Source organism: Cucumis melo, chromosome 7, assembly GCF_025177605.1.
Source record: "Cucumis melo cultivar AY chromosome 7, USDA_Cmelo_AY_1.0, whole genome shotgun sequence".
NCBI lineage: Eukaryota > Viridiplantae > Streptophyta > Magnoliopsida > Cucurbitales > Cucurbitaceae > Cucumis > Cucumis melo.
The window spans coordinates 23885649-24008833 of NC_066863.1; the positions used below are offsets into that span (position 1 = coordinate 23885649).

The window sequence follows — 123185 nt, forward strand, 5'->3', positions numbered from 1 at the left end:
CTCCCTTTTGCCTTGCACCATTTGTACTCTTTATCGGAACCACTGAAACTCTCGATTGCTCAACTGTCTAAGACCCAACTCCCTGATCTCTCTGAACTATCATGTTCAACTGCGGGCAATCTTTCTTGAAATGTCCTGGCTGTCCACACTGGTAACACACACCGATACCCACTAAACATTGACCCCGATGATTCCTGCCACAACTCGTGCATGGGGTTCGTTTGACTGTACTAGCAACGGGCTCTTGACATGGCTGCGGTCTTACTATTGATTTAGTGGATTGACTACGTATTCTCTGGCTCTGTCTCTGGAAAACACTACCATAACTCATTTTCCTGGGCTTGGCCTCCAGACCGACTCTTAAAGTCTTGACGACCTAAAATATTTACCCCAGGTGTGAACCTCCGTTGCTTACGACCTCTAAACCTGCTAGCTGTTGAAGCCGTACGATCCCCACTGCTGATTTCTCTTTTGTTATACTCTGCTCCACACGAAAGGCAGTCTCCACTAATTGAGAAAAATCCATCCACTTAGCAATGGCTATAAATGGGGTACGTATTTCAAAATGCAACCCTCTTTCAAACCTTCGGCACCTGTCACTCTCAAATGTCACAATAGCATTGGCATATCGTGAAAGCTCGGTATACTTTCTCTTGTACTCGGCCACTAAAAGTGATCCTTGTTTCAACCATAGAAACTCATCCCTCTTGGCCTCATAGTATGTGCTGGGATAATACTTATCTTCGAATATGCCTTTAAAAGTCTGCCAGTCTAAAGTACGTGCATCACTTAGCCTAGCTAATATGGATTTCCACCATCCTTCAGCCTCCTTCTGCAACAAAAATGTGGCCAATCTAACTTTTCGTTCCTTAGGACAATTCATCACGTCAAAACATTTTTCAAGCATATTCAACCAATCTTCTGCATCAGCTGGATCTGTGGAACCCTCAAACATTGTAGCCCCTAACATCTTCAGTCGTTCAATTCCGTATGCCTTTTCTAGATTACTAGGCTCTGCTCTCTCTGGTCTTCCTATCTCCTATGTAGCTCTCGCAAATCGTTCGTTTCCTGTCCCAACCTGAACTCTTGGGGTACTAGATTCCTCTACAGACTGACCCTGGGTAGGACCTTGCACCCGTCCTAATTTTTCCTGTGTCGTCTGCTAGTATGTGGTGGCATGACTCCTATAATATGTCAACACATTAGACATACTATTGATACTTAACTCAAATACATGATATTAAATGTCTACTCACATGTTAATCATAACTAGACTTACTTCTACCATTACTTAGACCATACTCCATTAGTTCCCTCTAAGCTAACTTGACTTCCAACTATTTACTTTCCAGTTTCTTCTTCGAGCTAACTACTTTATCTTAATTCCCATGGAGCAAACTGCTTTGATACCAAGTTGTCACACCCCCTTCTGGACTACCTACTAGCTTAGACCGAAAGACGACGTGAAGTCGACTGACAACGCTTTTCTCTACTGATATATGTCGACTGCTGAATTCTTTAACGTGAAAAACTTGCTAATCTAGTATATAAACTATTATACATGTAACACAACATCGCGGAACCTAGACTAATCATATACATACATGAATTAAGTGTAATCCGGAAATAACTGATTTCCAAGTAAACTTGAAGACACCTTAACCAAAACATAACCAACAAAGGTTTACACAAGTGCAGGTCCTAAAGCTTAAACCTAACAATTTGCCTACACCTAACAAATTTAAAGTCACCGTAAAAAACAATTGGCCTAAACCTAAAAAAATTAACGCCACTGTAAAATCAATTCAACGAATTAAGAAGAAAAAAAATTTTGAATAAAAAATCCACAGTCTCAAAAGGGAAAGGAAAAAAATAACTTACCTTTGAAGACCAATTCGGCAAAATAGTTTCTTCATTTTTTTTTTAATCCTTTTAATTGATCTTCCTTTCTACCTTCGAAAAGAAATCCTCCTTTGTTTTTATAGACAGTGAGATGGTAGTTTTTTTTAGCGTGCTAAAAATAAGTTAGAGTCGTATTTTTTAGAGTGGAGAAGGTGGGAAGATTTGTGAAAAGGAAGAGAAAAAAAATCATGGGAGAGAAAATTGGGTGAGTTAGAGAGAAAATTGGGAGAAGACGTGAGATTCATTTTTTGTTATCTCCCTTTTTTGTTTTTGTAATTTTAAAAAACAACTAAATTTAAATTCAAATCAACTTCATTTAATAAAAATAAAGTAATAGAAAAGTAAATAATCGAATAAAAATATAAAAAAATAAAAAAAGACAAAATATGGTATTTAGAGCTTTCTCCCCTTTGTCCATCCTGAAAATATTTAAAGGTGGACAAAGGAAATAGATAAAATATTTTGACAAAATTTTTGTTTTTTAGGGAGAACTGAAAAAAAAAACTATCAACCTTAACTCTAAGGCTAGGTTTGATAAATAAAGTACCTGATAGACAGGCTTCGACCTCAACTTCAAATTTGGGCTCGATTTAACCAAATTTTAAAAGACATCAACCTTAGCTCTAGGATTAGGTTTGATAAATAAATGACCTGATAGACAAGCTTCGGCTTCAACTACAGATTTGGGCTTGATTTAACCAAATTTGAAAAGACATCAACCTTAGCTCCAGGGCTAGGTTTGATAAACAGAGGACCTAATAGATAGGCTCCGACCTCAACTTCAAATCTGGGCTCGATTTAACCAAATTTAAAAAGACATCAACCTTAGCTCCAGGGCTAGATTTGATAAACAAAGGACCTCATAGACAGGCTTTGGCCTCAGCTTTAGATCTGGGTTCAATTTAACCAAATTTAAAAAGACACGAACCTTAGCTCTAAGGTTAGGTTTGATAACAAAGGATCTTATAGACAAGCTTTGGCTTTAGCTTCAAATCTGGACTCGATTTAACGAAAATCGAAAAGACATCAACCTTAGCTCTAGGGCTAGTAGGGGTGTACATAAGTCGGGTTGGGCCGGGTTGGAGAAAAAATGTGGACCAACTCAAAGTGACCGGGTTGACAAAATTTGAACTCTATCGATTTAATATTCAAGGATCAACCCAACCCAACCCAACCCTAAAAATTCGGGTCGGGGAGGGTTGGGTTGGCGGGTTGGACTTTTTTTTTATTATATTGTATTTTAAAATTTTATATTGGTAACAATTCACTTTTTAATTCCATTAAGAAACTAATATCTTGCATACTTAGAAATAATCTTAAATTGAACTCAATTTTATTAGTCATGGCCACATAGAAATGAAGAATTGAATTCAATTTGATTTGCTTGGAAAACAAAGAGACTCTGGCAAATTCAAAACAAGTTAAATTAACATGCCTCAATTAAATTCATGAGAAATCAAAAACTCAAGAACTCAACTTTAATTTTCAAACAAAAACTCAATGTCTTGCACATCGGAAAACCTTGCATGCTCATATATTCAAGAAACAAGGATTAGATTTGCAAACTAAAATTTACAGAATCAAAATCATGCTTTCTTGAAGAAAATTAAAGAACCAAGGTGTCGCCACGTACCCGAGACGACGCGGAGCGGCCGACATCCTTTAAAAGGTTTACTTTTTAAAAAAAAAAAAAAAAAAGAGGAGTCGCCACCAATCTTTTTTACGGTGTGATTGGACACCGAAATAAAGTAAATCATTTTAAATAAAATAAAAACTGATCTACGAAAAAATAGAGTTGAGTTCGGGAGTCATTTGTGTACGGGAAAGGTATTAGCACCCCATAACACCCGTTTTAGAAAACGGTGGCCAAATTTAATGTCTTGAATAAAATTTATTTTTTTAGAAAAAGAACTATGTCTTATTTCATTGCTCACCACTCTAATATTTGGAGCAATTATCCCATAAAATAAGTGGGATACACCCATTAATTAGACTATATTGGGGAAAATCCTCACCTTAAGAGAATGAGAAATTGTTACAATTTCTCAAATTCTATCATAGGCTAGTCTTCGAATAAAGTTTTTTTTTTAAAACATCGATTAAATATATTTTCTCTTGGGATCAAATCTCGGACTCCCTAAGATATTGATCCCTCACCTCAAGAATCTAGAAATAACGGACTCCCAGAAATTTCTAGATTCCATCGTAGGTTTTTTTTATCGAAATCGGCGTGGTTATTATAAAAAAAAATGTAGATTAGGAAACCTTATGAAATATCTATTTAATTTTGAGTTTTAAAATAAATAATTTTAAAACAAAAAAAAATTCTAAATGGTTTAAAGAGAAAAAATTAAAAAAAAAAAGATTTCAAAATTAAATACAATTATGATTAAAAGTATCTTAAAAATTTTCAAGAAATTTTTAATGAAAGTCAAATAGAAATAAAAAATATACCACACAATAAATTAGACAAATAATTTAGGATATCAATGTATGCATATACTAAATATTACAATAATAATAAAAAATAAATTAAAAGAAAAAGAAAAGAAAAGATACATAATAACGATAAAGAAAATAAGAAAAAAAAGAAAAAAAAAAGAACTAAATGAAATAATAAACAAATGAATATGTAAAAAAGAAATTAAATAAATAAGTGAAAAAAAGAGGACATATGGATGATAGTAAGTTAAAAGAGATAAAAAAATTATGAAAGGAAATAATGATAATGGTATAAGAATAAAAATAGCAAAAAGTTTTTAAAAAATCATAAATATAAAAAACAACTAAATAAATAAATAAATAAAGTTATATATAAAAAATAAAAAAACAAACAGAAGGTTAAATATATATATAATAATAATAATAATAAAATAATATTAATAAAATTACAAATAAAATTAAATTTAAATAAGTAAATAAATAAATTAAAAAAAGAAACAGAGGGGTGACGGCAAGGTTTGCCGCCACCCTAAAAGAAAAAAATTAATAATAATAATAATAATAATAATAATAATAAAAATAAAAATAATAATAATAGAAATTTTTTTGTTTATAACTTTTTCTTTTTCTCTATTGTTTAGAGAGAAGAAAAATTTTAAAAGACCTTTTCTTTTAGCATGATGGTAAAAAGGTAGTACAAATGAAAAAAAAAGAAAATTTTCTTATACATTTTTTTTTCTTTCTCTCTACATTTGAAAAGAGAAGAACAAAAATAAGGATTCAATCCCGAAGAAAATTACTTGTTGTATGAGGTGCGGATCATTGGGAGTAAACCCTACCTAATGCAACCTCCAACTAAATTTTTTCTTCCCTGTGGGATTAGAATTAGGGTAAAAGAAAAAAAAGACGATATGAAAATAAAAACAATAAAGCGAAAAAGCTAATGACCCACCTTTTTTAGAAAGGAATACGTTTTTTCAAATTCTCTCTGAACACTTTTTTTCCGTAGAGATTCTCTCTAAAACAATTTTTTTCCTCAAGAATTTCTCTAAAACAATTTCTTCTCCCCCCTTTTCCAAATGACAAAGGACCCTATTTATAGACCCGGGGTGTGCCACAAATTAGGAAAATTTAATAAGTATAAAATCAAATTAGATATCATGTAATTTTATTAATTTTCTTTTTTCTAAATTAGTAAAAATATGATATTGAAAGATTTTGTCCAAAATAAATTTTTTGCTTTTTTCCTAAAGTGATAAAGATAAATCAAATATGGTATTAAAATTTTTTGTATAAAATAAATTATCTTGCTTTTCCTAATATGATAAATCAAAAGAGATTTTGTATAAATAAATTAATTTTTTTTCCTAAAGTGATAAGTAAAAAAAAAATGATTTGAATTTTTTTTAAATAATAGATATTCTCATTAATGACTTTATTTTCCATTTTAATAAAAAGATAAAAAAAAAAAAAACATAAGATTTCATATTATTACAAAAAGATTTTACCTTTTTCTTTTTTTAACAAAATAAATTAATGAAATATCTTAACCGTTGCTACAATTAATAATTTAAAGAATAATAAAAAAATGTAGGATAAAATTAGGTGGCTACACAAGGCATACTAGACTTGATAATAATTGGAAATTTCTCAAAAAGAAGCAAACCCATAAGCCCTTTACTTCAAAGAAGTTTACCTCTCCATGGATCACGAGCAGAATTCGCAGATATTTGGATAGAAATTGAGAGATAAAAAAAATAGAGAGGGTTTTATTGAGAGAAAATTCTACGATGATTTCCTTTTTTACAAGTGATTAAAGCAAATAAAAACTGAATTAATAAAATTACAAAGCAAATAAAGACTAAATTAATAAAATTACAAGGGAAAGCACTTATTTATAGGCTTCTAATGGCAGTGCAAATGCAACTTCTAAGATTATGGTTAAAGGTGGTATACTGAAGGTTACTTGACAGATTGGTTTTACTGATTTTACAAACCCCAAAATGCAACAAGCCAAGGTTTTTCCACAGTAATTTTCAAAGCAAAAAGAAAAAAAAAACAAAACAAACTTTGGGCAAAATGAAGAACCATTGGAGAGACACCGACCGGAATGCAGGAGATGAAAAGAAATTGAAGAACCGCCAGAAGTTGAAGCTGTGAAGGCCGCTGGAATCAGAACGCCGAAGGGATTGAACATCGAAGGGATTGCTGGATTGAATGCCAAAGGGATCGTGCAAAGTTGGGAACTTGGGGTGCGCGGCCGCGAAGGGAGATGGGCGAAGGGGTTGTCGCTTGTCGAAAAATTGAAACAAAAGATTCAATTTAGGTTTTATATATATATATATATATATATATATATATATATATATATATATACCTATAAACCGGGTTGGGTTGGGTCAACCCAGCCCTTAATTCCCAACCCGGCAACCCGGCCTATCTTTTTTTTTTTTTCAATTATCTAATCCAACCCAACCCAAAACATAATTTAACCCAACTCAACCCTTACGGTTTAGGTTGGGTAGTCCGGGTTGGTCGGGTTACGAAGGTTTTTGAACACCCCTAAGGGCTAGGTTTGATAGCTCCAGGGCTAGGTTTGATAAAAAGTGGACTTGCTCTACTTTTAGACTAGGTAAAAATTTAATTTAAAAATAAAATATTGTGATTTTCTAAGAAATAAATAGCGCATTGCTCAATTTTACCAATCCTATTAACAACTTATTGTCATGGTCATCGAATAGAATAAGACACATATATTATGAAAGCTTTTTAAGTTGCCAATTCGCCTTTCTTCGTATCAAACAAAACGAATCAAAACTACAAAAGACTACACTATGTTGTAAAGACCCAATGTTGTTTTAGTCTTGGACATCACAAAACGTGAATCCTTTAAGATGTAGACTTCCAATTATGATAACTCACAATCATAGCAAAATTTGTCTGGACATGTAGACACCTATATTTTCTTAAGTCTTATCAAGAGACAATCATAGCTTTTACTTGGTTTACACATATAATAAGTTGTATTGGATCCTTGCTAATTAACAAAATGTAGAATAATAGACTGATGGATCATGGATTGTTTACTATAATTTGATCATCTTTAAAAAGGATAAAGAAAGGATTGACAAATAAAAATATGTTCGATAAATATAATAAGAAATGACAAAAAAAGAAAAGAAAAGATGACAATGATGTTTGGAATAGAAGTACAAAGAGAGAGGGTGAGAGAAAGTTTACACATCTGATAATAACACTCTAAGAACTAAATGTAAGTTTCCTAGAAATACCCTTGACTTCTTTCAACACTACGAAACCTTCTAAGAAAAGGTCTCATGCATAATATCTTCGAACATAATCTGAATTTACAAGATTTTTTAACTCAACGCCATCCATATTTGTTAAAAGCAAAGTTCCTCCTAAAAAAGCTTTTTCACTACGAACGGACCTTCATGATTAGAAGTCCATTTCCTCTATGATCCTTTTGAAATGGAAGTATTCTTTTTAACACCAAATCTCCCTTTTGAAAGCTTTGAGGGTGCACTTTCTTATTGTGTGCTCGCATTAGTGTTCTTTGGTAAAGTTGCCCATGAGTTAATGCTGCCAAACGTTTTTCTTCAACGAAATTCAATTGCTCATAACGACCTCGTACCCATTCAGCTTCATCTAACTTAGCTTCCGTGAGAACTCTCAATGAAGGTATCTCAACTTCTAAAGGTAGGACAACTTCCATACCATAAACCAAAGAAAATTGTGTTGCCCCTGTTGAAGTACGAACTGGCATGTGATATCCATGCAGCGCAAACGGTAGAATTTCATGCCAATCTTTGTATGTTGTTGTCATTTTCTCAATAATTCTTTTAATATTTTTGTTTACTGCCTCAACTGCCCCATTCATCTTTGGGCGATATGGAATGGAATTTCAGTGGTTAATCTTGAACTGTTCACAAAGTTCGACCATCATTTTGTTATTAAGGTTCTTGGCATTATCCATAATAATACCCTCTAGGAGACCATAACGACAGATCGACTCTTTCTTGATAAACTTGAACATTACTCATCTTATAACATTGCAATAAAATGTCGCCTCTATCCATTTAGTGAAGTAATCAATGGCTACAAGAATAAAACTCTTTTTGAATGTCGCACGAAGTGAGAATTGAAAATTTTTAAATTTTTGGTTTTTTTATTTCAAAATTTATTTAATGACACAAAGAATTTGTTGTTAATTAGTGATACTTTAAATGTGTCAAGAAAAATTAAATTATGACAATAGAATTGTGTTAAGAAATAATGTGTCACTTCTATTTTCAACGACACAGTTTACTCCCACCCTACCCTCCTTTTTATTTTTAATGACACAATGTTTTGATTTGTAGTGTTGTTAAAACCCAAATTTGTACTAGTATGTGAAGATTGATTTGTAATTGCAAAGTCAAGGAACTGTCCAAAAGGTGTAGTTCGGCCATTCATAACACAAATATATGCACTTCGAATAATTAATCTATAATTATACAGTCAGTCACAACACAAACATTTGTAGTTCTTCTATTTATGCAGCTATTCACAACAAAAATCTATGCATTTCAAGAACAAATAATCTATAATTATGCGGCCAATCACAACATAAACAACATAATCAGTTCTTATTCAGTCGTTCACAACACAAATATATGCAGTTCAAGAATAATTAACCTATAACTATTCAGTCAATCACAACGCAAACAACATATTCAATAATACGTAATCTATAATTATGAAGTCAGTCACAACATAAACAATATAATCAGTTCTCATACATCCAGTCATTTCAAACACAAATATATGCAATTCAATAATAAGTAATCTATAATTAAATTTATCCGAACGTAACATTAGATATTCAGCCAACCACCCTCAATATAATTCACAAAAAAATATTTCTAAAAAAATATTACTTATAATAGAGGGCTATTACAAACCTCAGTTCTTTCTCTACTAACAACTTTTTCTGAACCTTGTTTAGTCTTCCTTGATCTTTCAAGATCTTTTTTAACTCTTGCCTTCAAGGTTGGTTTTGAAATGATTTCTCCATTGCTTTCTGATTGTTCCGCAATCTCTTTCTTGCTTTCTTCTTGCTCTTTTTCTTCTATATTATCTTTCGTATCTTCCATCTCGTTACTATGATCCTACAATTTAAATATTCCCACATTCACATCAAATAAAATTCTAGAGGGATCAAGCAAGAGGAATTATAATTTTGAATTTAACTCTCCACAGACCAATGATGTGAACAATTATAGGTATGTATGCTCTAATTTGTTGTTTCTAGACCCTGAATTAATAGAATCTTTGTAGCTACTTGGAATTTTACTGGAAAATCTCCTCCAAATCATTTAAGTTTTGATGATTGGCTTATGAGCTCAAGGTATAATTAAAACATAATAAAAAAAACTAGTACTTTGTTTTCTTCGTCCATAACTTCTTTTCCCTTTCTTTTAACTTCTTCTGGTTGTTTTATACTCTGTAAAATAGTGTATGTATATTAAACTATATAGTATTTTCTGTCGGATAAATGTGAATTAGATTTAAAATCATAATTTGTTTACCTTCGTCTTCAATTTTTTTGGTTTCAGTCACACCACGTATTACTTCATATCTTTCTCTCTTCTTCATTCCTTTTAATTTTATTCTTTCAACTGACCCCACTTCCATTTGGGAGTTTGTTCCCTTTGTTTCCTATATGAACAAACATAAACAACATAAGAGGATGAAATTTAGAACTACTTTTTTCTACATTGTTTGTTTCGTGTATAAACAAACATTTTCAATTAAAAACATAATACCTCTTCAGAACCTCATCAGTCTATCTAGTTCCTCTTCCAGTTATCCCTGAAGCTTTCAATCCATTACTTCGTCTCATCATTATATTCTTCTATTTCGTACCTTTTAATTATAGGAAAAATAATCATTTTAAAAGGATATATAATATCTTTGATTCGGTTTTTTTCCAACAAAATAGGCTAGATTATTGTGTTTATTTTTAATATAAAACATACCATAAATCTCGTGCAACTTAATTATTAAATAATACAAATTATTAAAAAAATGAAACCAAAATCTCTTCTAAAATGCATAAATAATGGGAACAAAAATAGATAAATACCTTTGACGCTTCTCTATTATTCTAAAGCTTCTTTCAACTGCTTCTTCTTTCAACAGAAACACAGAAAAAGAATGAAGAACCAAAAACGGAAAAAGAATGAAGAATAATGAACTAAAAAAGGAAGAAGAAGAACGAAGGAAAAAGGTTTGAAGGAAAAAGCGAAAGAAGAAGGAAAAGACAGAAAGACGGAAGAAGAAGGAAAAATAATGAAGAAGTCAGAAAAATGAAAAATGGAAGGGAGAAGAAAAAGAGGGTTTGATGAGGAAGAAGACAGAAAAAGGTTTTGAAGAAAAAGCGTCAGAAGAAGTAAAAGAGGAAGAAGAAGGAAAAGAGGAAGATAGAAAGACAGAAAAACGAAAGAGAAAAGACAGAAAGGCAGAAGAAGAAGAAGAAGGAAAAATAATGAAGAAGTCAGAAAAATGAAAAATGGAATGGAGAAGAAAAATAAGGTTTGATGAGGGAGAAGACAAAAAACGAGTTTGAAGGAAGAGCGTCGGAAGAAGGAAAAGAGGAAGATAGAAAGACAGAAAAAATAGAAGAGAAAAGACAGAAAGACAGAAGAAGAAAGAAAAATAATGAAGAAGTCAGAAAAAGGAAAAATGTTGAGAAGAAAAAGAGAGTTTGATGAGAGTATAATTTTTTTTTTCTTTTTACTTCTAAACATAGGGTGTATTGCTAATGTACGGGTACTATTGGTGTTTTATAATTCTTATAGTTTTTATTATTTTTTTATTTGTCATTAAAAAAAACAATGATTTTGCTATGTTTCAAAATCACAATTTCAAGTTTGCTATATATCTAGTTGTCCTTTTTTTTTTCAAAATCCAAAAGATCCCTCCCCATGTAAAAACAAGTTGTTTATAAAGGTAAAGACTTTACCCCTTGAAGGTATGCTTTTTTTTTTTTTTAACCTAAATTTGAAAAGTCTTCCCCAATAGTAAAAAAGCCAAAAGATGGAGGGAAATGAAAATTAAAGTTTTTTTTTTTTGCCAAAATCCAAATTATATAAATATTTACTTTTTACTTTCCAACTTTCCATCATTTATCAATTTAAAATAATAATAATAATGCTAAAATTAAGTGAAAATAAATAGATAAGTGAAAAATTAGCATCATAATTAAACCGAACAAAATAGGTAGCTACAGAAGACATTCAGTACTTTGAGACCACAAATGAGTGGCCTCAATGGCACGACGAATTAACTGAAGCGATGTTCACAGAATGACAGTTGTGTAACGCTTAGCTAAAACGATTTTAAATTAGAACAAATCGGTTGTATGTCAATTTAAATGACCTATACTATGTATTTATTCATATATAATATATGTGTGCATGTTGTACATAAATTAAATATGAAATTGTAAAATTACTAACACATTCCATGTATTTTTTGTCATTTGTCATTCTCAGTATGGCAACCTTGTCCCGTGCTCTGAACCATGTATGGACTAAGGAGGAGGAGGACACTCTTATAGAGTGTTTAGTGGAGTTGGTGTCCATTGGGGATGGAAATTTGATAATGGTACATTCCGGCCAGGTTACCTGGCTCAACTGATAGCATGATGGCCGAAAAAAATGTCTGGATGTCGTGTTCGCACAACCACTGTAATCGACTGCAAAATAAAGACACTTAAGTGGACATTCCAGGCCATCGTAGAAATGCGGGGGCCAGCATGCAGTGGGTTCAGTTGGAACGATGAAGAAAATGCATAATTGCGGAGAAGGAAGTATTCGATAACTGGGTTAGAGTAAGGAAAATAATATAAACGTCACACTACTTGCGCAGTGTACATTTACTTCACAATTTTCCTATTAATACTTTCAAGTGGTTCTGTTTTTATGCAGTCGCATCCTGCAGCGAATGGGCTCCTTAACAAGCCATTTTTCTATTACGATAAACTTGTATATATGTTTGGACGCGATAGGGCGACGGATCGCTTTACTAAGACATTCATCGACGTTGGTTCTAACGAACTTACCGAGCATGAGGGGTTTGACATGTCGGACGGGAACGAGTTTCCATCCGTATACAGCTAGGGGATTGACATGTCCCAGGAGGATGTACGCGCATCACGACCTTCTCGCGCGTCAAAGGATAGGACCGGATCGAGCAGATCAAAAAGGAAGAGGGGAAGCCAACGAGAGGGCGAGCTTGAGGTCATACATATGGCCCTCGAGTGTATGAACGACCAACTCAGGACGATTACGGAGTGGCCTGCACGCGTCCTTGCCAAGACAACCATGTGCATCAGGAATTATTACGCCTATTGCGTGAGATGTAGGAACTAACCAGTCTGGATAGGGCATTGTTGCAAAGGCACATGTTGTCTCGTATGGACGACATGCGGGTTTTGTACAGATGCCTAATGATGAGAGGGAGACCTTTTGTAGAGTCTTCCTAGAGACATCTCCAGATAGTTTATGTCCTTACTTCGCTAGCTTGCTTGTTATTTTCTTACTTCACTTGGACTATGTTGTTGACTGTTATTTGTTTTCCTATTTTAGAAAAAAAATTTATGCATATGTTTTCTTTTTCTCCCTTTTACATCCCTTCAATTCGATTGACAATGTTTCTTTCAAATTAAGGAAAATAGTAACAATTTGAGCAATATGGCGTTCAAGTGCTATGTAATAAGTAATTTAATTAATGAATATAAATATGGACGCATGTGTTAGAATACGTAATTAAATATGTTAAAAACGAAGTACGACGCTATCGCTAATTACAAATACGCAATAATTAGTTTGTGTTTGTAAAAAATGACTTATAATAAAATTAGTACAATTTGTTAACAAATTATTTCGAAATTGGACAACTTTGTTTACTAATTTAATAACATTAGACATAGAAAACAAAATTTGTAATAAGAGGGGTTCGACACTTTCATAAAAAAAAATATGCAATAATAATTTCTTTTGTATATCTACAATGTGAATTAAAAAGAAAACTAAATAAAATAATTCATAACCCAACCCACATAACTCTTCCCTCAAACACATCTTATCATAAAATCCCCATAAACCTACCCCACATAACCCTTCCCTCAAACACTATTATAAAACTATACCTTATTCATAACACTATCATAACCTTTACCACAAAACCCTTCCCCCAAACACCTCTTATCATAAAACTATATTTCTAAACTCTTCCCCCAAACAAGGGTTATCATAAAACTAGGTTTATCATAACACTAACCCTTCCATAATGTTAAGATTTAGTGTGTTTGGGGAAGGGAAAAGATTATCTATTGAGGAAATAGTTATACAACCCTTTTCTTGTTTGAGGAAGGGTTATCATAACCCTTCTTCAAATCCCTCAATTCTTTCTCAATCTTTTCTCAATCTTTTCCAAATACTTCCACAATCCTTCCTCAATTGTTCTTTAATCCTTACTTATTTAAAATTAATCCATTTAAGTTTAAATATTATTTAATCAATTTTCTTTCTCCTTTATAATTTCTATACTTATAAGTTTTGTTAATTTTAATCATTTTATTTAAAAAATGTAGCTCGTTTTTAAGTTATGAATTTAGTACAATTACATGAATTTTCGACTTCTTCTTTTACTCTTAAATTAGGTAATTTATTGTGATTATACTGCTTGACCCATTTTTTTTTCTTTTTTGCTCTTGTATTATGAAAACTAGGATAATTTGGTAAATTAAATATACGAAATTCGAGTATTGGATTTAGAATATAAATTAAATAATTAATAATTTAATCGCACGTAACATTCAAGGGATGGTACATGATATTTTGATTTAAAGTCGGTTCATCTTCTTCGTACATGGATGTCGGTTCATCGATTTCATACATTAATGGACACGGACGGGGCCACGGAGAACATAACAAATATATGTGTTATGGAGCACATGTAGAGGTATCAAATCCACAAGAGTACTAATAAAAACCTGAGAATCAAGAGAATTCAAAGCAACATAGAGTTCAAAGTTGACGACGATAACCAGCTCAAAATCAACGACATTCTGATTATGGAACACATTGATTTTATTTTTAATTTTCAAATGGGTGTAAACAGTGATACATACATTTTAATTTAGATTTAATTTTTTCATTTATGAATCATTAAAAAACAGTTAAACAGTCGTGTTCTTTTTTTTCCGAAGAGAATTGAAAATTTGTTAGAGATTTATTAATTATAAGTTAAAAATAAAAGAAATTTGAAAGTTTGGGTCAAGGTAAAAGATATCATGTGTAAGTTAGGTTTTCAACTCATCACTACTGTTGAAATTAAAAAAAAAATGGTGGATAGGTCTGGTTAAACCCCTAACAGAAAAAAAAAAAAAAAAAAAAAGTGTGGGTCGTGGGTTGGGTTAAACCTATAATATAAAGAAGTGTATAGATCAAACTCATGACGTTTGTAGAAGAGAGAGTACATAAGTCTTGGGTTCAATCCATGAGACGGAAACCACACATTTCTAAATATTGTGTAAACTACCCTATTTCTCTAATTTTTTTCAAAACAACAATATTCATCCAAATTTTACCACTTGGTCTTTGGTAAGTTGAATACAAACCCTAGTCTAACATATGGACTAAAGCCCAAAACTACGATAACATTGACATCGTCCAACCAAAATAAAGACACTTTATGGCACTCGAAAACTTAAACCACCAAAACCAGCCGCTCAATTTGTTCTCTCGTGGCCCAACTCCTGGGCTCCACGTTCTTCTCCTCCCGCCCTCTACTCCCTCTCCGCCTCCGGCCTCACAGCGTTTCTCCTTTCACCCTAGCTCAGCCTCCATCCTTTACAATCCATCTCAACGTTCTTCTTCCTCCTCCTCCTCCTCTATTGAAGCTCATCAATTCGATCTTCGTTAAACCTCTAATCTCCAATTTTAGTTCTTCAATGCATTTGACAAGATTTAAAATCAATAAGACAATTCCTGTATTGTTTCCCTTCTCTCGTCGGCTGGCCTGTGTGTCTTCCACCCAACCGCATAAAGAACACCATCAGGATCCGCCATGGCAGTCCCAGGATCAGTTGCATCTTTGGGTATCTTCTGTTCTTTCTAATTCATCTCTCGACTCTTCTAAATGTAGTGCTCTCTTGCCCCATTTGTCTCCTTTTCAATTTGATCAGCTCTTCTTCTCCATTGGATTGAAAGCCAACCCCATGACATGTCTTAATTTCTTTTACTTTGCGTCTGATTCTTTCAAGTTTCGATTTACCATTCATTCTTATTGTATATTGATTCTTTTGCTTGTTCATTCTAAGTTTTTACCCCCCGCAAGACTGCTTCTGATTCGTTTGATAGACGGGAATCTCCCGGTGTTGAATTCGGATTTCAAAAAGTTTCACATTGAGATAGCTAATGCATTGTTTGGTTTAACTTCAGTTGTTGGGCGGTTTGAATGGACACAGGCATTTGATTTATTGATACATGTATACAGCACACAATTCAGAAATCTTGGCTTTGGTTGTGCTATTGATGTGTTTTATTTGCTTGCTCGTAAGGGAACCTTTCCATCTTTGAAGACTTGTAATTTTTTATTGAGCTCGTTGGTAAAGGCTAATGAATTTGAGAAATGTTGTGAAGTATTTCAAGTGATGTCCGAAGGTGTTTGTCCAGATGTTTTCTCATTTACAAATGTGATAAATGCTTTGTGCAAGGGAGGGAAGATGGAAAAAGCCACTGAGTTATTCATGAAAATGGAGAAGTTGGGTATTTCTCCCAATGTTGTTACTTATAATTGTATTATCAATGGTTTATGCCAGAATGGGAGATTAGACCATGCCTTTGAGCTCAAAGAGAAGATGACAATTGAAGGGGTTCAGCCAAATCTTAAAACTTATGGTGCGCTTGTTAATGGTTTGATAAAACTAAAATGTTTTGACAAAGTGAATCATATTTTAGATGAGATGATTGGTGCGGGTTTTTATCCAAATGTAGTTGTCTTCAATAACTTAATTGATGGATACTGCAAAATGGGAAATATCAAAGAAGCACTTAGGATTAAAGATGTTATGATATCCAAAAATATAACTCCTACTTCAGTTACTTTATATACTCTCTTGCAAGGATTTTGCAAGAGTGATCAAATCGAGCAAGCAGAGAATGCTCTTGAGGAGATATTATCAAATGGGCTATCTATACACCCTGATAAATGTTATTCGGTTGTCCACTGGCTATGTAAGAAGTTTAGGTACCATTCTGCATTCCGATTTACTAAGATGATGTTATCTAGGAATTTCAGGCCTAGTGATCCACTCTTAACCATATTGGTATGTGGGTTATGCAAGGATGGTAAACATTTAGAAGCAACTGAACTTTGGTTTAGGTTATTGGAGAAAGGGTCTCCAGCAAGTAAGGTGACCTCCAACGCTCTAATACATGGACTTTGTGAGGCTGGTAATTTGCCAGAGGCTTCTAGAATAGTCAAAGAGATGTTAGAGAGGGGTCTTCCATTGGATCGGATCACATACAATGCACTCATCTTAGGTTTTTGCAAAGAGGGAAAAGTTGAAGGATGCTTTAGACTTAAAGAAGAGATGACTAAACGAGGAATTCAGCCAGATATCTATACTTATAATTTTCTATTGCGTGGACTATGCAATGCAGGAAAATTGGACGATGCTATTAAGCTTTGGGATGAATTCAAAGCTAGTGGGCCGATTTCTAATGTTCACACTTATGGGGTAATGATGGACGGTTATTGTAAAGCTAACAGAATCGAAGATGTTGAAAATCTATTTAATGAGTTGCTCTCTAAGAAAATGGAGCTGAATTCCATTGTCTACAATATAATTATCAGAGCTCATTGCCAGAATGGAAATGTAGCTGCTGCTTTGCAACTTCGTGAAAATATGAAAAGCAAGGGAATTTTACCAAATTGTGCCACATATTCTTCTCTAATACATGGCATGTGCGACATTGGTCTTGTTGAAGATGCAAAGCATCTTATTGATGAAATGAGAAAGGAAGGATTTGTGCCGAATGTTGTTTGCTATACTGCATTAATTGGCGGTTATTGTAAGCTGGGGCAAATGGATACTGCTGAATCTACTTGGCTTGAGATGATCTCTTTTAACATACATCCTAACAAATTTACCTACACTGTCATGATCGATGGCTACGGTAAATTAGGGAATATGGAAAAAGCATATAACCTTCTGACAAAAATGAAAGAAAGTGGAATCGTCCCAGATGTTGTTACTTACAATGTCTTGACTAATGGATTTTGTAAGGCAAATGACATGGACAATGCTTTTAAAGTATGTGATCAAATGGCCACTGAGGGATTATCTGTAGATGAAATTACTTACACTACTCTCGTACACGGTTGGAATCGACCTACTATCACTGGCCAAGACTGATCTAATTTTTACAGAGGTTCTTCGTTACCTCAGTATCTGTTGATATTGTCATTATCGTTTCATGTTCAATTGATCTGAAAATTATTTTTGTTTTATCTTTGACCTTTTCATCAGCGATCAGATCCGTTAATACTGTTTCTTTATGCATTGAGGCAATTCTCCTTCTCTTGTTCAAGACTTCAAATGAAAGAGCCAAAAAGGAAGGCCGTCCTTAGTCTCTGGAGGTTGGTAGGCTTTTTCTTTATAGCATATTCCATTTCCACTTTGTGTATAGTATCGTTAGTTTGCATGTGGTTTTATATATTTTGAAAACTTGTTATTATTCTTTAACAGATCAGGGAAGCAGAAGTACTTAGCTCCTAGGGATATAACATGATGAGAATTTGAACGTAGGATGTTCTATCAAAGATCCTCAGAGAAAAAAGATGGCAATTGATTTGATAATTATAGAATGACATTGGTTCTCGGACTCAAAGTCAAGGATGAAAGCTGACAAACATATTAGGTTGGGTTGTCATTTTTAGTGTAATATATTTGGGATGGAAAGCTGGGATAGTTAAGGTTTTTTCTTTACTTACAATGAGAATGTACAGTGTTGATGCAGATTTTGCGGGCTTGGATCTCCATGTAGCCGTTCGCAGGGTGCAATGTCGTATTTGAGAGTTGTTCACTGGCATATTGGAATTGGAGCACAGAAAGCACTTTCACTTTCATGGATGTGTAAGTCCATCTACTCCATCTTATCATCAATCTTGTACTCAGAAATGACAAAAATATGCTCTGCTGTTATTGTGTTTCTTCTATAACTGAAAATGCTGTAAAGCACTATATGCATTTTTTTCTGTAACTGCGGTGTTGGGTCATTACCGCATACATCACTGACCACTAAGCATGTGGAGCTTTAGGCCTGAGGTCTCTGAACTGCACATCTAAGTTCTTTCTTCTTCTTCTCTTCTTGTTCATGTTTTGTTTAAATTACTGTTATTAGGAATTTACGAATTGCACATTTAACTATTTAAGTTCCATCTAAAAAAGCTATTTAAGTTGAAGTGCTGAAAAGTGAGTATAATTTCGTTAAATACTTTTATTTTTGTTATAGCAAAGAAATCTGGCTCGAAGGAAAAATATATAATGAATGTCTTTAGTTAACAGGCTTGGTTGTATAGGTTTATTTATTTTTTCTGAAGTTGAATAATATGTAGGGTGGGGATTCAAACTTTTGATCTTTAGATCTTGACCAGTTGATGCTTATATTGGTTTTTGTAGTACAGATTGATTGTACTTTGAGTTCAAAAGAGAACTTGTTGGATGATACTATTTTATTTATTTAAGACCTATATAAGTCACTAGACTTGAGAAAATACTCATTTTGGTACTTGTCATTACTGTGCAGTTAATTATTGAGCAAGGGAATGGCGAACTTTGAATATGTATATTAACTCTTTGAGGTGAGTAATCATTGGAATATAACTCGGATAATTGCTCAACATATGCTTGATATTACGCATATTTAAAGTGATGTTATCCGTTTGTCAAATAAGTGATGGCAGTATGATACCAAAGACAAAACAATTATCAATTATTTTTTTGAGTTTTGGACCAAAGTAATCAATTTGAAAGTTAAAAGAAGAGAATCAACTTAATTGGAAAATTATCAAACTGACATCAAAATCTATATATAAGATGGTTTTGTTCACCATTTAGACATTTAGCAACCTACGAACCTACCAACTTGAATGTAACTCAACTTGTTGAAGTATATACCCTTGACTTAAAGGCTCAAAGATTCAAATCCTCCCACAGATGCTGTTGAACTAAAATATGTATACATGTGTGTATAGCAAGCATGGTCTGCTTAATTATGTAGATGTTCTTGTTTGATGCATATCTGATCTATTTTGCCGTTTGAAATGTTACTTGTTTTTCTGCTTGTTCATTTCAAAATTCTTCAGAATATTAATTACCTAACTCATCTAATCTTTTTTCCAGTCATCTTTATTGCCCATGTTAGCCAGATTTTTTTTCCATTTATTTATTGCAATATATGTCTGCCTCTCTTTCTGCCTCTTTTTTTGTTCTTCCCTTTTTTTCAGTGAGCGTGCTGTGTGTGTGTATTTTTTTTTTTTTGGAAAATGGTAACAGAATAAATTATGAACTAAGATTAAAAGATCATGGGGAAAAAATAGACGAAGAGGAAAGGGATAATCTTGGAAGTGTGGAAAACACATGCATTATCAATTTATAGGAAATAAACCAGTGTTAATATCTTTTGCATTTGATTGAATCATAAGCAGTTAGTAAAAAAATCAGCACTTATTAAAAGAGGAGATCAATATCACACAACTTGAACCTAATCGATATTCTGGGTAAACAAATGCTTATGAAACACATTTATCTAAATTATATTTAAGTATTATGATATATAATATTAATGAATTGATATATTAATTTTTAAGGAAATCAAATTATACCAAAAGCAATCCATGTGTGATATCCTCTTCTTATGTGGAGAAAAAAAAATCAAGAGAGAGTTTAATGGTTCAATAAAATATTTTCCTTCTGGAAATCGACATGATTGACTCTTATTTTCTTTGCTTTTGCTGTGGTATTCCAATCTACCCAGTTTAGAAATCAATTTCAGCCACATGGAATTCGAGTAAGCCTGCCCTTCATTCTGTCACTGGCGTTACATTCTCTATCCATACTTAGTCATTTAAAATGTATGCTATAAAACCCATTTGTTGATTATAGTGTCAAGATATCTAATCTTTAATTTTCTTGAAACAGCTTGTCTCAGAGCAATACGGTTCTTGTTTGTATACATCGTCAGCAAGCTTGTAAGTATAGTTGATTCTAGTTAATTATATAATAAACCCAACCACAAATTTTTCGGAATATTTTTGTGCTTGTTGATTTGAATCTTAGTATTTACCTCTAAATTGTACTTATTGAGTTTAATTGATACAATTGCTTTTTAAACGGATATCATCGGTTTAACAATAAAAACGCTTGCTCTGTTTGCTTTTTGTGAATTCAGAATCAATAAGGTAATGTGGATGGAGCAACAGGCCAATGTTAAACACCCTTTTAGATGTTTTCATCGTTAAACCAGTTGACCTGGGTGTTAACTGTAGCTCCACCGCCATCAGGAATGCCGTCGAGGACCTTCTCATGGCCTTTAGGGTAATAAATTCCAGTTCGCCCATCAAGCACCCAAGGAGTTGCTTCACCCCCTACATGGCTCTGATTGCTCTTCAGTTCCTTGCTTTCTGTTTCAACTCTCTCCCTCATCATATCGGGAGAAGAGCTTTTCCTGTGGAAGCCCTTTCGCCCAATCGGTCTGCCAAAGAATGTAACCGAATCAGAATCAGAAAAAAAAAAAGGGTAACGTTTCTGTCTCGTTATTCCATGTGTCGTGTTTTACATCTTACGTTAATACAAATTTAAACAATGTACTAATTGTACCAGCCAACAAACTTATTCCAAATGAAACCTAATTGACTTTGGTTCCAATACTGTCCTTTGTTTTGGTTTGCAACATTCTGATTATAGATCGATGACAAGATAATGCTGGAAATAGAAGTAAATATAAATCTTTTCTGATGTTCTTAAAAACTGCTTTCTTGTTGAAAAACAGAATCATAAACGGAAGAAAAGAATTAGTTGATGGCTGAGTTGAAGAAGGCTCTTACTTGAAGAACATGGAGTTCATTGTGTGAGCCCCTCTTACAAATGCTGTGGCCATACCTTCTTCCAATAAGGTAAGTGGATTGTGCTGAACAATGGGATTTGCTTGATTTTTATTTATAGGTGAAAAAAGAGGCTATCCATTTCATCCATCCCAATGAAGATTCTGAAGAATGGGATTCTTTTGTCCTTTTACTCCTTGATACTGCCCCCCATTCCTTGGAGATGGTTTGGGAGAATGAACCTTCGAAATTCCTCTTCCCATACTTCATAATGTACACGAACCTAATGGGTTGGCTTTCCCTGGGGAGCAGTATGGGCTTAGGCTTAGTGGGCTTATTGGGCTTTCCAGATGAACTAAAGTATATATTTGGGCCTAGTGGTTATTTGGCCCATTAATGAAACCATGTATTCTCGTTGTCAGGATTATTAATACTGAAGTGGTGAATTGATGAGTTTGAAACTACGTTAATGATACAAGAAATGACATTTTCCCCTCTTTTTTAGACTCCACGAAAAGGGTTGACAGATACGCCACCATAAGTTATGGTTTTTACTTTTTGCTATACTATGGGTGTTGTCAAATCCAATATATCTTAGGAAGTGCCAATTATCTTTTTTTTTATTATTATTTATAGAATAAGGGAGACATGTGAGATTTGATCGACTTCAAAAAAGGAGTATATGTTAATTATTACTAAAATTATCGTGACCTTAGATTTCATAAATGCAAGTCTCACAAGAGATAATACCTATAATATAGCCAAGGGAATGGGTTCGGCAGAATTGGCAAGGAAAGAAGACCCTATTGAACTTGACTCTAATCTAACTTTATGAAATGACTTGAGAGGTTAGGATAAGAGGGGAGCCTCAAAGCAAAAGTGAAATACCACTACTTTTAACATTATTTTACTTATTTCGTGAAATGGAAGCAGGTTAGAAAAATAAATTTCTAATCCATATTACATTTTAGTACTTTTGAGTTTGGTCTCTATTTTGACTTTGTGCTAAAATGTTTTAACTTTGTTTTTAAAGCTTTGATTTTAATAGTTTTCATTTATAAAAGAAAACAATAGTTCTTAATATGTTGTTTGTGTTTTGTGTTTAGTTTTCATTTGGATCACAAGTTTTAACATTTTTACCTTAATTTTTATTAAGGGATGACAAGAAGAATACAAAACTAGAGGTTTATTTTGGATAAATGGTAAATTTAGTTTTAAATTAATAAAATAGAAAAATAGAAAACTTTTAAATAAAAAATGGAAAAACAATGTCTTAAATGCCTCTATCTAAGTGACAAATGTGTAAATACACTTGTAACAGAATCTGCATCCTATGATTAATACAAACTATGCACCTCCAGAATCCATTAATCGCATGCCACCATTTCACATCCCATTCATTATTTGGAGTTTGGAAACAATTGAAATCCCTAGCATCTCCTTCTTCACTTTTGAAAACCATAGCATTTCTTTGTCTCATCTCCTTTCCTTCGATTAGCATCTCCTTTCCTTCACATCTTCTTCATTCGCACTGCCATATTTTTGTTCGTTGTTCCTGAATTTTTGGTTCGTCGTTCCTCGCTTTTCATTTGTCGTTCTTTACTTCTCCGTTCGCGTTGAATTTTAACGTTGAAGAACGGTTCGACTTCGTCACTTCACTTCGAGGTCACTTTCTTCCGTTTCCTTTTGCCTCCCTTCAGGTATGCAACCGTTTGTTTTCTTTCATTTCCCTTCAGCATATTCTACTTCAAATTCAACATTCAATTTTCAGGTTCGCTATATTATTTCAAGTCTTCGAATCTTCATCTGAATCTTCAATCTTCACGCTTTTCATCTTCAGGTTCGCTTCGTCGTTTTCAATACCTTCGTTTGCTTCAAATTTTTTCTTTGGTTCGTTTTCAAATCGGTGAGTTCTTCTATTTTCTTCTTTAGATTTGTTCCCTATTCTCTCACTTTCTGCAAGTAGATAAAAAATACCATGTTCTCAAATTTTCTTCTTAGAATTTGTCCCCTATTCTCACATTCTTTGCATTTGTTTTATATATCATGGTTCTTCTTGACTGATGTTCTTCTATTTTGAAAATAGAGTACTAACTTTCTTTTTCTACTTAAATGTTAAATTTATAGATACAGTTGAACGGATATTTTATATTTTATTTGTTTATTTTATTCTCTTTTTATATTGTACAAATAAAATATGAACATATATGCCCTTTATTTTAGAAGATTAAGTGGGAGTTGTTGTGTATTTATAAATATATATTGATTTTATAAATTTTAGAGAAGATAAAGATGAAAAAGGGGAAGGGAGAGGTCAGAACGAGAACAAGTTATCGATTAAGAGCTGCGGGGATCACTGGTTCCAAGAAACGATTGCCAACTGGAATTTAAACTTTGTCGAATTCTTCTGAGGAGGTACTAATATATGTTTTTAAGAATTATACAGAAGTTGTAGATGTTTATAGCTTTTTCTATGCCTATCAGAGAATAGAAAATATAGTGGTAGAAGGATCAAGGAGCAAGCGAGACAGTCTGGTAACTTCAAAAAAGAGGTGGAGGACTGAACTGCCAAAAGAAGATGTCACTGTACAGAAGAAACAAAGGATAAAAAGCTTGGTAAACTGCAGATTTATTTTCCAATGAATTGTGGTATGTTAGGTTTCAAAAAAGCTTATTGATGTTGTGGTCTGTGTAGGTTTCAAAATGTCGAGTTTATAGAAGGAAGGCTGAAAAAAAGAAACAAAAAGAGATTGAAGAAAAGGCATAGTTTCCCATTTGTTGTACTTCAATCATGTATTATATAAATTGATTATAACTTTGACAAACAGATAGATACTGAAAGAGAAAGCGAAGAAGAGGAACAAGGAGAAAAAGATGAACAACGAGAAGAAGATAAACAAGTAGAAGAAAAACACGATGAAGAAGGAGAGGGTGAGACAGCGGTAGATGAAGATTCGAGTTCATCGACGAGTGAACAAGATGAAAGACCAATGGATACTAAGAAGAGAAAAAATGGTGTGGAAAAGGGAAAGAAAGTAAGCACATAATTTGATAAAGTGTTGATTATTTTTTGTATTGACTATAAATTTTCCTTTTATAACATAGGTGAAGGCTATTAAAAAAGAACAAAAGGCAAGAGAAGATCAAAGGGGGAAGGGAAAAGCACCAATGAAACCGGAAAAATCCGAGGTATGTGTTGTATTGTACTGTCGTCTATGTGAAATATGATAATTACATAGTATTTATGACTTCTGCTGTATGTGATTCATTCAGTTACTCTATATTTGTGGATTGTGAATGTAACTTGTGTTTTGAATGTAACTCATGTTCAAAATGTGGAGTATGGTATTGTGAATGTAACCCATGTTATGTTTTTGAACGTATGTTTTGAATTCTAGAAGTCAACATATGTGTAGTTTGTATGTTGAGTGTATTTACATGTTTTGAATTTATGTTTGTATGTTGAGTGTATTTGTATGGTGAGTGTATTTGAATTTCAGAAGTCAACATATGTTCTGACCGTATGTGGAGTTTTATGTAGCTTGTATGTTGAATGTAACTCATGTTATGTTTTTAACGTGTGTTTTGAAGTATGATAATTACATTACACTATATGTTTTAAATTTTCATGTATGTGGTGCAATTAATTACACTATATTTGTGTATTGTGAATGTAAATAATGTTCTGAATGTAGAGTATGGTATTTTATATTGACAGTCTATTCAATTTATGTTTGTATGTTGAGTGTATTTGAATTCCAGAAGTCGACATATGTATTGTGAACGTATGTGGAGTTTTATGTAGTTTGTATGTTGAATGTAAACTCATGTTATGTTTTTGAATGTATGCTTTGAAGTATGATAATTACATTACACTGTATGTTTTCAATTCTCATGTGGTGCATTTAATACACTGTATTTGTTTATTATGAATGAAAATCATGTTCTATTACATTGAATATATTGACAGTGTATTCAATTCTATAGGTTGTCTGAAATTCAGTTGTGGTAATTACAATTTTTTTTGTTTAATATATCTTTAGTGTTGATCAATTGAAAGTGATAGATATATATGCGGTTGCTGATAGTTTTTTTCACATCAATGTTAGGGCTCGATCTACTTAATGTGCTCTGAAAGGATAAACGAGCCTTTAAAGATCAATTTTACACACAAGGAGCACGGTAGTAGATAAAATTAAAGAAAATCTTGGAGATAGGCTGAGTAATAGGTTTAGAGAGGGGATATTTGGGCACTTTCTAAACTTCTTCATAACAAACTAGTCCTCCCAATTGTTATTGCACCTTATTCAGGGAATGTGCAAACCCAAATCATTTAGTCAGCTTCATTTTCTAATAGAAGGGAGAGTTTTGAAGTTTGGGTTGAGAGAGTTTGCCCTTATAACCGGCCTAAACTGCCATAAGATTTCTGATATTAACCAAGAGGATATATAGGGGGTGGGCGGCTAAAGGGAGTATATTTTGAACACCTTAAAACTAACGAGGCAGTACTTGAATGTGGTGTTCAACATAAGCATGCTAGCAACGATGAAGATATGATAAAAATGGTCAAATTGTACTTTCTCGAGAGTTTTTTGATCCCTAGGCAAGAAAGTCTAAGTATAGAGTGGGATCACATCATTATGGTAGATGATGATGAACTCTTTGATGGGTACCCATGGGGTAGAGTTACTTTTGAACTCTTAATAGAGTTCATGAATAGGGTCGTTTGTAGCAAGGGACAAACAGGGATTTCGATGGGAGGATTTATTTTCCCCATTCTTGCTTGGGCTTATAAGGTAATCCCAACATTGAGTACCCTGTCCAACTACTTTGCAACGAGAATTTCAAATGAAGTCCTTAGGATTATAAATTGGGTAGCCGACACACAACCAAAATGGAAGGATCTAAAACAAAAGGTCTTCGATTCGCCAACAGTATGTAAATCTAGTAATTTGTAGGAGTTTTAATATTCATAACAATTTTAATATTTATAAAGTATTTTGTTTCTTATTGAAACAACTTGAAGTGTCTCCCATGCTCGCCACACCAAATGAAGTGGGAATGTCATACTTTGTACCATTCCTCGAGGCGAAAAAAGATATACTCAAAGAAGCAGAAGATGAGCTTCGAAAGATCTACAATTCTGACTGTGTAGGCCATGTTTCGCTAAATAGAGGCATGCCCTTTACAAGTCAGATTGATGGTCTGACAAGAATGGTAGAAAAGATTAAGAAGAGCCAAGAGAGGATAGAGAAAAGTATGAAGGGTATTCTTGATTTTCTTAAATATGTAGAATTAAAAATGAATACTCGGTTTGAAGAACTAGGGCAGAAGATGAATGAAATAATAGAAGCAATAAAGAGCCAATAACCTAGTTCTTCGGGTGCCCAAGACACCAATGAATTTATGGTAAGCATGTTTTGTAGACTTCAATAATTTGTGTGCATGTAACAGAATCTTAACAAATACACTGTATGTGGTATGTATTTGTTATGTAGGGAGCAAGGATGTTTAAAGAGCACCTTGACAAGGTGGAAGAGGACCAAGAAGAAGATGAAGTTGAAGATTTGAACTTGGATTCAAGCAATCCAACGATGCTCAGTAAAAGAGATGACAATGAAGACAAAGATGGAAAAGGGCTCATGGATGGAAGTCGAACTCAAACTTCCAAAGGGCAAGCTGGTGGGCAACCTAGAATGGCAAAATCAGGAACACCACCAATAGCCAAAGATGAAGATCGTTCGCCGTATAAGGTAAAGAAAAAAAATTAAATATAGTACAACCTGTTGAAACTGTGTATAATACATATTATAAACTAACATATGTACATATTGTAATAAGCCATGTAGAAAACAAAGGAGGAGATAAACAGGCTGATATGGTCAATCGATGAAAGTGTTATATATGACGAAATCAAGAAAAAAGAAGACAGAAGAAAAACGGTATAGTTTTGGATGTGTGTATGTTTCTTGTATTGAATGAATATTAGTTTAAGGACATTTGTATATCAAATACATTGAATATGTACCTCTAACTGTGTGGAGTAGGCTAACCATATTAGGAAGTGTGTGACAATCGATGATATGTATATTTCTTTGGGTTATTTACAATTTGGCACTATTTGTTGTAATGAATGATGGTCATTAAAGTGTATTTGAAACTATGGTTGCAAGAGATGTGTATTTGAAATTATGTCTGCGAGAGATGTGTTGATGTGATTCATTTGTATGTATTTGAATGGTTTGTTGCTATGTATTTGAAACTTTGTCTGTTTGTTATTATTAATGGTTGCTATTTGAATTCTAGAGAATGAATGATTACTATTAGTTTTAAGAAGTGTAGATGTCGATTACAGTGTATTTGTAACTCTGGGTAAGTGAAAATAGGTTTTTGTGATTCATTTATCATTATCAATATCATTGAATGAATTGATTAGTATAATACTGAATGAATGAATGCATGAGATTTTAATGAATGTGTTGTCGTGATCAGAGTTTGTTATTCATGAATGGTTTGTAACTTTAGGGTGTTTGGTTTCTCACAACAAGAAGTTTGGATAACAATTACATGGTATTAGAAATTATGGTTGCGTGAGATGTGTTATTGTGATTCATTTATTGTTATTAATATTACTGAATGAATGGATTAGTATAATACTGAATGAATGGATGTGTGATATTTTAATGAATAGGTTGTTGTGATCAGAGTCTGTTTATTATCATGAATGGTTTGTAACGTCAAGGTGTTTGGATTCTCATAGCAAGAAGTTTGTATCACAATTACATGGTATTTGAAACTATAGTTGCATGAGATGTGTTGTTGTGATTCATTTATCATTATTAACATTACCGAATGAATGGTTTAGTATAATACTAAATGAATGGATGCGTGATATTTGATTAGTATAATACTTAATAAATTGATGACTATTAGATTTAAAAAGTTCGGATCACAATTACAGGGTATTTGAACTCTAATTGCATGAGATAGGTTGTTGTGATCATAAATTTTCGTTTGTGATCATAAGAAGTGTAGCTCTCAATTATAGGGTATTTGAAACTCTGACCAAGTGAAAAAGGGTCTCTGTGATCAGTGGTGACATGTATTTTTGTTATTGTTATCGTGCGCGATTGTTATAATGGATGTCTATTAGTTTTATGTATGGATCATAATTACAAGGTATTTGAAATTTCGCTTGTAGGATTTGTGATTTGACCACCTATTCCAGGAAATTCAGCTAGTCCTCACTGCTTGAATTTAGTGGAATATACTCAAAAGGAGGTTATTCTTTATATGGATTTCTTTCGTTGCACTCCTATTAATATTATAATACAGTCGTTTCGCTTTCTTTATTCAATTCCTTGTTCATTGACTCCTTATCAGTCGACTTTCTTCGAACCGCCCCGTGGGAGTCGAGCTATTTCATAACCTACTCCGCCTCTTGACTGTCCATATTATAACCTTGCCCTAGGTCGTCTTCTAAGATCTTATAATTAAGGATGTGAATGGTTGTATATGAATGATAGATTTCTTATAATACTATTAACTAATACCTGAGAAATATTAAAAAATGCACAGGGTCAATGTTCATTGAATTCAACCCCAAGAATGTTGAAGAATGTGCAACCAGCATTTGGCAGAATTAGAGATAGACCATAGATGGCCAAGGTAATAACATTCTTAATATGAATCTGGGTCCAAAATTTCGAAAATGGTAATAACATACTCAATATAAACTCTTGTTTGCCAACAACTTATAGATTAAAGGAAAAATGCCAAGTGAGGACAGACTTTCAAATATCAAAGAAAATAATCCAGCAACGAGGCTTATTCCAAAACATGTAAGCATATCCCATATTTAATTTATATATAAGTTGTAACTTGTTATCCTATTAATGGACTTCCTTTTTTTTTAGTTGAAAACCACAAAGGAAAGATTGGTAAATATGAAAAAAGACGGGGAACAAAGAATGAAAAGATCAAATGCTAACCAATATAGAGAGGTTACGCCAATTTCAATAGGCATATAGATAGATGCTTTAAGAGGAAAAGTAGCTCCATCAAACAAAGATAAAGAGAATTCTTCTCTAGAAAGACCATTGTTTGATATGCACCTAAGTCAGGCTTGATAGTTTCATTTTAAACTTTTTTTGTTAGGGGTCTACAATTTATGGGAATATTTATTGTTTTATTAGATTAATTACATTAGATCTATAAATTTTTTGTTCAACTAAAATCTATTGTGTTTAGATATATGAAATTTATCAATTTAATTGTAAAGTGATTCCCAAATTCAGACTTATAAGTTGTAAATTAAGTAAATTAAAATACATTGTATTTGGATACTGATGTTTATATGAAGGCAATATAATAATACAATTTATATGTACAACTTATAGTTGCTATAATCAACATCATATAACCTACCTATTCAGAAAAAACCAATATACTATATTTACAAAAAATTATACATGTCAAATACGATTAGAAACTATACATAATGTATCTTGCCCCTATGTGGTAATATATGTCATTACTTTCATATTAGGACGACCTTGACGACCTTAATGTATCTAGTTTGAAAATCTTGAATTTAAAACGAATCAATACAATATAATGTATTTAGTCAACATACCTAAGTTACTGTAAAATATAAGAAATACTTTGTATTTCAATGAACAACATCAATCTTATTTGAACGAATCATTCAACCCTTGATAACAAATACAACTTTGAATATAGACAATTATAAAGGAAATATAAAGTCATCAATTTTATTTGAACGAATCATTCATCATTCAACCCACTTGATAAATACAACTATGAATATAGACAATTATAAAGGAAATATAAAGTCTTACAACTTCAAATTATTAAATATAGAAATTACTAAAACAATAACTTAACGTTGAATGGGTTCTTTACAAGACCTACAATTGTGACTGTTCACACGAGATTTCCGAAGAAATTTGATTCGTGGAGTTGAACTTGTGTTGATGTTGTATTTATGTTGATTTGATGCGTTGTGGTTCGATCTCTAGAATTTGATCCTCTGATTCTCTCTCGGCTGGATGCTTACGTTTGATTTGAGGAAGCGAAGCACGTGATGTTCTTGAAGTTGGAGTCTTGGAAGAAAGCTTGTATCTTCGAATAAGCTTCAATCTTCGAGGGTGTTCTTGAAGTTGAAGACTTGGAAGAAAGCTTGGATCTTCAAAGGAGCTTCAATCTTCGAATGTGTTCTTCAAGTTAGAGACTTGGAAGAAAGTTTGTATCTTCAAAGAACTTTGATCTTCGAGGTTGGTTGACTTCAGGAGTTGAGGAGGCTTCTATCTCTTGGGAGAATCCTCCCTAGACCTTATGGAGTCAAAAATTTCCAACCCCACAAATGAAGAGAACTCCTCTATTTATAGAGTTCCCTGGTGGGCTTTTATGGACTTGAGCCTGTTCTGGTCCATGGATCATACCCATGGACTCAATCACATGGATTTGGGTCATATTTTATTTTAGGCTAAATTAAGCTTATTTTTTGGCTCAATTGAATTTTAGCCTAACTAAATAATATTTAATTGAATCAAAATAATTAATTTGACCCAATTGTCATAATAAAGACACGTGACATCATTAGAATTGTTCAATTTGTCTTTAAATTTAATTTGGGACACATGACAATTTTTAGTTAATCCCAAATATAATTATTTTAGTAAATGATGTGGCAATTTGTGATTGGTTCCAAAATTTCTTATTCAACAAATGCCCCATTTCGAGATTTATGCACGTGTATGAGTGGGTCAATCTCGAAAAGATAAATTTAAAGTCCAAATATGAGCTTTTTTTTTTTTTTTTTTGCTCAATTTGACATATCCAATTAATCAAACTATGAATTTAGTACATGAGTTTGATTTAAATTTGAAGTAAAGTTGGGATATGGTCAACCTTTAATTTAGAAAAATTTAAGGTTTTATCCAGAATTTACTTTAATTTGAGGATAAAAATTTAAGTTTGATGATGGTTTGATTTGATTTTAATAATTTGGAATGACCAATTTTAACATGAGATAATTGAATTTTAATTTCATTTTTAAAATTAAAATGTTAAAATATGTTTGAATATTTTAAAAGTGAAATCTGAGATTTTATTCCAAAATAAAATATCATAAGATAATTAAATTTTAATTTTATTTATTATTAAAAAGAAAATTAAAACCTTTCCAAATCCTATTAGGAATTGAATTTTAATTTTATTTATTATTAAAAAGAAAATTAAAACATTTCCAAATCCTATTAGGAATTGGATTTTAATTTTATTTATTATTAAAAAGAAATTAAAACCTTTCCAAATCCTATTAGGAATTGAATTTTAATTTTATTTATTATTAAAAAGGAAATTAAAACTTTTCCAAATCCTATTAGGAATTGGACTTGTTAGCCTTATAAATAGACTCATACCATGATCATTCTTTTCTCATCAAGGAGAACAAAGGTATGAAAGAAAAAGAAAAAAAATTTCTCTTCTCCCTTTTTGTTTTGTTTTGTTTTTTGTTTTTTCTTTTTAACTCTCCATCTTTTTTTTTAGGAACTAGAGTTATTGTCAAAAGGTAAGGATTTATTTATTTATTTATTGTTGTTTTTATTGTTTTTTTTTTAAATCATTTGTAGGAGTAACTCCTCTGTCAGCAATCCAACTTCTACTGGGCGACGATCGGGCTTTTGCCGTCAGATCCACCGCCTTAGTAGAAGCGATCGGGCACCATCATCATTTGGAGAGGTGATACTGCCGTCAGCGATCCAACTTCTATCGGGGAACAATCGGGCTTTTGCCGTCAGATCCACCGCCCTGGTAGGAGCGATCGGTCACCATCGTCATTTGGAGAGGATATTGCCGTTAGCGATCCAACTTCTATCGGGGGACGATCGGGCTTTTGTCGTCAGATCCAACCCCTGGTAGGAGCGATCGGGCACCATCGTCATTTGGAGAGGTGATACTACCGTCAGCGATCCAACTTCTATCGGGGGACGATCGGGCCTTTGCCGTCAGATCCAACCCCTGGTAGAAGCGATCGGGCACCATCGTCCTTTGGAGGGGTGATACTGCCGTCAGCGATCCAACTTCTATCGGGGGACGATCGGGCTTTTACCGTCAGATCCACCGCCCTGGTAGGAGCGATCGGGCACCATCGTCATTTGGAGAGGTGATACTGCCGTCAGCGATCCAACTTCTATCGGGGGACGATCGGGCTTTTGTCGTCAGATCCAACCCCTGGTATGAACGATCGAGCACTATCGTCATTTGGAGAGGTGATACTGCCGTCAGCGATCCAACTTCTATCGGGGGACGATCGGGCTTTTGATCCAACCCCTGTTAGGAGCGATCGGGCACCATCGTTCTTTGGAGGGGTGATACTGCCATCAGCGATCCAACTTCTATCGGGGGACGATCGGGCTTTTGCCGTCAGATCCAACCCCTGGTAGGAGCGATCGGGCACCATCGTCATTTGGAGTGGTGATACTGCCGTCAGCAATCCAACTTCTATCGGGGGACGATCCCGTCAGATCCAACCCCTGGTAGGAGCGATCGGGCACCATCGTCCTTTGGAGGGGTAATACTGCCGTCAGCTATCCAACTTCTATCGAGGGACGATTGGGCTTTTGCTGTCAGATCCACCGCCTTAGTAGGAGCGATCGGGCACCATCGTCATTTGAAGAGGTGATACTGCCGTCAGCGATCCAACTTCTATCGGGGGGCGATCGGGTTTTTGCTGTCAGATCTACCGCCCTGGTAGGAGCGATCGGGCCCATCGTCATTTGGAGAGGTGATACTGTCATCAACAATCCAACTTCTATCGGGGGACGATCGGGCTTTTGCCGTAAGATCCAACCCCTAGTAGGAGCGATCGGGCACCATCGTCCTTTGGAGGGATGATACTGCCGTCAGCGATCCAACTTCTATCGGGGGACGATCGGGCTTTTGCCGTCAGATCCAACCCCTGGTAGGAGCGATCGGGCACCATCGTCCTTTGGAGATGTGGAGGCAAAATTGTACCATCGACGTCTTCTTGGGGAAGCAATGGTAAAGTTGCACCGTTGTCGTCCTCTCAAGGCATAACATATTAGAAATGAGATAGAGTTTTTTTTTAATTTTATTTATTTATTTATTATTATTATTATTATTATTATTATTATTATTATTATTATTATTATTTTGCTTGAAGAAGACAATACTTTGAAATTTAAATTGAAGAAGAATCCTTTGAGCTTGAATATGAGAATACATCGATGGAACCTTCGATCTTGTACAAAAAAAAAAAAAATAACAGTGCAATCCTTAAAGTCGGTGGAGCACTGGTGAAGTCTTCAGTCTTGCATTTGAATGGTTCTTTATGAATAATTTTTTGAACTCGAATTTGAAGAAACATCAACAAAGCCTCAAAATTTGATTTTGAGGAACTTCTAATCTTCTGTGATCTTAAATTTTAAGAAACATTAACAAATCCCCCGAATTTGATTTTGAGGAACTTCTATACTTGGCGATGGAGTGCTGAACTTCAAAAGAATGATGCCACCTTATAAGTATCAACATCTTGCTCTTAATGCCACACTTTTTTTTTAATTTTGTTATATTGCCCCCATTAAGGCATCTTCAACTTTAAGTTGATATTCTTTGATGAGAACGAAAACTATCAATTGCTAATGCCATGCTTTATGTGATCATGACACTACTCTTGCTTTCCATTCTTCTCAACTGAGTTTTTTTTTTTTACTGGACTGAACTTAAAGTTTCCTTTAAGCTGCCTACGTACCCTTTATAATATAGGGATCAAGTCATAACGTAGTTCAATTTTTTTTTTCCGCCATTTACCTTTTAAGCTCTTGTGGGCTAGGAGCACCATGCAGTTTAGGCTCTTGCGATAAGGAGATTTGCTTATTTAGCAACTTTTATTTTCATCAAGAATTTTCTCATCTCCTTCGTTTATGGGATTGGTGAAGATAATGAATCTTGGTTTCACGGTCAAGGAACCTTCTGTATTTATGTCAACAGACAATTTCCTCTTCATGCGTGATGGGACACGACTGTGAATCTTATCGTCATCATTTTCTTCATGAAATGGTTTTGCCTTCAAAGATTTCATCTCTCTTTGTTGTTGATCGTTTGTCATCTTTAGACGATCAAAAGCAGATGTTGAAGGTCGATGTTTCTTCGATGTGGAGATGCTTAACCTTTTGAAAGCTGAAGTTCGAGCGTAAGTAGACGTTGGACATTGGTTTTCTTCTTCTTTTGTGGCCATACTCAATCTTTGAAAGACTGAAGATCGAGTAGTTAAAGGCTTGATACGATCAAAGACAGAAGTCCTTTGCTTAATTTCATTTGAATTGTCTACTTCTTCATAAGAATCATAATTGTTGTCGACTTTTACTATGCTGGTAGTATGACATGTTGTGACTTCTAGTATTTCTTCTGGATGATCCTCAAGGAAACTTCTTGGGAAGAATTCTGCCAAAGTTATGGACTGTCGAGGTTGGAGGCAGTCCTCGTCTTTTCCTTTGATGGGCTTAGGCTTCCACATCTTCTTGTTCCTTCTTCCCTTCTTTTTATGGGAGATGTTCCCTTTTGAATGCTTTTGATGGAAGTGCGACTTCGTTTGAACGGAACTTGTTTGTCTCTCTTTTTTATGAGCCACGACTATCCATTCTTCGCCCTCATCCTCAATTGGCTCTTCTTTGTTTTGAGAGTTCGACGTCATGATCTTTTGTTGGAATCGAACAAGTATAGGTTCGAAAGTCCCAAATTGAATCAAACTTTCCCTTTAATCATAAAGCAGTATTGATGGCGAAACACTTGAAGTCATATTGACTGCAACATGATTTGTTTGAGCTACTTCATCAATATCCAGCTCAATCTTATTTTCACGAGCCAACTTTAGAATTAGCTCCTTCAATACGAAGCACTTTTCAACAGGGTGACTAATGATCCGATGATACTTACAGTAGTTAGGATCATCTACTTTTCCTGCTTGCTCCGGTCGTTTACATTTTGGCAACTGAATAAGTTGCTTCTCTATTAATTGCTCCAACATGTCTGCAACATCAGAGTCAGGAAAGGGATAAACTTTTTTCTGTCTTTCTCTAAAAGTTGGGTGTCGTTTTTCATCGCCATCATGATTTCTTTCATATTTTCTTTCTTTTCTTTTAGAGAAAGATTTCAATGGAGTCTCTTGGACAACCATAGACTCGTTTAGGACACTATTTGCAATCTTTTTAGTGTCATTGATTTCATTCTTGTCACACCTCGTTCTTTGAACCAAGAAATCTTTTGCTCCTCTGTTGGTTATACTCAACTCCATATCATGGGCGCGAGTTGCCAATTCTTCAAACGTGTGAGGTTTTATTTCCTGTAAAATATAGAGAAGTTCCCAGTGCATACCTTGGGTGCATATTTCTACTGCAGACAATTCTGTGAGCTTGTCTTTGCAATCCAGGCTTAGAGCTCTCCATCGGTTTATGTAGTCGATGACTGGCTCTCCCTTCCGCTGTTTTGTATTTGTTAACTCCATCATGCTGACGACACGCCTAGTTCTATAAAAGTGGTTGAGAAACTCTATTTCCAGCTGCTCCCAGCTATCAATTACTTCTGGCTCTAGATCAATATACCACTCGAAAGCATTTTCTTTTAAGCTTCGAACGAACTGCCTGACTAGTTGGTCTCCTCTTGATCCTGCATTTTTGCATGTTTCGACAAAGTGGGCGATATGCTGCTTTGGGTTGCCCTTTCCATCGAATTGCTGGAATTTTGGAGGTTGGTACCCAAGTGGCATCCTCAAGTTGTTGATTCTCTTGGTGTACAGCTTAGAGTACATGAAAGAAGTTTACGGTGGTCCTCCACACTGAGCTCTAATGGAATTCGCGATCATATTCTGTAGCTGTTGAACTGAGAGAGAAGCAACAGAGACTGATTGTTGTTGTGGTTGGTTTTCCTGTACCACATTCTTCCCTTTATCAGTAGCTTTGACAACAGGAGCTTGACTTAACTCACCAGTTTCGCAAGCCTTCATTTGATCTTTCAAGGCGGCGATTTCATGATCTCGCTCCTCAACAACTTTCATTAGGAAATTTATTTTTCTCTCCATCTCTGCCATGGTTGCCTCAGCTGTCACATCTACCATCATGACAGACACTACTTCAAGGTGTGATTCTTTGTCTGATAGATTAGAAGCAGGCGTAGAGTTGTCGAACAAAGGATTATCTCTGATGATGATCCCGCCTTTAGGAGATTCTATCAGTTGTTCCAAACTTTTCTTCTTGAGGACAAAACCTTGTTCTTGTTCTTGCATGCTTCTCTTTAAGTGACTTTGGGTGACAAGTCCAATGTAAGAGTCACTTGCAGCAGAAGATTTGGATGCAGCCTTATTTGTTGCCATTGATTTTCTTGTAGTTGGATGACGAGAGAGAGATGAGAGGTAGAGAGGTCCCACTGGGCGTGCCAATTTGTTCACACGAGATTTCCGAAGAAATTTGATTCGTGGAGTTGAACTTGTGTTGATGTTGTATTTATGTTGATTTAATGCGTTGTGGTTCGATCTCTAGAATTTGATCCTCTGATTCTCTCTCGGCTGGATGCTTACGCTTGATTTGAGGAAGCGAAGCACGTGATATTCTTGAAGTTGGAGTCTTGGAAGAAAGCTTGTATCTTCGAAGAAGCTTCAATCTTCGAGGGTGTTCTTGAAGTTGAAGACTTGGAAGAAAGCTTGGATCTTCAAAGAAGCTTCAATCTTTGAATGTGTTCTTGAAATTGGAGACTTGGAAGAAAGTTTGTATCTTCAAAGAACTTTGATCTTCGAGGTTGGTTGACTTCAGGAGTTGAGGAGGCTTCTATCTCTTGGGAGAATAAAAAATTCAATCCCTAGACCTTATGGAGTCAAAAATTTCCAACCCCCACAAATGAAGAGAACTCCTCTATTTATAGAGTTCCCTGGTGGGCTTTTATGAACTTGAGCCTATTCTGGTCCATGGACCATACCCATGGGCTCAATCACATGGATTTGGGTCATATTTTATTTTAGGCTAAATTAAGCTTATTTTTTGGCTCAATTGAATTTTAGCCTAACTAAATAATATTTAATTGAATCAAAATAATTAATTTGACCCAATTGTCATAATAAAGACACGTGACATCATTAGAATTGTTCAATTTGTTTTTAAATTTAATTTGGGACACATGCCAATTTTTAGTTAATCCCAAATATAATTATTTTAGTAAATGATGTGGCAATTTGTGATTGGTTCCAAAATTTCTTATTCAACAGTGACCTTTTTTATCACACCTGTTACAACAAACAATCGCTTTTTTCTCTAAAAATGAAGTAAACCTCTTCTCTTTTTTTTTTTGTCTTCCAGCTGAATGTTTAACATGCGGTGAAAGTATTCCATCATTGCCACCTTGGTGCGTATTCCTATTTTGGTCTACGCTACCAATAAGACGTGTTCCCTTCTTGTACAAGTTTATCAAATTTGAAACATAGTAGAACTTATCAATGTACAAATGTAGATTAAGATTCCTTGTGGACAATGCAATACATGCAGAACAAGGGATCAGATCAAGGTCTCATTGACGACATGAGCATGTGCGATCTAAAATGTTGATGATAAATTGTTCCTTATGATGGTGGACTTCAAATTCATGTTAGTCTACAGGATATATATGTCAAATCAATACAAAAAGTGTCATCTATAAATAAGTGAATACATACTTATTGCATTTATTTTTCGAATATTAAACAACATACATTCATTGAGCGACTTTCCCTTAAAGATTCTCGAATCATATCTTCTACATTAATTGAAAGTTTCGTGCGTTGGAAATTCCATTTGGTACGACGTTCATAGAACCATTTTTGAACCAAACTACGAATTGATTCTAGAAGTCCAATTACAGGCATTTCTTATTATTCTTTCAAAGTAGAATTCATACTTTCAGAGATGTTGGTTGTAACCACCTAATATCTTTTTCTCCTAAAAAATGCCCTAGCCTACCTTTGTTTTCCAACAGCCTCCAACTCATGCCTAATTGATGGAGATAGTTGTTCGAGTTGTCTCATGTAGTACTCAAATTCCAATGGTGTTTAAGCTATGGCACATTTTTAAGTTCTTCAACAAATGGAATGCACATAATCCATGTTCAGCTATGTTGTAAACGACATTAAACCCATTTTCTATACTTTTGTGAGCATCAGACACAATTACCATTTCATTATGCTCCCTAAAAACGACTTTAAGATTCCAAAAAAACCATGTCCATGACAAATCATTCACTGAATCAACAACAGCAAAAGCTAGTGGCACAATTTGAGAATTGTTATCAATAGTACAAGCAGAAATGAGCGTACCAAGGTATTTGTTCTTCATGGATGCACCATCAACTGAAATAATTGGTACCACAATAATTTCATGCATCAATTGAAGCAGCTAGTGCCATGAAATAGAATTTAAACTGGCCTTCATTATTTGCTTCTTCAGCCGTATATGTACCTAAAAACAGTCAAATAAAACAATTTAGAATTACAGTGTATTTCTAAATTGTTCTGAGTGTTATTTTTTAAAGTACAGTGTATTTGTAGTTTTTATACCTGGATTTTTTCAAATCAATGCAGGAAGCATGGCATACGAGTCCTCCAGAGTACCCCTAATGAAATTCAAAGCAATTTCACGTCCTCTCCAAGCTTTATCATAGCTTACGTTCACTCCATGGTGGATCTTCATATAATTGATAACATCCGAAGGACAACATGGAGCCTTGTCATTCATTTTAAATATTGATTTCGTACACTCAGAAATAATCCAGGATGTTGTTTGTCTGTAATCATTCTCCACGATGTCAACAGAACACTGATGTGTATCCGTAAATTTACGAATTATCCAAATATCACTTTTTTTTAATACCGAAGCACGTAGATACCAAGGGCAAGACGAATCTTTACATCTAATATCGAACAATGTACGATTGGACCTAACAGTAACTAGTTTAAAGCTATTATTCACAATAAACATATAAATAGCTTTCTTCAAAACTGGTTTATTCTTAAACATCGATCCAACTCTAATGGGTATACCAGTATGAGATGATTCAAATGCATCAAGGTCAATAATTCCATTTTCATTACGTGAGTCTTGAGCTCTAGGTAATTCGCTACTCAAATACGGGGTATTTCCAATATCACTAGCAGATACAGTGTCAACGACAACAAAGTAAATCATTGTCGGAGAATTTCAACATGACTAACATAATCCAAGACACATCCTTATCATCAACAATCTGAATGAGGTTCGAATTGTTGCAACCATTTCAATAAACGATCAATCAAGAGACAGAAAGTTCTGTAGTTGGAAAAAGTCTACCTTGGATGCAGTTTACAAATTCTTGAAACGACGATGAAACTGGAACATATACATCAAGAATGCGATAATCAATATATCGGGATGATTCAATCCATCCACCATCCAATACAGTTTTCACTCGTTGTAAAGCCATTGAAAAAATTCAAAGGGAACACATTTAAAATGTGGGGAAATAGTTAAGTGAAGAGATATATGCTAAAATATTATTAAATTGTAAATATTTGATTTTAGCTTTATCATAGCATATGACGAATGTATCTTAAATTATTGTATAGTATATTTTAAAATTGGCAACATTATTTAAAATGTGTGGGAATGATTAACTGAAGAGATATGCTAAAATATTATTAAATTGCAAAGATTTGATTTTCGACTCTATTATGACATATGAGGGATGTATATTAAATTATTGTTTCATAAATTATACAAACTAAATATAGGGATTTAAACATTATATTTGGCATAATTTTAGATTCAAACTAAGTTAAAACCAAATTGTAATTTTAGGGTGTGATATATAACAAATACTATTGGCATAATTTTAGGGATTCAAAGCAATAGTCTTAATTAAATTAAGGTATACAATTTAGATTTTAAAAAAATTTAAAATTTTTGAATTAAAACCGTGATCTATGGAGTAAAATTAGGGAGGGATACATATTAAATATTATATTTGGCATAATTATAGTTATTTATTGTAAAATTGGTTATATATATATATATATATATATATATATATATTCGTTGGAAGGTCCGATTAATATATATATATAAATAATTTGAAAAATAAAAAATACTAAAATTAAGGGATTATCCATTGTATTTGGCATAATCTTAGGAATGCAAGTTAAGAATTTAAAATTAATGTATTTATGTATGCTTTTTCATAAATAATTTGAAAAATAAAAAAATTAAAATTAAAGAATTATCCATTATATTTCACATAATTTTATGAATTCAAATTAAGAATCTAATATATGTATTTTTTTATATAAATAATTTAAAGAATAAAAATAGTGAAATTAATGGATTATCCAGTATTTTAGGAATTTAATTTTGAATATAAAATTATTTAATTTATGTATATTTTTTGCAAATAATTAAAAAAATAAAAAATGGTAAACTTAATGGATTGGCTATTATCTTTGGCATAATTTTAGGAATTCAATTTAATAATCTAAAATTAATATGTATCATTTGGATTTTAAAATAGTATTATAGTTTTGAATTAAAACTAAGGGTGGAAAATAATGTTAAAATATCAAATATGTATTATGTATTTTTATGTATATTTTTTCATCAATAATTCGAAAAATAAAAAATGCAATCTTTGAAGTTATTTTAGGCAATTTGAAGTTATTTTAGTTATCAACTATTTTCCTTTTCTTTTATAAAAAGTTAATTAAAAGATTTTTAAGTTAATTAACTTAAAGATAACCCAAACGGGTAAAAACATAAAATAAAAAAAAATATATAAAATAGGGATTAAAACTTGAATTAAAATGTTTATTATGAAATAATAACAAAAAAAACTAAACAAGAAAAATAAACGCAAATGAGAATAACAGAAAAGAGAATATTTATAGAAAACAATTGAACTTAATTGCTCTCCATCTAAAAGATACATTTATTTATAAAACATGCCATAGTATAGGTTAGAATAGGATGAATGTTACAACATGGTATTGAATAAGAGTTATATGACAATTAGTAATCTTAATATGTTATGAATATCTATACATTTATAATACATAATCATATTTATAATAATGTTAACGTTTTAAAATTAAGGAAAAAAATTGTATCGATAATCTATAGATCAAAATTATATTTAAAAAAAAAATTAAATACAACTTGAGATAGAGGATTTAAATGCACATGCTAGCTCATGTTTGCGCAAAATTGTACTTTTCAATCAAAATATGATTTTGTATTTAATGTATGAATATCCGATACAAGATTTGATTTTCAAATATTGTGAGTGATCAATTTTCAACCTTGTACAACCAACAAATGGTCAATTGATACAATCACTTAATTTGACATTTATGAACAAAAATTTTAGAAAGTTGAATTGAGTGGACAAATACATAGTCCTATCTTATTCTACAGTTTATGTGTACTTGTTCCAATTTAAATTTTCAATTTTTTAAACTATTTTGAGGTAAGTGATAATCAATTTTCAGTTTTTAATATCTACTTTTAGTGCAAGAGATTTGATCCTTATCCGTACAATTTTTTTTGATAATATTAGAATAAAAAAAATCGAATCTCTAACTTCGAAGTTATAGTAACACGAATAAATTTTAACATTTTATTAATGACTAAAAAAGAGGTTAGTTTGTGAAAATTAAGATATGGTTGTTGTCTACCTAGAAAGATGAATTAACATTTTTATAAATGTATTGATAAATTGATGATGGATAATAAATTTTACTAATATACTATATTAGTAAAAAATTCATAATAAAATTTAGGGATATTTTTAAATATAACAATAAAAAAAAATTGAAACTAAGCAAAATCTACTAAATTTTCTATAGTCTATTTTTTTATATATATTCATAAGAATTAGTATTGACATACAAATTACAGTATAACTGTCTTCTTCACTTTCTAAGTTTCTGCAAAGTTTTTCCGCGGTCAATTTGTTGTCATTTTAAATAATTTTTATTAAAAAAATATATTTTGTTTCGTTAATTTATATAAATGTAATAAATCTCAAAAATATTTATGAATCGTGTAACAAAAAACAAAAGCCCACGAAATCAGGCAAAATATTTTCATAATTCTATATTTGCCCTTACATCATTCTCTTCCTTTTCTTCCTTATTTTTTATTTCTTTTCTTTCAGATTTCTTTATCTTCTCTTCCAGATTTCTTTATCTTCTATTCCAAATTTTCTTTCTTATATTTTTAAACGATTTATTCTTCGGTTCAAATTTTCTATTTCATCTTTAATATTTTCGACAAGATCCTTTGAAACTACTTCATATTTATCATATTCGAGAATATCAAGATCGTTTAAATATTATTTTAAAATGATCTAAACGATCGTTTATCATGGTCAACACGATTGTTTAAAATTGAAGTTCATTTCCCATCGTTTAAAAAAACTAAACGATCGTATTAATATGATCTCAACGGTCACTTACCAAAGTCAACACAAGCGTTTAGCATGGCAATGACATCGTTTAGACTTGAAATATTTTTCTCATCGTTTAAAAAAAAAACTACATGATCGTGCAGATACGATCTAAACGATCCTTACCATAGTCAATATAGATGTTTAACATGCACTACAAGAAAATGGAGCATTTCCGACGCCGAAAAGCACGTCGGCATAAAGAACGTGGGGAATAAGGGCTTTCCCGACGTCCTCAACAACGCGTCGGGAAAACCATCTTTCCCGACGCACCACGAAGGCGTCGGCAAGAATACGTCGGGAAAAGGGGTTTTTTCCCGACGCCGTGAACAGTGCGTCGGGAGCGGCGTCGGGAATAGGGGTTTTTCCCGACGCCGCGTGAAACGTCGGGAAAAGGGGTTTAATGAGCGTCGGAAATTCCCCTTTTCCCGACGCATTTTGAGGGATTTCCCGACGCCACGTCACTGCGTCGGGAAATCCCCTTTAAATTCGTTTCAGTTCTGTATTCACAGAACCGAAACCGAAAGGAAGAGAAAAAGAAAGGAGAAGAAGAAGAAGTCGCCACCGTGCATAATCCTTTTGTTCCGCCGCCGTGCATAATCCTTTTGTTCCGCCGCCGTCCGTCGCCGACCGCCCTCGCCGTTGTTCCTCGTCGCCGTCTGCCACTTTAGGTAAGTGAAATATGTAAATTTATTTAGTTTAAGTTTATGTTTTAGGGTTTTTTTTTTTGATAAAAATTAGTTTAGAGTTTTTTTTGATGAAAATTAGTTTAGGATTTTCTTTTGGAATAGATTTTTGTTTGTTAAATGTATTTTTGTATAGAGTGTGTGTAATTTGTGGTTGAATTGAAATTTGAAATTTGAATGGTTTAGGATTTTTGTTTTAGAAAATTGAATAAAATTGAATGGGGGTTGAATTGGGGGAGGGGGTTTATTGTTAAATTGAAAATTGAATTGGGAGGGGGGTTTATATTTGAATTGAAAATTGAAAATTGAAATTGGAGGGGAGGGGGGGTTAATAGTTAAATTGAATTAGGGGGGATGTATAGTTAAATTTAAAATTGAATTGGAGGGAGGGGGTTTAAGTTAAATTGAAAATTGAAATTGGGGGGGGGGGGGGGAATTTATAGTTGAATGGAAAATTGAAATTGGAGGGGGGGAGTTAATAGTTAAATTGAATTGGGAATGTAATATGTGTGTTAAGATTTGTTTTGGCTATCCTGCAGTTATGGTAGCTTTTTTGTTCTGAATTTGTTTATGTTTGGGATGGCTATCCTGCAGTTATGGTAGCCTTTTTTGTTTTGAATTTGTTTATGTTTGGGATGGCTATCCTGCAGTTATGGTAGCCTTTTTTGTTTTGAATTTGCTGGTATCAAGGGGTGGTAGTTAGGATAGCTTGAAGTATTTTGTTGTTAATAATTAGGTTGTGTTGGCTATCCTGCAGTTATGGTAGCCTTTGTAGTTTGGAGGGGTTTGTAGGATGCGAAGATATTTTGAAGTATTTTGTTGTTAATAATTAGGTTGTGTTGGCTATCCTGCAGTTATGGATAAGGGTTGGATGAAACTTAGAAATAAGTTATCCCTTGAGTATAGACATGGAGTGACCCAATTTTTAGAATTTGCCAAATTTCACGTTGATGCTTACGGACGATTGAGGTGTCCATGCAAGAGATGTTTGAATTTAAATTGGAGCTCATTAGAGGGTGTGGAAAGACATCTGCTGACTATAGGAATATCCCCCTACTACACAAAATGGGTGTATCATGGAGAGTCATTAAGCTATAGAGGTACAGAAAACTTTGAGGAAGGAACTAGTAGTAATCCTTTTAATGAAGGAACTAGTAGTACACAATTTAATGAAGAAGGTGATATCTTTGGTATGCTAAATGATTTACAAGCCCCTATTGAACATGAAGAGGAAATAGAGGAATTTCGTTTGGAAGATGAAATGGCGATGAATGTTGGGGTAAATATAGATGAAGATACAACAAATAATATATTTCAGGACTTATTGAATCAAGCACGTAATGAGTTGTACCCCGGTTGTTCTGAATTTTCGTCGTTGAATTTTTTGGTTAAGTTGATGCATGTGAAAGTTCTAAATGGTTGGAGTAACAAGTCGTTCGACATGTTGTTAGAACTTTTAAGAGCAGCGTTTCCAATGTGTAATAGTACTATTCCTAGTTCATTTTATGAAGCAAAACGAAAATTTCGTGACTTGGGCTTGGGATACGAGACTATTCACGCGTGCAAGTATGATTGTGTATTGTATTGGAAAGAGTTTGCTGATTTGCAACATTGTCCTACATGTGGCGAGGCTAGGTACAAGGTTAATCATAATAGAGGGAAAAAAATTCCGCATAAGGTATTGCGCCACTTTCCTTTGGTACCTAGATTACAGCGCTTGTTTGTATCGCAGGAAGGGTCTGCTGACATGAGATGGCATAGGGACAAACGTGTTGAAACAGATGATGTCTTGAGACATCCAGCTGATGCAGAGGGGTGGAAGCACTTTGATTCTGAATTTCCTGATTTTGCTTCTGATCCACGAAACGTGCGTTTGGGCTTGGCTTCAGATGGGTTTAACCCATTTGGTCAAATGAGTACCTCGTACAGTATGTGGCCTGTTGTGTTACTTCCTTATAATTTGCCACCATGGAAATGCATGAAAGAGACAAATTTCTTTATGTCATTGCTCATACCCGATCCTAAATCTCCTGGTAGGGAAATTGATGTGTATCTCCAACCATTGATTGAGGAATTGAAAGACTTATGGACTTTTGGGGTGCGTACGTATAACTCTCTTACAGGTCAGTTCTTTCAGCTATACGCAGCTTTGTTGTGGACGATTAATGACTTCCCGGCGTATGGTGACCTATCAGGGTGGAGTACGAAGGGGTATCAGGCATGTCCTATATGCATGAGTGATAGATCGTCCTTCGGGATACGAGGTAAAATATCTTTCATGGGACATAGACGCTATCTTCCACAGAATCACGTGTGGCGTAGAAGTAGGCTACACGATGGAAAGGTAGAGCGTAAGGCTCCTCCTATGGTGATGAATGGGCATGAAATATTAGAACAACTAGATCAGTTGGAATTTCCAGTTATGAGTAAACATCCTTCAATACAGGATAAGAAAAGAAAGAGAGCTCTTAATTGGACGAAGAAAAGTATTTTTTTCAATCTTCCTTATTGGTCGAGACTTTTGTTACGTCACAAACTTGATGTAATGCACATTGAGAAGAATGTTTGTGACAATTTGATTGGTACGTTATTGAACATCGAAGGGAAAACGAAGGATACCACGAATGCTAGGTTGGACTTACAAGATCTGAAGATAAGAAAGGATTTACATCTTGTAGAAGTGGGTAACCGATTGGTGAAGCCACATGCGAGCTACACGTTGACTACCAGTGAACGAGTAGAGTTTTGTAAGTTTCTGAAATCAGTTAAGTTTCCCGATGGATTTGTTTCCAATATATCGAGATGTGTGCATGAAAGAGAGGGAAAAATATCAGGACTAAAAACGCATGATTGTCATGTTTTATTACATTGACTGCTACCAATTGGTATTCGAGCATTCTTACCGAAGAACGTATACACTGCTATAACCGAATTATGTAATTTTTTCCGTGACTTGTGCGCCCGAACGATAAGAGTAAGTGATCTAGACAGATTGCAAGCAGATATCATAATCATACTTTGTAAGTTGGAAAGAATATTTTCACCTGCCTTTTTTAGCGTTATGGTGCACCTTGCTGTTCACTTACCATATGAAACGAAGATTACTGGTCCGGTTTCTTATAGTTGGATGTATCCGATTGAAAGGAGTCTACGAACGTTAAAGTAGTATGTTAGAAACAAAGCACGTCCTGAGGGGTCAATTGCAGAAGGCTATGTCATGAATGAATCTAGTACCTTTTGTTCACGTTACCTACGTGGTATAGAGACTCGATTCACAAGAGATGAGCGAAATGATGATACCATTGTAGAGAACGAGGTAATTGGTGACTTTGAAATTTTCAAGCAGAAAGTACGACCCTTAGGTGCATCAAGTGTTCGTGCTATATCAGAGGAAGAGAAACGACTCTTCCATTGGTACATACTGAATAATGCTGACGAAATATCAGAGTATCGCAAGTAAGCATATTCATCATCTTTGTAATTTTTAAATATTTTTTATATATTGTTCTTACAGAAATTAAACTCATCTCTATTAGGAAACATTTGAGGCTTCAACGTCGACATGCTCAAAATTCTATGGATTTGTATAAAATACATGAACGAGCATTCCCTGAATGGTTTCGAGCACAGGTGTTAGAACTGCGTCAGTCTGCAAACCTATCTGATGATTTCTTCTCACTAGCGATGGGACCATCCTTTGACGTTCGTTGTTACAATGGATGCATCGTAGGTGGTGTAAGCTTTCACACTATTGAACTTCATTCTCGACGTACTACTCAAAATAGTGGAATAATGGTCATTGGTGAAAGCGATGCAAGTGGAACTGGAGACAATAATTTCTACTGTGTTCTGGACGAAGTGTTGCACGTACAATATCCGTTGGGAAGAAATGTATGGCTATTTAAGTGTCGGTGGTATGACACGGACGTAAACAAAAGTCAAAGAACGACACACATTGAAGTAGGGTACAAATCTCTCAACACATCCCGTTTTTGGTACGCGGAGGAACCTGTAATTCTTGCAACTCAAGCACATCAAGTTTTTTATGTAGATGATCCAAAAAATGGTATCAATTGGAAAGTTGTGCAAGTCATCCAAAATAAGCGTATTTGGGACGTGCCAGAAGTGGAGGATGTTCAGAATGACCATATTAATATACTAGAAGTTGTTGTAAGCCACCAAGTGGATGACCACATCGAGGATGACACTCTATGCAAAAATGGCGTTGATCCCACAATCGTTGAAAGACCGGTTGTGCGTCATGTCACTGACGACTTCATCGACGATGTGGATGAACACTTGTCACATGCAAGCGATGAGGAATTATAGTGACAAATTAAACCACGTATGCACATATTTATATCTAGTTTATATATTTTGATTCTAGCTATGTGTTTGTATTTGGTTATTGAAGGTTTGTTTTTTATATGTCCATAGTCTTTATGTCATATCGACGATCAAATTTTATGGAGACGGACGATATGTTCCTCCAGTTTGAGGAGGATTTAGATAACATTGCGGGAAGGTCGTCATCTGTGGGCGACAATACGGGTGAGTCTAAGAATTTTATTCATTTTTAACTTACAAATATTTCATGTAGGGGTTCCTAACTTTATATGTTATTGTCTATTTATTGAGCAGGGTCTTCTTCTCAACAAACGACTCCGACTCCTAGGAGACGTGCGCAGTCTCGACTCTTGGAGTTAGAGCGCCACGTTGCAATAAATGGGCGCATTCCGATGACGATCGCCCCTGGAGCGGAGAAGCCTATTTCTCCACACGCCGTTCGCTTCAGCCAAGCGATAGGCGTGTGCATGCGAAAGACATTTCCCGTCCGCTGTCTTAAGTGGGCGGATGTTGGGAGAGAATACATTGAGGTCGTCAAGGGCGACCTCCAGGTAATTAAATGCACTACACATTTATATATGATTTCATTTGAAACATATCTAACTTTAACCAATCTAATGTGTTATGTTTGTAATGTGCAGCGATTGTTTGTGCTTGATTTCAATGATCAAGCAATGAACAGGTTTGTTGAGCATCAGATGCTCACGACCTTTAAAGAGTTCCGGGCCGACTGTCATAGACATTTCAAAAAATACAGCGACCCGGAGGAGGTCGTGCCAACCCACCAAACGCATTGGTTGGACGTGATGAGGATTGACACTTCCTCTGCGACCATTATATCAGCCGTGCATTCCAGGTATTTGTCATGATTAATTATGATAACAAGTTTTAATATGTATAAGAAATAAACAATATAATTGTTTTAATGCAGGAGCAATCACGGACAAACAAGGCTGCTAGACAGAAGCAACCTTACAATCATAGTAGCGGGTCCAAGTCGTTTCTACAACGACAGTATGAGCTCGCTGAAAGAAGAGGGCAGTCGGTCGATCGTGTGGAATTGTTCCGGGAAACACACGTTCGAGCTGGGACATTCGTGTCGCAGGCCGCCGAGGATGCGCATGTAAGTTATACCCTTATTAATTATCCACTTTTATTATATATTTTTGCGTGTTACCTAACATAATTTTTAAATTTGTTGCAGAATCAAATGCTGGAACTCCAATCCCAGCCTACCCCAGAGGGTAGTCAGCCACTCTCTGAGGATGAGATATGCGATCAGGTGTTGGGTAGACGACCAGGCTACTCAAAAGGCCTTGGTTGGGGACCCAAGCCGAAGGCCCGCAGAACGGCAAGTGCAAGCAGTTCGTCGACATCTTGTTCGCAGTCCACACAAAAAGAGATTGAATTACAAGCTAAACTTCATGAAGCTTTGGAACAGATTGAAGTACAAGATAGAAATCACCAAGCATTAGCTTCACAAGTGGAAGCTATGAAAAAGATGATTGAAGACCTAACTCGTGCACAATAGGGACCACCACATGATCCCTAGCTCTGCGGTACGTCGTATATGTCTCTATTATTCTTAAGTTTTTGCAATATATGATTATGTATTAAACTTAGTTATTTTTATACCATTTTTAGGACCGAAGGTGTAGAATGACGCGCATACGCACCTCGTTGGGAGATTGGGTCTTATGTTTATGTTTTTTCTATATTGAGAACTATATTTTCTTGTAGTCAACTTATTCGTATTATTAATTTTAATTCTATTTTTTTAATTTGTGTTTGTATATTTATTAATTTATTTTAATTTCATCCAAAACGTCGCGAAATTTTTTTGAGCAATCCGAACATCATTGTGAATGTTTGAGCAAAATATTATAAGGAAAAAAGTAAAAATAAAATATTTAAAAAATATATAAAAAATATTTCCCGACGTTCATTACGTCGGGAAAAAAACGTCGGAAAAAAGGCTTTCCCGACGCCGGGAGATGCGTCGGCATAGACGGCGTCGGAAATAAGGTTTTCCCGACGCCGTCGATGCCGACGCATCTCCCGGCGTCGGGAAAGCCTTTCCCGATGCCGATTTGGTACGGCGTCGGGAAAGCCTCTCACGACGCATTTTTCCCGACGTTCTTCCCGACGCCGTTTTGTACGTCGGGATATCCTTTCCCGACGTACTTTGCATTTTCGCCGACGTATTTGTGCGTCGGGAGTACCCACGTCTCTTGTAGTGATGGTCAACACGATCATTTAGATTTGAACTCTTCTTCCATCATTTAAAAAAAACTACACGATCGGACGCCGTCGATGCCGACGCATCTCCCAGCGTCGGGAAAGCCTTTCCCGACGCCGATTTGGTACAGCGTCGGGAAAGCCTCTCGCGACGCATTTCTCCCGACGTTCTTCCCGACGCCATTTTGTACGTCGGGATATCCTTTCCCGACGTACTTTGCATTTTCGCCGACGTATTTGTGCGTCGGGAGTACCCACGTCTCTTGTAGTGATGGTCAACACGATCATTTAGATTTGAAACTCTTCTTCCATCATTTAAAAAAAACTACACGATCGTGTAGATATGATCTAAACAATCGTCTATCGTTTAGCATGGTCAACATGATCGTTTAAAATTAAAGTTTTTTTTCTCATCGTTAAAAAGAAATACACGACCGTGTATCATGACCTAAACGATCATAGACCATTTATTTTGACTGCAGTATACGATCGTTTATAAGAAAATTACCCACGCGCGAGTGTGATCGATTAATCGTGTGTTGCCAAAGGTATTTTTTATATTTGTCATTGTTGATCTGTAGGCTTTTTCCATTTCGAAATTATTTTGTAGAGTATAAATATTTGAACAATTTGTTACATTTTTTTTTTAAAATACCTTTTGTGAAAGTTATATAAAATTACAGCACAATACTACGGTCATCAATTTCAAGAAAAGTATTTGGACAAAAACAATTTTAGCCGAAATCTATTTTATTTAATCTTCCTTCAACTGTGAATTGCATTTTGAAATTTAAATAGATAAGATATAAACACACTACTTCGGTTACGAAGTTCTTTGTTTTGCTATTAATATTTTAAGAGTAGTTATAAAATGTAAAACAAAGTTTTAAATCTTATTTTTATTTTTGAGTTTAGTTATGAATTCAAATGTTTGAAAAGAGCAGGGTTGACAACCAACCAAATGAGACTTTAAATTTTCTTTAATAATATAGAAATGTGTTGTGACCGATAAATACATGATCGTAATATTTTAAGCCCACGATTTGGACTAGTATAGAATTTGGAATCTGGATTTAGTAACTAGCCCCTTAAAAGCTTATTAGAGCGGTAAGTTACATTTGTTCTTTCAACATCTTTATTTTGTCCTCACTCATATGCATATTAAGGTCCTTTCAACATGCTTTCTCCAAATTCATATGCAAATACTAGGGTTTTTTCAGCATGTTTTGTTATCGTTCACCTGCATAGTAGGAAAATTCTTAGGAGGTCACTCAAAATTGGTCCAACTGAGCACGTTTGACTTTGAACTTCTTATGTTTGAACCATCAAAAAATAAAGGTTCACCTTGTTGTTATAGATAGTAATTTTTAATTCTTTTAATTATTTCTTAACCTACTTTCACGTGCTCAATATTGCTCTTAATTAGATGTGATATCGATTCGTTTATGTGTCCTCCTAAAATTGGGACGTTACAAGTACGAAAAGATCACTTACCATATATTACAATGATAGCCCTTTTTTAATTATTTTTTATTTTATTATACATATTAAAGAAAACAACAATATAATCAATATGAGCATGGATCAATTGATATAATGTTTGTATTATCAACTTTAAATTAGAAAACTTGATATCCTGTCCCATATGTTATAAAAAGTTAGAAAAAAGAAAACACAAACGAAAGTGTGTACACATAGATTTTAATTGTTTACATAGTAGGAATGGTACCTCAGATCAATTAAGAAGAAAGTCATATTAATACCATGAGCAGCCAGAATCACCGTAAAAGTTTAATAATGAATAAATTTATACTAAAGCTGAAGTCCAAGTCCTTTCTGGGTGACATTAATTTATTCATCAACTCTGGAAAGGTAGATTGGCTTTTTCATAATTAGTGGAAATTTGAACAATAATATAGTTTAAAAAATGACAGATGGTTGTGAAAATTAAAATAAGAAACAAATAATGACAAATCTATGGCAATTTGTGTGACGGAAAACTGTGACCCCAGTATACCAATTTATCTCTCACTCTCTTTATTTTTTAAAAAAAAAAAAAATGCTTCTTGAAACCTTTTTAGTTTACTCTTTTTTTTTTAATTCTTCTTTCAAAATGTTAATGCATATTTTATTAAAGGTAAAATTTGAACAACATATTGTATAATATGCCAATAACAAATATTGGGATCTTTGCAAACGTTCTTTACATATATGAAATATTGATTTGCATCTTTCGTGGATCTTCTTGTTTTAATCATATGTTCTTTCCTATATTCTCCCACAATTAATATTTATTATCCTTAAAATATATTTTCAAAACAAACCATATTTATTTGGTGATCTCGTTCATTTTAGGGCTAACCCCTCATTAGAATAGCGTGTTTGAACGTTTTGAGTTTAGCGGGATTAAGCCTTAATCTTTTTGTATTGATGGTGAAAATTTTTGTGCTTGTTGCTAAGACTATTGGTTTGGTAATCATTGTAGAACTCAGAAAGACTTCGATATTGATTTGTATTTAGGGAGCCTTGTATATGGCAATCATTGTATGAGGGGATCTCACTCTTAGGGAGAGCTTAAACATATTACATTGAGGATATTTCATACAAAACTCGAACAAGCATATTGTGAAAGTAAGGGGAGCTCGAACTTCAGGAGAATCCAAGTTGAAACATTGAAAAGAAAGTTATACGAGAGTCACTAAGGAGAGAGTTCGTCAAATAAATACTTTCGTTGTAATTGTTAAATTCTTTATATAATAAAGTTTCATTCTAATCGAGCATACAATCCCCAAGACGCAGGTAAATATTTTGCACTAAATTAGGCTATCAATTCTTGTGTCATTATTTTTCTACATGTTTTTGTAACTACCATCTTGCAAGACATATCGTTATTAACATTAGATCCAACATTGTTCTAATTAGTCGGATCCATCTATTTCTATTTCACAAATTATTTACTCTTTTAAATAATAAATAAATGGGAGATTTTGGGAAAATAATTAATAAATATCAATCCAAGTAAATGACATACAAATTAAGGGTAATATCGTTACATTCTTGACAAAAACTCATGTGCCACATAATCCTCATCTTCTCTACGATGAAGTACTTGTGTCTCAAAATATTGTCGATGATGAATTATGTAAATTTATAATGTACATAATACTCTTCTAAAAATTAGTTTTTTTCTTCTTTGTTGATAATTATAGCTCAATGTGATGTTTGCTTGAACTTCAAATGAGCGTGCAAGAGAAGCTGAAATCAGATCATTAATTATGTGAGACTTGTGGTTAACGTGTTAATCTAACAATCGTGTACTATGTCCATTCATAATTTAACAACTCCATTTTTGTTAATATGTTTCTATCAAAATCCTAGATTTGTCCATCCTTAATTAAATAATATTACTTTCTTTTAAAAAAAATCATAATTTATGTTCCTTGTCAAAGAAAAACTATTGATAATTATGTTTGAGATCATAGAAAACAAAATCAGGGATCTATCTTTTTAATTTTTCGTTAAATTACATATTTACCCTTTAAATTTTGGAATTTTTATTTATTTAGTTGATATATTTTTAAAATTATAAATTTAATCTATGTACTTTCCAAGATTTCAAAATTTACAATTCTACCATACATAGTTAGCAAAGTGATGTGTTATCAATCTTAAAATCAAAGTCCGATTCCCCAGATCTACACATTGTCAAAATAAATAAATAAAATAAAACAAACAACAAAACAAAATTTAAACATTTGAAAATATAAGAAATAAAATGAGAGAAAGCTTAAAATATTTGTACCAAAATGTTATTTTGTTATATACAAAACCACTGCAGATTATATTTTAATTGTTGAATTCAACCATACGTGGGGCGTAGGATTAGAAACTCTAACATTCTGGACAAAAAGTACCAACTTTGTGTCAATTCAAATATACCAACATTTGCCACTAGTTTCATTTTTTAATAGAATGAGAATTAAAGAATTATAATGGTTTTTTTTTATTCCAATTCTTTATTTAGAAAAAAAAAAAAATATATATATATATATATATATATATATATATATAATTAATCGATAACACCCTCATTCTTATATATATATATATATATATATATATATATATATATATATATATATATATATATATATATATATATATATATATATTCAGTTTTATAGTACTCCACATTCAACTTCGAACTCAAATATTCGATTCCTCATCTCAAATTTTAATCATAACACTTTTAAAAAAAAATTGTTTTTATTTTATATTTTGGCCGACCTACAACTTTTCATTAATTATTTTATATTTTCCTTATCTTTCATCCATGGATGAGATTCACAACATACTTCTTCTTATTATTATTATTTTTAAAACTCACAGTTAATAATTTTATTTGAACAAAAAAATGTCAATATCAACTCATATGTTTTTTGAGTTGGGCACAAGCTCCCTGGTAGATTCTTTAAGCTTATTCTTAGGTTTCTTTGTGGTTTCTCTGGTTTACCTTTATTCATAGGCAACTATCTCTCTCTCTAAAGTTTTAGTCTCAACCTATTTCGATAGATCTAAACATATAATAAATAAACTAACAATTGAAAATAACTTTGCCAAAAACTATAAATTTCACAGAAATAAACATCTACGATGTTGCTCTTCTCTAGAATACATGTATTTTTTTTATAACAAGTTAGTGTATAAGAGAAACGTTTTTTAGTGATATATTTTGGAGAAAGAACTTATTAGAGAGTAAAAATTATAATATTTTTAAAAATTCAAAATTATAATTCGACCCTTTAGTTTAGTTTAGGGTACAGTTATTGAAAATTTAGTGTTACTCATCCATCTTAATAAATTTATATTTCCATTTAAGTTCCATTTTTTGTTTTTTCAAATAAGACCTCTTCGTTATTAGATGTAAATTTTCGATTTTTCACTTTTTTTTATTTTTCTTCTTTACAATCTATTCATCTCCTCTTTGTATTATTAATTTCTTCGTATTATTAATTTTTCTTCATATTTTCACTTGTTTTTCTTGTGATTTCTTCATTTCCTCTTCTAGAATCTTTTCCTTCTTCATCTCTCGTTTTTTTTTTCCTTTTTCGCTTTTTCAAATTCCCACTTGATAAACGATCTTCGTCATCTTTCATATATTTACCCTCAAGATCTAAACGACTGTGACCGAGATCTAAACGATATTGGTTCAAGATCTTGTACAAAAAATATAAAAGATTTTAGGATACGATCTTGAACAAAAATCGTTTAGATCTTGGTACACGATCGTGTACCAAAACTAGACGATATTCGTACACGATCTTGTACTAAATATAAATGGTCTTGGTACACGATTGTGAATCAAGATCATTTAGATTTTATACATGATCGTTTCGAAGAATAATTCTACATGCGTGCGTCTGGATATTAATATCACCTACACGATCGTGTATCATTTTATACACGTTAATATTTTAACGTTTTGTTATATTTTTTTGGAAAAAATCCTTTATTTTTAATTATTTTTTACTAGTTAATGTTAATAAAATAATTAGAATACAAATATCAAATTTATTATTTTTTGAGGTTATTATATTACCGTCATAATTATAAATTATGGGTCTTTTCAAAAATATAGAAAAACGACAAAATATTTATATTCTATAGAACAATTCCAAAAACGGAAAAAACTCAAATGTCCACCGTGTAAAATACCATAAATGTCCCGTTAACCACGCGCGTAATATATTTGCGATTTATACGCGATCGTTTAGATATGGTTCAATAGGCGATCGTTTAGATATGATTCAATATATATGCGATCGTTTAGATATGGTTCAATATATACGCGATCGTTTAGCGCGATCGTTTAAATATGGCTAAAAGGCGATTGTTTAGATATAGTTATAATTTATACGCGATGGTTTAGATATGACTACAATTTATCCGCGATCGTTTAGATATGATACAATTTATCTTTTTAATTCCATCGTTTAATTTTATTAGACGATCGTTTAGATTTGGGGATCCAAATCTAAATGATTTTTTTTTAAATTTGGTACACGATTTTTTTAATTCTTTTGCTACACGATCGTTTAGATTTCGATCGTTTGCTTTTTTTTACACGACCGTTTTTCAATATTTTTTATACCCACTATCTTTTACTTTTTTGGCTACTCCAATCTAAATGATTTTTTTCAAGATTCTTTATACACAATCTTTTATTTTTTTTACACAATCGTTTACTTTTTTTACACGATCGTTTACATTTTCCTATTCCAATCTAAATGAATTTTTTCAAGATTCGATCTTTTAGATTTTGCTCTTTTTTTGTATACGGTCTTATACACATTAGATTTTGCTATCTTTTTTTTGTACACAGTCTAATACAAAGTCGTTTAGATTTGGTTACCCAAATGCAAATGCGTAAAAAAAGAAAAGAAGAAAGACGATGGAAAGAAATCGAAATGACAAAAAAAAAGGAGGAAAGAAGAAAGACTAAATCACAAGGGAAGAATGGAGAACGAAATAGAGGAGGAAGACGAATTGCAAAGAAAGAAAGATTGAAGAACAAATCTGAAATATTTAAAAAATGGCTAATTTTAAAAAATTTTGTTACATCGACCATAAATAGTTTGGTGTTTCGTTAGATTTATAATTTACAATAGTTACTCTATAAATTATATCGGCAAATTAGTTGGTAATGCATGAAATAAATTTTGATTTTTGATTCGATTTCTATTCTTATCAATTTTACTTTTTTCGGTAGTAAAAAAAGTTAAAACCTATGGCATTATTCTTAAAGTTAAGTTGACTTATTTTATTAAAATATATTATCGAGATAAATTTCATTTTTTAGTCAAGTTTTGAAGAATGTGTGCATTTTATCTATAAATATTAAAAATTTATGTTTATAATGAATAGAACAATTTGATTTATGAGTTTTCAAAATAATTTTTTTATTACTGAATTTTAAAAATAATCTTACCTGCTTTATTAAAACAATTATGTGAAATTTGAAGAATAATTTCTAAAAATTATATATTTTATAAAACTATATATTTTTAATTTTAAATACGATAGAATTACTTTTTAAAAGATCGAACGATAAATACTTCTAACATCTTTTATACCTATTTTTAAAACTCAAAAATTAAAAAAAGTGTATTTTGCAAAATCAAAAAGACCAAATGAATTTTCATAGATTTTGGAACTAAAAAGATATATTTTTAAAATTCAACGACCAACACAAGTATTGATCAAAACTTTGAAATTAAAAAGATTATTCTTCTCATTTTTTATTAAAATGATGTTAAAAAACATTACAATAAAAAAGAGATAAGTGAAAGAGAAAAGAATTAAAGAGACTATGAAAGACAAGAAGAGCTAATTAACCTTACTAGTTTTTATTCAAAACAACTTATTTATATATTTCAATTTGTTTTCAAAAGAGCATTTTTAATTTCCTTAATCCAGTATTTTTTTTGTTTGAAAAAATTATTATAAATAATAAAATTACTAAATATATTTACAATTTTATTTTATCATATTGAAAAACAAAAGAAATCATTGTAAATTGCAAAACCATAGAATAAATATTACAAAATTTTAAAATTTGAGTGACAAATTTCTCTCTTATCTAATTTTATAAATACTTTAATTTATTTTTGTTATATTTGAAAACAACATCTTACAACAACAAAAAAATAAGATATATTTAAACAAGTTATAAAGTTTAAGACTATTTTATATAATTTAGGAATCTAAAAAAGGAAATGAATGGTCATTGTGAGAGTAAGTTGAAAACTAATGGATATGAAATATAAATAAATGAGGCCGCATCGTGATACACGTCGTTTATAAGCCCATAACTTCCTAACCCAAACGCCGGGAGGTGAAGCCGGAAAAAAAAAATTCCGCCACCTCCGCCATCGCCGAGATCGGTTGCGTATTACAATCTCTCTGAATCAAAGCCGAAGTTTCATGGCCGGCCAGTCACGTAAGTGGCTGGTTCTAGTGGCGACGATATGGATTCAGGCATTCACCGGCACGAACTTCGATTTCTCGGCCTACTCTTCCAAACTGAAATCGGTATTAGGCATTTCTCAGGTTCAGCTTAATTACCTCGCCACTGCTTCCGATCTCGGCAAAGTCTTCGGCTGGTCCTCTGGATTAGCTCTGCTTCATCTCCCGTTGCCGGTGGTTATGTTCATCGCCGCTTTTTCAGGATTCATCGGCTACGGCTTCCAATGGCTCCTAATCGCTGATTTCATCTCCTTGCCCTATTTCCTGGTAATCTCTGTTTTCTTGTCTTCTTTCAATTAGTTAAATCTTCAACTGATTTTCTTTCTATTCTGTTTGTTTCTCACAAAACAATCGGAATTCCGTTCATTGATTGGCGATGAACGATATGAATTTATTTTAATTTATTATTCTTAATTAAATATATTATATTAATTCAAGAATGACGCATGAAATACAAACATTGTCCTTCGATTCCTTTCTTCCAGAAAATATGCTTTTGGGGATTATAAAAACCTCCTCCGTCTTAGAAAATTCTAGAACTTCTTTGAATCTTTTTTTCCTGTTCAAATTTATTTAGTACTTTATCAACTATTCTTTTTTAGAAAAAAGAAAAAAAAAAAATAGTCAATTCTTACGACTAGAAATATCTTTATACTGTTCAAAATATTTTTATATTGTTTTTTCCCTTCAAATTAAGTTTGAATCTTATAGAAAACGAAAATCCAGGCCTTAATTTTATCAAGAAAAAAGAATTTTGCTTCTAATATACAATTAAAACGAACTCTCTTATTTGTATTTCAAGAAAAATCAAATATCTACTTATTATTATTCTTAAGAATTTTTGTAGCCTCCTTTTAATCTAATTTAGAATAAAAATATATAGACTATTATTATTTAGTTAAAATAATATTGAGTTCTACATACTTTTGAAATTTATTTAATTTCAATCCTTATGCTTTTTAATATTCCATTTTAGTTCTTATATCTTTAATTTTTATTAAAATATTATTTTTCACAAGATGTGAATATATTTTCTAAATTTATAGTAAAAATGTTAATAAGATATAAAAATATCGAAAAATCTATTTTAAACTACTCCATTTAAAATTTATTAAAAGTTATATAACTTAAAATTGAATAAATCCTAAAATAGAGGCATAAAATGATATTTTAACATCACTTTTTGTGAAAAATATTTGGAGGTTTTGTAACATTGATATTCGTTTGGCTACATGGAACACATGAGCCCATGTGGGGTTCTATGTGATTTAGGTAAAAAGTTCTGAAATAGCATAATTATACCAATATTATAATATCAATCAATTAATCTTCTTAGCTAATATAGATTCTTTGTTTCCAAATAAGTACAAACTTTTAATATAAAATTCACGTGGGTCACTTGTTGTTTAATTTTAGATTAAATATTATTTTTGTCATGACATTTTTCGATTTTGTCGGCTGTATTTCTTTAAATAATTAATTTTTAATCTTGTTATTAATTTCTCTAAATAATAAATTAACTCTAAATATGATAGTTTTGAAAATTAAATCAAGAAAGTGAGACTATAACGAAAAAGATTAAAGAAAAAAAAGAGAGTTGGATGAATTTTGTTATATTTTATAAATAATTTTAATATTTTATTATTTTTATCCAACGTCTTTAAATAAAATTAGAATAAAAATTAATTGAAATAGAGTACATTAGAAAAATCCTTGAGAAATCTATCAATAACTAAACATTTTGTCGATTTTTAATTTTCGATCATTTCTCACAAATCTATCCAATCCTATATAGTATATTTAAGTTTTTCTTGGTTACAAAGTACTTTCAATCTTTTTTTCTATTCAGGACCATTTCTCTGTTCGTACGTTAAATATTGTTAAGCATTTATTTTTAGCTCATTTGTCTTTTCCTTCCCTTTCTTAAAATTGAATATGAAACTGTGGAAGGGACAAATTATATGAATGTAAATGCGTCTACAAGTTGTATTATCTTGAAAATAAAGGGTTTTCCAATAATTTTTTTTAAAAATAAAGATATTTTGTTATACATTGTGATAGATATAGTTTTCATTTCCCAAGTTTATGAACAAAATGTAAAAATAATTATGAGGAAAAAACACTAGAAATTATGGAATTTTGACCTATCTCTTTGTGGTGCCAATGTGATTAAAAATGAAGAAGACAAACCCTTTTATTTTTTTTAAATAAAAAAAAAACGTAAGATTTATTTAATATTATTTAATGTGGACAATGACAATTACCTTTTACTTTTATTATTTCTTTTCGTTGTCAACCTCTTTAAAGTCTAAATCTAACACAAAAATAACTAAACATAACCAAAATTAACCCTTCCTATTACAAAAAAAGAACCCACCAAAACGGAATAAATATATAACACCTTGTGAAACCATCGTGAATGGCTTCAAATCTTGAAGAGAACAAAATTATGACCTAACTTAAAGACATTTTACATTTAAATTAGAGGAATAAAAAAGTTGAAATATGAAAATCTTCCTCCTTCAAAATTTTCTATTATTAAATTCTCATAGATTTTTCTATGTTTAATTTATTATTATTATTATTATTGATGTGTAGGACCACCCGAATAATAATAATATATTTCTTTAAGAGTACCTAGATTATAAGTTTGGTAGTTCAAGTTTCATGTTTATGCCTTAGCGAAATAGATCAATCGATATTAGTGTGTTATTGATCACATTGATAGTGGTTCAAATCCTCCAAATTTCAATTATACTAAAAAATACTTTTACGTTTATGCGTCTAAAAGAGACATAAACGTTCAAAAATTAAATTTATTGAGTTTAAATAATGTTTTAGGCTTAACTCAAGTATGATATATATTGAACAAAGTTCTATAATTTTCATTTAGAGTTAATTATTGGTAAGAACAATATATTTTTTCTCTCTAAAGTTTAACAAATTTGATGTTATTAAATATTTAAAAGTTTAAGGTATTTATTGGGGAGAGTTTGAAACTTCAATTTAAAAAAAAGAAAAAAAAAACTCGATTAAAATATATGAAGTGTGAACTGATTTGAGACTTTTGGGATTTGGTTTCAATTGATTAGGTAACAGAGTGAATAAGATGACCCACCTTGATGCAATTTGCTGAACTATATACATAAATAAATAAAATTCATTTTGTACCTAACCTTTTTATTTATTTATATTTGTTTGAAAAGGAAATCTGTTTTTTTTTTTTCTTTTTTAATAGTAATGAAAGCTATGAGAATCAGAGATATTACTTTTCATTTAGGAAGGAACTAACCATAGCCATAACCAACCACGTCACAAATTAAAATAAATTTTAAAAGCCACGTTGCAGTCATCACGACTTTCAAAAAGCCACGTGGCAGTATGCCGATTAGACTACTTCGTTATTTTTTTTTGTCCGTGTAAACCATTTTCAACTGCTATCTTGTATTTTCTTTTATATATAACTTTTTTTTCCCTTTCTTTTGGGATGTAATTGTTCAAATTTAGTCAATTTAATACCAGTTTCTATTGCTAGTTTGAAATAAATTTTCTTAATAACTTTTAATTTTGGGTTGCTTTGGTTTTTTTCTTTTTTAATGCTTTTTCCAATTTGGTTCAATTTGGATTGGTCCAACTCAACCCAAAAAACAATAGATATTAGTAGGGGTGAGCATTGTAAGTCGAAAAATCGAAATGAACCATCGAAATCGACCAAATTGAAGTCGGTTGGGCAGGGGAATGTTGTAGACGATCAGGTTTCAATTTTAGTAAATAAATAATCGAATTGAGTTCGGTCGATGGAATGATGAAGGGCGGTCAATTTTGTAAGCCGACTGAATCGACCCACAATATTTTAAAAAACAATATATATAACCTTACATTTTAAGGTTTGTTTTGTTTCCTTCAACCCTTGCTATTGCCGTCTAACTCTTATCTCTCAAGTCTTACTCTTTCGCGCACCTCCCTACGGTAAGCCTTAGTTCTAACAACCCAACTCCTTATACTAAGTCGAAGCCATTACTAATTAAAAAGGGTAAATAAATTTGTAAAGTTTTTTAAGAAAAATAGAATAAGACAAAAATCTCAAATTTAGAAAAATAAGAATAAATAAACAAGGAAAATGTGAAATAAGTATAAAATGAAGTTCTAACTCGGACCCTATCTAGTTTTAAAGAAATAAAATAACCAATAAAGAATTAACTGAAAATGCAATACTAAAATCCGAATTTTGACATAAGCGGAAGCAAGCGTATCCCTATGGCCCGCCACGATCACTCCTGGTCACTCGCCAACTTGTTCTTGTTCTTACCTCTACCTCTACCTGAAAAAATGGAAATGTAAATAGTGAGCATAAAAATACTAGTAAGGGACCCACTACTAGTCCCACTAGATACCTGTTAACTTCCTATTAGAGTCCTGAAAAGTGGTGCCCCTGAACTGGCACGTCCCCGAACACGTGTAATCTGTGCCCCTGTAGGAACAAGCTGGTCTTTGGTGATTCTCAAGGGAATACCTAAGACGATCGGGCTGTGAATGGTCCCGTCGAATCACTCACGTCATGTCTATGTTAATGTCAATGTCAGATTGGTAATCCCGTCTGACAACGCAGTCATAAGTGTGAGCGATCCCGTCGGGTCTCTCCATCATGTTTGTGTCATAATAGTGGTGACCCCGAAGGACACCCATGTGGGTATGACTCTAATAAGAAGCTAACGTACATCCAACCCATAGCATGTACACAACATCTCATCAATCACATCCTAACTTATCATACATGTCATAATTACGTCAAATCATGCTATAACATATCAAACCATAACATATTATATCACGTCATTCTTAACCACAAAAACTATGTCATTAGGGCAAAAACGATAGCGTCGATGTACTAATCACACTAACCATAGAGTCAAACGGTAAGCACAATTTCAATATCTGTCTCTCTCTCAAAACCTCAAGTTATATACTTAGCTATTAATCGTGCGTAACCATATATTCATACATGCGGTCTCTGTAATGTTATTCGAAGGTCTAGTAGGAGAATCTCTTACCTGGAGATTGATCAACAAGTTCTAGCAGTAAAATCACGCTCCCCAAGTAGCGAAAGTCCTAAATGGTTAAGAAACCACAATTTAATAATTTAACCCTCAAAGAATTTAGGTCCAAAAATCCACTTGAAGTGACTTACCCAAGATCAAGGCCACTCAGTATGGACTTAGTTGGACAAATTTCCAGCTCGGCTTCCAATTAACTATTCAATTTAATCCAACAATTACTTAGTTAGGGTCAAAATAACCTTAGCTGGGTAGATTAAAACCAAAATCAAACCTACCGAGGCTTACCGGAAAATATGGGTCAAATGGGGTTAAAAGAAGCTTGGCGGCTCCACTGGCTCGGCTGAAGAGAGGAACCGGCTAGTCGGCTCGGGACAGGTGAAGCGGCTGGGTTGGGAGGCGGTGCGGCTTGCGGCAGAAGGCGCGGCTCGATAGGGGCGCGCGCGACTCACGCGGGCGTGTGGCTCGGCTACGGTGTAGGCGCGGCACACTTGCGGCTCGACGCGGTTGGGTGCAGCGTGGCTCGGGTCGCGGAGAAGAGACGCGGGTCGGGTTGGCTTCACGCGATATTGGGGTCGCGGGCGCGCGGGTCGAGCTTTCGGATTCGGGCAATGGTGGAGACGAAACGCACAGGTCGGGGCAGCGACGCGGAGCGGCTGGACGCGCGATTGACGGTCGTGACGGTGAGGCAACGACCGACGGCTAGCGACGAGGTGCTTACGGAGACGCGGCTGCTCGGAGACGGCTTCCAGGCGGAGGAGACGTGAGACGGGCTTCGATCTGCGGAGGACGGGCGGTTGGAAGCGCGGGTCGACGAGCGTTTCGCTCGGCTGGGTAGGCGGCGACTAGGGCTGTGCGATCAACCGACGGCGGTGGCGGAGTGGGGGCTAGGGTTTTTTTTCTTTCCTTTCTCAACGAAGAAGATGGTGGTTTGCACGGGTCCCAATGGTCCTTTTAAAGAGAATAATAATAATAATAATAATAATAATAATAATAATAATAATAATAATAATAATAATAATATGCTTATTATTATTCTTCTTTTCTCTTTCCTTAATTTAATCAATTAAATCTGCTTAATCTCTTTCTTATTTAAACCCAACAATCTCCATTATAAAAAAATCAAAATCAACCAATCACCTCAATCTTTTTCCCAAATAAATATTACCATTTAATTTCTAATCAAATGTTCATAAATCACTTAATTCAAAACATCCAAAATTAAAATAACTACACTTAAGATAATAAATTAGATTCCAAATCTTGGGGCGTTACATTAGTCTTCCCTTATCATATGGTATCCTTCCGCCAAGCTTGTCGTTGTTAAAAGTCTGATCACCTTCCCGTTTGCCATCCCTCTTATCTCTTCTTCCCTTGCCGTCTATCGTCGTCAAAAGCTTGTCGTCTTCCTTTCCTGTCTGTCATCCCTCCCATCTCTTCTCTTTGTTCACATCTACTGTCTGGTCACCCTCTACCCAGATCTTCCCTTCTTTTGCGTTTGCCGCCGGTGTAAGTTATAAAGAAAAGGAAAGGGAAGAGAGAGAGGAAAGGGGAAGAAGAAGGAAAGAAAAAGTATTTTAAAAAAAAATGCAAGCCGGCCAAAACCGACCAATCGACCGAAATTCGGTTCGGCTGGTTTTTTTGGTTCCTTTTGTCACATCAAGAAAATATATTCCCGGTATAGATTAAAATTCGTATAATATATACTTTGCTTCAAATCCTAGAATTTACTAGTTAAAGAAGCATTATAACTAGAGTTTGAAGCACGAGCATTTATGTTTCTTCCTAATGAATATTAAGAACAATATTTTTTTCCCCTAGTTTAGAGCACAAACAACTAAAGTAGAAAGTTTTAAATGGAGAAATTGAAAATTTTGGTGAAAATAATGGGTATAAAAATTTAGGTAGGTTTAGTAATCCATTTACATTTTTTGTTTTATGTTTATGAAAATTAGGTTTTGAAAAACAAACGTATTTGATCTTGTTAGTTTTTAAAAGAAAAACTAAAAAAGAAAAAAGAAAAAAGGAAAAGAATGATTTTAAAAAAATACATTTTTTTTTCTAAAACAAGAAAACAACATCCATTATCAAACTTACATGATTTTTGTTTTTAATAACAAAACCCTAAACAAAAATAAAATAGAAAATGATAACAAAAACTTAAATGATTTATCATTCAATTATTTCTTTTTTTTTTTTTTTTGTGATAAAATAATCATTCTATATTTTGAAATTAGTTATCCTTTAGTTTTTATATTTTCAAATTGTCCAAATTTATTATCTTATACTTTCAATTAAGATATATATTTTTAATTGTCTAAGGACGAATCATCAAGCAGATTTCCGTTAAATAACCTGGCATTGACAATTTCAACTATTTATTATGTTATTAATTTTGTTGATTTGAGAAATTAAAAGTGTAACTTGAGAATGGTTGAGTTCTTTAATAAATATTTTATTTTGTTTTCAAAATTCAAATATTACCTTTAAGTATTTCATATATGAATGTGGTAGTAGGTTGGTTGTTGGAATATGTTATTTATCAGATAATTTGAAATTGTCACACATTTCAAGTCTTAATTGATTTTGGAGTTTTTGCTCATATTTATAATATAGTGAAATTTAATCGTGGTCAGGTGTTCTTCTTGTGCTTGCTTGCCGGTTGTAGCATTTGTTGGTTCAACACAGTTTGTTTCGTTCTTTGCATTCGAAACTTCTCAGCAAATCGCCCGTTAGCATTATCTCTCACTGTCAGCTTCAATGGCGTCAGTGCCGCTTTCTACACTCTCGCCGCCGACGCCATTAATCCCTCTTCACCTCCCATTTACCTTCTCCTCAACTCTCTCATTCCCCTTCTCACCTCCATCGCCGTCTTTCTCCCCGTCCTCCACCAACCCCCACTTCATTCTCTTTCCCTCTCCTCCGACGCCGTCCACCGAGACTCCCTCATTTTCCTCATCTTGAACTTCCTTGCCATCGTCGTCGGAATCTACCTTCTCCTCTTCGGCTCTGTCACTTCCGCTGATCCCATGATCGCACGCCTCCTCTTCATCGGAGCCATTGTTCTTCTTATCTTGCCTCTTTGTATTCCTGGTATTGTCTATGCTAATGATTGGTTCCATCGAACCGTTAATTCCAGCTTCCATCTCGATGGATCTAACTTCATTCTCGTCCACGACGAAGATCTCGAGTTTCACAAAGAGTTGTTGCTTAGTCTTGAAGCGAATGGAAGCTTCGGCAATGGCGAAACTTCGTTGTTGTCTGAATCTGCTTCGTTAATTGACGGTGAGATTGAATCATCGAAAGGCTGCTTGAGGAAATTGATTGAGTTAGATCAATTAGCGATGCTTGGGGAAGAACATTCGTCGAGTCGATTGGTGCAACGCCTGGATTTTTGGCTGTATTTCATTGCTTACATTTGTGGAGGCACAATCGGACTCGTTTACAGCAACAACATAGGTCAGATTGCGCAATCTCTCGGGTTAAGTTCAAGAACCAAAGCGATCGTAACACTCTACTCCTCTTTCTCCTTCTTCGGCCGATTGCTCTCCGCCGTACCGGACTACATTCGAGCGTAAGTAACAATCTAGATTCAACTCAAATTCTCCTATGTATTTCCTCTGCTAATTTGGTATTCTCACACCTCCAGTTTCTATTTGCTCCGCAGGAAATTGTATTTTGCAAGAACGGGATGGCTTTCGATTGCTCTAATTCCAACTCCTATAGCATTCTTCCTGCTATCGGCATCATCGACCGAAATGTCAGTGTACATAGGCACGGCGCTGATCGGTTTAAGCTCCGGATTCATATTCGCAGCGGCTGTTTCCATTACGGCGGAGCTGTTTGGACCAAATAGCTTAGGCGTTAACCACAACATTCTGATCACAAACATCCCGATCGGATCTCTGCTATACGGCATGCTTGCTGCGGTGGTGTACGATTCACAGGGAAGAAGCTCCGACAACGGGGAGGCGATTGTATGCATGGGAAGAAGGTGCTATTTCTTAACATTTGTGTTTTGTGGATGCATTTCTGTTGTGGGATTGGTTTCGAGTGTGTTGTTGTTCTTGAGAACAAGACATGCTTATGATCGCTTTGAAAGTAGTAGGATTTCTAGTAGTACAAATCGATTGTATTGATTTGTGTCTCGCACTCATTCATTTCATACATCATTTTTGTTTTGCTTTCTTTAAATTACATTATGTGGTATCCAACATTAAATCTGGTATCAATACCTTAGTATTAGATGCAGATTAGTTAAGTTATACGAAACTAAAATAAGTTATTTTGCTAACATGAAATAGTCAATGAGTTAGCTATACATACTCAAGGTGGTTCAATTGTAAAAGTTAATATATATACCCACAATAAAAATGTAATCATACATTTCTAACAAATGAGCCTACAATATGTCTAATATCTAATGTCTAATGTATTTGTGTGGAATTTATATTTTTATTTGGGTTTATGTTAATAACATCAATAATTTCTATCCAAATAGTCGTAATGGAACAAATGATGCGATATCTACAGCTAGATCATGATGTTTCATATTTATAATCTAAACAAAATAAATATACAAAAGAATATGAATCAACTAAACTGTTATTCATACCTTATTCGAAAATTCATTATCAATGAATGAACAATCATTAGTTTCACTATATCAAATCAATGGACTTGGTTTCGTTTCCCATGCGAAGAGCTCTCTAAATTATGAAATGAAATGTTTTAATCACAACATAGATAGGAATTTGGAAAGAAATAAAAATAAAAATTAAGGATAATTACAAAATGCTTCATCTTTAATACAAAGAAATAACCTCTCGTATGCCAGAGCCATTTTCCGGGCAGTGAACATGGACGTCGCATATCGCCGGCAAGCCTTCCCCCGCCGTCTTAGCCGATCTGAACCTTCTTTAGCCACCGCTTCCAGCGTCTCTACCAACGACTCCACGTTTGGAGCGAACAGGAACCCGTACTCATCATCCACAACAATGGTACCCTTTATGCTCGGAAACCTCGACGCCATTACCGGCTTTCCGCTCGCCATAGCCTCCATCAGAGTTAGATCCAGGCCTTGTGGCCGGAGCGTGGGATTCACGAAGATGTCGATCGCATTGTAGAAAGCTCTGAGTTCCGACGGACTCATCGATCCTAATACCAGAACCTGAGGACCTAGATCTCTGTACCGTTGTTCCCATGGTCCTGCTCCGGCGACCACCAGGTAGACGTTTGGATGTTGCTCTGCGATGATGGAGAAAGCTTCATGAAGTAGCGGATGGCCTTTGTCTTTCACTAATCTTCCGGCGACTCCGAGGACTAGACTCGCGTTTCTAGGTATACCGATTGTGGCCCTAAATTCTTGCCCTAATTTGAAATCCTCTCGGAAATCGTCTTCATCGACGCCGTTGACGATTACATGGACTCTTCTGCTTGGAATTTGGTACATATCTCGAAGCATCTCTCCGCAACTATCGCTTATGGCGACGTGGTGAGCATAATCTTTGAAGAATCGGATCTCATTCAGTACCTTCGGGACGTCGCCTTGAATATTCTTGTTGAAGGCTGGCGACACCGGCTCGTTCGGCCGGCGAGCTAGGTCCTGGAATATGTCCGATTGCAAGCTCTCTAAGGCAATCCCATGCCAAGAAACTGCGAGATTCGAGAGCTGTTTGGCTAACCAGTGAGGAAGTGCGACGCTCTCTGAGTGAACAACGTCGAATGGTTCTCGGTGGTTTTCTTCTTCGAATTGCTCCCACGCTTTGTTGTATCGCCACCGGCCTGGTTCGCCTTCATGGAAATGGATGGTCGGCACTGAAGTTTCAGAAGAGAGGTTCTGAACGACGCCATAGTTAGACACAGGTGAGGTGAAAACATGAACGCGATGGCCACGGCGAACCAGAGCCGTGTGAAGCGTGTGAGCATGCCGCTCCATCCCACCCGGGGTTGTTCCGATCGGCCATTTACGAGAGAATACTGCAATTTTCAGAACAACAGGTGGCGGTTTATCTTCATCAAAAGCTAGGCGATTCCAAGAAAATTGAGCATCGCGAAGATCTCCGAACCATGAGTTCAGACGAGTGGTGGAGGCAGAGAGAGAGCAGACGGAGATGGTGGAAGTGTGGAGGAGAAACAGAGTGGGAACGGTGAAGAGAACAACGAAGAAAAGGGTGGTGCAGAGGTTGCAGTGGGAGGGGGAAACAGTGGGTTTCTTTGGGAATTTGGAATTGAAAGCCATGGTTGGGAATGGAGAGGAGATGGGGAGAGGAGATGGGGAGAGGAGAAATGAAGAAGATGGAGTGTTTATTTGGAATTGAATTCCATGGAAATTGTTTTTGGAAGAAAAGTTTTAGGGAAGGTGGGGGAGTTGGGGAAGCACTGAAGCAAAGTGGAAAAGAGTTTTGGGAGTTTTTTTTTTAGAGGGTTTGAATCTCAAAGTGCGGTTCTCGCGGCCTTTCCCATTGAAAAAGGTTGAATATTTTCCTCCATTGCTTTTGCTTCTTCCAGTTCAAGGCTGCTGTACCACATGAAACGCAATTTGGTATTATGATTTTTAAATGTTGAGTTTAGTTCCTGCCATTAATAATAGTATTAAATGAGTGTGACATGGCACTTGCATGATCTGATGTGGCAGAAACTTTTCAGATTTGGAAGAAGTATAGGAAGTCAATGAAGATGGCGAGAAGGCCAAGTTACATTATATTAAGGCAGATTTTTGGGAAATTTGTATTGCAAGTATTTGATTTGGATTTATGCAGCTCACGTTGTGTGGCTTCTTCTTGAAGAAAAAGAGGTATTTTTCTTTGTTTCCTCTCACAATTGTTGCTTTGATATTTCATGAAACTTCTCAGGTTACGTGTTTTGTAAATCCGGTCTTCGAAACAAATTTGAAGCTTTGTGATTAGGTAGCCTTGATCAGTGAAAGTATTGTACAAAAGCTTTTAAGGAACAGGCTAACAGCCACCTAAATCCATTTTCATCAACACTTTGTTTCTTTTTGAGTTCAATGTCGAGTCTTGTTCTAACTTCTAATATTTATACTCATTAAGATGAGACCAATCCCATCAAAGGGCCGGAACTCTTCATTTACATATTGTAGTGTAGCAAAGCATTGGAGATTTACATGTATATTTACATAGTAGAACCTCTGCAATTGTTTGCCTAAATATATACAAGCACACACAAATCATCTGTGACTCACAGCAGCCAAGGATTTTGCGAGATTTCCACGTCCTGTCTCTGTTTTGACCTTTGCAGAGACACCATTTCTGGCATGTTTTGGTGAGGCAGAGGCAGACCAGTGGCCAGAAGTAACAGCCATGTCCTTGAACTGAAGAAGGTTTTCAAGAGCCTCAACAATAGCCGGCATTCTAGGCCTGTCTTTAGGATTCAAGCTGGTGCTTTGGAGGGCAAGACTGGCCATTCCCTTTGCTCCTTTCACTGAATACTGCCCACAAAGCCTTGGGTCCATTATGCAATGCAACCTACGAGAGCTACTGAGGTATGGCTTTGCCCAATCCACAAGGTTTTGGTCATTCTTTGCTCTTGATTTGTCCATTGCTCTTCTTCCTGTTAGAAGCTCCAAAAGTACCACTCCAAAACTGTATACATCGCTTTTCGTTGTCAAATGTCCTACGATAAACATCGTGCCACAAACCACATGAGTGTTATGGATGAATGAGAATAGATGTTGGACACTAGGGTTATGCAACAATCACTATAGGCCTAAAAATACTTTTTAAGCACTTAAAAAGTCATTTCCAAACATATCCGATGATACCATAATATCATGATCCTAAGTGCAGATTTAGCACGGAGAATTTGTAATTGAAAACCAGATAAGAACAGAATAGGAAATTTGCCTGTGGAGATGTATTCCGGGGCTGCATAGCCATATGTACCCATTACTCTAGTGGTTACATGAGTGTCTGATCCCTCAGGTCCCATCTTTGCCAGTCCAAAGTCAGACAACTTTGCTGTAAAATCCTATGATCCACCACACGTTCAACAACTTTATTAAAAAGAAAACCCCAAGATTTTGCTATTACAATATGTTTTGGAACATCACAAGACAAGACAAACCGAGTCTAACAGAACATTGGAAGTTTTGAAGTCTCTATAAATGACGGGTTTTTCTGCCCCATGAAGGAAGTCAAGTCCCTTTGCTGCTCCAATGGCGATTTTGAGCCTCGTCGACCATGGCAGCGAGACTGAAAGCCCTGCATCCAGCATAAATGAAAGAGAATACTCAGAATTTGAAAGTGACTTTTGAGGTTCGAGTTTGATTTTTTTTTTTTTTTTTTTTATAGTAGAGACAACGAAGAAGCTGACTTTTGAATAAGTGGTTCTCCAAGCTCCCCCTAGGCATGAACTCATAAACAAGAAGCCTTTCTTCTTCCTCACAGCAATAACCTATCAATTTTACTAGATTTGGATGCCTCAGCTGTCCAAGAAACACAACTTCAGCCTACCAAAATAGAGAAACTTTGTTAAAATTCTTTGGTGGACCTCTACTACCTTCGATGAAGTCCATGAATTTTTAGAAAGTACTCATTTTCTCTTCAACTTTATACCAAGTGTTATGTTAATGCCTAGATTAAAGAATCAAAATATTTATAATCCCTACCCACCCATCAATGTTTTTTGCGATACTTGTTATCTTTATCTTATTTTACTATTCTTGTTATTTTGATCTTACAATACGTGATATTATTGGTTAGCTCACTAAAGTCTAGTGTCAAACACTTCACCTTCGAACATATCTATTAAATTTCTAAAAGCTTCTTCAACTATTTATTTACGAGCTAATTTTAAATGTATCAAAATAAAACAAAATATTTGTAAAATATCTCTATTATAAATCACAAAAGATCAAGATAAACTGCTATTTATGTTTATTTGTATCATTATTGAAAGTCTATCTTGATGACAAAAGTTTTATTGTATAAAATAATCTCTCTATTTATTTATTTATTTATAATTATTGAAAATCAAGCTTATTGATATTTTTATTTTTGTTAAATGTTAATAAGGTTGATTAAATTTTACAATTTCTAAAAAACTAAATCAAAATTAAAAAGAAAAAAAAAGGAAGTGTGAATCCTATGATACAAAAGTTGAAGAAAACATGCCTTTCATAAATTGAAAACTAAAGTTGAAGTCAAACATAGTTCTTAAAAACCTGTTTTTGAGCCTAAAAAAGTGTTTTCTTTTTAGTTAGCATCGAAATATGTTAAAATATGATTAATTTAGGCCTCGTAACCATTTTTTTTTTTTAACCATAGTTGGCATCTTTCTTAAATCTAAAATTAAACTCTTTGAATAAGTTTTTAAAAGCTAATTTTGTTTAGTTTTCAAAAAATTGATTTGAATTTTGAAATATTAACAAAAAGTAGATAAGAAGGGGGGGAAAATGGATAGAAAGAAGTAATTATAAACTTAAAAAACAGATAACAAAACATGGTTTGTTATGCATAATTACAAACATTTTTAAGTATAAAAATAAAAATAAAACAATTAGTAATAAGCAAAGAAAGAAAGATTGAAGAAGGAAGAGTGGTAAATTTGAAAGCTTACAAGCCATTCACGGTGGCCCTGCAAGCCTTGATTATCAAGAAGCTTAACAGCAACGGCCTGAGCCCTTAGTCCACTCCGAAAATTCTCATCAACATACCCTTTATGAACTCTCCCAAATCCCCCTTCTCCCAACAAGAAATTACTCGAGAAATTCTGAGTAACCGCACGCAGTTCGCTCAACTGAAAATCAAACAAGTCCCCTCCAAACGATGCTGCTAGATCCTCGTTCAATCGCATCGATGACGACCGGCTCAAATCTGAGAACGACAGCCGCCTGAACGACGGTAGTGGAGCGATGTTCTTCGAGAAATCGGAGCGGTTCGGTCGGCAGCGGCTGAAGTTTCCGAAGGCGGTCTGGTCGTCGGCGGAACAGCAATTGGCAGTAAAAGGCCGCCATGGCTTGGAGGATTCCTTCATTACTAATGACGAGAAGGAAATGGGGAATTTGGGATTGGGAGAAAGGTGGAGGTTTCTTATGGGAAATGAATTGAGGCATTGGAAATGTTGAGTTTCTTGTTGTTCTTCAACTGCTCTCTAACTACTCTACTAATGTGAGTATTTTTGTTGATGATTGGGATCGGGATTGGGAATCTCTCTCTTTTTCTTCCCCTACTTTTGTGTATTTGGTTGTTTGAATTTTTGTCTCTTACTTCATTGTCCTTGTCTTTATGCTCAAACTTATGTTTAATATTTATTTTTATTTTTAGGGGGGAAAAAGTTATTTCTTACTCATAAGTTTTCAATTTCTTCTACTTTGCTCTCTAAGCTTTGTTCAGCGTTACAATCTTTATATCAAATGTGAGAAGTTTGGTGATATGACAACTTTGGAATTCAAAAATTAGAAACCCTCTCATCAAACACCAAGAAATTAGGAGAATTAGTTCCTCACTTCAAGTTTGAACACTCTACAAGCAAATTTGAACACTCTACAAGCAAAGTGATTAAACTTACCTAACGATCTTGATGCAACCTTGAATTAAGAATTGTAAAAAGATGGCGATGAGACTTTGTCATTTACCATTTACCATATGAGAATTTCTATTGATAGAAAAGTTATAAGCTTCAATTATCAAAAACTAACTTGAAACAACCAAGGTAAGATTTAAATAACCTCCCAATAAAATCCTAACGTATTGCGAAAGACTAAATTAAACTTACTCAAATGTTATTAAAAAGGATAAAAAAAAATTACATCACATTATTAAATAAAATCTAATTAATACTTTGATGTTTGGTCGGTTCATATCATCCTCTCCTTTTGAAGGATTTATCCTCAAATCCAAATCAAAGCATTGTAAAGAAGTTTAAAGTCATGAGATGTAAAAGGTCACATCAACTTCCCCTTGTTAATTAACATAAATATTAATAACAAAAGGACGGATGAAATGAAAAAAAAAAAAAAGAAGAAGAAGAAGAAGAAGAAGAAAAAGACTATGAAGACAAAATTGGTACAGTTCCAAATTTTAGTAACTGAAGATAAGGCTTAAAATAATATTTAAACTAAAGGCATCCTCTCCTTCAAGATATTATTAAAAGTTGAACGTTGATGTTTTGGAGTCTTCATCAATGAACCAACGATTCAGTTTGATGGTTTGGGACCAACAATGTGGCATTTAGGTTGCGTGAAGGGAGAGATGGGAGGAATGAGGGGTGAAGGAGTGATTGTGATTGGGTGAGAATAAGGGAAAATAGAGGAGCAGTTGAGTGGGGTGGTGATGTAAGGGATGATGAGAGACGGCCCCGGGGGTATAGCCCTATACGCCTTCTTTAATCTGCTCCATACCAACTCCAAACTACATCAAATTCGTAACCCTAAGTATGCACATTTTGTACCCACTAACAACTTCAATCTTGCCCAATCAAAACCTTACACCTCTCAGATACGATTACCCTTATAAAACATTTCAAACTTTTTATTTATCCATTTTTTAAAAAAATCATTTTAAATTTTGAAGTGTTATTTTAAAATAATAATAATAATCATCAAAATAAATGAAGTTAAAACTATAAGTTTAGTTCAAATGCATTTGTGTTAAATAGTTCTCTAAATTTAAATTGTATTTAATACATATTTCAACTATTGAATTTGTATCTAATAAATCTTAAGGATTTTTTCAAAAATAGAAAAATTTAGCAAACCATTTATATTCTATAAAACAAAACCACTAACAAGATAAAAAAAAAAAAAAATTCACTTCATTCTTTCTGAAGTGTAAATATTTTGTCAAATATATATATATATATTTTAATTTTCCTAAATTTTTCTTAAGTTAATTTAAATATTTTGGGACTAAATTGTTTAAATTGTCATTGTTTCTAGAATTTGATCTAAGTTTTGAAATTAAGAAAAGAAATAGTTGTTAAAAGGTTGTCTTTTGGTTTTTAAATTTTTTGTAAAGAATTCAATTTATTCTTAATGTTATAATAAATTAATAGGAAATAGAATTAGTTTTTTAAAAATAAACTACACAAAGGGTGTGTTCTCTTCGTTTTTTTTTTTTGTTTTTTTTCAAAGTCACATCATGGCGTCATAGAGAGGAATAGTATTAAAGAGATAATGGATTAGCTCAAGAAAAGGATTTTTTTTAATTGTGTTTGGTACTATTGGTCAAAACTATAATATATACTTTTGGCACCAAAAAATGTATATCCATACATCTATAATGCAATTTAGTAAATGATTCTACTAAGTCTACCAAAATAATGTGCAACAATACAAATTCAATTGGATATGATTCTTATAATATTTTTAAATTATCATTAGGACCCAATACATATTTCTTTGTAATTTTCTTTTTGTTGGTTCCAAATTTTTATTAGTAATTTCCTTGATTTTTCAATAATTTTGTTTTTACCTCTAAATAATTTTCGCATTTGTTTTTGGAAAGATGAACTATTATTGAAGAATGATATTTCTTTAGTCGATAAAATTTTATTTTCGTTCTAATTCTATAAACAGTTTTGTTATGTTGTAATTGGTAGAAGTATGTTCAAGTGGTTCTACGTTACTAAACATAAAATAACATATATTAAAAAAAAAAAAGAAGAGCAGGAGAATAAAGAAGCTTATAATTTTGCGAAGGAAAAAGAATCAATAGCGGGTTCAAATGATCCGGTTCGGTCTGGTCGGTTCAGGAGAATGATGGAGCGGGTTGAAATGACAAGAGTGGGGTCACCATTCGTTGGAAATGCGTGACACTACGAGAAATGAATTAGCCGTTAGAAACCCATTTTTGCCGACTTTTCCGCCAATCACCTTCCAATCATGGCGTCCTTGACTCAGCTGCTTCTTCCCTAAACCCTAAACACAACCCCCCCCCCCCTCCTCCTCCATTTTTCTTCTCTCTCCATCAATGGCGGATTTCTCCTTCCTCTCCGACACTGACGATTCCGCCGTCGAAGATCTTCTATCTCAAACCCAGGATCTCTGCGTTCTTGAACAAATCTCTGCCATCAACTGCTCTTCCTTCACCCACTCCCATCTTCCCACTGACCTTGAATCCCGATTCCGCAAGCTCAAATCCTTCCCTGCTGCTAAATCCGACACCAGGTCGGGTTTCGATTCCAGGAATAGTCCATCTGTACACTCTGCCGATGAGAATTTGGGAGACGATTTTGCTATTTTTTCTCCTTCGAAACAGTGTAATAAGAAGGAAGTAGGGTTTAGCCCTAAATCTCAGTCGCAGCATCTACCGGATTATTCATCGGAAATAGGGAACTCAACGTCTCCAATGGATAATCAAAATCGGAAAAATGGAAGTTCCAGATCGAAATCGAAATGTAGGTACGTTTCATCTCCTTCGAATTCTTCGTTTTCGTCCGGTGAAATCGATGAAATATCTGTACGGAAGAAAGATGGCAAAATCCGCTCCAAAACCAAGTCAGAATCTGGATACTCGGCTTCTCCGCCTCAATCACCGCCGAGAAAAACCGGTTGTTTTTGGTGTTCACCGAAGAAAACTTCAGAGAAGAAGAGCAGCGGAAACAAAATTCTGGAGAATAGCCTTGGATGGGGTAAGAACAATGAATTCCTTTCAGACTTGAACATTTTTTCGGCAAAAGAGCAAGAGAAAATTCTGAAAAAGGCAATGAAAGAGGAAGAGAAGATCAATCGGGAGGCTGAGAAAATTGTGAAATGGGCAAAGCAAGCTTCTGCTAGGATGAATATTTCAGACATTGAAGACGAGCTTAGCGATGATGAAGAAATAAAAAAAAGAGTATGAAATTCTGATGCTATTTATGGTTAATCTTGATTCTTGTTCTTGCATATAATCAACTATATAAAGTATATACACACATGACTTGAGCCTTGAAGTTTCTCCATAATATATATAGAAAAGAAATGAAGTTTCTCCATAGTATATATATATATATATATATATATATAGAAAAGAAATGTAGTATGAAATATATGTGTTTTGTTAGTGTACTGTGGATGAGGGAAATCTGGAAGATATGAAGCTGTGATGGCATGCCTGTTTTTTCGAATTTCTTTGGAGTTTGGAAATGGAGAAAAAGAAAGATATAGTTATGTTTATATGATCATCATCTTCTTTAATCACTTTTTAAATTCTTTTGTTGTTCAATTAGAAATGAGATTTTGAATTGCATTGGTTATTATTATTATTGATTTTTGTTGTAAAATTTCCCCCTTTACAAGGCTAAATATTATAGGAAAAAAGGTTTTAGTTAAATTGTATCGGTTATTTTCATTTGTTTCGAATTTATATAAAAATCGATTTGAATCGAATCCCTTATAAATACATTTGAGTATGTTTTTAAAAAAGGGGAAACATGATGCATAGTAAAAGAAAATTTTCATTGGATGAACTTAGCTATATTTTATAAATAGTTTTAATATTTTACTATTTTTCAACTTTGTTTTTATAAATACATTAAATGTAATGGATGATTTGATATGAAATGGTATAATAGAAGGAGAATAGGAGTATAGACAATGAAGTCAAGAAAGAATTCAGGTTCGAGGTAGAAGAACCTTAGGCTGAGGGAAAAGGACTAATTTGGGTGGGTCAAGGCCGAAATTAACATTCTTAGCCTTCACCTTTGCCTCAGCTTTGGTCCAGGCAATAGGCTAAGCCCAACAATGCCTCACTAATGGATCAAGGCCGAAATTAACATTAGTTGATTATCTCTTATTATTATTATTATTATTATTATTATTATTATTATTATTATTATTATTATTATTATTATTATTATTATTATATAAATTAGAATGTGGATTAAAGGTTAAAAGCAAGATATTAGAAAGATAATTGTTTTTTCTTTTCCTTTTTAAAGGAAGATTTGTTTTTGGTTCTGTTGTTTTGGTCAACTAATTAAGTACGTATTTTTCCTTCTTGCTTGGGGGTGTTGAACCATAATTATATCACCCGCTTTCGTTACTCATAAATTCCCTTCTTAACTTTTATTCACGCACTTAAATATTCTTTTAAATAACCTGAAAATTTAATTATACATTCATGTTTGTAGTTCCCCAACTCTCTAATTATGACGTACTGAAAAATCCCTCAAAATCAATTCTATCTTATTACCAATGTTCATGGTCCATGGACACATTTGATGTACATATATATATATATATATATATATTTTTTTTTTTTTTTTTTTTCTCTTGAAATTTTTAATTTCTTTCTATATATGGTTTTGAATTTCTTACCTAAATAATGCATCTCACCTTTTAAGTTATTCAAGGATATTTGATTACCTTTTATACTTTCTCTTTTTTTTATTATTATTATTATCAACTTTTAATTATTTATTTCTATTATTATTAAATACGTATTCTTCTTTTAGAAACCAACTCTCATTTGCAAAATATTATCCTAATTAATTTATATTAGTGTATTTAATAATAAATGATATATAAATTAATTAAAAGTTATTATCCTTATTCACTATATAATTTTTCTTTTCCATAAAGAGATCAAAAAAATTAAGAATCTAAGGAGACTTGGATGGTAATATTCTAAACAAGGAAGAGGGGAAAAAATCTCTCTTTTTGTAATCTAAATGGAAATAATGCATGAGAATGTTTCCTTCTTATAATCCCATGCAAAATCTCTCTCTTCTGTCAAAAAAAGATCTTCTAATTAAATTGCCATAATATGTTATAAAGGCAGAAGTTTGGAAAGGTTAAAAATCATAATCCTAAAGTTTATTCATAACTTTAATCCATGCCTGTCATTTCAATCTTCTTCTACTTCCTCCTCTTTTTCTCCTCCAAAGCAACCGCTCATGGCGGTGGCCACCATGGCTTCACCACCTCTCTATTCCACCGCGATTCTCTTCTCTCCCCTCTCCACAACCCCTCTCTCTCCCGCTACGACAGCCTTGTGGAGTCCTTTCGTCGCTCCTTCTCCCGCTCCGCCACCCTCCTCAATCACCTCACTTCTGTCTCCACTGCATGCATACGTTCTCCCATCATCCCCGACAGCGGCGAGTTTCTAATGTCTATCTTTATCGGAACCCCTCGAGTGAATTTCATAGCCATTGCCGATACTGGCAGCGACCTAACATGGACTCAATGCTTGCCATGTCGGGAATGCTTCAACCAATCACAGCCTATTTTTAATCCACGTCGGTCGTCTTCCTACCGCAAAGTGTCTTGCTCGTCGGATACGTGTCGCTCCCTTGAAAGTTCCCATTGTGGGCTGGACCTCAAAAGCTGCAGCTATGGCTATAGTTATGGAGATCGATCGTTTACGTATGGTGACCTAGCATCTGATAAAATTACCATTGGGTCCTTCAAACTCCCTAAGACAGTCATCGGATGCGGGCACCAAAATGGTGGCACTTTCGGAGGGGTTACCTCCGGAATCATTGGACTTGGTGGTGGCTCTCTCTCTTTGGTGTCGCAAATGAGCACAATTGCCGGCGTCAAACCACAGTTCTCATATTGCTTGCCAACGTTCTTTAGCAACGAAAATATCACAGGTAAAATAAGCTTTGGCCGAAAGGCTGTCGTTTCGGGGCGTCAAGTGGTTTCTACCCCTCTCGTACCGAGATCTCCGGATACTTTTTATTTCTTGACTCTTGAAGCAATCTCTGTTGGAAACAAGCGATTTAAGGCCGCAAAGGACATGTCAGCCATGACCAACCAAGGGAATATCATTATCGATTCCGGTACAACATTGACTCTTCTACCTCGGAGTCTGTATGACGGCGTCGTTTCCACTTTGGCGAGAGTTATTAAAGCAAAGCGAGTGGATGATCCTTCGGGGATTTTGGAGCTTTGCTATTCTGCGGGGCAACTAGAGGATTTAAATATTCCGATAATCACGGCACATTTTAGCGGTCGTGCCGATGTGAAGTTGCTGCCGGTGAACACATTTGCACCGGTGGCTGATAATGTGATTTGTTTGACTTTGGCGCCGGCAACGAATGTCGCCATTTTTGGGAACTTGGCACAGATTAACTTTGAAGTTGGATATGATCTTGGGAATAAGAGATTGTCGTTTAAACCTACACGTTGTGCTTAGAGTCGACATGTCGTTTAATTTCTCAGTTGTCTTTGATTATTCATTTTTAAATTCGTTTGTTACAGTGATAATCTCTCATGGTTGGGTTCAACAAAAATTTGTTTTAAGATTAATTTGAGGAAATTGTGAATTAATAATTATATATTAATTCTCCTTGGTTTAATTTTGTTTTTTAAATGTATATAATTGCATAATATAAAACATTTTGAATTAGTAATAATGGTTAATTTTCTCTTTTATCACAAAGGTTGTTCACTCTCCACATATTTTGGTTGAATCCTTTCTTATAAATTTAATTTTTGGTTCAAATTCCTTTAATTTTATGTATTACACAAACTATTTTGGAGTTACAACAGTTGACATTTTTAGATTTGAACTTTGAATGGTCAAAATTAAATATTAAAAAATTCTTGGGTAAAAAACAAATTGATTCAAAAACTTTTTTCATAGTTTCAACCAAACCCCTACCATTTCATCTTTCTATTATTACTCCTTCACATCAAATAGGAATGACTTGAGAATTTTATTTACCAATGTGAAGAGATATACATTCCAAACATTTTACAAGAATAAAAAATCAATAATAACTTGAACCTAAATTTACCAATATATATTATCCTTAATTCTTCCCATCAAGATGGAGAGGGAACCGTCAATCACACCCACCTTCGACAATAATAGAACAAAAGCTTTAGAAGGTAAATCATTGGTAAAAACACCCCAAGTGTCATAGGAAGAAACTTGCTATATATCTCTATTGATAACTTCTTCTTCCAAATAAAATGGAAATCCAATTCAATATGTTTCGATCACTCATCAAACATAGAATTAGACACAATATGAAAAGATATGAAATGCTATGTGTGTGGATACACTATATGTTTTAAGAAAAAAAAATTATATTATAGATAAATTTGACCTAAAATACTAAATGTTCTTCATTTCCTCAACAACAAGAAAAAAAATACTAATTAGTTTTGATGACATATGTCTTTAACCACCATAAATTGGCTAACAGATATGAAATGGTATGTGTGTGGAACAAGTTGAATTGCTTTTGAAGTTAAAAATTTTCTACCTTGACCAATATCCATATTATATTTCTCTGGGTCAAGTAAGAGAGAAAAATCTTTAGAAGTGAAAAAAGAAAAAAGTCACACACATTTTGGTATTTGAATCTTCCTAGAAATAGCTATTCAGTCGATATTTATTTTTCTCTACAAAATATCTTAAATTAGAAAAAAGTTTATTCCTAAAGAGGAACATATATCGTTTTTGGAACAATATATATGCCATTTTTAGACTATACATATTCTGCTGGATAATTAATTTATTTTCATTCCGTACTGTGAATTGATTAATTGAAATTAATTGAGGGGATTGAGATTGGCTTTAATTTTGGTCATTAATTAACAAAAATTAAACTTCCGACAGTTGATTTTCCTACTTCCTTAAACATTCAGACCATCCACTACGGTGTGTTTCTTCCTTGAAATATGGTTCGTCGAATTTGATTTGTCTTCCCAAACAAATATGAGTTTGAAATAAATTATTCACGCCCCATAAAAATTTAAATAAATTCATTACATTTAGTTCTTCAAAATATTTTGTTTTCTATGGGTAAATAATTTCATTTTGTTGCTATTCATAACGATTACTCAATCACAATAACATTTTGAGAAAAAAAATAAAGTAAGCATAAATTTACGAATGATAAACTTGATTTTTTTAGGTAAATAAGGTAATTAATTGAATTATTCTTAATTTAATCTCTCTAGTTAATATTTATAGGAGGGATAAAGTAGACACTATTCATGCTATATTTTATTATATAAATTTTAATCTTACTCGACAAAAAAAGAAAAAACCAATTGATCAAACTTAAATGAAATGGTTCACAAAATAAAATGAAAATTGAAATAAACGTCATGTTAATTAGGTTTGATAATTTTGAACAATGTCATATATATATACATAAAGTTAGTTATCTATACTATATATAAAATAGACTATACGAAGAAACTTTTTCTTCTAATTTTGTCATTTTCATTTTAGTAATTCTAACTATAAGGTAATTTTGTTAATTTTAAAATTTGTTAAATAAAAATTTAAAAAAAAAGGTAAAATCACATAACTTGTTAAATTATCAACCATTAACATCTAAATATTAATTACATTAAAAACCAAATTACCACTAAAAATATTAATGAGATGTTATGCTTTATTTTTTTTAAACTCCAAAATCCTTTTTAGCTTCCCAAATTTTTATTCATTGATAATTTTAAAAAATGGTTTTCACTATTTTTTTTTTCATTCATGGTTATTAGTATAAATAATTTAATTAATAACTTATGGTTATTAGTATAAAAAAGAAAACACACATATTCCAACATATTTTTTTTTATTTAAAAAGTTATTGTTTTGATAATTTACTTTAGTAGAAAAAATTATATTTATACTGTGTAGAAAACATTTTATGAAAAAATAAATATACTTTAATAAGAACATAATGAAAAATATAATATATATGTATTTAAAAATGTCATTAAAAATGCTTGGTTTATTGTGTATATTGCAATACCTAATATATCTATTGAATAAATAATTTATTAACAAAATTTCTATGATATTTCTTTTCAACTTTAAACAAGTTTATAAAAATACTTTTAAATTTTTAATGAAACATTTTATTTGACGTGCATAGCACTTGTTACTAACCCTCGATAAATTACCCTTGCAAAATACATACACTTTTTTTGCTTTTGTTGAACAAAAGAAAAAAAGTTTTTCATATTCTTTTTATTCGTTTCGATAAATATATTCATTTAACCTCGTAATATTTAATCATCTTCTTTAATATATATGGGAACTACGTGAAAATTTATATCATACACAAATTCCATGCAAACTCTCACTATATCCTTTATATATAGAGAGATCAAAAAGGAAATCTCTATTAGCTTCATCACCGTCTCTAGGAAACTATCCCTTTTTTAGAACACTCCAATATTTGCAATGGTGGCTACAATTTCCATCTTCTTCCTTCTATTTCTCTTGTTGATCTCCTTCTCTCAAACAACCATTATTAATGGTGATAATGGCTTCACCACCTCTCTCTTCCACCGTGATTCCCTTCTTTCGCCTCTTGAATTTTCAACGTTATCTCATTATGACCGCCTCTCCAATGCCTTTCGTCGCTCGTTGTCTCGCTCCGCTGCTCTCCTCAATCGCGCTGCCACTAGCGGTGCTGTTGGCCTCCAATCCCCAATTGCCCCAGGAAGTGGCGAGTATCTAATGTCTGTTTCCATTGGAACCCCACCAGTTGATTACATAGGCTTGGCTGACACGGGTAGTGATCTGACATGGGCTCAATGCTTGCCATGTGTGAAATGTTTCAAACAATCACGTCCCATTTTCAACCCTCTCAAATCCACATCCTTCAGTCACGTGCCTTGCAATTCCCAGATTTGTCAAGCTATTGATGATGCCCACTGTGGGGTTCAGGGGGTTTGCGATTACAGTTACACGTACGGAGATCAAACTTACACAAAGGGAGATTTGGGATTAGAAAAGATCACCATAGGGTCATCTTCTGTGAAATCAGTCATCGGATGTGGCCATGAGAGTGGTGGCGGATTTGGGTTTGCTTCAGGTGTCATTGGACTTGGTGGTGGTCAGCTCTCGTTGGTCTCACAAATGAGCCAAACCTCCGGCATCAGCCGTCGATTCTCTTATTGCTTACCAACGTTACTCAGTCACGCAAATGGCAAAATAAACTTTGGACAAAACGCTGTCGTTTCTGGCCCTGGAGTCGTTTCAACGCCACTGATCTCCAAAGACCCCGTCACTTACTATTACATCACTTTGGAAGCCATTTCCATTGGCAACGAACGTCACATGGCCTCTGCCAAACAAGGCAATGTGATTATCGATAGTGGGACGACATTAACGGTTCTTCCAAAGGAATTGTATGATGGTGTCGTTTCGTCGCTACTCAAGGTTGTTAAAGCAAAGCGAGTGAAGGATCCCGGTAGTTTTTGGGATCTATGCTTTGATGATGGCATCAACGTTGCCGCCTCCTCGGGCATTCCAATTATCACTACACATTTTTCCGGTGGCGCTAACGTGAATTTGTTGCCTGTGAATACGTTTCAGAAGGTGGCAAACAATGTGAATTGCTTGACATTAACAGCTGCATCGCCAACAGACGAATTTGGGATAATTGGAAATTTGGCGCAGGCCAATTTCTTGATTGGATATGATTTGGAGGCTAAGAGATTGTCATTCAAGCCAACCGTTTGTACCTAAAACTCGAATCTTTATTAGAAACTCTCGATCTATATACATTATTATTATTTGCTTTCTTAGTTTATAACTTTATATTGAACCACACATGTTGCTAAAAAAAACAAATGTTGATGATTAATATACAAATATCTTAGGTATAAATATATGAAATCCTCAATATTTGGAAGCACTTATTTTCTAATCATAAAAACTTTCTTAATTTTACTAGTGTTATCATAAAGTTGATGATTGGATTATCACTGCTCTGATTTAATCTAAATATGGTGGAGAGAAATCTGTTTATATCACTTAATTTTGAAGTTCCAATTACAATTCCAAACTTAACAACATTACTCACTTAAATAAAAAAAACAAGATTAAGTTAGAGCATATTTTTTCGTGGAATCATACACCATTTTTTCTACTCAATTCTATTTAAAAATCAATTCAAAATAACTAAATAAAATTATCAACTCAAATTTTACTAAAATAGCCCAATATTTTAGTAATTCTTCTTGTATATGTTTGGCAAAAAAATTAGTTGATAATATGAAAAATCACTCATATTTTTGATCGACCTCCTTTTTTTTAAAAAAAAAAAAAATCTATTAAAAACATACTATTTAAAATAAGGGTAAAGTCTACTCACATTAGTGTGAATCACATTGCTAATATTTATGAATAGATGAAATAGGAATATAGTCTTTCAACTATAAACCATGAAAAAAGGGAAAATTTTCAGTAATAGGGGAGCATCATACTCTCTTTATAAATATTTTTTATAAACTCCAAACGAAGATCGTAAACTTTAATTTATTTTTAAAAGCATGTAGCCGTGATACACAATGAAATAAGATATAATAAAAGCTATACAACAATATATATATATATAAAAGGAGGAAATGGGATGCCATGTGAGCATATAGGAAAAGGAAAGAGGATAGGATCACATGAGGATGATGCGAGAGATGAGACGAGAGTATGAGTATTGAGTGGGCATTGGCTCTCAACGTCAACCCTGAAGGCTGAAGCCACAGCAGAGAGAAAATGGGGGCAGGGCAGGGCAGGGCAGGGCAGGGCAGGGCAGGGCAGTAGTAGTTAGTAGTCGGTCACACGCTTGAAAACATCCCTCTTCGCACGTGCCCCACAGCTCCCTTCCTCTTCATCATCACTCTCACTCCAATCGCCTCTCTGTCGAATATTCCACATGCTTTCTCTCTCTACAACCAAACCTCCAAACTCAGCCTCTCCCGTCGTCATACGCACATACATAGATAGATAGATAGATTTCCCTCCCCCAAAAAAACCTCTCACGAACCCACGATTCTCAGAATCTCTCTCTTACTCCCCTCCATTTCTCTCCATTTGGATCTAAGATCGTGTTCCAGGTCCATGCATGTTCTACTTTTCACTTTTCATCACTTGCTTTCTCCTTTTTTTTAAACGCTTGTTTTTGTTTTTGTTTTTTATTTTGTGAGTTGATTAGCTATTTTGGACTGGACTGGACTGGATTGAATTGGATTCGATTGGATTTTTGTTAGGATTATTGAATGTGTCTGCACTTCTCGTGGTTTTTTGTTCTCAAATGTTGTGGAATTTCAGTGTGAGATTGTGTTGTTTTGAGCTTTTTGGGTTTAAGTTCTGTTTTGTTTCTTTTGGTTTTGAATTGTTACCTGTGGTGAGTGGTTGTACTTCTCCTACGCTACTGCATCTGTTGAATACTATGATTTTGTAAGTTTTGCTTGGCTGAGGAAGAGTCGTTACATGGTTTGGGGTTGTAGTTAGTTTGTAATGAAGTATTCATTTGTTGATTTTAACACGTATGCTTCCTGCAATATATTGCGGCTAACTAACTATTCTATTGATTTTTTTTTATTGTTTTCCATGATGAAGATTTTGAGAAACAATGATGATGGAATTAAATTCTTGTATTTATGAGGAAAAGCCACTCGATTTTTTCCTATTTTCTTTTATGAAGTCCATGAATATCATTGTTTGTGGATTTTCCTCAAGGAAAACCATCTCTTTGACTATTCACAGTCTGAAGTTTTGTTATGAACCTTTCCATTTAGCCAATATTGTGTTCCCCTGTTGGAAGTGAGAGGTTTTCTGGCCCATTGCTTGTCGGGCATTTGTGAAATGAGCCATGACATGAATTGGCATTAGTCATTGTGGGGAAGAATGAATATTTTTCTTTAGTTACTAATGTAGGTTTTCTATTATTTTTAACTTGATCAGAAATTAGAGTAAGAATGTCTCACTTTAGTCACTGATATTTATTCATTACTTAGATGCAGGTATCTTTTTCATTGTTGTTCTATTGACTTTTACATTGTTCTAGTCTTCGAGACATCATTTTTTTCTTCTTCTCTTATTCTTGCTTTGTGGAAAAAAAATTGAATATGTGTCTGTCTGTATATTTGTATGTCTGAAACAGCTCGCCTTCAACCAGAGTGCCACATGTCCAAGGAAACCATTGGTCAGCTTGTTCTGTCAGATGATTTATTGTAGACATTACACTCTTGACCAGAGCCACCATGGGCATCTGTCTGGTCAAATGTTCTGGCTTGTTGATTCTTCATGTTCTACTTCTTTGTATGGCAATGAATAAAAGCACTGGCCTCACACCTGATGGTAATTTTTGTACTTTGTCCATGTTTGTGGCATTTCTTATTTTCTTATTAACTCAACCATTATCCATACATTTAAGGATAAATTTTTTTAACGGTTCTTTATCACTTGGCTTGTTTAACATCATCATTTGACTATCAAATTTGGGATTAACAGTTATCTTCGAATTTACATTTGAATTGAAAATTTTAAAGGTACATAAAATGTGCACTTATTATATGATTATACATTTAATTTTCTTTCTTTCATTTTATTTCACGTTGGTTTTATCCAAAAAAATTCTATTTCGTATTGGTAACTTGCATAATTTTATCTTTGATCTCTAGGTGCGGCACTTCTAAGCTTTAGGATGGCAGTTGCCAGTTCTGATGGAGTCATCTTTCAGTGGAGACCAGAGGATCCAAACCCTTGTAACTGGACAGGAGTGGTCTGCGATCCAAAAACGAAGAGAGTAATCTCATTGTGAGTTTCAAAAAGTAGAAGAAACCATTTTGAAAAAGCTTAATCCACCTCTATGAAGGTCTAAAGTTTAATATGAAGGAGTTTTGCTGAAAAGAAATGGAACTTTTTTCGAGATTCTCATTGGGAGTTTTCTAAATCTTTTATATACTTCACAGATTATGACACTATGTTGAGACTTTTGTAACTGTCAACTTTCATGGTTATCATTACTGGAAGGAAACTTATAAGCCCTGTTTGAGGCTGGGAACTGGGAAGATGCCTCTTCCCCCTGATCTCTCTTTCCAGTTCCTTATAAAGAAACATAGAAGTTTGATACGAGAATGTCGTGTGGAAAAAATGTATAGACCAAACAAATACATTCATAAATGCCTAGTTTTAGTTGCAGGTACAAAGGCTACAATCATGCAACTTAACTGCATCTGGATTTGTTTAAAGTGGAGAAATAACTTTTTTTATTTTTAGTTTGAAGAATCACGAATTCATTACATTGCTGAATTTCTTTTCCCAGCTAGATTTTGGCTCCCCATGCTATAAAAATTCTTGACCAGAAGATTTAGTTTAGTTTTTGAACTTATTGTCAAATGCTCTTGCCTCATTAAGAAGTATTCTTTTCATACTAAAAGAGAGGCAAAAGTTGATGTCTGATTTGATTCTAAAGTTTATTTTAACACGATACTTTTTGCCTTTTTGTTCTTTTAGTAAGACATGTTTGTGCATTTGATGACACCGTTTTTGTTTTTATGCTCAATCATCCAGGAAACTTGCGAGTCACAAACTGAGTGGGTTCATTGCTCCTGAACTTGGGAAGCTAGACCAATTGAAGACCCTGTATGTTTTATGAAGATTTCTTCTATAAATATATCTATGAGATTGCTGATGCATGCTTATATTACCAAAAGCTAAATATGAATTGCTGATAATCTGTAGGATTCATTTTGTTTCAGGATTCTTTCAGACAACAATTTATATGGAACAATACCATCAGAACTGGGAAATTGCTCGCAGTTGCAGGGAATGTATGTTCCTACTTCTTTTGTTTTCCTCCCTTGAATTTAAATGTTGTTAAACTATCTTTTCACCTCCCCTTTGTGACTGTAATGTGGAGACGGAAAACAGTGTGGTGGTAAAGCATTTTGACCTGAAACGTTCTCTCGAATGTGAGAATGAAACTACAAGTTGTACCTTTCACAATTAATTGCTGTGACATTTTGATTAAATGTTAATTCATTTTTTAGTATTACCGTCAAAGTGGGATGAGAGTCCGAGCTTTTGCATTCATTGACCAGTAGCTATTTTAAAGTCCACTAATGTTATACTCTCTTTAGAAGAATTAAAATAAAAAATAAATACTTTTCAGAGAGTTTCTTCTCCATCCTCCCTTTCGTGAGAAGGGTTGGTTTCGCTCACTAGGGTTTGCGGTATTTTGTGGAATTTTAGGGGTGAGGAATAATCATGTGTTTAGCGGATTGGAAAGGATTCCTAGTGAAGCATGGTCCTTAGATTTGATATTTTCCTTTGGCTTCAATTTCGGAGACCTTGTGTAACTATCCCATAGATTCTATTTTGTATAGTTGTAGCCATTCCTATAATTGGGCTCCTTTTGGTGGGCTGGTTCTTTGTATGCCCATATATGCTTTCATTTTTATTTCAATGTAAATTGTTTTCATTAAAAAAAAAAAAGATGTTTAGAATAGTCATTTATTCAGTTTACACTACTACTAGTAGATTGCTGTTCTAACTTTTTCTCTTGATCTTCTTCAATTCTTCAATTTCATGTCAATGTTGCCATGTTTTAAGGATACTTTAGGTAAATAATCTGTCTGCCACAGGTTCTTGCAAAGAAACTACCTAAGCGGAGTCATTCCCTATGAGCTGGGAAACCTTTTAGAGTTGGAAATGTTGTAAGTTGCTTATCTCATGTTTCTATGATCTTTCAATTTTTGTTTTGTTCAAGGCTTGAAGGAATATTTTGACCTAAAGGAGCCCAACAGTTTCTATTTCTTAATCCATAAGTACTAATAGAGATGCTCCAAAACTAAGAATTGGTATTTGGGGATTTTGAGACTCTAATTTGTCATCAGTTTGATCATTATCATGCAAGACAATAGTTAGGATACCTTTGGCTCTACAACGGTCTCCAATAATACGATACTTGATTGAAAAGAAAACCATTCTAAATGAAGAGCTTGGATAGGAGGCACAGTGGTTAATCATTTCAAGAATATGTGCAATTATACTATCTAACTTGTTAGAAATAATCATATCGAATTATTTAGTGCTACTTTACCACTGCTGTGTTATTAAAAATATAAATTTGGGAATTGTTACACCTAGACAAAATAGACACAAAAGCAATGAGAACTTCACTTTTTGCTAGAGAACATGGTTTTAACGTTCTTTTTTCTTCTGATGTTGTAGAGACGTTTCTAGCAACTCACTTAGTGGAAATATCCCAACGTCCCTTGGGAATTTGGATAAGCTGGCTATTCTGTAAGTGGCCTTACATTGTAATGTTTGTTACAGTGTTTAATAATAGGTATTTAAGATTTTATTTTCCCTTATGTGACCCTTACACCTGGCGTGCATTCTTGTACAGCAATGTGTCTTCAAATTTTTTAATTGGACCAGTACCTTCTGATGGTGTTCTTTCCAAGTTTTCAGAGACTTCGTAAGTACTGCATATTTAAAGCCTTATGAGTAAACCTTTACTTGAGCACACATCCTATCTTATTTAAGCGTTATTGCAATGAGGGATTGATTCCTCTTGATGACCTGCAAATACAATAACCACCTTACAAGAAAGTACATTGATTTGCAGCTTTGTCGGAAATCGTGGTTTGTGTGGGAAACAAGTTAATGTCATTTGCAAAGACGATAATGCTGAACCTGGAACAAATTCCGAGTCCACAAGCTCAGGTGATCATTATGATAGTTGGTCATTTTGTGTTCGGATAGTTCTCTAGATTGTAAATCATTTAATTTCCATTATTATGATGTCTCTTTTCATTTTTTGCCTGTCTGTCTTAAATGCTCTCCACTTGAATATAATACAAATGAGAGCTTTGAAATTCATTCTTTGAATTTTGTTGGTAGCTTATGCCGTTAAGTCTTTAGTCATCCTATTTTCCTTTTTCTGTAGGGCAAAATCAAATGAGGAGGAAGTATTCTGGCCGGCTGCTCATAAGTGCATCAGCTACAGTGGGGGCACTACTACTTGTTGCTCTTATGTGTTTCTGGGGTTGCTTTCTTTACAAAAGATTTGGCAAAAATGACAAGAAAGGTCTTGCGAAGGATGTTGGTCGAGGTACTGTTCTTTACAATTTTATTGTTTTATATTCAGTTGTCTATTTGTTGTGTCTTGTTGTATATGTCAATAGTATTCATAGTTTCTTCGTTTTAGCATATCTATGACCGTAGCCTGACTTCTACAGGTGCATCCGTTGTGATGTTTCATGGAGACTTGCCATACTCTTCAAAAGACATCATGAAGAAGTTGGAAACCTTGAATGAGGAACACATAATCGGTTCTGGGGGTTTTGGAACAGTTTACAGGCTTGCAATGGATGATGGCAATGTATTTGCTTTGAAAAATATTGTAAAGATAAATGAGGGGTTTGATCACTTTTTTGAGAGGGAACTTGAAATTCTTGGAAGTTTGAAGCATCGGTACCTTGTTAATTTGAGAGGATATTGCAACTCTCCCACATCAAAACTATTGATTTATGATTATCTATCTGGGGGAAGCCTTGATGAGGCCCTTCATGGTGAGACTTTCTTCCTCACATCATCAAGTTTTCTTTAAAAGAGGCACGCAGTCGACAACTATGCATTTATCCCTTAATTTAGATGATGTATCTACTTGAATTTATTTTTGGTAAATTGTCTTCTCAGTATGTCATTTAAATATATCTCATTCATATAACATTACAGAAAGATCTGAGCAATTAGATTGGGACACACGCTTGAATATTATATTGGGAGCAGCAAAAGGGCTTGCCTATCTGCACCACGATTGTTCACCCAGAATCATACATCGGGATATCAAGTCAAGCAACATTTTACTTGATGGTAATCTGGACGCTCGAGTTTCTGACTTTGGACTTGCCAAGCTTCTGGATGATGATAAATCTCATATTACAACCATTGTTGCCGGAACATTTGGTTATTTGGCCCCTGGTAAGCAGTCTTTAGAATTTCTTAAGAGTTTGGGAAACAATTTCTTTTTGTGTTGAAATAGTGATTACCAATGGCTGCTCCGTCATTTTTCCAATTGATTTTTTGGCCTTCAATTCATGCTAAGAGTTCTGTCATTTAATGGTATTCTTCAGCATCTACAATTTGCATAATCAGTGATTTCAACATCAAAACCTTGCCCCTGGGATGAATTTTCACTAATATTAATGGTCTTCTTCGGTACTGGCAATAAAACATTTTTGCAATTATCTCTTTCTTTTAAGTCTTTATAAGTGGATCCGCAATTTGTGATTTTTGTGCCTCCCTTTTATTTGATGCCTTTCATTTGGTTTAGTCCATGTTTTTATCCTTCTTTAATATTTTAATCTCTCACCTCTTGAAATTTTGGTTCTGGCAGAATATATGCAAAGTGGTAGGGCAACGGAAAAGACTGATGTATATAGTTTTGGAGTTCTGGTACTTGAAGTTCTGAGTGGAAAACGACCTACGGATGCATCATTTATTGAGAAAGGCCTGAACATTGTTGGCTGGGTATGCAATTTTCCCCATAGCTACTCTTATACTCTTAACATCTTGGAGAAAATTTATTTATCCATTTGTAAGTTATAACTACCTTTTCGTCGTATCCACTTGCATTAGTGTCGTGTCATTGAGTGATGTTTTAGGCTATGCTGACATAGCAGCTCTCAAGTCGGTCCTCGATCAAGCTTTGGAACTTCATGGCCCTGTCAATTCTCACTTGAATTCTGTCTGTCAAAATTGTCTTTAAAACAATATGGGTTGATCTAGACATCAAAGAGCTTAAAAGGAAAGGCTTAGTCGTTGTGGTAGAACTCATGGTGGCAAACTACTTGGACTTTAATATCTTATCAGTTTTCTGGAAGACTAAATGTAGTAGGGTTAGGGGATCATGTTATAAGAATAGTCTAGGTGTGTGCAAACCCACTAAAGAAAGTAAAAGAAAGATCTTACTTGTGATAGCCTTGTCCTTGAGTGGATAGCTTTTTTTATTGCAATTCCACTCTCTACAAGGACATTAGAGATATTGTAGTATTTTCATCTTATTGTGTGATATCGGATGGAGGTTTACATATTTCATGAGATCATTTTAGGAGCTCAACTTTTAGGGTGTGGCTTCTAAAAATGTCTCGCTGCTTTCAGAATTTAAACCAAATTCTCGGTAGGAAAAGTGGAAAACTGTGGTAGAGTAAAGAGTATCGAAAGAGAAAATTGTGGAATCTAATCAACGGCAACACTTTGGGAACTTCCCTAGGTCAGAACGCAAACAAACAAAATTCACTCACACAAACAGGGAGGAAAGAAAGTAATCAAATTAGAAAAAGAAAAAAATTCTGACCCTTTGTCGAAGAATGGTTGGAATGAGGAGCACCTGCTCGGAGGCTTGAGCATTCATGTATAATACTAAAATTTGAAGAGATATGACCTCGAGAGTAACAAAAAAATGAGGGAAAGAAAAGAGAATCGCCCTACAAATGATAAAGCAAGAAGGAGGGAGGTTGTAGTAGGCGATGGGAAATAAAGATGCCCTTTTTGAATAGATAGGTCGTATAGCCTGAGGGAAAAGGATAGAGCTACTTTTCCAATGGTTCAAAATTGAACGTGAATGCCATCTTCTGCAAAAGACGTACACGTCATGTTCAAAATATGAAAGGCGTGAGGGTTTCTATGGGTTCACGAATTCTTCTTTATTTGCTATTGATTCTTCCGCACCTAGTTGAGTGACACCATACTTGCTCACAAGTCACAACTACATGATGTCGCCACTCGTTTGACTCCAATGTAAAAAATATATACCCAACCGATTCTCGTGGAACAATTTAGAAATGACCTACCTCTCAACCAAGATGAGACCACCACTTCCCCTCAACTCATTCTCGCAAAAAGTTCATCCTATCCCTTTAGTACTAGGAATATTTTGACTGAGGAACTCTGAACAGAGATGAGAAATAGTGGAATGGGCACTCCTAAACATAAACAAGAATAAAATCTAACATCAGAGAATGAAAGTAGGCCTAACACAATTTTGATCTTCCTTCTGTAATCCTCGTTCTTCAACTCTGTTAACTCTGTCCCTCTCTAAAGTTGTGAAAAGGTACAATGCTTTTATGAGTTGTAGACATGCTTGCATGGTTATATCTGACAAAATCAATCAAGGTGGTGTTCGACAACTTAGGCAATTTACTAATAATAAAATTATTGTGTATCTAGCAGCAAGAGTTTGTTGGTTGTCAGAGATCTATATTTTGATGAGTAGGCAAATCTTTCTGTAAGTGATATTAGCTTACACGAGATCCATTTTTTCTTGCATCATTGATCCCACTTTCTTCTTTACAGCTAAACTTTCTTGTCACGGAGAATAGGCAACGAGAAATAGTTGATCCACAATGTGAAGGAGTACAATCGGAAACACTTGACTCATTGCTAAGGCTTGCTATTCAGTGTGTTTCTTCAAGTCCAGATGATCGACCAACCATGCACCGAGTAGTCCAGTTCTTTGAATCCGAGGTTATGACGCCATGCCCAAGTGACTTCGATGATTCCAATTCCGATTAACAGTATAGGAAGAAGCATAAAGCATGATGGAGTCTGATGTCAGGCGTGGAGAATCGTCTCTTAATTTTACGCATTTTCTGCCTGCAATTCATTAAAAATTTGGAAGCTGCCGTCTATCATTGCGATCCATTTGTTCTTCTCTTATGAGTAGTTATCTCCAAGGTTCCTTTTACTATTTAATGATATGCTTTTATTGTGCATGATTCTTACTTAAGAGAAAGTTCCACTTGTAATTTCCACTTTTGCCTCAATTGTAATTTCTTTCCTCTTTTTTTTTTTTTCCTTTTTCTTTTTCTTTTGGGTATTGGTTGAACATGAGCAACTGTACAAATCAAATTGCTCCTTAAGTTATTGGTTACTTTCCTTTTATTTTTATTGTTATTGTTTTCTTTTTGTAAAGTGTGATTTTTGTTTAATGATTCAGCACATTGAATATATTTCTTTTGGATCCTTTATTTATTTATTTTTAGGATAACTATGTAATCATCTTTCATTTTTTATTGGCTAATTTTAGATCATTTACAGATATACATCTACTCAATTTGATTTGAGAATGTCAATAGGGTTTATATTACACAATGTGGCATATTTATACAATATGTTGGGTACAACTTGGTACATTTATTTGTTATGCTAGGGATGGAAATTTAGTATGTTCAATCATAATCTTCTTCTTTGATCCCAATGCTGTATGTATGTATAGATGATATGCGTGCTTGATTATACTAATGTCCTATGAGTCGATTGCAAAATCTAAAGCATTCTTAGATACAAGCATACAACAATGTCGATATAATACTTTACTTTTAGATATAAGATATAAGAAACTTTAGGTCTAGTTCTCGAAGTTTACTAAGGATTGATTTTGTTATATTTGTAATTTTTTAAAAATGTTGTTATAAATTTAATTATAATATCTAAAAATGCTTAGTACAATTATTTTTCTTTTAATTTGAGTTATTTGCATATATTGAAAAATAAAACTAAAATATTGTAGGAAAAGTAAAACTTAAAAGTAATTGAAAAAATATAGAACATTTACCTAATATCTAAAACCCATTAAAAGCCTGAATAGTCGATGTGTATTCTTTCATTCTTTAAGTTTATTAATGATCACCCTCATCATCGAGCTTGATAAAAGTAAAGGCTCGAGTATAGTCCAAGTCCGAGGGTCTATGATTGGGTTTAGGTCGGAGCGACACAACCTTCAATACTCAAGCTCATGGTCCAACCCTTGGGTTTGGCTCTTAGGACCAAATATGGGTCGAGCTTGGACTATTCCATTGGATTGGTCTGTGAGTATTAATTACTTAATTGTTTAAACAAATTCATGCATATTTTTATTTCTTTAATAAAATGTTATGAAAAATTCATTTTTTTGTATATTCATTAAATTTATTTAATTACTTCTTCTATGTAAAATTATTGATATTATAAAGTTTTATTTAGTATTCGACTGTCTTAAATTATTTTATTAGATTAGATTTTTAGATGAAGAAAAAGATCCATAGAAACAAAAATGTATAAGACAAAGTAAAAGAATTGTTATATTGACTTAATATACAATTACAACAATTAGAAAGAGACCGAAACCATATTTTTTGTTGCTTATTTTGTGTGCAGATTACAGGTTAAAGAACTAAAAGCTCAACTTCTGGTTGAAAGAAAGCCAGGAAGTAGGACATCGATGCCAAAATAGCAGAGTTGCAAATGAAAACTGAAGATCATAAGTCTGCACCAATGAGGCCACAACTTGCAAGTCGACCATTAGGTAGTTAAAAAATCTCTATAGATGATCATTTAACAACATACTTGAAAAGAAGCAAATAAATCTCATGGAAAACAATGGGTTCAAACCATCATTTCCCTTTCCTCTGGTGGATGGTGCCGTCAAGTACACTAATTCCCCTGTTATCTCTTAAATAGTACGAGGTTGGCAGCTCTTTCAATGGCTGAAGCTATCATTAGCGACTTTTATGATGTCGCTATTACCTTGCTTGGATTTAGAAAAGGCCATTAGCTTGCTTTTGACATTAAGGGTTGAATTTAGAGATCTTCTCTTGTTATTGTCCTTTGATTTAGCATAATCGATGCTAATTATATGTCGCTTGTGGACCGAGCTGAGTATAGTCTTCAGTTTTCCCATACATTAGTATACTACTAGTATCTTGCAGTATACGTCTCGATCTTCCTTCAGCCTCTACTACCTTCGGTGCAACTTCATCTTCATCAAGACATACATATATACATATATACATATATATAAATATATATATATATATATATATATATATATATATATATATATATAGACGATATTTGTATTCATATACGAATATATGCATGTATTCATAGGTGATATATACATATATGCATGTGTCCATACGTAAAGTTAGAAGCATAATGATTCAAATAAATTGAAATCATGCATATTAAATTGTAAAAATCACTAATGGTTGAATATTGAAATATTTGCTCAGTGTCGTTTTTTTTATTTCCAATCTCAATCAATGGTGATTAGGGTTGGACTGCTTTTGAGCTTTAGACATTTTGACAAGTTCTATCCGTAATAGACTTACATTTTTTATAAAAGTCTATCAATGATATAAGTTGATTAAGATTCAAATATGTTTTATGTTTTATACTATCAAATAATAATAATGATTTTATATAGACTTCTCAATTATAATTAGTTAATTAATAAGACTATGGGAAACTTACGTAAATGTAACAAAACTATAAACTATTTACGGCCGTGTAACAAGTTAGTCATTTTTTAAATATTACAGGTTTGCCCTTCCATCTTTCTATTCTTTTATCGCGATTCGTCATCTTGTTATTTAGTCTTCCTCGTCTTCCCCTATGATTTCTTCTTTTTCTTTTCTCTTTTTCTTTTCACTGCGATTTCTTTCCGTCGTCTTTCTTATTTTCTCTTTTTTTGACGCGTTTACATTTGATAACCAAATCTAAACGACTGTGTACAACAAAATAGCAAAATCTCAAAATAAAATCATTTAGATTGGAGTAACCAAATGTAAACGATCGTGAAAAAAAGATTGTATATAAAGAATCTTGAAAAAAAAATCATTTAGATTGGAATAGCCAAATGTAAACGATCGTGTAAAAAAAAGTAAACAATCGAGTAAATAAATCTAAATGATCGTGTAACAAAAGAATTAAAAAAATCGTGTACCAAATTTTTTTTAAAAAAATCATTTAGATTGATCGTGCAACAAAATTAAATAATGGAATTGAAAAGATAAATTATAGCTATATCTAAACGATCGCGTATAAATTATAACCATATCTAAACGATCACCTTGTAGCTATATCTAAACGATCGCATATAAATTATAACATATCTAAAGGATAACGTATATATTGAACCATATGTAAATGATCGCTTAACGGTACATTTTTTATATTTTATACGGTGGACCTCTGAACTTTTTTCGTTTTTAAAATTGTTAAATATTTTTCCGTTTTTTTATATTTTTGAAAAGACCATAAGATTATATTGATTTATAAAAGTAAATTGACAAAGAAAAGACAATTGAAAGGAAAACGGTAATGAAGAAGAGGGAATATGGAGGGGATAGTTTTGTCATTGTAAATTTGGTCAACTTATTTTCTTTCAATATTTATTTATTTATCATTGCTAAAATAAATAAATAAATAAATAAACCAATAATTTCTTGTGATCGGAATTTCTCAAGTCGGAATCAGATCGTCCGCTTCTTCTTCTTTCTCTTCTTCTTCTTCTTCTCGAAATCTTGTACTGAGAAGATGACTCGAGGAAAGCAGAAGATCGAAGCTCAGAAACGAAATGCGGAGAAAAATCAGAAGCCCAAAGGCTCACAGCTTGAGGCCAGAGCCGTTGCCCTTAAAGTCATCTGCCCGATTTGCAAGGTTCCTTTTTCTTTGCTTCAATCTTTCTTTTGTTTCTTGTAATATATTCCATTGGATTTGAGTGTTTGTTCCAGTCTTTTAATATGGATCGTAATCGTAGTCATGTTTTGATGTCAAAACAACTGCCAACCCCATATTCAATTATCATTTTTCCTGGTCATTTTCCCGTTCTATGTATAATGCACTTGATATGGCTGTGCGTTGGTTTCAATTGATATGAAATTCATTGGAGTTTTTTTTTTTTTTTTTTTTTTTTTTTTTTTTTTGTCTTCTTTAGTAAGCTCAGTCCATGGATTATTTTCACGGATCATTTATTCTAGGGTTTGATAGAATTCGAAATGGTTTTGTTTACTGGGAATTTTTTAAGCCTTAATTCTAGTACGTATACTTGAGTTGTACATATACTACAATCTATTGTGACCATCTACTTGAGATACCGATTAGTGTTGCTATGATATTGTCTTGAGAAGTTTTCTTGTTGCAAGAATTGCTGTATGGTTATGTGTTGTTTGGGCGGATTAGTCAAATTGTGCTTGAGTTGAGACTGTTCAGAAAAAAAAAAGAAAAAGACTTGATAGGATAGACTATAGAGGGAACCTGAGGAGGATTTTTGTTTTCTTTACTCCTTTGGACAACTAAGAAACGGAGAAGTATATGCCACAAGAAAGGAGACAACAAACTAGAGGATAGGATTGAGGGAACCCTGCCTTAAAAGAGGCTAAAGGAATACTATAAAAGGAGATCCTTCCCATTGTTAGTAATCATTAGAAGACTAACAAAAAACGAAAAAGCGAGTGATTAAAACACCAATCAGAGGCCAAACAACTGCAGATGATTAAAAGAAGTATCAAAGAAAGTAATCTTATCTTCAAAGATTATGCCTTTGGAACCTCGGCCCCTTGGAGCTTCTTCTATCAGCCAATCAATGAGCAAAAGTGGCAATGGGGAAACCAAATGATTCACATATGCACCATCACTAAGACACAAGCAACAAACGGCGGGGAAAGAGATCCATCTTGGGTATTGAGACTTTCATATCTAGCTTTTACCATCTTGGACGTTGATAATGTTGAGTTTGTCTTTTGTTTGTAAATCTGTTGTGTAGGTCCTGCTCTTCTTACGCTAACTAGAATCAATGTCTATCAAACTCAAAACTTTTCTTGTAGGATTTTGTGGATTGATTTTTCTCTTGGCATGTGGGACGAAGTCATAGACTCTAAATATTGAATTCAACATAGAAGAGACTAGAGAGTGGAATAATGATAGGAAATAGATATGAATTTGTTTATCCTTGCTTTTGATACTCGAAAGTATATCTGTTCTTTCCCACACAACCATGTATTTGATCATCTTTTTCTTTTTATTTTAACCTCAGGTACAACTTGCAAATCAGAACCAGTTGGGTGATCATTATGGCTCCAAACATCCAAAGGAAAAGCCACCATCAGAATCTGGTTGAATCTTCGGTTGCAAGTTGAAGTATGAGTTGCTTTATTGAAGGCATTTCAAAGTTCTCTTCTGTTCAGATCCATGAAAAAATTTCTCTGATCGTCTTCAACTTTCCTGTTCTTAAAATGTATTACTTGTAAGGGTAAAAAAACGATTGGTCATTCTGTCACTTGTAAAATAAAATAGACACTAATATGCTTTTTCCAGATCCCCAATCTAATCTCTTCTCTGTGCCTATGAAATATGGAATCCCAAGAAACATTTTTTTTTCCTTTTTTTTCTTTTTTTACATTATTAACTTTACAACATGTATCGAGTGATGGAGATGGAAAGTAGTAAGATTCTTAATTCAAGCTGAACATCGTGAAGGGGGAATTTGAGATGGCCAATGTCTTCTAGAACTTGGTGAGGTTAGCTTTGAACCTTATGCAAAGAATGGTCTGTACCTTCTATATTAGAAAGATGGAGGAAAAGGAAAGAAAAATGTGCAAAAGCTTGAAATTTACATTACAATTAACATTTTCTTCCAAGAGCTATAAATTCCTTGAAGAATATGCACTTTGTATACATACAATCATACCCAAGGAAAAAATGTGAAAAATTTATGTACTATCTGTCACCCCAATGGGAAAGGAGGAAAAAAGAAACCTCAACCTCAACCTTACCATAATATTTTAACTATTTCTCTGAAGGATTGCCCTGTCGTCGCATTATCTCATAAATTATTTTCGTGGTTGAGCTTGTTTAAAAGAGTTGTTAAGAGGGCATTCATTCCTTCAGCTCGGATATCCTGCTTTTCCTTTCTCTGTTCTTCCCTTTCCCTCCAAGCTTGCTCAGCCATTAACCTCTCCCTCTCAAGCTTCTCCATTGACTCACGCCATTCCTGCTCCAACATTCGACGGTTGTTGTAATGTCTCTCAACTATTTCCCTCCATTCCATCTCCATCCTCTGCTGCCATTGAAGGAAGCCCTTCAACATTTCTTGAATTTCATAACTAATTGAGCTACTAGAACTTTTAGAATCGGTTGCTCCTAAAGACTTTGCTGGGAGTTTTCTTGCAGCCTTTCTCTTCTGTGAGTTTCTTTGAGTGAGAGTCACTTCCTCCTCAGTTTCGTCTTCATTGAGTTCTTTCAGATCTGAATGTTCTTCTAAACTTCTCTCCCTCCCCCTTTTCTTTGTTGAAATAGAACAAGCCTCAGGTTCAAGGAGCAATCGGTGCATAGCTTTTCCTCTTTCGGTAAAAACTGCATGGATTTCTTCAAAAAATGGGCATTGCCAGCCATACTCTTTATGAGATGTCTCCTTCCCCTGTACAAACGTTGTAATATTAGAAACATGGAAGCACTGTTTCATGTTATCTATGCAGGCATGAGTCATCTTATCTTGCAAATACATAAGAAGCTTCCTCTATTAGATCCGTTCATTAGAATTGAGATGACCGTCCATTGGTAACTAAGAGATTATCCAAGAAAGATTTAAAAGAGAGAACTTAAGAACAGTCTACGTTCTAGATTCAAGAGAAGTAACACTCTGAAGTCATCTTATCACTTCGGTCCCTAAATTCCTGGGGAATAACCAACTAAGAAGATTGAGGATAAAAAGACTGGAAATGGAAGTTTTGACAAGTACGTAACCTAGGAAATAAAGTAGAACGATGTTCTTTTCCATGTAATCAACAGATGTTTAATTTTGTCTTGCTGTAGTAATATCCTAAAGTTCCATCCATTTTTTTCGAGAGCTTCCACTTACAGGCAATTACAGGAAGCTAAAGAACACTTTTTCTCCATGGAAAGATCTACAAAGCTATTCCTTATCAAAGCCAAATCTGTTTCACCAAGTTTTCAAGTGCCATACAACTTAGAAGGTTGTCTTTAAAGTTAATGCTCTAGTCTAGTAATTTCCCCCTCCTTTAACACCACCCTTTCTTCTTGCAAATCAAACATATGTTTGATTAAGTTTGAGAAAAATCTCAAAGTTAGTGTTCATCTATGGAAAAAGAATATACATGTTTGAAGTTTAAAAGGTGAAAACAAGTCTATTTTGAACAAAGACAACAAGACTTCTTGTCCTGTTCTTTCTCAGATTGAACTCCAAGAATCTGCAATCAGAAGTGGCGAATTGAAACCCCATCCATCAAATGCCAGGAGAATCAATAGAAGAAAGCAAGTAGAGTCCAAATTCAGAGGAGCCCACTTGGAGAAGAAACTAAACTCTATACTAATCTAAAATTACAGATTCAAAAAATTCTTAATTAATACAGGATTAGAAAGTGGACCAACCTTGTAGCGGCTGAGGAGATTCTTCCACTTGCATTTGCACTGATCAGCGGTCCTCCAAAACCCTTTCTCTCGCATCCTAACACTCGCCATCTCCCACAAAGTTTTCTTCTTCGCCGCCGGAGCTTCTCCGGTGGAAACCGCCGTGAGGTCCTTCTCTAGGTCAGCTCGAATGCGAATGAACTCCCTCGTCTCCTCCTCGCTCCATTGGTGTTGATGAAGAGTAGCCGCCATCGCGGTGGAGGTCATGGTTGATCCTATTGCAGGGGTCTGGGGTGGGGTTGAGTGAAGAACGGAGGACGACGGTGACACCACCGGGGAGGTAGGAGAAGAAAAATTATAATGGGGGAAATTTGAAATTGGCAAAAGCCTTATTTCCATTATATGCACTTTTCCGGTTTGCTTCTTTAAGGGAAGGAATCGTTGAATTTTGGCCCATCTTTTTTTAATTTATTTGGTCCACCTTTGACTTTTCATCCCCTTCCTAAAAACTTTTTCAAACCACACTTTTTTTTTTCTTTTTTACAAAATGAAACATATTAATTTTCTAATAAATTTACTTCACTAGTTTCAACAACTAGAAATGGAAGAAAAAAAAAATCACTCAGAAGAGTTCGTTTGAATTACTTAGGACAAACGGAATGTCTTTTCTTACAAGTTAAAAGACAATAGGACATTGTCTATTTTTACAATAGTGATATTGTTTGTTATGAACCTAAGTTTTCATGGTTTTTACCTAAAAATAGTTGTCTCCATTTATATACAATGATTATTCTCCATTCTAATCGATGAAAAGCTTTGTTTGCACTTAAATTATGAATATTAAAAATTATATAGTTGTGACTGATTTAAAATGACAGAAGAATGGTGAGAAAACAAATTTTTAGAATGTTGAATGATGAGTTGGGCATGAATTATGAGACTAATTATTTGACTCTAAATGGTAAAAGCTAAGTTCTTGGCTTATTTTTTTTTTCTTTTATATACTTTTGATTTGGAATTCTTCCAACTTTGTTACTATTTGTAGGTGACATTCACTTGTATTATATTGGGACTTTACTTTAAAAGAGAAATTTTCCAATTAGGACAATGGACTGGAAATGCATTACCTTATTCTGAAAAAACAAAAACAATTTTCTTCATAAAATTTAATACTAACTTCAAAGTTTGTTTAAGGTTGATCTTTGCACATTTACATGTTGTAAAAATAAAAAACCTTTTTTAGATTTGCCCTTACATAATATTAATTTTCATCCACGTCATATTGAAAATTTTCATGTTTCTACAGATTTTATATCGATAGAGGGATGAGTCGATATTTTTCATTATAATATAGAAAAATTTAAGAAAAATAAAAAATTAAAACTGAAACGTCACTAATACGTTAAATGAAAAGGTATACTAGTATAAATATAATATTAATAATATAGAAAGATTGCCGGAGAGACAAATGATTTGTTTGAAATTTTGTTATATTTTGAGCTATATTTGAAAATGCTCAAATAATATATGGGGTGTTTGGACACCCACAATAAAATTGCAATGTAATAAAAAATTCACGTTTGAATCGAGCGTTTTGAGACCGAATTGTAATATTAAACTTATTTCATTTTGATAGTTTTCAACTATTGTTTTCACTTTCCACAGTTTTATTTTTATTCCGTCAACAATTCGATACACATTTTAGAGTTTCTTTGATTTTTCATATACTCTAGCTCTTCAAACCATTATAATTGATAATAAATTTAGAGATAATAATTAAAGTATATAACTAAATTTTAATAAATTACAAATACAGTAAATTCTATTAGGATCGATAGAGTTTGGATGTTTGTATCAAAATTTTCGGCCATCCACATGAATATGTTAAAACCATGGCTTCATTTGGGTTTTGGGGATAATTATATATATTATTGAGGATTGGGTGATTGTGCGTAGAAATCAGAGGGAGTCCAATCAAATTGTAGTGTTCATTCTTTCCCTCGCATCAATACCGCTCTGGCGCTCTTATTGTTTTCAGGCCTTCCAAAAGGAAAAAAAAAAGAAGTCCCTTTTCTTCCTTCCTTCTAGGGTTTGAACAATCCGGTCGACTACTGCTCTTCTCTGTCATGTTTCCTTTGAGTTCTGTCCGTTTCAAATCAGGCTTTCTTTAATCACCACCGCCGATTTTTCCCTTCAACCATTTGTCTAATTGGAATCCGAAGCTCCATTTGTTGTTTCTTCAAATTTTCCCTTTTGCATCATCATTCAATCGATTAGGCTTTTTCATCAATTATGATTACAATCTTTAAGCCCTTTATGACATTCATCGTAATCGTTCACAATCTTCGTGTTTTTGGTCCTGGATTGAATCCCTTTGCACCCTACTGCGTGGCTCATCATTTTGTTGCTGTTTCTCGCTAATTCTCTTTTCTTTCAGTTTTCCCTCCCCATCTTCCTTTAATTTTACTTTTGTTATTCCCTTTGAATCATGTAATTCTTCTGTCTTTTTGGGTTCTGGTTTTTCTTGTCATAGAAACAAGTTTTGGTTTTTTTGTCATACAAGGGAGTTTTTGTTTCTTGTTTGTGATTTTACGAAGCGAGGCTGTGTTCTAGTTGATTGACTGAAGGGGAATTTAAGAACATGCCTCAGGAACAGAGGAGCCCCATTAGTCGAAGCCTTTCCAGAAGGCGTTCCTTCCGATATGAAGTATTCAATACGGATGATAGGGGATGGACTTCTCTCCACATTGGTGCGAGAAAGGGTGATCTTAAAGAGGTGAATTTTGTATAATTTTCTAACCCTGCTGCTTTCTTTGGATCTAATTGCTGTTTGTTTTAACCTTTTTAATGCCTTTACAATTATGTTGTCATTAATTTTATTGGAAATAGGATTACATAAAGTCATTGAAACTTTAAAGACTAATATCCTTGTCTGGTTTAGCATTCTGACGTTCTCTTGTTGGAATCTGATTGTTCTACAAGGAAGGGATAAGGAGGGTAAGGTTTACTTCCACATAAATATCATCTCCATCCCTTTTATTATTAATTGGATTTGGAGGTTGGGTAGTATTTGTCAATTGCCCCAACAAAGAGATAAGGAGGGGGTGGTTTACTCCTTGGTCTTTTTTGAATGAATGAATTGATCTCCAGCTAAGGGAGGTGCCTTTATTTATATAGCTAGTAGTTACAAGGGTAGTTTTAGATAATAAGACTAAAACTATCTTAACAAGAAAGAACTACTGTTAACAGAAAAGTAGTTATAGAAGTAGTTATAAAGTACTACATCAAATCCACCCCTTAGGAATCAACTCGACCTCGAGTGGATTATTTGGCTAAGTGAAAGTCATCTGGAGATAGGATTTGAGGTCAGCCATGTTGAATACAGGATTGATGTGTAGGTCCTTAGGTAGCTTCGATATGCATTGTTGTTGCCATATTTCGCAATAATCTTGCAAGGGCCAAGTTGTCTGTCTTTTAGCTTGTTATAGGTCCCGGTTGGCAATCTAATCTTCTTTAAGTGAATCATGTCAACATCTCCTCTAAATTTCACCTCTCTTCGAGCTTTGTCTTTGTCTTCTTTGTAAGATAGGGAAGTTGTTTGCAAATGATCATGAACTTCTTTATGTAAGCTTTATATTCTTTCAACCATAGCTTCAGCTTCTATGCTAATATCAACGTTTGAGGGTAGGTTGGCCAAAAAAAGTCAGTAGTGGTAGTGCAGTGTAAACAACTTCAAAAGGACATCTTCCAGTCAATCTGTTTTTCATGTTGTTAGAAGCGAATTCTGCTTGTGCAAGAGCTAGATCCCGCTGTTTAGGTCTAGAACCACTTAGGCAACGTATCAGATTTCCCAAAGTTCTGTTTGTCACCTTGGTTTGTCCATCTGTTTGAGGGTGTGCTGTGGTACTAAATTTCAGTGATGTATCAAGCTTTTTCCATAGAATTCTCCAAAAATGACTCAGAAACTTCACATCTCTTTTTGATATGATTGATTTAGGAATCCCGCTAAGTAGAACAATCTCTCTAAAGAAGAGATTGGCAATATAGACAGCATCATTTGTCTTTCTACATGCCAAGAAGTGTGTCATCTTGCTAAACCGATCCACAACCACCATTATAGCATCATAGTTTTTTTGTGTTTTAGGTAATCCCAAGACAAAATCAATAGGTAGGTCTTCCCATATGGTTGTTGGTTTTGACAAAGGGGTGTATAAATCAACATTAGAGCTAGTTTCTTTAGCACATTGACAGATAGGGCACCTGTTCACAAAATTGTTTGTATCCTTTTGAAGTTGTGGCCAAAAGTATCTAGAAGCCAGAAATTCAAACGTTTTATCTTGGCCAAAGTGACCAGCCAATCCTCTTGAGTGTGCTTCTTTCAGTAATGCTTCTCTAAGTGAAGTGTGAGGGATGCACAAACGTTCTCCTATGAACAAGAATCCATAAAATATATGGAAGTCCCCTGCTTGGATATGATGCTACAATTGTACCACAGCTTGCTGAAATCAGTATCATCTTCATAGAGATCTGGTAGGTGTTTGAAAGCAATGATTTTGGTAGAAAGGACAGTGAGCAATGAGGACTTCCTGCTTAAGGCATCAACAACTTTATTCTCCTTTCCAGCTTTGTGTTTGATCATAAAGTCAAATCTTTGGATGAAAGACACTCATCTGGCATGCATTTTGTTGATATTCTTCTGTGCTTGTAGGAATTTAAGGGAAAATGATATGTTACCAGCAAGAACTCTTTGGACAGTATGTAGTGCTCCCACTGTTTTAGGGGTCGAACAAGTGCATACATCTCTTGCTCATAAGTGCTTCAAGCTTGCCTTGAAGGACTGAGTTTTTCACTGAAATATTCTTGCATTCCCTGGCATTGCCTTCTTGCATTGCCAAAATCGTTTCATTGTCTTCTTGCATTGCCAAAATCATTATTTCCATTTTCTTCACCGAAAGAACTCCAGCTATCGTGTTCTTGGAGGCAAGCTTGAAATTCCGGATGTTCTTTCATTTCTTGATTTAATTCTTGATCGTTTTGTTGTTGAAATCCTCTTCTTCCTTGTCTTCCCCAATGTTGTACGACTCTTGGTTCATCTTCTTGGCGGAATGGACATGAATTTAAAGCATATAGCCTCCAAATTATCATATTATTACGTGTCACAAATTCCCTCCAACGAAGCTTCCACGGACAGCAACATCTCGAATGGTTCTTGGAGAGAGGACGGGAGTATCTTCCACCTCTTGATTTTGAGCAGGCTGCTCAACTGCCTCCGGTTGTACTCCTCGCTGGATAGCCATAGGTCCCGAGAGTGTAAATGCTCTGATAGCAATATGGTGTAAACTACCACGGTACTCATCTTTTTTGAATGAATGAATTGATCTCCAGCTAAGGGAGATGCCTTTATGTATATAGCTAGTAGTTACAAGGGTAGTTTTAGATAACAAGAAAGAACTACTTTTAACAGAAAAGTTGTAGTAAAAGTAGTTATTTAGTATTACATCAAAACTCATGTTTACTATCCTCAACCTATGCAGTCCTTTCCCATCCTTTATCTCTTGGTTGGTACTTGGGCGCTTTTCTGTTTTCTTTTCTTTCGATCGTGCATTCCTTTGGTGATAGCTGCTGGTTTTGTTAATTTATTCTTGACTTTTCTTTTCATAGTATGGTGGCTTGAAGTTTTCATTCTCCCCTTCTTGATCAGGTGAAACGTTTGCTCAACGATGGAATGGATGTGAATGCAATAGCGTGGGGCCCCAAATCGAAGGGGTTGACCGCCCTCCACCTTGCTGCCGAGGGTGGACATCTTGAAGTAATGGATGAATTGCTTGAACGTGGTGCCAACATTGATGCTAGAACCAAAGGTGCTTGTGGCTGTAAGTATCTATATCTCTAATGTGGATCATTTCCCTTGGAATTGGCTAAGTACAAATCTGGAATTGATTTTTATTCGTATTTTGTCGAATTTCTCTCCTTTTTCTCTTTTTTATTCTTATTGACGTATCAGCTATTTGAAATTTTAGAAAAGAACCTATTTAATTGAATTTGTAAACAGTTTTGCTAACTTGTACTATTAAATAAGAATCGAGTGACCTATGCCCAGTAGAATAGAAGCTGTAAGGAGAAAAGATTGGGAAATTTGGAAACAAATAAAGGGGACTAACATGTGCTAAAGTTTAAAGTCTTTGCGAATAGAACTCTGAGCAAGTAAAAATTCATCCACAAAACTAACTAAAGAAAGGAGAAGGAAAGAAAAACTGGATTTACTAGTTTGGCAAATTTGTGATAGGAATGTTTTTCCAATGAAATGGAAATCCTTGACTGCGCCACGGGTGAGGGGGTGGATTAATTTTCCATTGCTTAAATAGGAATGGGGATGGAAAAAATCCTTTCTCTCACTCATTCCTTGTCCTTGTTCCCGCCTACTTTATATATATATTGATGTAAGATGATTGGAGTTAATTGGACAATTGGTTAATATTCTAGGTTGATTCCCTTTTTACCTATCACTTGTAATCAAACTCTATAAATAGGAGCCTTCTCCTCTTATATGAAACATATTATCATATTTCAATAAAAAGATTTACGATCTTTGTTCTTGGAGGATTACTCCTTGAAAATATTACAATCTTGGTTGGAACTTACTTAAGGCGACATCATGTGTGGACAAGTAATGAAATTTGGGATGGGAATGGGGGCAAGAAAGCGATCTTTGTTGCCCACCCATTCCCACTTCCGACGTCTTATTTCCCACATTCTTTCTATTCTGCCTCATAACTTAGTTATGTTGGGTAAATTATCATTTTGTTGCTCCTGGGCTACCTAAAGTCTTGGCTTTTGAACGTCTAGCATAATTTTGATTATAATCTCATTTTTTTGCTCCTGCACTAGTAAATATTGTGTTGGTATTGGTAACATGTTTGAGGAGCAAGCGGGTGGCACTCTTGAGGCATAGACTATAGGCTTAAGTGGTGTTGGGCTTGTAAAACTCCTATATTTCCCTAAGCAAAGTGTAGATAGAAAACCAGAATTTGTTGTACTGAAAGTACCTTAACATATTAGCAAATAGGATGGGTAAGAATATATAAAACGGTAAGATCCTTTAACGATCCTAAACTTTCATTATGTTGACAATGAACCCCAGGGACGCCTTTACACAGTGCCGCTAAAGAGAGAAGGAAGGAAGCTGTGAAGTTCCTTGTGGAGAATGGTGCGTTCTTACCGGATGACATTAATGACTGCAGATTTAATCCTCCACTTCACTATTGTCCCGGCCTCGAATGGGCATACGAGGAAATGAAGCGTCTTCATCACGATAATTGTTCGTCCGGAGAGACATCTTGCAGCTCTGAGAGCTGAAAACACGTCCTACTCCCCACCCCCTTGGTGGTGGTGTTACCTAGTTTGACTCTTTTCATCAGGATATCCATCTTAAATGTGTGTGTGTGTGTTAGATGAGATATTATGTTTTTTTTTCCTCTCTATGGAACAACTTTTGAAGGTGTGTTGTCAAACCATAAAAACTTTGTTGTGTGTTTGTATTGTTAACCTTTGCCGACCATGGATCAATTTGAACTGCCTCTTATTAATAATTGCTGCCTTTAATTGAAATCATTTAGCTAAGAAAAGAAAGATCAATAGAGCCTTTATCCTAATATTTGAGTTAGATTGCCCATGCATTTTCAATCCCAGCTATTTTTTCTCTTTTCGAGCTTCATATAGTATCTGGGAGCAGGAAAATTAAAATGCTTATGATTAGTGAAAGATGTTTGTTTTAACCAATTGATATGTACTAAGGTTGGCACACTTTAGACTTTGGTTGAACTCCTATCGGGACATATTTGACTTTGGTTCTAATTTTACATTTTAACAGTAGGATTAAGTTAATTACCGTAGAAAACTCAATCACATAACTTGAAAATCAACATAACAATGTGCTTTCTTTTATAAACAGTTCTATTTAATTTGCTCATATGCACTTCAAAATAAAATATATGATATGCAAGGTAACTACTATATCCATCAAACTAACTGTGGCATTGTGTCTAAAGTGTGTCAAAGAAATGAGCTTCACTAAATAATTTTTCTATCGAAAATTGTAAGTTCAATTATATGTGAGATCATTATCTAGACTACCCTCATGCCAACTTTGTAACAAAAAAAAAAAAAAAAACATTTAGAATTTTAGTCTCAAAAGTCAAATTATAAATTTTTCCAAATTATAGGGATCAAATTCACGGTTTATACTTATGTCATTTATTATTGATACAATCCAAAAATCAAAATTCAAATTTATATGATACACGAGCTCATATAAGTGTAGAATGTTATACATATACTATAAAAGTATATTTTTTTTTTTTATATATATATATGTATGTAAAGTAGAAATCTCCATTTAGAACTCCGACCTTGATCATTTGCATTTGAAGGGATAAAGCTTATACATGCATTATGGAGGTGATAAGTTTTTTAGGACCAATTTTAAGAATAGGGAAACATTGAAACTAAAAAAAATGCATCCTCCTAAACGCAAAGCACTACTCATAAAAAGTCAATAAAAAAAGCTTAAAAATCGGAAAGGGAAATATCCTAAAGTTAGAAAGTGGAAAATCCCAAACCAAAGATAAGAGTCGGACCAATAAAAGCAAAAAGAGAAAAAACAAGAATTGCTAGAAGATGATGAGGTAGACGATGATGAGTAGTGTTCATCAGACGATGATGAGTAGTGTTTTGGGTTTAGCACGTAGAATAAAAAAATATTTATATCCACTCAGATTCTAAAATATAGCAAAACTCATTAAACCCTCTAAAGTTGATTTAAATTTTATTTGCTATATTTTATAAATATCTTGATTTTTTTTTTTTTATCTATATCAGTTTCCATTCGTTAATTGCTTTTTATAACTTTATATTAAACTAATCAAACTCTTATCAAATATAATCATAATTAGGGCTTGTATGGATATGGTCTTAAAGTACTGAGAATTAAATTGAATTGGTGATATAATTATGATGTTTTTGTTGGGTGAAAGTTGAAACCTATTGAAAACATGCATTATTTTTAGTTCTTATTAACTCTGTAATCTTCTTTTCACTTCTTTCAATTTCATTTCTCCCAGATATGGATATAAACTAAAACAAAATGTTATGCATTATTGAATAATTTAAAAGAAAAAAAATCAAATTGTCAAACTACAAAACGTGATTCAGGCCGATGTCCTAAATTAACAATTCCCCCGATTTCAAAAATTGTAGGTTTGTGATAGTGCCGATGGATGTTCGTGGCACTTATTGATATTTGCATCATATGGGTAATTAGGCTTTTGAGATTTTATATGGTTTTAGCGATACTAAAATCCATTTGAAGGTTCAAATGAAATTTCATAGGTTGGGTTATGTTACCATCTTCATGAAGCAACTACTTAAACAACACCCTTTCATTGTTCGCCAGCTTTTCGTTCTATAATTAGGAGCTACATGGCACATGGAGAGAGTCTATCTTGTTTATTTTAACCTAACTTTTACATATTTTAAACATCTAGAATATAATCAACGTCCATATTAATATATTACGGTCTAATAAGCATTCTGTTAACTTCAAGTTAAGTTGACCATTTAGAAGTATAAAGACCGTAATATATTAATCAACGTCCATATTAATATATTACGGTGGATTGCAAATATTTGTTTAATATATTTTTAATAACATATTTTGTTAATATATATCTTTTTTAAGAAAACTTGGAGATTGGAATTTGAACTTTGAAAAAATATTTTTGGAGATTGGAAAGATATTTAATAAAGAAATATATTTTTGAAAATTGAAAATTTAAATTTAAAGAGATATTTAATAAGGAAAAATATTTTTGGAAATTGGGATTTGAAGATTTAATATATCTATAGTAAATAAAAAAAAAGTGTGGGATCGACGTGCTAACTCATTCAGCAAATTGTATATTTGTACATGAGCCCAAACTATCCTATTTTAGTCAATATTTTTCCTTCTACCTTATTTTTGACATTACTTCTGAGAGAACACATTATTTTTAAAAAAAAAAGTCTAGATTTTTTCATGTTAGGAACTTTATTAGTACAAAATTGAAAATATACCCAAACTATTTCTATTATATTGAAGTTTAACTAAATTATTATAAATTTAAAATTATAAAAAAAAACAAAATGGTTACAAATCAAATTTGGAAGAGCAAATAGTTGTGGGGTGGGATAATTATTTGAGTTACATTACTTTGATTATAATTTGGGCTAAAAAAAAAGAAGTAGTTTGTACTAGAAAGAAATTAAAGAAATGAATGGTGAAGTACAATAATTATGAAAGAAGAAAGAAGAAAGATTATTATTGGGGGAAATTAAAAGTGCACACACAACAAGAAGGATAAGGCAATTTATGGGTATTTGTTGTAACAAAATATGTATATTCTGTGAAGTGAAGAGGGCCATTCTTGCTTCTTTGTTTGTAGACAAGCTTCATTTATTGAAGCATACTTAACATTTCGAATCTTTATTAATCATTTTTCTCCTTAATCAAATAATTTAGGGTACAAACCCATTTATATCATATTAATTATTAATTAATGGTGATTTCTTTTCTTTCTTTTTATTATATGTTATATCGATTAATTTAATTTGAATCTAAATTTTATTTTTCTTGTCAAAATTGTACTTTAGTTTATCATAAAATGAAAGTAAATTAAAATTAACCTTTCAACACTCCAACCAACTTCCTCTACAATCATGGATGGAGAGCCAAAAACTATGTATCTTTAAAAGTTTAAATAGATTAATTGACCAAATTTTTGGAAGATTGAAATATATCTTATAATAAATATATAAATGGATAAAGTTAATATGGGATTTGTAAAGTGAAACACTGTTGTATTATCTTTTAATGGAATTCGAATGATGCCTAACACACGTGTAGTAACTGACCCAACAACTCTATAGTAAAATTTCTAAAACACATTAATGATTATTCGGAGATAAATATTATTCACAAAATTAAATATTAACTGAAAATGCTAAATTATTAAAATAATTTTGAATTATTGCTTGTCGATCTTTTAAAATTAACCTTTTCTCATAATGTTTAAGTCAAGTCAAGTACTGATCTTACCTATCAAACTTTTGAATTATTGGTCTTTTCAAATATTATTAATACAGACTTGATTACATTTTCAATTTTTAAAGGTTTTCTTATATATATATATATGTATGTATGTATATGGATATGATTTAAAATTTGAGTTAATGATGTGCCATTATATTTTTTATTTGAATAACCTAATTAAGAGATAATGGCCAAAGTTTTAATTAGTTGAAAAAGAGAGATTAAATTGTTAATCATGTCATATGGGTTAATATAATTACAAAATTAAATATATGGTTAAGTTTGTCATAATAATGCTGACATCTCTCTCCCTTCTTGTTGTTTGTGTGCAGGTGTTTTGAATCGTTCTTATGTATATTTTTTTTTTTGTTTTATTTTTATTTTGGTCTATGAATTTATTTATAAATTTTTTTATTCACCAACTTCAATTTTCAAAATAATTAGTTTACCAACTTTCAAGTTGTTTCCATGTTATTGGTTTTATATGCTTAATTCTACGACGTTTTGAGTTTGAGAGAAAGAACACAAATAGATTGAGATTACATTTAATTGAGATGGATTTTGAAGATATGAAAGTATATATAATCCAAAAAAGACCTAAAATAATTGAAAGTTATTACCTATATATATCACGAAGGTATAAAGTCTTCTTCGATAACTCAATTATAGAAACTCCAAAGTCAAGTATGTGCTTACTTAGAGCAATTCTATATAGGGTGATCTCTTAGAAAATTTCTTAATAAACATGTTAGTAAAGACAAAATATGTTGAAAGAACCCGTTTTGGTTTATGAAGAGACAATTTTCACTCTTAGAAGCCTTCAAAATAAGACAAGGATGATGTAGTCAGATTGCAGAAAAATGTCGAGACCATAAAATGTTGAATTCAGATATGAAGTATCATAAACATGGATGTTACAATTTTAGTCTTATGAACTTTCAAAAATAGATATTTTTGTTCGCATGTAAATTTAATTTTTATTTTAGTTTCAATAAAAATTAACAACATAACTTCAATTATGACTACCTAGTAGATGGGTAGGCACATATTGGCTAATCGCTAATCACTACCATTTTCTAAACAAAGTTTCACTTTGTTTGTGGGTTGAAGATAGTAATATTAACAAGATATGGTGCATGATTGGAAGACCAAATAAATAGAAGGCAAACATTAGACTAAAATGGATTTAAAGGTAAAAAGGTATTAAGGTTATTGCAAGAACCAAAATAATGATATTATTTTTAAGAGTTTAGAAACAAATTAAAAACATTTAAGAGAAAAAAGAAAAACATAATGGATTTGGGTAAGTCGATTTTCTACGTCACTAGCTTCTTATTAAAAAAAAGAAAAATAAAAGAGAATAAATGAAATATAGGGGAAACACTAGAAATGAATCGAAGTTAATTAGACATATCTTGAAAACAATACAAACCCTGAATTCCCTAGGAGTGTGGTATATTTGGAAATGGAACTTTTGTGAGGAAAGTAATTAAGCTGAAAACAGACTAATTAATACACAAAAGCAGTCAACTAGCAATTAATTAATAAATTAAACAAAGAGGTGATTAAGTAAATAAATAAATAAATAAAATATATGCTTAAAAAAGCTGTTGACTTTTCTCAGGTAGTGGATTTAAAATCATTACATTTGAAGTGAAGCTTTAATGGAGACACTTTCATCATCATCACAATAACTTCACTTTTATGCCCTCTCTCCCTCTCTCCCCATTCTAATTATATCTTAACACCTTCCCTTATTCATTTTAATTTATTAATTATTTCTCTCTTCTTTTCTATATATAAAATCAATTAAACCCTTTTTCCCCCTCCGATCTCATATAATATATATATATATATATATATGCATATAACACTCTCATTTAATATCATTCATCAACTAACCTCAAAACACCAAATGGCTTCCAATATTCTACTCAACACCTTCCTTCTCATCTTCATCCTCATCTTCATCTCTTCCCTTAATTATTCAGGTATTTTTCTCTTTAATTTTCCCTACTTTCTTTTAACTTCATAACTTATAAAGCTTGTTTTTTTATTTACAAATACACCACAAAGATATACTGTTGTCTATATAAGTATATATATTTATAAATATTTTTATATATAGGTTTTGTTGTTTAAAACAATTATCTCCTTATAATTACTATTTTTATAGATGAAAAGATATTAAAATAACTAATCTTCATAAACTATGGGAAAAGGGAAAACCAAACTCTAACAAATTATTTGACCAACAATAATGTGAATATTATTAACATTATTAATGCATACCATATATACGTTTGGTTAAATTTGAATCTAGAAAAGTAACTAATTGATTTGATGATGATGATATATATATACATATATATGTTTAATTGCAGAAGGAGTTCATGGTATGAGCTTAAAGGAGGGTTTAAATGAAGAACATAATAACCCTTGTGGTCAGGTATATATAATATGACAATTACATACTTAAATATTTTTCTCATAAATTAGTAGTATAGTTATTTTAAATACAAAATATTAGCTTTGTGTTTAAAAGTTGACTGATTATATAATTTTGCTTGGGCAGATGAGAATTGGGAGAAAAGGAAAAGTTATGAGAAAGATATTGGGAAATGAAGAAGGAATACTAATGGATTATAATGAACCAAGTGCTAACCCAAGTCATGAGCCACGAAGAGGAACCCCTGGTGGTCGACCATAACCTTCATTATTCCATCAAATTACATACTTTAATTTTAATTAATACCAAATTAATTCAGTTTATGTAAGCCTATATGAAATCCAGTGCATTATAAATAAATAAATAAATAAATTAATTAATTAATTAATTAATATAAGATTGTGTTCTATATATTATTGATTTTGCATCTCGTTATTATTAATTATTATAAAACTTGATCTTTTTTCTTTGTTGGTATACACTATGTCACAAACAAAAGGAGAGAATAATTCAATATTAACTGAAATATGTTCAAAGTGAACGACGTTACAAGGTCTTCAACAATAAAAGAATCTCGAGCATTCATAACCAATGAACCATGAACTAAATATCACACTTAACCAAATTATCTATCCATTTAGGTGGGTGTGAAGATTTAAAATCTCAAAATTTAAAGAAAAGAATATATAAATTTCAATTGCCCGTTGAGTTGACAACAAGAACGACATTTAATCGGTAGGGTTAAGGTAAATATCATTATTAGTTTTTAGCATGATTCTAATTTATAATTAAGTTTATGTTAAAAAGATTATGCCACGAACATTGCTGTTACGAACCATGTTAGAATTGTTTTTTTGAACAAGATCCTGATGGATCAATAGACACACCCAAACATTTTCACTAAGTAGATATTCTTTTAGCATCCCATCATTTCTGCTTCATTAATATTTTCAGCGATCTCATCTTCACCCCGTTAGGATTTGATTCATATATTGCCCGTCATCGCATCAATACTTTAGTTAGTGTTAAAAATAGTTAAATTTGGTGTGTATTAGTGGTAATATTTACCACCTTAAGAAAATATTGTAGTTTTAACAGGAAGAATAACAAATTTTGAAATGAAGTCAAAGCTTGAGATATATTGGTTGTATTTTTCTTTGAATAATTTAAAAATCTTATTCTAAAAACAATTTATTATTGGCTTAAATCTGTTTTACTTCTCAATTTTATTTAACATTATCGCATGTCAAAAGAGACCATTCAACAATTTAACAAAGGATTTGAACTCAACTATTTAGAAGTAATTCAACTTATTATGATATATACACCGTCAACTTAAGAAGTTTAAGGTTTCAAACCTTTTTATTCAACTGTTGTGAGACAAAGAAAATTAATCGTTAGAGCTAATTGTTAGAAACGAGTTTTATTCTAAGGTTCATATATATATATATATATATATATATTAACCTATCACAAATATGTTAAGGATCGTCTGGTTCTAGAAAAGGAAACAAAATACATATCGTGTTACAATACCAACACAGAAGCGTACCTTTTGTGAAGTTAAGATATTTAGAAGCTCATATTTTTGTTTAAAATAAAATAATAGCTTAAATAAGAAATTGGGATTGAATCAGATTTACAAAACTTTTGCTTAGTCTGTTCTCCATTGAAGCCATACCCAAACTTAATTAGTCATCAATCCAATCCAATATAGTGTCTTATGTATAAACTACCTTTTTTTTTCATTCCACTCTAATCCGTTCTTATCTAATTGTTCAATTATAAATTTGACATTAAATAATTTATTTTAAAATCCAACTAAAGTCCCACATCGATTAGAGAAATGGATGATTTCGAATATATAAGTGAGGACAACTATCTCTAAAACTTGTTGTCCTAACATTTTTATTTTTTACTTTAATTAATTTTAATATAAATTTGTCCTAACATTTTTATTTTTTATTTTAATTAATTTTAATATAAATAATAAAAACAAGAGGATACATGAAAATGGAAATGGATGCATGTTAGAAGAAAACCAACAATAAAATATATCATTTCTCTAATAGACAGAGATAATATATATTTTAACCTATTAACTATTATCTATTTGACAAGTGATCTCCAAATGACAACTCAATTGATAAAGCCACCATCATCTATCTTTCACACTTGTCATTTGAGAAAATAAAAAGAGAGAAAGAGAGAGAGAAGAAGAAAAAAATAAAAAATAAAAAGAAACCATCGAAGGATTAAGCTAACAACAAAATCTATTTTATTATTGTCCCACCATGAATAAGAGGGTTCTAAATTAATATATATATATATATATATATATATGTGTGTGTGTGTGTGTGTGTGTGTGTATCCTTCACGTATGCACTAAAATTACATTAATTAATTACAAGATTCATATGTATATAATATACGTACTTAAAAAGTACTAAAACCCTTCTTTAATTTAATTTGTGAATTAGGTCTCTCTAAATTTTAATTAATTAAGGTGTGTTGTGGATCATTGATACAAACCCACATGCCCTAACCATCATTGAAGGGAATGCCAAAGAATTAAAGGGAAAATTAGTGGCCGTACAAACTCCACATTCAAAAGTGCAATAACAAAAGAAAAGAAAAGAAAAAACTGAAAAAAGAGGAACCAAATTTGTTGTTTGAAGCTAAGGGATAAAGCTATTTTTGCATTATGAATAGGAGACATAATCATTCATTTATTGTTTTTATTTAATTAATCAAGATTCTTTTTCTCCATGAATTCCTCCTAATTTTTAAACACTTAATTCTTAACTTGAATTGTTCGTGTTCGAAAAAGTTTGAGTATGTGTTGTATCATGATAGGAAGTTTCATTTTAACTAATTAATTTGTTTAACTTTAATATGATCATCCATCTTAATATCTTTAATTAAAGACGTCGTCACATATGTGTGTTAACCTAGTTAAAATGAAATGTACTTATCGATTTATCGAGAAATTCATTCTTTGTGTTTAAAAAATCATCTTAATATTTTCAAAGAATGGAATAATATTACTACATTAGTAACATGGATATATCTAGCTAGGTATCATGTTCTATGTTGATTAACAATATAATGAGAAGATAAAAGAATCAATTTATATCAATTTAAACTCCAAATATTTATTAAATAAATTGAAAAATCAATTTAATATTCTTCATCCGTAATTATTACTCTTATTTTCATTTGATTATTTAATTTAATTCATAATCAACTATAAGTTCACCTAAATAGTTACGATGTGTCATGAACGTTTTAAAATACTAAGAAGTTGTCAACTCACTAAGGGGGAAGATATATCATCAATCTGCTTGGTTGATCTTTGCATTGGTTTACCAAATACGTACATTTTTGTAATTACAATGTTCATCTTGATACCTCTCAATTAGAAGGCTTTCCTATAGCCTTTCCTTAGGTCTCTTTGTATGTATCTATGTACTCTTTGTTTTTTTTCAAAGAATGCAAATAAAGATCGATATATGATGAGAGCTAGTGTCTATGTATGTATTAACCTCGTTGAAATATATGAGGGATGTACACCAATGAACCCCTCATTTCTTTTGTCTCTTGTTAAAAAGAAAATCACCTTAAATAAAACTATTCTTCTAAAGATCAAAATTTTAATTTAACCTACATATTTCTAAACAAGGATAAATAATTAAAACAAGAAGATTAGACCCTAAGATGATGTGTCATCATTGACGATTTTGAAAAATGTTAAATATGTACTCTACCTAATAACATGTCATTATATGTTTTTCTATAAATAATATATTGAGAAATAATTCTTCCAATATTTTATAATTAACTTTTTAAAAATATGTTGGTATGCTTACTAATCCCTTCTTTTCCTATAGTGAATTGAACTTAAAAGAAAGATTTTGATAATTTTGAATGGTAAATCAAACAAATTATAAAATAAATATTTGATCTAACATTTTCATCCACACCACATTTCAATTCTTACTACTATGAAATATATGTATGGGTTAATTTTGAATATATGTTTGTTCTCTTATTTGACACACAACTTTAGTGAGACTAATTTGGCACAATGATGTTTTAATATATAATAAAAAAAAATCTAAGGAGAAAAAAGGGGAGTAATTTGCAATTATAGTGTGAGGAAAAAAAGAAAGGAAAATATATGGGCCAAAGGAACAAATATCAAGAATAAGGGATAAGATAGAATTTCGTATTTTTGTATAGTAGAGGGGCCTTTGCTGTTAACTTTGCCGACAGAGCTTGGAGTTATAATATAAATCAAAATCTCTCATTCTATACTTAACAATAATTAATTACAATAGATTATATATATGGTTTAACATTTTCCTTATTCTAATATTATTAATTATATGCTTTCATGTAGGGTTTTTCTTTTGGTGCTAATTAGTGAAGAGTAAACCCTTCAATGAAATGCTACCTAACCTACACGTGTGAATGGCCAGAAACCCATCCCTTAATAATGCTAAAACATGTGAATGATTGATACAATTTTAATTATTTAAATATTGATTAACATAACTAAGCTTTGATAACTTATAATTTAGGGTTATCTACAAGTCTAACGTGATTGATTTTTTTACGGACACAAACATATATAATTGTATATATAACTTTTTTTTTTTATTGATTCTACTTAAAATCTAAATACCTAATTAAACATGTTTAACTTATTTGAATGTTAAAACATGTAAATCTAGATACAAGTCGAAAGACATTTATAATTTAATTAGTTATTAATGTCGAAGATATTACTCAAAAAGAGAATGAGAGAAAGAAAATTGCAAGCTATAATAGAAATTTGATATATCTTAGAAATAAAAAGCCTAAAAAAAATATAATATTTTTATTTTAAAGAAAAATATTTAGAGGTATTTAGAAATATATTTAAAGATGATGGAGATAAATGATATAGGATTGATGTTTCGTTTAAGGTTACATCCTTCTAAATTTATAATTTGCATTGTTTCAAAATGTATTCTAATTTTAAAAATGGCTAAGGAACGAACAATCAATCATATATAAACTCAACTGATATCACTAATAATATTAGCATTGACAGACTATCTCTTAATAGACAATAATAATAAAAAAAAAAAAAAACCTTTTCCATAAATATGGAGAAAAAGAAGGATTATTGTTTAGTAGTAATCACAAATATTTTCTTTTTCTTTAATATAAAACATTTGTGTATTGGAATGGATACTGAAAAGAGGTTGACTTTAATTCCCAGGTAGTAGTGGATATAACAAACAGGGTACAGCTAGCATTTTAAAGAATCATTACATGAAAGCCTTTAATGGAGGTGGAGGCTATCATCATTATTACACATTTCTTAATTAAACTTTATATTTCTCTTAATTTTGCCTAGCTATTAGCTCCATTATCTTTCTTTAATTAAGTTACTTTAATTTCCTTCTTCTATATAAAACCCTAATTTGTTTCTGTTTTCTTAATTCTAACCCTAGTCACTCTCACATATCCTTCTCAACAAATTATACCCTCCCATCCATGGCTGCCTTTATCAAAACTTTCATTTTCATCTTCCTCATTATCTTCACTTTCCCTGATTCAGGTATACTAAAGATTAGATATTCGAGTGCATTAACCTGATTTTTCTATCATTTTTTTTTAATTTTTTTTATTTGTTTGAAAAAAGTACCCCTTCATAAAAATTAGGGTTTTGTAAAATTTTGTTGTCCTAGCTTTATATCTTCTTCAATTGAGATCATCTCACAAATTACTTTAGGGTTTAGATCTCTAGTCGGGTCAGTGTTCAAAATGGAAATTAGGGTTTCCATAATTTTGTAATTTATCTTTCTCCCTTTTTGTAGGGGACGCTGGTGACCTGAGCTTGAAGAAGGGTTTGAAGCTATCAAATCCTTGTGGGCAGGTGAGAGAAACCCTAATCTGGATTCTTTTTGTAATTAATTTGAACTTAGATTCTATTATATCTACTCAAAAATAAAACTTCAAGCCAACTTAATGGGCATTCATTTTTTTCGGGGTTCAAATCTCCCTATCTCAAGTTGTACTTGAAAAGACCTTTTAAAAAAAACAATGAAACTTCAAATCTTGAAACCTAATTGTCGAATATTGAGATGCTATCTTCAACTTTTTTATGTTTGGAAAAATCCTAGTTATAAGCTTCTATTATGAGCTTAGCTAGGTTTCGACTTCAATTCTCCACCTTGTTTGTACTTAGAAATGTTTTAAGAAAATTAAGAGAATCAAGCACTTGGCTTTGGAAAAAATCTGTATAAATTAAATACTCTTGTTTTAAAGAAAATTTGTAACTTATCAACATCCATGGATTTGTCTAACAAATTAACCCTAGATGAGCAAATATGCGTTTGCCTTTAAAACCAAACCTTTTCACTCCTAACACATTCTTAAAGCTATCGATTTGCATTTGAAATAAACTATTGACGTGATCAAGAAATAAGAATATTAACATCCACATCGAGATAACTCGAATTTAGCAATAAATCAAGAAACATATCATGCATCCATTTATATCCATGCATGAATGAACAAACCAGGTATAAGATCATTTATAATTGACCATACTCTTGAAATTACAGATGATAGTTGAAAAGAACAACAGAGTGACAAGAAAGCTTTTGGGAGCAGAAGTATTGCTAGACTATGCAAGCCCAGATCATAATTCAAGACATGAGCCAAGGTTTGGAAGCCCTGGAGGTAGAGCTTAAGTGCCAATCCCTAAGTGGTTGGTGAAATTAGGGGCTTCAGAAACTTCCAACTCAGAGTGATATTATATATGTATATATGTATATGATGTGTTTTTGTGAAGAGAGAAGAGTTTCAATTATTTATGGTGTGTGTAAGATATACGTTTGTTATAGAGAGTGAGTGTATAAGATATTCATTGTGAAAAAGAGTGATCTTTGGTATGTAACGTATATAAAAATATGACAATGAATGTGAAAATATTATGTGTGTTTAACTTGGTTTTCAGGTATTAATAATTGTTGTGTCAAACATGTATTTTTAAATATTTGAAGTTCATATGCAATCAGAACTATGAGAGTGTAGGGTATTTTAGATGTGTTGTTTTATTATAGTTGAGAGCACAGGCAAAGTTTGAATAAGAAGATGATTATGAGTTAATTAATAAGGGAGAATAATTGTCTTTTGTGGTATGAGGTTTTTGGTGAAACAAAAAACGTATCCCCTAATAAATTGGTATTAGAATCGTATTCTTTAGTCAAATGGGCAGTTTACTAAAGTGTAATTGGGATAGATGCCTACTCCGTAATTGAGTTATCAGAGTGCTCAAGTGTTATTTGAAGATCACAACTAAAA

General features: G+C 33.2%; 13 protein-coding genes and 2 long non-coding RNA genes across 26 annotated transcripts; 10 read left to right on the plus strand and 5 right to left on the minus strand.

Moving 5' to 3' along the window:
* Nucleotides 1-9080: 9080 nt before the first annotated feature.
* LOC103493055 (uncharacterized) lies at nucleotides 9081-10922 on the minus strand. Its single transcript, XR_001763098.2, has 5 exons — nucleotides 10490-10922; nucleotides 10170-10269; nucleotides 9933-10062; nucleotides 9785-9847; nucleotides 9081-9512 (listed from the first exon to the last, which is right to left on the minus strand). It is a non-coding gene; the product is annotated as an uncharacterized LOC103493055 (long non-coding RNA).
* Nucleotides 10923-15099: 4177 nt separating this feature from the next.
* Nucleotides 15100-22019, plus strand: LOC103493057 (pentatricopeptide repeat-containing protein At4g19440, chloroplastic). Of its 6 annotated transcripts, none has more exons than XM_017045694.2 (9): nucleotides 15100-17849; nucleotides 17948-18057; nucleotides 18167-18338; nucleotides 18427-18553; nucleotides 19227-19281; nucleotides 20457-20489; nucleotides 20621-20670; nucleotides 20871-21217; nucleotides 21471-22019. In XM_017045694.2, the coding sequence occupies exon 1, from the start codon at nucleotides 15365-15367 to the stop codon at nucleotides 17831-17833; it is 2469 nt and encodes an 822-aa protein (XP_016901183.2). In that variant the 5' UTR covers nucleotides 15100-15364; the 3' UTR covers nucleotides 17834-17849; nucleotides 17948-18057; nucleotides 18167-18338; nucleotides 18427-18553; nucleotides 19227-19281; nucleotides 20457-20489; nucleotides 20621-20670; nucleotides 20871-21217; nucleotides 21471-22019. The 6 variants fall into 6 exon arrangements, with proteins under 6 accessions (XP_016901183.2, XP_008451905.2, XP_016901180.2 ...); XM_008453683.3 differs by lacking the exon at nucleotides 20457-20489 and having other exon boundaries at nucleotides 15100-15511; nucleotides 15855-17849; XM_017045691.2 differs by lacking the exon at nucleotides 20457-20489.
* On the minus strand, nucleotides 20719-21670 carry LOC103493056 (uncharacterized). The gene is made up of 2 exons (XM_008453681.3): nucleotides 21526-21670; nucleotides 20719-21173 (listed from the first exon to the last, which is right to left on the minus strand). The coding sequence occupies exons 1-2, from the start codon at nucleotides 21576-21578 to the stop codon at nucleotides 20921-20923; spliced, it is 306 nt and encodes a 101-aa protein (XP_008451903.1). The 5' UTR covers nucleotides 21579-21670; the 3' UTR covers nucleotides 20719-20920.
* Nucleotides 22020-24633: 2614 nt separating the features above from the next.
* On the plus strand, nucleotides 24634-27635 carry LOC127150161 (uncharacterized). Its single transcript, XM_051087095.1, has 3 exons — nucleotides 24634-24711; nucleotides 27021-27275; nucleotides 27364-27635. The coding sequence occupies exons 1-3, from the start codon at nucleotides 24691-24693 to the stop codon at nucleotides 27388-27390; spliced, it is 303 nt and encodes a 100-aa protein (XP_050943052.1). The 5' UTR covers nucleotides 24634-24690; the 3' UTR covers nucleotides 27391-27635.
* A 15934-nt stretch (nucleotides 27636-43569) lies between these two features.
* On the plus strand, nucleotides 43570-49867 carry LOC127150162 (uncharacterized). Of its 6 annotated transcripts, XM_051087101.1 has the most exons (8): nucleotides 46623-47195; nucleotides 47276-48084; nucleotides 48177-48290; nucleotides 48381-48637; nucleotides 48728-48942; nucleotides 49018-49209; nucleotides 49291-49645; nucleotides 49731-49867. In XM_051087101.1, exons 3-7 carry the CDS (start codon nucleotides 48182-48184, stop codon nucleotides 49559-49561), a joined length of 1044 nt encoding a protein of 347 aa, XP_050943058.1. In that variant the 5' UTR covers nucleotides 46623-47195; nucleotides 47276-48084; nucleotides 48177-48181; the 3' UTR covers nucleotides 49562-49645; nucleotides 49731-49867. The 6 variants fall into 6 exon arrangements, with proteins under 6 accessions (XP_050943059.1, XP_050943054.1, XP_050943055.1 ...); XM_051087102.1 differs by lacking the exons at nucleotides 46623-47195; nucleotides 47276-48084 and adding an exon at nucleotides 43570-43724; XM_051087097.1 differs by lacking the exons at nucleotides 48728-48942; nucleotides 49018-49209; nucleotides 49291-49645; nucleotides 49731-49867 and adding an exon at nucleotides 43588-43724 and having other exon boundaries at nucleotides 44594-47195; nucleotides 48381-48416.
* An 8204-nt stretch (nucleotides 49868-58071) lies between these two features.
* LOC103493060 (protein NUCLEAR FUSION DEFECTIVE 4) lies at nucleotides 58072-67600 on the plus strand. The gene is made up of 3 exons (XM_008453686.3): nucleotides 58072-58616; nucleotides 66040-66977; nucleotides 67071-67600. The coding sequence occupies exons 1-3, from the start codon at nucleotides 58308-58310 to the stop codon at nucleotides 67540-67542; spliced, it is 1719 nt and encodes a 572-aa protein (XP_008451908.2). The 5' UTR covers nucleotides 58072-58307; the 3' UTR covers nucleotides 67543-67600.
* A 392-nt stretch (nucleotides 67601-67992) lies between these two features.
* On the minus strand, nucleotides 67993-70094 carry LOC103493059 (uncharacterized). The gene has a single exon (XM_008453685.3). It carries the CDS (start codon nucleotides 69642-69644, stop codon nucleotides 68181-68183), a length of 1464 nt encoding a protein of 487 aa, XP_008451907.2. The 5' UTR covers nucleotides 69645-70094; the 3' UTR covers nucleotides 67993-68180.
* A 328-nt stretch (nucleotides 70095-70422) lies between these two features.
* On the minus strand, nucleotides 70423-73727 carry LOC103493058 (probable serine/threonine-protein kinase PBL15). The gene is made up of 5 exons (XM_008453684.3): nucleotides 72983-73727; nucleotides 71738-71873; nucleotides 71489-71625; nucleotides 71269-71392; nucleotides 70423-71038 (listed from the first exon to the last, which is right to left on the minus strand). The coding sequence occupies exons 1-5, from the start codon at nucleotides 73397-73399 to the stop codon at nucleotides 70593-70595; spliced, it is 1260 nt and encodes a 419-aa protein (XP_008451906.2). The 5' UTR covers nucleotides 73400-73727; the 3' UTR covers nucleotides 70423-70592.
* A 2430-nt stretch (nucleotides 73728-76157) lies between these two features.
* On the plus strand, nucleotides 76158-77540 carry LOC103493061 (uncharacterized). The gene has a single exon (XM_008453687.3). It carries the CDS (start codon nucleotides 76336-76338, stop codon nucleotides 77203-77205), a length of 870 nt encoding a protein of 289 aa, XP_008451909.2. The 5' UTR covers nucleotides 76158-76335; the 3' UTR covers nucleotides 77206-77540.
* A 1639-nt stretch (nucleotides 77541-79179) lies between these two features.
* Nucleotides 79180-80484, plus strand: LOC103493255 (probable aspartic protease At2g35615). Its single transcript, XM_008453928.3, has one exon. It carries the CDS (start codon nucleotides 79180-79182, stop codon nucleotides 80482-80484), a length of 1305 nt encoding a protein of 434 aa, XP_008452150.2.
* A 3015-nt stretch (nucleotides 80485-83499) lies between these two features.
* Nucleotides 83500-84792, plus strand: LOC103493256 (probable aspartic protease At2g35615). Its single transcript, XM_008453930.2, has one exon. It carries the CDS (start codon nucleotides 83500-83502, stop codon nucleotides 84790-84792), a length of 1293 nt encoding a protein of 430 aa, XP_008452152.2.
* Nucleotides 84793-85912: 1120 nt separating this feature from the next.
* Nucleotides 85913-95073, plus strand: LOC103493062 (LRR receptor-like serine/threonine-protein kinase FEI 1). The gene is made up of 14 exons (XM_008453688.3): nucleotides 85913-86159; nucleotides 87209-87405; nucleotides 87729-87864; nucleotides 88621-88692; nucleotides 88809-88880; nucleotides 89694-89765; nucleotides 90283-90354; nucleotides 90461-90532; nucleotides 90683-90780; nucleotides 91004-91168; nucleotides 91296-91628; nucleotides 91795-92040; nucleotides 92456-92589; nucleotides 94414-95073. Exons 2-14 carry the CDS (start codon nucleotides 87309-87311, stop codon nucleotides 94630-94632), a joined length of 1788 nt encoding a protein of 595 aa, XP_008451910.2. The 5' UTR covers nucleotides 85913-86159; nucleotides 87209-87308; the 3' UTR covers nucleotides 94633-95073.
* A 3118-nt stretch (nucleotides 95074-98191) lies between these two features.
* Nucleotides 98192-100232, plus strand: LOC103493065 (uncharacterized). Its single transcript, XR_538382.3, has 2 exons — nucleotides 98192-98541; nucleotides 99917-100232. It is a non-coding gene; the product is annotated as an uncharacterized LOC103493065 (long non-coding RNA).
* A 248-nt stretch (nucleotides 100233-100480) lies between these two features.
* Nucleotides 100481-102683, minus strand: LOC103493063 (trihelix transcription factor GT-3b-like). The gene is made up of 2 exons (XM_008453689.3): nucleotides 102271-102683; nucleotides 100481-101299 (listed from the first exon to the last, which is right to left on the minus strand). Exons 1-2 carry the CDS (start codon nucleotides 102646-102648, stop codon nucleotides 100706-100708), a joined length of 972 nt encoding a protein of 323 aa, XP_008451911.2. The 5' UTR covers nucleotides 102649-102683; the 3' UTR covers nucleotides 100481-100705.
* Nucleotides 102684-104133: 1450 nt separating this feature from the next.
* LOC103493066 (phytochrome-interacting ankyrin-repeat protein 2-like) lies at nucleotides 104134-109838 on the plus strand. Of its 2 annotated transcripts, XM_017045709.2 has the most exons (4): nucleotides 104395-104655; nucleotides 104888-105025; nucleotides 107951-108122; nucleotides 109391-109838. In XM_017045709.2, the coding sequence occupies exons 1-4, from the start codon at nucleotides 104542-104544 to the stop codon at nucleotides 109603-109605; spliced, it is 639 nt and encodes a 212-aa protein (XP_016901198.2). In that variant the 5' UTR covers nucleotides 104395-104541; the 3' UTR covers nucleotides 109606-109838. The 2 variants fall into 2 exon arrangements, with proteins under 2 accessions (XP_008451912.2, XP_016901198.2); XM_008453690.3 differs by having other exon boundaries at nucleotides 104134-105025.
* The last annotated feature ends 13347 nt before the right edge of the window (nucleotides 109839-123185 follow it).

Excerpts from the sequence above, each read along its gene's own strand:
- LOC103493057 (XM_017045694.2), top strand. The coding sequence starts at position 15,365 with ATGCATTTGACAAGATTTAAAATCAATAAGACAATTCCTGTATTGTTT.
- LOC103493056 (XM_008453681.3), bottom strand. The coding sequence starts at position 21,578 with ATGGCCACAGCATTTGTAAGAGGGGCTCACACAATGAACTCCATGTTC. Across the intron at positions 21,174-21,525 it reads ATGAACTCCATGTTCTTCAA|ACCGATTGGGCGAAAGGGCT; the intron begins GTAAGAGCCTTC and ends ATTCTTTGGCAG.
- LOC127150161 (XM_051087095.1), top strand. The coding sequence starts at position 24,691 with ATGAAACCGGAAAAATCCGAG. Across the intron at positions 24,712-27,020 it reads TGAAACCGGAAAAATCCGAG|GGAGCAAGGATGTTTAAAGA; the intron begins GTATGTGTTGTA and ends TTTGTTATGTAG. Across the intron at positions 27,276-27,363 it reads AAGATCGTTCGCCGTATAAG|CCATGTAGAAAACAAAGGAG; the intron begins GTAAAGAAAAAA and ends TATTGTAATAAG.
- LOC127150162 (XM_051087097.1), top strand. The coding sequence starts at position 44,596 with ATGGATAAGGGTTGGATGAAACTTAGAAATAAGTTATCCCTTGAGTAT.
- LOC103493060 (XM_008453686.3), top strand. The coding sequence starts at position 58,308 with ATGGCCGGCCAGTCACGTAAGTGGCTGGTTCTAGTGGCGACGATATGG. Across the intron at positions 58,617-66,039 it reads TCTCCTTGCCCTATTTCCTG|GTGTTCTTCTTGTGCTTGCT; the intron begins GTAATCTCTGTT and ends AATCGTGGTCAG. Across the intron at positions 66,978-67,070 it reads GTACCGGACTACATTCGAGC|GAAATTGTATTTTGCAAGAA; the intron begins GTAAGTAACAAT and ends TTTGCTCCGCAG.
- LOC103493059 (XM_008453685.3), bottom strand. The coding sequence starts at position 69,644 with ATGGCTTTCAATTCCAAATTCCCAAAGAAACCCACTGTTTCCCCCTCC.
- LOC103493058 (XM_008453684.3), bottom strand. The coding sequence starts at position 73,399 with ATGAAGGAATCCTCCAAGCCATGGCGGCCTTTTACTGCCAATTGCTGT. Across the intron at positions 71,626-71,737 it reads GGAGAACCACTTATTCAAAA|GGCTTTCAGTCTCGCTGCCA; the intron begins GTCAGCTTCTTC and ends TGCTGGATGCAG. Across the intron at positions 71,393-71,488 it reads CCAATGTTCTGTTAGACTCG|GATTTTACAGCAAAGTTGTC; the intron begins GTTTGTCTTGTC and ends GGTGGATCATAG.
- LOC103493061 (XM_008453687.3), top strand. The coding sequence starts at position 76,336 with ATGGCGGATTTCTCCTTCCTCTCCGACACTGACGATTCCGCCGTCGAA.
- LOC103493255 (XM_008453928.3), top strand. The coding sequence starts at position 79,180 with ATGCCTGTCATTTCAATCTTCTTCTACTTCCTCCTCTTTTTCTCCTCC.
- LOC103493256 (XM_008453930.2), top strand. The coding sequence starts at position 83,500 with ATGGTGGCTACAATTTCCATCTTCTTCCTTCTATTTCTCTTGTTGATC.
- LOC103493062 (XM_008453688.3), top strand. The coding sequence starts at position 87,309 with ATGGGCATCTGTCTGGTCAAATGTTCTGGCTTGTTGATTCTTCATGTT. Across the intron at positions 87,406-87,728 it reads CACTGGCCTCACACCTGATG|GTGCGGCACTTCTAAGCTTT; the intron begins GTAATTTTTGTA and ends TTTGATCTCTAG. Across the intron at positions 90,781-91,003 it reads TTCCGAGTCCACAAGCTCAG|GGCAAAATCAAATGAGGAGG; the intron begins GTGATCATTATG and ends CTTTTTCTGTAG.
- LOC103493063 (XM_008453689.3), bottom strand. The coding sequence starts at position 102,648 with ATGGAAATAAGGCTTTTGCCAATTTCAAATTTCCCCCATTATAATTTT. Across the intron at positions 101,300-102,270 it reads ATCTCCTCAGCCGCTACAAG|GGGAAGGAGACATCTCATAA; the intron begins GTTGGTCCACTT and ends ACGTTTGTACAG.
- LOC103493066 (XM_017045709.2), top strand. The coding sequence starts at position 104,542 with ATGATTACAATCTTTAAGCCCTTTATGACATTCATCGTAATCGTTCAC. Across the intron at positions 104,656-104,887 it reads GCGTGGCTCATCATTTTGTT|AACATGCCTCAGGAACAGAG; the intron begins GCTGTTTCTCGC and ends GGGGAATTTAAG. Across the intron at positions 108,123-109,390 it reads AACCAAAGGTGCTTGTGGCT|GGACGCCTTTACACAGTGCC; the intron begins GTAAGTATCTAT and ends AATGAACCCCAG.